The sequence below is a fragment of the Xenopus laevis genome, chromosome 9_10L, assembly GCF_017654675.1.
Source record: "Xenopus laevis strain J_2021 chromosome 9_10L, Xenopus_laevis_v10.1, whole genome shotgun sequence".
In the NCBI taxonomy this organism is placed as follows: domain Eukaryota; kingdom Metazoa; phylum Chordata; class Amphibia; order Anura; family Pipidae; genus Xenopus; species Xenopus laevis.
The window spans coordinates 3,202,675-3,346,853 of record NC_054387.1 but is presented as its reverse complement, the minus strand read 5'-3'; the positions used below and the strand labels follow the sequence as shown (position 1 = coordinate 3,346,853).

The window sequence follows — 144,179 nt, the reverse complement described above, 5'->3', positions numbered from 1 at the left end:
CTCCCCGAACTGCCTTCCTGCCGGCTACAATGTAAATCGCCGGAGGGATGGCACTCAGAGAACTTAGTTTTCCGAAGTCGCCCGAAGTTTCGTGGCAACTTTGGATAACTTCGGAAAACTAAGCTCTCCGAGTGCCATCCCTCCGGCGATTTACATTGTAGCCGGCAGGAAGGCAGTTCGGGAGATTAGTCGCCCCGAAGAAGAGGAGATTTGTCACTGGGCGACTATTCTGACCGTGTGTCTCTGCCCTTAAACTTCTTGTGTGTTTTTATTGTGTTCTCTGCTATATCTCTGTGGAAGCCTTACTTAGGATACAGACTGTGTCTCATACCTGAGGTTTTGCATATGATAAGGTTGGAAGTAAAAAGTGAGGCCTGTTCCTCCTCAATTTAAGGGGTAAGGGCAGATTTGGGGGGATTAGTCGCCCCACTGCTTTTTCTACTTCCCCCATACATCATAAACCTTCTTTGGTCTTGCTTGTTCTTGGAGATGTCAGCCATCTTTTATTAGCCCTGGTATAGGCCTTAAGGGTAAGGGCATACGGGCAGATTCGAGGAGATTAGTCGCCCTGGCGACAAATCTCTTCTTCTTTGGGGTAACAATCTCCCCGGACTGCCTTCCCGCCGGCTAGAATGAAAAATCACCAGCGGGATGGCACTTGTGTCACTTTGTTTTCCAAAGTCGCCGGAAGTTGCCTCACGAGGAGACTTCAGGTGACTTGACGCTGGCAATTTTTCAGTTTGGGGAGATTGTCACCCCCGAGGAAGAGGAGATTTGTTGCTGGGCGACTAATCTCCCCGAATGTGCCCATGCCATCACCAGGAAACTTCGGGTGACTTTGGAAAACTAAGTGCCATCCTGCTGGCGATTTTTCATTCTATCCGGCGGGAGGGTAGGGGAAGGCAGTTGGGGGAGATTGTTGGCCCGAAGAAGAGAAGATTTGTCACCGAGGCGACTAATCTCCACATGTGCCCTTACCCTTAAGGCCTATACCACAGCTAATAAAACATCTCCAAGAACAAGCAAGACCAAAGAATTTATTTGATTTATTTATGATGAATGGGGGAAGTAGAAAAAGCGGTGGGAATGATCATGTCCATGAGGTCCGTACATTGTTTAATGGACATTATGACCTTTGCAATTGCACATCCATACTTGGGCCTATCTCAGAACATTCTTCCCCCGTAACCGTTCCTTCCCCTCATTTTCTTTTCCGGCAACATATCCAGACCAGGTGTAGATCTCACCCTCCCGCTTACGCCCGGCTCAGTCCATTCGTAGCTCATGAGCGCAACAATTAACAGCTGTCTTTAATGAAATCTACTGTAGGCCTGTGATACTTTGCCTAATGATGTTTTCTTGTCGACTTGCTGCTCCCTGAATAGCGAGTCACTTCCAAATTCCTTCTATAGTTAATGAAGCAACACAGCGAGGTTTTTTTGGCTTCCAAAGCTTCATCGAGACTTGTTCTTAGAAGGAATTTATCCTAATAAACTCTTCTATTTCCTCTTACTCTATTGCTCCTTATGTCTGAAGACCAGTAGTAGTAGAGTAGTAGTTGTCTAGTAGTTCTATAGGGATTTTTCAGTTTATATTTGCTAAAGAGTTACTAACGTTCATTATTGTAAATAAGATACAGAACGCCTGTTTTATATGTATTGAAATTATTATTCATTTATCCTGAGGATGGAAGGATCTCCCGGTGAGCTCCAGCCAAGCTGATTTTATTCCCGTTGGGTCTGCATGGCACCAATTTCATTCATTATTGTCTCCGTGTAATTGTAGTGAGAGTGGATCCCAGCAGCCCCAGTCCTATACCGCTCACAAATAATTCAATAAAGAAGGATAAAGGCCATACAAACGTATACAGGGTCATAAATTCTGCAAGGAGTCTCGTCCGGCTATTGCTTTAATCCCGAGAGTTTATATAAAAAGCACAGCGGGTTTTCTTTGTTTTTGTTTATTTTGCCAGGAAGGAAATAGAGGCAAATCACAAAAGAACCCCAGGCCCGTAACATTTTAGGAATAAAGCGTACTCTGCTTTATATTATATTCAAACCAATGTATGATCGCTAGGGTAATGTGGACCCTAGCAACAGATGGCTGAAATTGCAAACTAGCAAAAGCTAAATAAGTCAAAAACCACAAATAATAAAAAATGAAAACCAATTGCAAATTGTCTCAGAATATCCCTCTCTACTAAATCCTAAAAGGTGAACAAGCAATTACATAGGCAACTACAAAGGCCCCTGCAGCGGCTGCGCTGGAGCCGACTGAACTGCGGGTCCCCAGGTGGGAGCGCGTCAGGACTCGGGTGAATCTGTATGAACGTTTCTCAGCCGATTAAATGAGCTGTGCAATGAGAGCGCCACGTTTACCCTGTTAGTTTAACAATGATAAATGCTGCCATTTTGCTCTAAACTTTAGGTGCCCTTCATGTTCTCATTCAGTTGGGGGCTGAGTTTCCTCTTTAAAACACATTTTCCCTTACGTTATAGTAAATAATTGCAGCCTGCTGAACTGACACACAACATATTGTAATATTATTTTACATATTTGGAGCCACTTATTCCGTCTTTCCTAATTCAGATGTTTTTAAATGGCTTTGAAAGCCTCCGTTGAACCCGAAAATGGCTCCTTTTATATGCAGAAAACATTGTGATGGCCATAGAAATATGTTAGGATATCCTTATATAATACACAAAAGCCATGAATATCCTGTAAATTATATCCTTATAAACGGTGAGTTCTGATGTCATCAGTTATAAACGGTGAGTTGTGATGTCATTTCTGTCACATGACTCACTGAAACTTGTGTATTATAATAAATAAAGTACCCCCAGTTGTAAAATATGAGGATATTAGAAGTTACCTCGGAGTTCCATGACCTGTATAAAAACACTCGGCCTTTGGCCTCGTACTTTTATATGGTCATGAAACTCCTCGGTGACTTATAATATCCTTATATTTTACAAGTGGGGGTACTTTATTCACTATATTATCTCATTTGTAACCCCTTTCCTTACACTGACCTCCTCTGAGACAGAAGGTCCAAGCAAAAACAAAAAGCAGTGCCATCAAATGATGTTCATCAAGTGGTGTGACTTGACTTTTAATTTAAACAGTAAGGGGCCGATTTATTAAACAGCCACTTTTCTGGGTTGGACTTATCGATGCCAAAAATCCAAAATGATTGTGGGGAAAAAAAAACAACTTTGTGGGATTTACTATGCGACAGTTCCCAATCTGAAAATCCTCAGAACCAGCTAGAACCTGTCGCAATTGTGTAGAAGTCAATGGCAGACATCCCTGTTACAACTGGAAGATCTTCCATTGATCTGCGGGCAGAGACGCTCGCTGCGATTCGGAGAGATTAGCCGTGACTGCGACCAGTCAAAAAAAGTTGATGTTTTTCGTGACATTTCCCAATTTTAATACATTTCATGACATTCGCGGTTTTAGAGAAAGTGAGTGGAGTCCTGGTTTCAAGAACCTCTAAAACGAGACTGTTGATAAATAAGCCTCCGTGCGACTTATTCGGCTGTTACTCTGATAGTGGATTGCATCTATTTGTGTGGGATTTTATGGGGGTATATATTGGCCTATGTATGGACTCTTTGGTACCCAATTGGTTCTCTTTTAATTGCTGACTGGACAGACTGAAAAATAGCCGCCAACTGCATGTGGTTCCTGGCCACTAGTTCTGCCTAATTCCTGTCTTCTAATCATTGCCTGAGGGATTCATGATGAAATCAGCCTCATTTTGCCTCCAGATGGAATCAGTGATTCAGGTGAGATATCGGTTCTTTGTACAATTCCTTCTCAATGGTGCAGTCCTCACTGCTGTATGGCAGGCCCAGGGCCAGAGGAGCCTCTGAGTAGTTGAAATGCCAGGGCCTAAAGGTGGCCATAGATGCAAAGATCTGCTCGTTTGGCAACATCGCCAAACGAGCGGATCTTTCCCCGATATGCCATTAACAAACATGGCTATATCGGGTGTAATCTGATTGTTCGGCCGCATGGCCGAACGATTCGATTACGATGTGCCCTGGGTTCCGGCGGGATCGGTCGGGTCAAAATCAAACCTGACCGCTCGACCAAACGACTGATCTCCGCCGGACGAAAGAAGTCGGGACACGCCACACACGATCCGAAAATCGTACGAATCCTCGATTCGTACGATCGGATCTGTGTCTCTATGGCCACCTTAATTCTATTTCCAGTCCAGACTTGATGGCAGACTGTCCTTCTTTGAGCCCATTAGCACTGATCTTTGCACCTAGCGCTGGATGCCCCATTGGGTGCTAACTGGATGCCCAATTGGGTGCTAACTGCAGTGTCCCACCAGACCTAGGGGACGCTCACTGTTCTAGCAAATGACCCCCTACTGAATCTAAAAACAAAATCACTCGCTATCTTTATCCAGTCTAACAAGTCAGGTGAAAAATGAGCTAAAATCAATGTATTTATTGCATAATCCAATTGGAAAATGCAAAGCTTGTTGTATCCTCTGTATCAGCTCTTCAGCCATTGTGATTGGTCCAGATGAATCTGTAGCACACGGGGTGTTTGACTTCTAAAGGTGGCCAATAAGAGCAACCGACAGACTGAGATTGCAGCTTATTGGCCTGTGTGTGGGCCCCTCCAGTGTCGGACTGGCCCGGCGGGACACCGGGAAAAAACCCGGTGGGCCCCGACCCTTGTGGGCCCCCGCCGGGCCAGACCCCCTCTAATAGTATAAAAAAATTTTAAAAAGTTTTCGGCGATGCGCATCGCATCACCGCTTGCGCATGCGCATCGGCGCTTGCGCATGCGTATCGGCGCCTGCGCGCCGAGAAGTGCGCTCGCGCATGCGCGCAGTAGGGGGGCGGGGGCCCTGGACCAGCAGTCCCGGTGGGCCCCGGTCCCCCCAGTCCGACCCTGGGCCCCTCCGACGGGCTTCCCCCAATTGATATCTGGCCGACTTTCATCAATCAGGGAGGGGTAAAAATCCCGTCAGATTGAGGACTGCACTTGTTTGTTGATGCGGTCTTGCGATCCAACCGCCCGTATTGCTTTAATCATGATCCAATCGTAGGGCCCGTGATCGGATCAGCCCAATATCTTGAAGGTGGGCATATCCGCTCTGATCCGCTCTGTGTATGGACCACCTTAAGTGTTTCATGAACATGGACCCTGGAGTTAAGTTCTTTAGGGCTGGTGCATCTCTGTTATACCCACAACTTCTGATGCAGCAACTACTGCTCAAGCCTGAAATATTCCTCTTCATTCCCATCATGTGGATGTCGGAGAATAACTCGACGTGTATTACTGTAAACAGATCCCTGTTACTTACCCTTTATAAATCTCACAGGGGAGCAAATCATCCAATCTCCAGCCGTGAGTCTTGTATTTAGTAAGCGAATTCCCAACAACATATTAACATTTGACTTACACTATATCTTCCATAGATAGTGATAGAATTGCCTATTATTTTCCCTTCTATTATAATCCCACAGTGTGAGAAACGGTCTCCTCCTTTTGTTTCTGGCACAGTTTGACTTTTACTATAACACACAATGTAGGTTATTCACAGGGGGAATAGAGAGACGCAGGCAGTATATATATATATATTAATATATATACGCTGGACGTTTAATGGGATTCCAGGGAATTCTTGAGGAAGATTGATTTGGATCATTAGTGTCATTAACATAACGGCAGCTCATTGTCAGTCTAACACTAAATAAGTAAACAAGATATCCTATAAATAAGCAGCCGAATTACATGGAGACAATATTGTTTTACATATTCTTCTGCCCCCGGACTCCCTAATAAAGGAAGGAAATATTAGTATAGTAATAAAAATATATTGTTGATAATGGCCAGTCAAATTAATATTATTTCATCAAGACAAGAGGAGCTTTTATGAGCTGAATATTAAATGTAAAACCAGGGGTTTTCGGGCAATGGGTTTCATATACCTAATAGGTAACATGATACGGGGGGATCAGTCTAAGGAAGTGACTAAAGATCTGACAGTCTATTTATTGGGAATATCTACAGCAGGGGTCGTCTATTTATTGGGAATATCTACAGCAGGGGTCGTCTATTTCTTGGGAATATCTACAGCAGGAGTCGTGTATTTATTGGGAATATCTACAGCAGGGGTCGTCTATTTCTTGGGAATATCTACAGCAGGAGTCGTCTATTTCTTGGGAATATCTACAGCAGGGGTCGTCTATTTCTTGGGAATATCTACAGCAGGAGTCGTCTATTTCTTGGGAATATCTACAGCAGGAGTCGTCTATTTATTGGGAATAGCTACAGCAGGAGTCGTCTATTTCTTGGGAATATCTACAGCAGGAGTCGTCTATTTATTGGGAATATCTACAGCAGGAGTCGTCTATTTATTGGGAATATCTACAGCAGGAGTCGTGTATTTATTGGGAATATCTACAGCAGGGGTCGTCTATTTCTTGGGAATATCTACAGCAGGAGTCGTCTATTTCTTGGGAATATCTACAGCAGGGGTCGTCTATTTCTTGGGAATATCTACAGCAGGAGTCGTCTATTTCTTGGGAATATCTACAGCAGGAGTCGTCTATTTATTGGGAATAGCTACAGCAGGAGTCGTCTATTTCTTGGGAATATCTACAGCAGGGGTCGTCTATTTCTTGGGAATATCTACAGCAGGAGTCGTCTATTTATTGGGAATATCTACAGCAGGAGTGGGGCTTTTCATGCTCAGTGCCTATAGAGTGATAGCAGAGCTAGCAATCTCTTCTGGAACTTTCCACATGAGCAGGAGTCTGGCACAACATCTACACATCTGGCTTTGGAGCTGGAGACAAGGATCTGATAAATTCACTCGTACTGGTGTCTCCTTTCTCTTCCTTGTGCTGTACTTTAACATGGAGTAGAACAGTATTAGGCCCAAGGATCCATAAGGCTTTCTGTAGGTCCTGATAGTCCTAAAATACATCACCAGTTCCAGGTACTAGAGAGGGAGCAACGCGCACCCAACAGTTTTGTGAGGTGTAGCCAGAAGCCTTAGGAGGAGCCCCCCAACCACTCTCTACCTAGGCTCCAAGCTGGGTTTAAGCCATCAGTAACTGGGAGACCCCTATACAAAGCATAACATATAAACCCCACCTATTATATGTCTAATAATCTAGTGATTTTCACTCTGGTCCCAGTTTATTCCTTTCTCTCTATTTCTAGTCTCAGCCGGCATCAGACTAAGCCCTGTTGGGCTCACTTGTGAAACTCATACTGAGGTGCTAATGCAAAGCTGCTGTGTAGGTCTGTGCTGAATGTATTGGATGGAGCAACTAGGGCCTGAGCCAGGAGATGCTGTGGTGCCTTCAGGAGGCCCTGGAAGGTATGTCTGAAACCAACATCTCTTATTCCAAATGTTTAGGGGGCTCAAGTCACTCAATGATTTGCAATTTCTTCTACTAATTCTCTTTCCCTTGTCGCTTCCCCTCGTCATCACACTTCCTCATCATCATCATATACTTCCTCATATACTTCCTCATATCCACATTATTCTTGTCCAGTCACATCTTGTCTGAGTTCTGACTCCTCCTGCTCTCGTTACTGGGAATCGTTTGGTTCCATAACATTCTTGAAGCCCCTCTCTGTATTTTCACATATCTCCCCCTCCCCATCAGTCTCACTTGCAGATGATTTTTATTGGGGGCATGTAGGGTTACCATCCTGGTTTCTCTTCTGAAAACAGCTCATTAGATCATTGACACAATTCCTATAGGCAATTTGAGATAAAGTGACCCCATAACATTTCAGTCCTGGCACAATCATTACCCTCTTTGATCTTCTACCTCCTCATGCAGCTCCATGTTTCTTCCTTCTTTCTTTTCTTCTTTTTCTTTACTTATTCAATTCCTGCAACATCTTCTATATCTATTAATATACTGCTTGGAGATTGCTTGAAGATACCACTCAAAGGTATGGAAGGCTTTGGGGCCAATGTCCCGGATCATGATATTAGGTGGTTTATCACACAACACCCCTTCTGCCTCCCATTGATTTAAAAGGGAAACGTCGGCCATTGCAATTACTCAAGTACTCGAGTGAGTGTTTTGTGGCTGAGATGCACCAGTTCTGGTCCCGTCTGTTGTTTCTTGTAGAAACACATGGAGCCAATGGTTTGCGGAATGGGACCACCCAGCACTGACTCCAGTAGTAACTGCCACTGCTCCGGTGTGATAGAGAAATGTTACAGGAGAGAAGATGAGTGTTTCTCCCTCTTTATCCCAATCCCACTATTAATTGCACGTTACAATTCAGCTCACATGGATTTTCAGTTGCCTCATTAAGACAAGTTCAGTTTTTGACTTTGAGGTTGTGGACAAAAAGGCAATTATTCATTTTGCTCCGGCTCATCACTATCTGTTTGGTCTCATGATCATCTTCTCTCTGCGTGAGGAACGCTGGTCTCTTAATCTTCTACTTGATGCTCTCGGCCTCTCAGCCTCTTCTTTCTTCTCACTCTCTACAAAGTGCTGAGGTTTGTCAGCCATGACACCACCTGTCTCTTCTCCCTTCTGGGCCTGTGGAAACTGGAGAATTAGAGCTTATAATATATATATATATATAATATATGGCTACCAGGTCACTGTCTGGCATTTGCACAAAGGGCTGATAAATGGGACTTATACATGATTCGTATTCTTTATATTAAACCAGTAAGGGGCCCTAAATTGAACTTGCTGTGGGGCCAGTGACCTCTAGTTAGTGTTTTTAGAGACCTGTGAGATTCCTTTGGGAACCACTTATTAATCTTGCTGGAGCACCTGCAAATTACAACGGAACCTCACAATAGGGAGATAAGCCAACAGTGGGATCACTTTGCACGTAGGGAGGGGAACACCCAAACGAACCCCCTTATTAGTGATGGGCGAATCTGTGGCATTTCACTTTGCTGAAAAATTAGCGAATTACCAAAAAATTTGCGAAACACATTGAAATCAACGGGCGTCAAAATAATTTTGACACGAGTGACAATTTTTATACGTGCGGCTATTTTGTCAAATGCATTGAAGTCAATGGGCGTCTGAATAATTTTGACATGGGACAATTTTTATGCGTGCGACTATTCGGACGCATTTTTTTTGTCAAGGCGGATTTTTCTCCAGCAAATTTTAGAATTCGTTCACCCATCACTAACCCTTATATAATACACAAAAGCCATGAATATATATATATATATATATATATCTTTATAAACGGTGAGTTCTGATGTCATTTCTGTCACATGACTCACTGAAACTTGTGTATTATAATAAATAAAGTACCCCCAGTTGTAAAATATGAGGATATTAGAAGTTACCTCGGAGTTCCATGACCTGTATAAAAACACTCAGCCTTCGGCCTCGTACTTTTATATGGTCATGAAACTCCTCGGTAACTTATAATATCCTTATATTTTACAAGAGGGGGTACTTGATTCACTATAGGCAGTTTTGCTGAAATTGGCTTATGGCCCAAATATAGGGCAGTTTTAAGCTCATGATCAATAGTAACTCAGCTCCCCTTACATATTCCTCCCCTCAAAGCTCATTATTCAATTCCTGGCTTGGAGGACAATCAGTAACACAATGGCTGCCAAACAGAGAGAGGCTACTGGCTGGCCATCCATACATGGGGCTAGGATTAGCCAATCAAATCCCTTCTTGTTCAACCTCCTATGAACTTTATTCCCAAGACCTTGAGTATAACAGAGTCCTCTTCTCTAGAGCATCTATACTGACCCCAGTGACTGTGGGCTTGACCTGCATCTTCTTGGACCCTCATCTGGATGGACCACCATTGCCCGTGTTGGTTTGTACTATGATTTCCATAAAGTCTTGTCTGTAGAATTTGTAAGTCCAACATGAGCTGCATATACTACTTACTACCAGGGTGAGCCCCCCTGCAGGACTTACAGTTAATAGAATTAGTATTATTACACGATGGCTAATCAACTTTTCAATTGGTCTTCACTTTCTCTTTTTTTATCGTTTTTTCAAATGATTTTCCTTCTTCGGACTCTTTGCAGCTTTCAATTGGGACCCCATCCAGAAAACAAATGCTCTGTGAGGCCATTTATTTTGGGTATTTGATATAAGTGGGAGAGATCTCATTAGCGACTCATGTTTGATGTGGATAATATGGAAATGTTCCGTTGCTCATCGGCTACGAAGGTAAATCATCACAGAACAAGAGCAGATCCATTTTATTAACAGGAAAATGTAAGAGGCATCTGAATAGGAACAATAAATAGCAGCTTTTAATTTTAATGGGGCCAAATCCTTCTCCCAAACTGTCACATAAACAGTGTGAGCCGAGGCAGAATAAGGGCCGGGTCCTGTGAGGCCGAGGGAGCGGGAAGGAACCTTTGGGTGAACCAGAGACTCGGGGAGACGTGAGACTTATCTCCTGTCATTTCTACAGCGGCTCAGGCCTGGCACATTATTGTGGGGTACACAAAGCCCCCTGCTGCTAATGGACTGGAAGTAAATGAAATTAAATAAGCCGAGGCTCATCCCCATCGTCTCCCCCCCGGGGAATTCAATTGACACTGATGGGAGCGACTCTACAATCCTGCGGGGGGGGGGGGGGGGACTTAACGTCGAAATAAAACTTTTACATCGATATTTGTTATTCTCCTGCCAGCGGGGTCTGTACTGTGTGTGGGGGGGGGGACACTAATGTAATATTCATATTTTGTCACATGTTGTGCACGACACATAACACAATACTAAATATTCCATAAATGTTACATTGCAGCTTAAGTAACGGGCCTCGCATTTTAATTTCCTTGCCGACACTTTATTATTAACTATTCCAACCCCTTATTAACTATTCCAACCCCTCAACCCCCATTTATTTGTGCCCAACCTTCCTGGTGCTCCACCATGTTCTCTCTATTCCCCAAATCTCCAGTCACTGTGCAATGATTTGTCACCCCTATTTATTGTCACCCCTATTGACTGTCACCCCTATTGACTGTTGTTGTGTATCACCAGCTCGTGTGCAACTCAGTCTCTTTATACAATCACTATATACAATCACTATATACAATCACTATATACAATCACCTGATCATCTATTTGTTCCCCACACTTGTCAATTACACAAACAGATCATTTCTAATTATCCAGAAGACTCTGAAAATGTTGAGAAGAGAGAGAAAGATATTGTGTGTGAGACACTTCTGATCTATAAATCTGACAGTTCAGATAGAGAGACTGTTCAGATTCTTTCCAGAACTGTCCCTGATCTGATATATCTTATCTCTACCATCTCTCTATATTTACAGTATCTGTCCTTCCATCCATCTCTACAGTATCTATTGGTCTGTCTGTCTATGATTTATCTATCTCTATCTCTATATCTCATCGCTCTAAAGCTACATTATCTATTCATCTCTCTATCATCTCTCTATCATCTCTCTATCATCTCTCTCTATCTACAGCATCTGTCTATCTTTATCCATCCATCCAACATCGACCTGTCTGTCTGTCTGTCCTTCACCCATCAGTCTCTCCATTCATCATCTTATCCTATATCTTTCTATCAACTCTCTATAGCTACATTATCTCTCTCTCTCATCTGTGTATAGCTACATTATATCTGTCTGTCTATCAGGCTGTCTGTCTACCATCAATCATGTCTCTCACTTTTTTTCTCTCTTTCTGTCTCTCATATATATTTATATATAACAATTGTGGGTCAGTCAGTTGGGAATGGATTCTCAGTAGATTAGGTCTCAGTACAGTAGATTCTCCAGTTATTGGGTCCTGAAATGTTGAGGATCTGCCTTTAAATCCTTGAGTCCGGACTTGCCACAAGTTCTGCTGTTTGGAGCCGGGTGATAAATGTTCATATAATTTCCCTCGACACCAATAACATCGTATATCATATAATACTTGTGAATACAACTGCTGCATTTAAAAAAATCTATATTGAGTTGATGTACTTTCTTCGGGAATAGTTGTAGAGCACTTTAATCCTTGTGCACTTTAATCCTCGTGCACTTTAATCCTCGTGCACTTTAATCCTCGTGCACTTTAATCCTCGTGCACTTTAATCCTCGTGCACTTTAATCTTCGTGCACTTTAATCCTCGTGCACTTTCATCCTTGTGCACTTTAATCCTCGTGCACTTTAATCCTCATGCACTTTCATCCTCGTGCTCTCCTGTAATTGCCACATGACTGCGCCTCTAGTCAGGGATCTGAAGAAGAATAGTATGCGAAATGGGGAAAGGGGAGAAAAGCTGGTGCTTGATAAAGATCCCAATTATGCAATTTATTAATTTCATTCTTCTTGATTTATTCCAGATCATGTCTTTTCTGGATGTGAGTGGCAGGAGAGGAGTTTGCTCACTACGAGAACCTTCCTTTTTTATTCTAGCGACAAAGGAAAAGAGAAGTGCGGTTTGTGTAAGTTTAATTAATTACTCTGATGGGGGTTAGAATGTAGCACAAGTGACGCCTCACATTCACAACGAGACTCCAGGTAAGAGACAGCAGCTCAAGTAGCGTAAGAGACAGTTGTATGTAGGAAGTAGGGTTGACACCTTTTCTGGACAAAAATACCGGCCTTCTATATTTATCTTTATTCCCTATTAATAACATTGGGACCATCATTTTTACCGGCCAGACCAATAAAATACTGGCCAGATGGCAACAACCCTGGTAGCAAGTATAGAGCAAGTATAGAGTATGGAGTATGGAGCAAAGTGCCGTATTGTACCCTTGTCCCGCTCCAATGTGTGTGTTGTGTCTGTGGATTGTGTGAGACCTGGACTGACAATCTGTGGATTCTGCCGGAATACCAGAGAGTTGCCTTAAAGGAGAAATAAAACAGCAGAGGTGGGTTCTGTCTATAGACGCAAAGATCTGATTGTACAAATCGAGGATTGTGAGGATTTTTCGGACCGTGTGTGGAGAGTCCCGACATTTTTCATCCAGCGGAGATCGGTCGTTTGGTCGATGGGACAGGTTAAAAGATTTCTGTCGGCTGCGGGTAATATCTCTGTGTGTATTACTGATTGTACAATTGTCAGTGAGAGACTGTCACCAGCTTTGGTCGGACATAACTTTCATACGATTACTGTCAGGGGCAGAACATTGGCTGATCTGATCTTTTACTACTTTATTTGATCTGACTGGTCAGTGACAGGTCGGGAGATGGGAAAGTCCAATTGTTTGAGGATTTGTACAATCGGATCTTTGTGTCTGTGGCCAACTTTACAGTTACTGCTGGTGAAAGGGTGAGACAGACCATGAGACAGACCGTGAGACAGTGAGACAGACCACTAATACGTTCCCCCCATATGGAATATGTCGCAAAGTGGGAGGAGACACCAGGCAGTGACTCAAAGCAAAACACTCATCAATTAGAACTATTCAGCCAGCAGAACAATTATAGCAACTGATGAGATATTGGCTGTTCCCACAAACTCGACAAACTCGTCAGTGTTTTTAAATGACAAACCCCCCCCCCCCCAACATTTACTTCAACACAACTTGGAAATCTGCATTTAAAGGGCAACACACTGAAAAGATTCTCATAGTGTTGTAGGATTTGGGATTTGTGCTTATATAAAGTTTATTTTCTCTTCCCTGACTTATTCTCAGGGAGGAGGAGGATGAAGCCTGTGATGATGTTGGAAGGCCCCAGTCCAGCCAAGTAATGGGAAGAGCAAATGACTTAGAAGACGACGACGAATTTATAGCAGGTGATTATTAAATCCAACACGAGCCTCTCGTTCATTCCTGGTTCCCTCTTTATTTTATTCTGTTAATGTCCCTGCAGTCTCTTCCCAGGCCTGATCTTCTGTTCCAAGCAACTCACACTCTCACTCACACTCACTCTCACTCTCACACTCACTCTCACTCTCACACTCTGTACACTCACAATCACACACTCACAATCACACAAACAATCACACACTCACAATCACACAAAAAGCAAGTCATTGTTCTTAATGAAGTTTTACAAAAACAGACAAAAAAATAAAATTTCACAGGTGATAAATTTTTCCAATTTCCCGGCAGAATTGGATCAGATGGTTAAATTAAGAGTTAAATTAAGAGGGAAGGTTCTGTTAGACGACGGCGGCGCCGCTGATGGGTAACTTTATAGAGTGGAAAATTGAATCAAATTGCCCCCCCCCAACTCCTGCGAGATTTTTCTCCGGCTCCGTCCGTGTCGTTGCTTCTCAGAGTCCGTGTGCCCCCCCCCCCCCCCGGCTCTGCTTTTCTGCTCCACCGACCCCCAACTCACTCTTGGGCCTCATGTAACTAAACATTACAGAGTGGGGGGCGCAGGACGGGGGGGTGTCATTGGCTCCTGTGCAGGGAATTCTAATGAAGTAAAGAACACAGACATTAGTGATCAGACTGATATTTAGGTACAGTGTTTATTAGTCTTAAAATTGATACGGGGTATGGAATCTGTTATCCAGAAAGCTCCAAATCATGGGAAGGCCATTTCCTACAGACTCCCCTTGTTTTGTCTGATCAGTCACTTGCACTCATCAACTAAGTAATTGGAAGCAGAAGCAGAAGCAAAACCAACCAACCTATTGGGTTTATTATATGATTCTATATGATTCTGTCTGTCTGCCCATGTAATGGACTAATATAATGAAGTGACAGATAAATGTGACACAACCGCTTACTCTTCATGTGCCCATGGCCTTGACCCTCCCCATATTTGAACAGGACGGTGTATTCAGTTTATTGTTTGATGAATTAAGGAATTTTTCATTATGTAGAACCCTGGGGATTAATGTCTCTCTTTATATCATCAGCAGCAGCACAAGACCAACCCACAGAAGAGACTGGAAGATCATTAATGGCAATAAATATGTAGAACACAGAGACTGTCTCTCTGGAGGGAAGAGTTTTGCAGACAGAGACTTCCTGTAAGGCAGCGAGAGATTGAGACGGAGAGAGACGGATCAGTATGAAGCCCAGTGGGAGCAGCACAAGCCGGGGGGATCTTTTACTGACCCTTCTCAGTGTGTCGGGGGCGTCTCAGTGGGGGGGGGGGCAGTATTAGGGACATTTTCACGTTGTTTTCTGAGCCCAGAGGAGGAGCAGGTGCCGCTTATGAAGCAGTCGATTAGGAGGGGGGGGGTCCGACCCTGAGATGGAGCAATGGCAACAACTAATTGAACTCAAGGGACAAGAGTCTCTCTGCAACGTCTCCCCCCAGATCTGTCATCAAATGGAGAACAGGGCGGGGGGGCTGATCCATAATGACAGTTTTTCTTCCATTAATGTCCCCTAAAAAGATGGCGGGGGGGGGCAGGGTATAATGTCCGGCTTGTTGGAAATAATAAACGTTGATCGTTGTTTGATCTCCAGAGATATCGGAGTTGAATTTGCTGTAATAAAATTTTCTTTTGAAAAGGTCTGTTTATTTGTGTGTCTGTATCTGTGTGACAGTCACTTATGGTCAACTCTCCTCTCTGCCAACAATGTGAATGTTAACCCAGCGGACGGGCGGATAGACGGGCCGGTGAGATGTAAAGTTGATGTTGACTCTCTAGTGCAGGGGTAGGCAACCCGTGGCTCCGGGGCCTCATGCGGCTCCTTATCCTGCTTGCTGCGGCTCAGTCCTGCAGCTTTTCCTGTCACGTTGTCTATACAACCCTCGCACCTGCTGGCGGCTTCTTGAGTGTGCGACCGCGGTAAACTAATGGTTATCTTACTACGGTCACACACTCAGGAAGCCGCCAGCAGGTGTGAGCGCCGCAGCAAGATGATTTATTCAAGACAAGAGAAGACAAGAGAAGAGAAAGAGAAGAAAGTCTCCCATTAAACAGATGAGAAGATGAGAAGCTGTGTTTTAACCTTTTTTAATTCTAGCTGTTACCTGTAATGTGGCAAAATGGCTCTTTTGATAGTAAAGGTTGCTGACCCCCCTGCTCTAGTGTCACATGAATGATTTGGGCAGTAGGACAGAATTCTGCAGGAGGGCCACTATAACATAACTAGTTATTAGCACCTAAATGTCCCTGCACTATATGCACCAAGAACTCTAGGACCTTTGCCGGAGGGTCTCACATGTCGCCAGCAGATGAGACACAACTTGTTCTGCCATTTATGTGAGGTCTGGAAAACAAGCAGCTCTTCATGTCAGTTCTAGACCCCTCACTTTTCTGTAACACCCACCTTGTAATTGTCCCTCAACTTCTAGAGCAGGGGTGCCCAAAAAGTACATCAGGATCAGTAGACTTACTTTCTCAAGACACTGTTACTTTAACACAATGCAACAACATCACTTACAACTTAGTAAAATATGGGCAGGAGTCACAGTTGTATTTTTCATCCACAACGAATGGAATTGAATGACGTGAAGACGACCAATGAACTGAAGAATAATTCAGTCCGTCCCTTCTAATGTTCCTGGTCCGGATACCACTTCCCCAAATTACCTGTGTGTCTATATTATAATCTGCGAGTCAGAATGGGGGTTATTTGAGAGCTGCTTAACCCCAAACGCAAAAAACAAAAAGCAACCAGATAATCCAAGATAATCCCTGGGATTATTTTGGATTACCCCCCCCCCCTAATCCAAAATAATCCCTGGGATTATTTTTGGGGGTAATTTTTGGGATTCATGTGAACCAAACCCATTTCGTGGTCTGAATAAGCAATGGGACTATGAAATTCACGCTACTGCTTTGTCCTATAAGCACCTCCTAACCTGAGCACCTCCCAACCTGACAACCATGCTCAGAGCCCCATGCTCAGAGCCCAATGTTAAGTGGGGAAAGTAACACAATGGACTGTGTAATGAGGAGCAGCACAGGAGGGGAGGAGGGGAGGAGGAGAGGAGCAGCACAGGAGAGATGAGAGCAGCACAGGAGAGGAGAGCAGAGAGGAGAGCAGCACAGGAGAGGAGAGCAGCACAGGAGAGGAGAGCAGAGAGGGGAGGAGCACAGGAGAGCAGAGAGGGGAGGAGCACAGGAGAGAAAGGAGCAGCACAGGAGAGAGGAGAGCAGCACAGGAGAGGAGAGCAGAGAGGAGAGCAGAGAGGAGAGCAGCACAGGAGAGAGGAGAGCAGCACAGGAGAGGAGAGCAGAGCAGCACAGGAGAGCAGCACAGGAGAGGAGAGCAGCACAGGAGAGGAGAGCAGCACAGGAGAGGAGAGCAGAGAGGGGAGGAGCACAGGAGAGCAGAGAGGGGAGGAGCACAGGAGAGAAAGGAGCAGCACAGGAGAGAGGAGAGCAGCACAGGAGAGGAGAGCAGAGAGGAGAGCAGCACAGGAGAGCAGCACAGGAGAGAGGAGAGCAGCACAGGAGAGGAGAGCAGAGAGGAGAGCAGCACAGGAGAGCAGCACAGGAGAGGAGAGCAGCACAGGAGAGGAGAGCAGAGAGGAGAGCAGCACAGGAGAGGAGAGCAGAGAGGAGAGCAGCACAGGAGAGAAAGGAGCAGCACAGGAGAGAGGAGAGCAGCACAGGAGAGGAGAGCAGAGGAGAGCAGCACAGGAGAGCAGCACAGGAGAGAGGAGAGCAGCACAGGAGAGGAGAGCAGAGAGGAGAGCAGAGAGGAGAGCAGCACAGGAGAGGAGAGCAGAGCAGCACAGGAGAGAGGAGAGCAGAGAGGGGAGGAGCACAGGAGAGAAAGGAGCAGCACAGGAGAGAGGAGAGCAGCACAGGAGAGGAGAGCAGAGAGGAGAGCAGAGAGGAGAGCAGCACAGGAGAGGAGAGCAGAGCAGCACAGGAGAGAGGAGAGCAGAGCAGCACAGGAGAGAGGAGAGGAGAGCAGCACAGGAGAGAAAGGAGCAGCACAGGAGAGAGGAGAACAGAGAGGAGAGCAGCACAGGAGAGAAAGGAGCAGCACAGGAGAGAGGAGATATTGAAAGAGGAGTGGGTTGAGAGAGGAGTGGGTTGAGAATGAGCACAGGAGAGAGAATGAGGTGCCATTTTTTTTTAGGAATTCTAAGTGGAATTTGTGCCAGTGACGCTCAAGTGCACGTGGAGCTGTTATAGGAGCAGTTGTAGGAGCCGTTGGCCAAGGATGAAGTGGTTTGGTTCTAGCATTTTTAGTTTTTGCAGGAGCAGCTCAGAATGTTGAGTTCAAATGATCAGAATGTTAATATAAGGGTGTAATGCTCTGGATCTTATTGTCTGTCGGTCGTGTTACCCTAATGTTACCCTAGCTTGATGTGCAGCTAAACTCCTTCCTTCATTAATTCACTGACACAGGTTTTTGAGCTTCAGTTTTATTAACAAAGGACAAGACAAGGTGTGAAGACACTGCGGGGGAAACAACAAAATACATATACAAACAAACCCAACCAACCCAACCATACAACCAAACCATACATACAACCAGTCAAACCAACTAAACACACAATATATAAAGGGGCAGGAACAGAAATAGCAGTGCCATGAGGTAGGTCGCTGCGCATATAAACTGTTGACCTACCAACAATGTTACCACGAGGCTGGATGGAGTAGGATTGCTATGGATGGTGATACTTACTGTGAACACTAAGAAGATGGAGCTACACTGATCATTTCCTGGTTACACAGGGTCACATGGGAAGGGTCACATGGGAAGGGTATGGTGGCCTAAGAAGAACATTTCTATAACAATGAAACGGCACGGAGATTGTTGCAAATGGATCAGGCGTTCCAGAGAGCACAAGAAAGATTAACTGAAAGATTAACTGGGATAAGAGTCTGTACTCTCAGAATTTACACTGAAGGGAAGGAGCCCCGGGCTCATGATATAACTGGGATGGGGGAAGGGCCTGGGTTTGGGGGAAGGTCCCAGCTGCCAGCGATAGAAAGGAGAGAGAGCTGGGATTTGCAAGTTCTTATGAGACAGATGGTTTATATGAAGTACAACTCAAGCTTCAATTCGGGAGGAGCCTCCACTACTCAGGTGCCGCCAGGTGTTCTCATGAGAGGAGCAGGGAGAGAGTTGTGGGCAGGTGAGGGAACCACACGTAGTACAGAAAGGACAGGGATCAAGGGACAGGCTGGGTCAATCCCAAACTCACTTACACTCATCATCATCATCATCATCATCTGGGGCCTCATTGTCATTGGTATTGAAGGGTCTCCTAAAGAGCGTACAAGGAGAACAACAGAGGATTAGCAATGGGCGAATTTTTTCGCCTCGTTTCGCCGAAAAAAATTACGCCCATAGACTTGTATGAGACGTGCGTCAAAAAAAAAAAAAAAGACGTGCGACAAATTTTTTTTGATGCCCATAGACTTTAATGGGCGTCTGCGACATTTCGTCTGCGGCAAATTTTTGGCAAAACGAAACGGGTCAAATTCGCCCATCCCTGCAGAGGATCAAGTACAGAACCCTGAGGCACCCCCACATTAAGTACAGAACCCTGAGGCACCCCCACATTAAGTACAGAACCCTGAGGCACCCCCACATTAAGTACAGAACCCTGAGGCACCCCCACATTAAGTAAAGAACCCTGAGGCACCCCCACATTAAGTACAGAACCCTGAGGCACCCCCACATTAAGTACAGAACCCTGAGGCACCCCCACATTAAGTACAGAACCCTGACGTACCCCCACATTAAGTACAGAACCCTGAGGCACCCCCACATTAAGTACAGAACCCTGAGGCACCCCCACATTAAGTACAGAACCCTGAGGCACCCCCACATTAAGTACAGAACCCTGACGTACCCCCACATTAAGATGGACAGGGACAGGGATTTATTTACAAAAGTAACAGAGAAGGAGGAGAAACAGGCTGCAGTTTGATCACAAATACCAATTGAATGCAATTTTCTCCAAACTCACTGCATTAGAACAGAATGGCTAACAGTGTGGCTACAGTGTGGCTAACAGTAAGTCCAGGAGAATGAGAAATATAATTTGGCCTCATCAGTCTGGAGATGATTTGCAACTCTACATACTGCATAGGATGGTGCAGAGAAAGTTACTATAAAGTTACTAATACGTAATATGGGAGAAGACGAGACGATGGAGAAGACGAGGCTACACTGGATCCAGTGTCTTTTTCAAAATAGGCCTGACAAGAGTTTGAATAACGAGAGTAAATAACGAGGGTAAATAACGAGGGTAAATAGAGGTTATGGTATAGGATCAAGTGAGAAAATTGTTGATGGGAGGATTGAGACTTCAGGCTCAGACATGTGATCAAAAGAGTTGAAAATGGAAATAGGAGATTGAGGGAAATAGGAGATTGGGGGGGGGAGATTGAGCCAATGGGGGGGGGGAGAAATTGCGCCAATTTTGTGGATTGAAAGCAAAACAAGTCCTGGGTTCAGGTTTTAATTTGCAGAGAGATGAAGTCGCAAGTTCAATATTATAAATAATAAATCCAACCCGTTTTATTTATTTTGAAAATATTTTATTTGATTTTCATGATAAACAAATAATAACAGTATGACAGCAAATGTTATGCAGATGAAAGACAAGTTATAATCGATACAATGACATAAAATTATTAAAAACTAAATAGCATTTAATGAGACTGAGAACAACTAACTAAAATGAACTAAGCCAGTGGATTTAAACATATTGAAAGAAATAAATGTCCATTCATTGACTGGAATGTCTGAAAGTACATCTTATAAATGGAGAAACCGTCCTATTTGATCACCTCTATTAGAATAAGAAGCTTCAAAATAGGGAGACCAAATCAGTGTAAAAGAGTCAATGGAATTATTTGCTTTGGTTTTGGTTAATAAGGCTTCTTGCCAACTAAGCTGGTTCATAAAAGAAATAACGTCTGTTAATGAAGGGGGTTCTTTTGGTCCAACCCTTGTTTACGAGTGTATTGTAGTGATGTTCTTTAGTCTGGGATACGGCCGACCATGAGAATTTATAGAGGAGAATTTATAGTGGAGAATTTATAGTGGAGAATTTATAGAGGAGAATTTATAGTGGAGAATTTATAGTGGAGGAAGTCACTTTGTACAGGATTTCCTGCAGACACATTCTGACTGACACTCACTGACAGACCAAAGAAATCTCGTCTGACTGTTTATTCCAGGGACGGGGATTGTGACTGTAGAGGGACACGGTATTGATAGCGGCAGAGGAGACGCAAGAACTGAGAGTCAGACAGTTATATCAACAGCCCCGCGGTTACCAACCAGGAGTTTTGGTTCAGGGTTAGCGGGGGGGGGGGAGTCTGCAAGATTGATCCCTTTTCTACTCTAAGGAATCAATGTAGAAAGTTTTAGGGTAAAGACCAGCTCTAGCAACTGACCATCCTTATTGGTCCAGGTATAGTAGGGAGAGATGGTGCCTATAGTAACAGTGGATAATAGTCTCTGGGAAGGGAGTGTGACTGTGGGATAGCAGGTATAGTAGGGAGAGATGGTGTCTATAGTAACAGTGGGATAATAGTCTCTGGGAAGGGAGTGTGACTGTGGGATAGCAGGTATAGTAGGGAGAGATGGTGTCTATAGTAACAGTGGGATAATAGTCTCTGGGAAGGGAGTGTGACTGTGGGATAGCAGGTATAGTAGGGAGAGATGGTGTCTATAGTAACAGTGGATAATAGTCTCTGGGAAGGGAGTGTGACTGTGGGATAGCAGGTATAGTAGGGAGAGATGGTGTCTATAGTAACAGTGGATAAATAGTCTCTGGGAAGGGAGTGTGACTGTGGATAGCAGGTATAGTAGGGAGAGATGGTGTCTATAGTAACAGTGGATAATAGTCTCTGGGAAAGGAGTGTGACTGTGGGATAGCAGGTATAGTAGGGAGAGATGGTGTCTATAGTAACAGTGGATAATAGTCTCTGGGAAGGGAGTGTGACTGTGGGGATAGCAGGTATAGTAGGGAGAGATGGTGTCTATAGTAACAGTGGATAATAGTCTCTGGGAAAGGAGTGTGACTGTGGGATAGCAGGTATAGTAGGGAGAGATGGTGTCTATAGTAACAGTGGATAATAGTCTCTGGGAAGGGAGTGTGACTGTGGGATAGCAGGTTATAGTAGGGAGAGATGGTGCCTATAGTAACAGTGGATAATAGTCTCTGGGAAGGGAGTGTGACTGTGGGATAGCAGGTATAGTAGGGAGAGATGGTGTCTATAGTAACAGTGGATAATAGTCTCTGGGAAGGGAGTGTGACTGTGGGATAGCAGGTATAGTAGGGAGAGATGGTGCCTATAGAAACAGTGGATAATAGTCTCTGGGAAGGGAGTGTGACTGTGGGATAGCAGGTATAGTAGGGAGAGATGGTGCCTATAATAACAGTGGATAATAGTCTCTGGGAAGGGAGTGTGACTGTGGGATAGCAGGTATAGTAGGGAGAGATGTGTCTATAGTAACAGTGGATAATAGTCTCTGGGAAGGGAGTGTGACTGTGGGATATCAGGTATAGTAGGGAGAGATGTGTCTATAGTAACAGTGGATAATAGTCTCTGGGAAGGGAGTGTGACTGTGGGATAGCAGGTATAGTAGGGAGAGATGGTGTCTATAGTAACAGTGGATAATAGTCTCTGGGAAGGGAGTGTAACTGTGGGATAGCAGGTATAGTAGGGAGAGATGTGTCTATAGTAACAGTGGATAATAGTCTCTGGGAAGGGAGTGTGACTGTGGGATAGCAGGTATAGTAGGGAGAGATGGTGTCTATAGTAACAGTGGATAATAGTCTCTGGGAAGGGAGTGTGACTGTGGGATAGCAGGTATAGTAGGGAGAGATGTGTCTATAGTAACAGTGGGATAATAGTCTCTGGGAAGGGAGTGTGACTGTGGGATAGCAGGTATAGTAGGGAGAGATGGTGTCTATAGTAACAGTGGGATAATAGTCTCTGGGAAGGGACTGTGACTGTGGATAGCAGGTATAGTAGGGAGAGATGGTGCCTATAGTAACAGTGGATAATAGTCTCTGGGAAGGGAGTGTGACTGTAGGATAGCAGGTATAGTAGGGAGAGATGGTGCCTATAGTAACAGTGGATAATAGTCTCTGGGAAGGGAGTGTGACTGTGGGATAGCAGGTATAGTAGGGAGAGATGGTGCCTATAGTAACAGTGGGATAAGGGAAGGGAGTGTGACTGTGGGATAGCAGGTATAGTAGGGAGAGATGGTGCCTATAGTAACAGTGGGATAAGGGAAGGGAGTGTGACTGATTAGAAACTCAAGATAACTTCTCCCATGTGTTTCCTAATGGCTTCACTAAGCAGAGGAACATCAGGCGAGGCCTCTTTCTTTCTTCCGACAACTTCCTCGACTGTAGAGCAAGGCCAGAAACTGACCAGCAGGTGGAGCTGTTGTACTCACAGCTATTCATATTAATAATGAGCACAAAGAAAATTGGAGGCAACCCCCTACCGATATCTGCTGGGCCCCTCTGGCAGCCTGAGGGTCTGCCCCCTGTATAGTTCTGCTTCTGGCACAGACGCCCCCGCACGTTTATTAGCAATGCCACCAGTGCAGTGATTAGTGCCCCCATGTATCACCCCCGTGCTCCACCAGGCCCGGACTGGCTATCTGTGGGTTGTGGCAAATGCCAGAGGGGCTGCTGTACATTGCCATAGACAGTCATTATTTAGAGGGCTGGTTGGGCCTCTAAGTACTTGAAATGTCAGGGCCTATTTTGAGTCACAGTCCAGACCTGTGCCCCGCTGGGCCAATGAGGACTAACAGGACCAGTCTACACCGGCTTCCCTCCCAGTCTGACCCTGGAAATAAGTCCCCTTGGTGCGGGGCCGCCGGTAACACACAATCCATTCATTCAAAATCCCGTGTGACCCACAATTTCATATAGAGACCAAGTCCCCCAACTTCCTCCACTGCACCATAGAGTTCCTCCCGCTGTTCCCCCCGACTTTCTGTGGTCATTTAACTCTTTGGTGACTTCTAATATCCTTATACTTTACAATAGGGGGTCGATCCCACGGAGTCTGAATCTGTAGTTCAGCAAGAGCTGGGGGGCTGTAGGTTGGACACCAACTTTGGTCGGGGGCCTCTGAACTTTCCTGAATTGCGCAGGGCCCCCCTAAATTCTCTCTCTCTCTAGTTAGTAGGTGGCCCCCCTCCCGGTGGAATCATGTGACTGTCCCCCCTGACTCATCCCTTTTTTTTTTAAAGTTTCACCTAAAGCTCAAACTTTGCCTTTGAAAAATGACCAGTTTGTCTGCTGCTGGGGGAATGTTATTAAAATGCTAATTTAAAGGCGAGTTAAATGTGTAGCAGCGGCGCGGTGTAATTGGCGCATAATGAGCTGGGGAGATGCGAGTGCCCCCGACACCCCGAACATAAACTGCCAGTAAACACATCATTAGTATCACATCCATTTATTGTGCCGACCTTCCCATGACCCCGGCGCGGGGAGAGCGAGAAGCAGGTGGATCTGACTGGGACTCCCCTCGAGGGGATGCAGGAAATGAAGCTGTTGCCGTGGTTACCCGCGTGCGGATGAGGTAACAGGCAGTAGCCTTCTAACTGTCACCTTCTCTGTGTTTACACAAATAAAAAGATCCCTGGTGTTAAAGCCTGCCCCGAGCCAGGGCAATAGAGCCCCCCAAAGGTCTAGGGGTCTGGTTTGACTCCGTACAAAGTCACCTTGCCGCCGGGGAGAGAAGCAGCCGATGCAGTTATGTCTCCCCCATAGCAACAGATCTCACAGCAAAGCTAATTAACAAAAAATACAAATTACGACACCCTTCACTTCCGCCCATCTGCTAACGAGAAGCTCAATCAGGAGCCGGGCGGCTCACCAGCAGTTCTGCGCGGGGCCAACAAGAACAGACTGGGATATTTCTCTAATAAATAGGAATTATCCGCAACGTCGTGTCCCCCCCTCCCCGTGTACTTTCCATGAACCCGGGATACGCCGGCCCTTCCATCGCCACAAGCCTGACGTGATTTAGGAGAATATTAAAGGCAAAAGTGGAGATTGGAGGCGCCGCTCGCTCGGGGAGCTGGAGAAGCCGAACACAGATGGGCCGAGATGATTAAACATTTCCTTGTTCCCAAATTGAGTGCCCGAAGGACCATTGCGCTATTAATGGACGGCCGGAGTCAGGACGAGGCTCCCCTGTTACTGGTACCGCATGTACCCCCTGTTGTAAAATAATTACAAGTTAGCGAGGAGTTCCGTGGCCTTGAAAGTGGTTCAATGGATCCTATTTGCAGGCTCTATAGTGTTGGGGAGATTCAGTGACCGGAAATCACTTGAGGTGAAAAAAGTCTAAAACCCTTTGGGGTTCAAAGACTTGTACAAAGGGAGTTACTGGTGGGACCGTATAGAGAGATATGGCTCCACAGTACAGAAAAACAAAAAACTGCTCTTACAGCCAAACAGGTGGTTCTGCCCTGAAGGCCAGTACTAGTGACCAAGACTAGCTTGAGCACAGAATCCATCCAAGTCACAGGGTTCTCTCAATACTCACCATTGCTTATCCTTCCAGTTATAAACATGGAGAGTGCCAAGCAGGCCCCTTGCTCTCTGGATAGACTGTGTAGATAGAACTGGGGTGCCCAAAAGGTAGATCGGGATCTACCAGTAGACCTTTAAGCTGGCCACAGACGCAAAGATCCGATTGTACGAATCATCGTACAATCAGACTTTCCCCATCTCCCGACCTGCCACTAACCATTCCGATCAAATAAAGTAGTAAAAGAACAGATCAGCCGATGTTCTGCCCCTGACAGTAATCGTACGAAAGTTATGTCCGACCAAAGCTAGTGACAGTCTCCCGCTGAAAATCGTATGATCGGCAATACACGCCGAGATATTATCGGCAGCCGACAGAAATTTTCTAACCTGTCCCATCGACCAAACTACCGATCTCCGCCGGACGAAAAATGCCGGGACTCTCCGCACACGGTCCGAAAATCGTACAAATCCTCTAATCGTAAGATCTGATCTTTGCGTCTATGGCCAACTTTTAGCTGGGGACCTTGGTCTTGAGATCTACCGATCCCCAGGTAATGTCAACAAACAGATCTCAAGACAATGTCAACAATCAGCTTGACTAAAGCTCCCCATAGACGCGATGATTCTTCTTGCCGAACGACCGATTTTAGGGAAGTCCGACCAATCCTTCGAAATTATGGTGCGGTTAGTGAGATTCGAATGATCGTACATCTTATGATTTTTCGGCCGACATCTGTCAGGAAATTGATCGGCCAGGTCAAATAATCTCTGTCCGTCCCAGTGTAATGTATCTATGTTTGCAGGGCCAAGCAGCTCCCCTTTGTTTTCCTGGCAAATTGGTCATTTTAGTTGATGGTAAATTCGTACGATCGTTCCGAGAAAATCGTGGTCTCACGATGAGGATCGGATCTTTTAAAAATCTAACATCTATGGCCAGCTTTTATCACCCAGCTATTCATGCTTTTCCTTCAGATATTTATTACTTTAAGAAACCTTAAGTAATATTTTCCATGGAACAGAATGAACAGAATGCTAGCAGTGATATTATGGAGATTATAATGGGACATGATCACTAAAAGTAGAGCTCACATTATGGGCCCTCCTGGTGTAGAACTAAGTGACAGAGAGTGTAGATGTATCCTGCTTCCCTAAAGCTTTGGCTAAATTACTTTTGCCACTAAAATAACCCAGTGGTGGTGAAAAAACCTTTTCAGTGATGAAAATGTCACGATTTTATCATCAGGCCTTTAACCCCGTGCCTGTTCAGTCCATACACTCTGTCCTGTTTCTAAATGACAAATCTGATTTTGAACTATTGAAAAGGTAAAATTGAAGAGATTTCCTTGAATTTTCAGGGTTAATGAGAAACGTGGGTTCCCCGGCAGCAGCGAGGGACACGTAACTCCCGCAATGTGACACGGCGGATTAAAGGGAAACCCTGCGAGAGACAAATGTCTGTCAGTGAGCGGCACCCGCTTTATATTGTGATCCTTTCATTTCCCAACAATCATGTCTGACAGAGAGCCACTAATACCGGCAATAAGCAATCAGAAACCAATAACTGTGATTGATTAGGCACCTGGATATACATCAAGCGCTCATTGATCGTGCTCCGCTGACAGATTTACAGCTGCCTCGGAAATTCTCCTGCGTGTGGATCAGGCGCCTCCGCTACCTGAAAATAGGACTCGCGGGTTGTCTTGCTATAAGCAGGAATGGAGCAGGGCTTTCATTTCTGAGGTAGGGCCTCATCATCTATATGTCAGGGCTCAGGACAGTCTCCCAGGTTGGAGACCCCCAGCACTAAGGCCTCAACAGTTGAGCCCCCAGAGAGGGAGGATGTAGGATTGAGGGGCAGATAGGAGAGAGAGCTGACAGATAGGAGAGAGAGCTGACAGATAGGAGAGAGAGCTGAATGCTTGGAGAGGCACGGCTGCCCCCGGATCCTGAGCGCAGCACATTTGAGACTGCCAGTGCCAAACACTCTTCCCTTTAATAGTTTGTTAATTATGCTCATTTTGCTCATTTTTATTAAACATCTGTATAATCCAGAGCGGTGCAATTTGGCACAGGGAACGGAGTTTGTATGTTATTGCCGGGAGTTTAATGTTCTTTTAATTCTTTTTGGCAGGCGGCAGTGAGATGCTTGTGTGGCAGCGGGTTTAATGAGTCTGTATCTCTTGCACTTGATTGCGTGGGATTCTGGGGCCCATGGTGGGTCCGGCGGGGGGGCTGCTTTTATGACACTTTACTGTACGGCCCGCAGCAGATGTAGAGCGGAGTAACCAACCGGAAGTGGGGGGTGCAGGATGTCTCACATGTATTTCTTATTGCAACTCACCTCTCGCCACCTTCATTTGTTTTCGTTTTACTAGTCAGACCCTCTTCCAGTCAGTTTCTCAACCTAGTTGCTAGGGTCAGTGGGTGCCTAGCAACCTGCAGTTAAAATTCCAAACTGGAGAGCTGCAGGACAAAATGCTCAAAACTAACTGTAACGTTAATAACCAGCCGGGACTGCGGGTTGAGCTGTGAAAATCGGCACTGTCCCGCGAAAAACGGCACCGTTGGGAGGTATGCTAAAGAAATCGGAGAGAATCCTCCTTCAGAGATTCAGCAATGAGCAGCAACAAGACAGAATGGTTTAATGTAGGAATCAGCAGTAATACTGGGGTGCAATTGGTTCATCCAGTTGGAGATTGCTAGGAGGCAGTTAGAGATTTGAACCTCCGTTTCAGCTGTTTATGAAGAGGTGTGGTGATATATTTATCCACCCCTAAAAATAAATATTTGCATACAGATGATAATTAAAGCCAAATGATCTCCCAAAGATAGAGTGAGTGTGTACTTGAGTGTACAGGGAGAACAACGGAGCAAGTACAGAGCCTTGCGGCACCTACATTAAGTGGAACTGGAGATGAGAATAAACAGTACACGGGACGATAAAAGCTGCCGACAGAGCGAGAAGGCACCTTATTGGCCCATGTGTGGGGCCTACCGACAGGCCTCCCCGATCGATATCTGTCCCAAAGTCAAAAGGGCAGGGTAAAAAATCCTGTCCTGTTGCATCTGTGCGTTGATGCGGTCCCGCAATCCGACCACCCGTACGGCCTCCATTCTGATCCAATTGTTGGGCCCTAGACCGATATCACCCACCTCAATGGGCAGAACGGGGAGAGATCCACTTGTTTGGTGACATCGCCAAAAGAAACGGATCTCCCTGTGTATGGCCACCTTAAGAAGAGAGCCAAGATGCAGTCTGGTTACAGATGCGAAGCGAATACAGAATCGACATCAGGAGAGAGTGGTGAACCGTATCAAATGCGGATGATGGGTCAGGGAGAAGTGACCTTTAGCTTTGGCACCTGAAGATCATGTGTAACTCTGCCCAACGCAGTCTCAGTAGAGAGACCAGGCTGGAAACCCGATTGCAGAGGGTCCAACAGATCATGAGTAGAAAGTTAGTCATACAAAACATTCTAGGAGTTTAGATTCAAGTGGTAGAAGTGAGACGGGACAGTAATTCAAGTCAAGTGGATTTTTTTGTCATTTCAGCCATATACAGTAAATACAGTACATAGTAGAAACTAAATGACGTTCCTCCAGAACCCCCCGGTGCTATACAACAACTCTAGTACACGGTCACGCTGGGCAAAGTGGACATTTCAGTTCCTTATGAATATATTCAGTTCAGTCCTTGGGAGTTGAGATACCTGATGGCTTGTGGAAATAGACTTTGCATTCTGGAAGTCAGCGCTCGAATACTGCGGTAAAGAGATGATGTGCAGGGTGGGTGATATCCCTGACAATGCTGGTCGCCTTCTGGAGACAGCGGGTGTGGTAAATATCCATAATGGTAGGAAGCGAGACCCCAATGATCTTTTCCGCTGTCCTCACCACCCGCTGCAGAATCTTGAGACCTGATACAGAACAGTTTCCATACCAGGTAGTGATGCAGCTGCATAAAATGCTTTCAATAGACCCTCTGTAATTCAACAAACAGGATGGGTCAAGCGTGGCCTTTTTAAAAATAGGCTTTACACAAGCCTGCTTGAAAGGAAATGGGAAGGTTCCAGAAGTGAGAGAAGAACTGAAGACGTGAGTAAGTGGTGGTGTAAGCTCAGCAGCACAATGTTTGAGCAGAGGAGAAGACATGGGATCAAGAGGGTTGTGAGTGGGGAGGACAAGCGAAGCTTGGAGACTTCACACATTGTTACCGGAGGGAAGGAATTAAGACATGCAGAAGGGGCTTAGGAAAGAGGAGCCGGTTTGCATAAGTAGAGCTAGAGAGACAGGGATCTGATTACTTTGTCTGTAAAGAAAGTCAGCAGAGTCCATCCGCAAAGTCCTGAGGAGAGTGCTTCAGGTTGACCGATACTGTTGATTGAATAAAGATAAGGGGGACTGTAGTACTCTTGCTTGGTCTTCCACAAGGCAGAATTGAGGCATGACAGTAGAAATTTATAGTAAAAAGTCTTCTTGCATATAGGATTTTTTTCCACATACGTTCATCAGATCTTGTACAGGAGTGTCAGGAGAGCCATACACAGGGATCACCAAACAAGCGGATCTCTCCCCGATATGCCCACATAGAGGTTGGTGATATTGGGCTGATCCAATCCTAGGTGGGTCCTAGGGCATCAACAAACAGGTGTGGCCACGATCCAATGGGATTTTTTACCCTGCCCGGCATTTGGCCGACTTTCGGACAGATATCTATCAGGGATGGCCCCACACATAGGCCGATAAGCTGCTGACTCGGTCTGGTGGCAGCTTTTATCAGCTGTGTTTGGGGGCCTTAAGAATCTGGTTTGTGAATTCAGCCAGGGGCGTGGGTTCTGAGCATGTGTACATTAGCCTGTAAAGGGGGCAAATGAGCCAATAGTTGATGATAGTATGTGATTATACTCACTGACCAGGATCAGACGTCTCCTTAAAGGAAGTGAGCTTGGACCTGAAAGCGAAGGCCGGTAAGGTCAATGTCACGTGTATCCCGAATTAAGACAGTGGGGGAAGAAGCAGGTGGGCACATAGTGTGAGAAATAGATAATGTAACCAAACGGTGATCGGAAAGGGGTCACTTATCTCTCTCTGGTTTTAACAAAGACTAGATCCAGAGTGGCCATCCTTATGAGAGTTTGTCCATTGCCGGAGCTCAAAGGAGGAGGTTAGGTGGAGAACCAGACGGCCAGGGTTGTGAAGCAACATCAATGTGGAAGTTAAAATCCCAAGGGTGATTGACACCTGTCTCTCTTTCTTCCTCTGCACTGACAGCCCTGCAAAGTGAGAAAAGAAGGGAGTGGAGGAGGAGGCTGAAGGGGGTCTGTAAATGAGAGAGGGTGGGAAATCGGAAGTGCATGCAGCTCAGAAGAGTTGAATAAGAAGGCTGGAGGAATAGGAATATGTCTGAACTGACAGTGAGCGGAGAATTCCAACTCCCCCACCACATCCAATGGTTGGGGGGGGTGAGAGAGAAGCCACCATGAGAATCTGTAAAAATCTTCTTGCACTAACAAAAAACTTGGCTAAGTGAGAGAAAGTAGAGAAGATTTGCACAAGTTGCCAGGAAAACAAGAATGAATATAAGTTGGTATGGAGCAGGGTCCAGACTTTGGAGAGACACCCCCTGCAGCCAACAAAAATAGGTAAAATAGGGAGAAGATGTGGGAAGAGGATTTGACATGACTGCACATCCGTGTCTTTTTAGTAACTGACAAGGGCGTTGCAAGTAGTTGTAAAGTGTAAGAGCTGGAGTATGTGGATGGGAGCAGGGAAGAAGATAAATAGAATATTGACAGATAAGGAACTACCTTAGGGAGGACTGTGCATGTCCACAATGGAGTATGTCTGCAGCGAGTGGGTAACTCACAATCAATGATCCCTTATCTGGAAAATCCCAGGTTGCAAGCATTCTGTATAAAAGGTTACATTGCGCTTGCAACCTGGGATTTTCCAAATAAGGGATCTCTCCCTAATTTGGATCTTCATACCTTAAGTCTACTAGAAAATCATATAAACATGAAATAAACCCAATAGGCTGGTTTTGCTTCCAATAAGGATTAATTATATCTTAGTTGGGATCAAGTACAAGCGACTGTTTTTCTTTTTCTGTGTAATAATCCAAATTTTTGAAAATGATTTATTATTTGATTAGAATGGAGTCTTTGGGGGCTTTCTGGATAACAGGTTTCCACATAAAGGATCCCACTTAAAAGTGCAAAAAGCATTTTTATAGCCAGTGGGGAAAAAACTAATTTCTATTGTTAAAAAAGAAGTGATCAGAAAAGGACTGGATCCTGGCTGTGCTGGGGCTGCTGAAGATTCGGGTCGATACAGGGAGTTCAGTAAATAAGTTCAGTATTTCCCGTCGCTTGTATTGTCAGTACTAAATGTGTGTTATTGTGTTGCAGGAATACAATGCTTACGGCTGGTGGGTCGCGGAGCTGGCAACATTGTTGGGATTGTGCCAAAGGACTATCTGACTCTCACCTTTCAACTGGAACCAATGAACTGGAACCAATGAACTGGAACCAATGCAAAACAAAGAAGAAAATGGAAAGTCTCAGCGCAGGAATGATTTACAATTTTACTCTCGGCGCAACAACTATTTACTGTATTACTCTCGGCGCAAGAACTATTTACCGTCGGCGCAGGAACTAATTTACTGTTTTACTCTCGGCGCAGGAACTAATTTACTGTTTTACTCTCGGCGCAGGAACTATTTACGGTTTTACTCTCAGCGTAGGAACGATTTATGGTATTACTCTCGGCGCAGGAACTATTTGCGGTTTTACTCTCAGCGTAGGAACGATTTATGGTTTTACTCTCGGCGAAGGAACTATTTACAGTTTTACTCTCGGCGCAATAAATATTTACTGTTTTACGCTCGGCACAAGAACTATTTACTATCGGCGCAGGAACGATTTACTTTGTTACTCTCGGCGCAGGAACAATTTACGGTTTTACTCTCAGCGTAGGAACGATTTATGGTTTTACTCTCGGGGCAGGAACTATTTACAGTTTTACTCTCGGCTTACTCTCGGCGCAGGAACTATTTTATGGTTTTACTCTCGGCGCAAGAACTATTTACGGTTTTACTCTCGGTGCAGGAATTTACGGTCTTACTCTCGGCGCAGGAACTATTTACTGTTGTACTCTCGATGCAGGAACTATTTACGGTTTTACTCTCGGCGCAAGAACTATTTACTGTCGGCGCAGGAACGATTTAATGTATTACTCTCGGCGCAAGAACTATTTACTCTCGGCGCAAGAACTATTTACTGTCGGCGCAGGAATGATTTACTGTTTTACTCTCAGTGCAGGAATTTACTGTCTTACTCTCGGCGCAGGAACTATTTACTGTTTTACTCTCAGCGCAGGAATTTACTGTCTTACTCTCGGCGCAGGAACAATTTACTGTTTTACTCTCGGCACAAGAACTATTTACTGTTTTACTCTCGGCGCAGGAATTATTTACTGTTTTACTCTCGGCACAAGAACTATTTACGGTTTTACTCTCGGCGCAGGAATTTACGGTCTTACTCTCGGCGCAGGAACTATTTACAGTTTTACTCTCGGCACAAGAACTATTTACTGTCTTACTCTCGCGCAGGAACTATTTACAGTTTTACTCTCGGCGCAAGAACTATTTACTGTTTTACTCTCGGCGCAGGAACTATTTACTGTTTTACTCTCGGCACAAGAACTATTTACGGTTTTACTCTCGGCGCAGGAATTTACGGTCTTACTCTCGGCGCAGGAACTATTTACAGTTTTACTCTCGGCACAAGAACTATTTACGGTTTTACTCTCGGCGCAGGAATTTACGGTCTTACTCTCGGCGCAGGAACTATTTACTGTTTTACTCTCGGCACAAGAACTATTTACGGTTTTACTCTCGGCGCAGGAATTTACGGTCTTACTCTCGGCGCAGAAACTATTTACTGTTTTACTCTCGATGCAGGAACTATTTACGGTTTTACTCTCGGCGCAAGAACTATTTACTGTCGGCGCAGGAACGATTTAATGTATTACTCTCGGCGCAAGAACTATTTACTCTCGGCGCAAGAACTATTTACTGTCGGCGCAGGAATGATTTACTGTTTTACTCTCAGTGCAGGAATTTACTGTCTTACTCTCGGCGCAGGAACTATTTACTGTTTTACTCTCGGCGCAGGAACTATTTACTGTTTTACTCTCAGCGCAGGAATTTACTGTCTTACTCTCGGCGCAGGAACAATTTACTGTTTTACTCTCGGCACAAGAACTATTTACTGTTTTACTCTCGGCGCAGGAATTTACGGTCTTACTCAAGGCGCAGAAACTATTTACTGTTTTACTCTCGATGCAGGAACGATTTACTGTATTACTCTCGGCGCAAGAACTATTTACTGTTGGCGCAGGAACTATTGTTGTTTATCTCTTTTTATTGATGATTAACAACAGATTACATTATAGTAAGTTATTTTTCAGTACCAATACAATAGAAAAATTAAGCTATGTAGTTAAGTAAACATGGTGATGTCATAATATGTGAGATGTTATACAAACCATTGTCTAAATAAAAACAATCTTAATTACAACACAGTAAATGCAAATAAAATCAAGGTATAACAAACCTGAAATAAGATTAAAGTTTAAAGTTTGAATAGAATTAGAACTTAAAATTAAAATTAATGTTTAAAGACTAAAATTAAAATATCTCTGCTCGAATTCTATTTAAATTAATAATGAATTCACAGTTACTCCATTCTCAGCATGAATGTGTTGGCTAATATGCTTATATTACAAAAGAAAGGAATTCTCCCCAGAATCAATACAATTTAAAATTAACCTTTTCTTATTGGCCTCTATTGTTCTAAGATAAACGGACCATATCGCAGGAACTATTTACTGTTGTACTCTCGATGCAGGAACGATTTACTGTATTACTCTCGGCACAGGAACTATTTACTGTTTTACTATGTTTGACTTTACCAGAGGGACATGTTTTCATTTGCACCCCTTGTTTCCTGCACATGTAGCGACTATTGTCTGGATTTATTCAGTTTCGTCTGATATGCCCATAGCCAGCATGGTAAGTGCCCTTTTTATAGTTTTTGAAATATTTGCTTTCTTCTTCGGACTCTTTCCAGCTTTCAAATGGGGGTCACTGAACCCACTTTCCAGTCTCTTATTTAAATAAATGCATGGTTGCTAGGGGAATTTGAACCTTAGCAACCAGATGGCTGAAATTGTAAACTGGAGAGCTACTGAATGAAGAGCAAAATGAGAACCAATTGCAAATGTGAGAAAGAACAACAACTAAGGTTTTGCCCCTACAACAATATTGTCTAGCTCATAACAAGGTAAACAATGGGCACATGGGGAGGGGGGGCTTGAGCTGGGAACGGTCTCCCAAGCACTGCTCCCCAGAGTATTGTATGTGTATGAACAGAGCTGTGTGTAACTAATATTCCTTCTGTATTAGAAATAGACAGTCGGCACAGGAGAAGCTTAAAGCTAAAATAGAAGAATGTATTGAGTCTGTAAAACAGAGACTAAGCTTAGTCCTCACAGGTTTAAGTAGAATCACATATTTTATGTTATTTCAGAGTCATAAGAAACTTTAACACAAATTACACTTCCTGTCACTAGAGGGCGCACTCATCCCACACACACACACACACAATACTTTCCTTTATATGGAAATGTCGTTACTTTCTTGAAGAACGTTTGCAAATACTGTTGGGGGGGGGCAGAGGTAAGTCAGTGCATTTGGGTCTTGTGTACACGGAGTTACTGTCAAGCACATGCCCCTGTATATGAGTTTATACGAGTATATACGAGAGTATGAGTGTATATGAGTGGAAACCATAGAGTTGTACATAAAGTAGTACAAGGCTGGTACCAGTGAGTCGAGTAGTACAAGGCTGGTACCAGTGAGTAGAGTAGTACAAGGCTGGTACCAGTGAGTAGAGTAGTACATGGCTGGTACCAGTGAGTAGAGTAGTACAAGGCTGGTACCAGTGAGTAGAGTAGTACAAGGCTGGTACCAGTGAGTAGAGTAGTACAAGGCTGGTACCAGTGAGTAGAGTAGTACAAGGCTGGTACCAGTGAGTAGTGTAGTACAAGGCTGGTACCAGTGAGTAGAGTAGTACAAGGCTGGTACCAGTGAGTAGAGTAGTACAAGGCTGGTACCAGTGAGTAGAGTAGTACAAGGCTGGTACCAGTGAGTAGAGTAGTACAGGACTGGTACCAGTGAGTAGAGTAGTACAAGGCTGGTACCAGTGAGTAGAGTAGTACAAGACTGGTACCAGTGAGTAGAGTAGTACAAGACTGGTACCAGTAAGTAGAGGGGCCATTGCTATAAAGAATAGAGAGTGGCTCATATACTCCTCACAGCACAAGCCCAGTTTACTGACCCATATATCTATATTCTCACAGAGTAAAGTGAAAGTTGTCTGGCAGTTGATTTGTAGCCACAGTTTAGTGGTCCCTGTCATGTGCCGGATCAGCTGCCACTACCTGCCCGAGTCTCCTCTTGGGTCCAGCCTTGATTGTAGTTAGAATAGTTGCGAATAAGCCTCAGTAGCCTTGTAATGCCTGTGACCCACACACGCGCCTCCATCTCGGGCAGCAGCGGACTTTGTAAAAACAGATGGAGTCGACTGTCTGACACCAGAACCAGGTTTGTACAATCCTGGAACAGAAACAAACATTAGCCATTTATCAGATTATACATAATAGCAGCAAAGGGGAGCAGCCTTTAAGTGTGATGTAGAGAGTGATGACAATTTGCAATTGGTTTTAATTTTTCTATTATTTCTGTTTTTTTTACTTTAGATTATTATTCAGTAGCTCTCCAGTTTGCAATTTCAGCCATCTGGTTGCTAGGGTCCAAATTCCCCTAGCAACCATGCACTGATTTGTATAAGAGACTGGAATATGAATAGGAGAAAAATGAATTAAGACGAATTGAAAAGTTCCTAAAAGTTCACTTAAAGAGGTCGTCACATTCAAAACACTTTTTTCAGTTCTTCTCAGAAAGTTCTCCAGAACAAATACTTTTCCCCAATGACTTTCTGTTTGTTTGTCTAATATGGACGTGTAATTTTTCATTTTTGCATTTGTGAAGCAGCTCTAGGTTGGGGTCAGCGACTTTCTAACTAAACTGATCCATTAGTTGATCCATTTCTCAGTAGGATCTATGTGGAATATAAGTGTAACTGTTGTATCAAGTCTAACAGCTGCCTTTAATGAAACTCAGGGATTCTGCTCAGCAGGGACAAACACGGCAACCTCGCTGGTAACGCTTCTCTCCACACAGTGAGACACAATTAGTAGCAGTGACATTACTCGTCTCCTTCTCTATAAAGTCTTCATTAAAGTTTTCCCGGCAACACTGGGACCGGCCTGAGGAAATAAGTAAAAGGAACAGAAAAGTGAAAAGTGTTTTGCACTTTTAAATAAAGTATAAATGAAACCCATGTGTATTCTTGGATCATCTTAACACCAGGGGCAGAGGGAGGTCTGTCAGTCCATCCTTCCGACTGTGAGTCTGTCTGTCCTTGAGTCTGTCTGTCCTTGAGTCTGTCTGTCCTTGAGTGAGTCTGTCCGGCCGTGAGTCAGAACTGTCTGTTCGTAAGTCTGTCTGTCTGGCAGTGAGTGTTTATGGCTGTGAGTCTGTCCGACAGTCTGTGAGTCTGGCCGTAAGTCTGACTGTCTGGCCGTGAGTCTGTCAGTCAGTCTTTCCGGCCATGAGTCTGTCCGTGAATCTGTCTGTCCATGAGTCTGTCCGTCAGTGAGTCAGAACTGTCTGTCTGGTCGTGAGTCTGTCAGTCAGTCTGTCCGTCTTGCCTTGAGTCTGTCCGTCTGGCCGTGAGTCTGTCCAGCCATCTGTGAGTTTGTCCGTCCGTCTGTGAGTCTGTCCGTCATGCTGTGAGTTTGTCCATCCAGCCATGAGTCTGTATGGCCGTCCGTCATGCTGTGAGTTTGTCCGACAGTCTGTGAGTCTGTCCGAGAGTCTGTCCGTCTGGCCGAGAGTCTGTCCGTCAGTGAGTAAGAACTGTCTGGTCATGAGTCTGTCAGTCTGTCCGTCTTGCCTTGAGTCTGTCCGTCCGTCTGTGAGTTTGTCCGTCCATCTGTGAGTCTGTCCATCCGGCTGTGAGTCTGTCCGGCCGTCGGTGAGTCTGTCCATCCGGCTGCAGTCTGTCCGTCATGCTGTGAGTTTGTCCGACAGTCTGTGAGTCTGTCCGTCTGGCCGAGAGTCTGTCCGTCAGTGAGTAAGAACTGTCGGTCTGTCTGGTCATGAGTCTGTCAGTCAGTCTGTCCGTCTTGCCTTGAGTCTGTCCGTCGGTGAGTTTGTCCGTCCATCTGTGAGTCTGTCCGTCCAGCCGTGAGTCTGTCCGGCCGTCGGTGAGTCTGTCCATCCGGCTGCAGTCTGTCCGTCATGCTGTGAGTTTGTCCATCCAGCCATGAGTCTGTATGGCCGTCCGTGAGTCTGTCCGTCCAGCCGTGAGTCTGTCCGGCCAGCCGTGAGTCTGTCCGACAGTCCGTGAGTCTGTCCGACAGTCCGTGAGTCTGTCCGACAGTCCGTGAGTCTGTCCGACAGTCCGTGAGTCTGTCCGACAGTCCGTGAGTCTGTCCGACAGTCCGTGAGTCTGTCAGACAGTCCGTGAGTCTGTCCGACAGTCCGTGAGTCTGTCCGACAGTCCGTGAGTCTGTCCGTCTGGCCGAGAGTCTGTCCAGCCGTCTACGAGTCTGTCCATCCAGCCATGAGTCTGTCCAGCCATCGGTGAGTCTGTCCATCCGGCTGTGAGTCTGTCCGTCATGCTGTGAGTCTGTCTGTCCAGCCGTGAGTCTGTCCGTCCGGCTGTGAGTCTGTCCGTCCGGCTGTGAGTCTGTCCGTCCGGCTGTGAGTCTGTCCGTCCGGCTGTGAGTCTGTCCGTCCGGCTGTGAGTCTGTCCGTTCCGGCTGTGAGTCTGTCCGTCCGGCCTGTGAGTCTGTCCGTCCGGCTGTGAGTCTGTCCGTCCGGCTGTGAGTCTGTCCGTCCGGCTGTGAGTCTGTCCGTCCGGCTGTGAGTCTGTCCGTCCGGCTGTGAGTCTGTCCGTCCGGCTGTGAGTCTGTCCGTCCGGCCGTGAGTTTGTCTGTCCAGCCATGAGTCTGTCCGTCTGGCTGTGAGTCTGTCCGTCTGGCTGTGAGTTTGTCTGTCCGGCCGTGAGTCTGTCCGTCTGGCTGCGAGTCTGTCCGTCTGGCTGCGAGTCTGTCCGTCATGCTGTGAGTCTGTCTGTCCAGCCGAGAGTCTGTCCGTCCGGCTGCGAGTCTGTCCGTCTGGCTGCGAGTCTGTCCGTCTGGCTGTGAGTCTGTCCGTCATGCTGTGAGTCTGTCTGTCCAGCCGAGAGTCTGTCCGTCCATGAGTCTGTCCCTCCCCTGGACATGAAAACCACTCTTACGTTTTGCAAGCTCAGTCTTTATTTTCTTCAAAGGACAGGAATAATGTATATTATAAATTCTAGGACCTTGGGGGTTTCATACCTTAAGTCTAGTAGAAAATCCTTAGTTGATCAATAAGGAATCTTCTTATTTATTTTCCTTATAAGTGTGGGAGAACGAGAGACGAGATGGCCTTTAAAAACAAACATTTGGGTAAATAACTTCCTTTTTTCTCTCTTCTACTAGATTCAACTAGATCCAAACTAAGATCTAATTAATCCTTATTGGAAGCCTGTTTGCTCTGGTTTTCTAGTAGTCTTAAGGTATGAAGATCCAAGGTCGAAGAAGATCCAAGCCCTGAGCATTCTGGATAACAGATCCCATACCTGTATTTCACTGGCATGATGTACAGAACAGATATGATTTAGCGACACATTGGTCTCACACTAGGCCGGATTCCTCTGCAGTCGTAGCCACTTCCATAGCCAATGAAACTCCCGGTAACGTCTCCTCAAACACAACGTCTTCACTGTGAAAGTCTGAAACACAACATATGAAACATATACGGTGTGTATATATATATATATATATATATATATATATCAAGGTCCTTATATATCTCCTGTATGTGAGCATAGTACAATAGGGACAACTAGGCACAAGTATAATAAGACAAATAATAATGAGATATCTCTAATAAGGGAGCACAAGAGAACCAGCAGGGAACTTGGTGTAAGTTTATCTGTCAGTTCCGACTGCCCAGATTCAAAGCAAAGTTTTGAAACCTGAAACTGCAGCAGATAATGTGATCAATCCCATTGGATTCTCCAGTATAATATGTGGCTGATCACGGACAATTGATTGAAGCTTGGGCAGCAGAGCACTCGCTTGTGGGGAGAAATCACAGAAAAAGACGCAGACAAATAACCCCCCCTGTATTCTGCCTCTCACTCCCATCATGCATCTTGTCCCTTCTCTCCCACAATGGTCCAAAATCTGCTGTGCCCCCCCCCAAATCACACAGAGGCGGCGATTCTCCCCCAATAACATCTCAACTCTTTGTCCTGATGATGATGGGGTGACAGTGCACAGTTTATGGTCACAGCAACCAATCAGGAAGCAGTATTTGCTTTTGCACAGGTGACACCTCGTTGCTATGGTTACCAGCCCCGGCGCAAGCCACATTAGAAAAGTCCCAAAGTTTGCCCAGGTGCAGTAACTCATAGCAACCAATCAGCAGGAAGGAGTATTTACGGGTCACCTGTTTGCTTCTAAATATCTCATTGGTTGCCATGGGTTACTGCTCCTGCACAAACTTAGCACCTTTCATTCCATATGGGAGAGGGTAGTTTAAAGGAGAACCCTTTTCTATTCTCCCTTGTTGCCCCCTGCACAGTATATAGAGTAGTAACGAGCACCTCACACATTACAGTAGCCCGTATCTCGCTGCCACCAGCACAGTATATAGAGTAGTAACGAGCACCACACACACATTACAGTAGCCCGTGTCTCATTGCCCCCCAGCACAGTATATAGAGTAGTAACGAGCACCTCACACATTACAGTAGCCCGTATCTCCCTGCCACCAGCACAGTATATAGAGTAGTAACGAGCACCTCACACATTACAGTAGCCCGTGTCTCATTGCCCCCCAGCACAGTATATAGAGTAGTAACGAGCACCTCACACATTACAGTAGCCCGTGTCTCATTGCCCCCCAGCACAGTATATAGAGTAGTAACGAGCACCTCACACATTACAGTAGCCCGTGTCTCGCTGCCCCAGCACAGTATATAGAGTAGTAACTAGCACCTCACACATTACAGTAGCCCGTGTCTCGCTGCCCCCAGCACAGTATATAGAGTAGTAACGAGCACCTCATACACACACATTACAGTAGCCCGTGTCTCGTTGCCCCCCAGCACAGTATATAGAGTAGTAACGAGCACCACACACACACATATTATAGTAGCCCGTGTCTGGCTGTCCCCAGCACAGTATATAGAGTAGTAACGAGCACCTCATACACACACATTACAGTAGCCCGTATCTCGCTGCCACCAGCACAGTATATAGAGTAGTAACGAGCAACACACACACACACACATTACAGTAGCCCGTGTCTCGCTGACCCCAAGCACAGTATATAGAGTAGTAACGAGCACCACACACACACACATTATAGTAGCCCGTGTCTCGTTGCCCCCAGCACAGTATATAGAGTAGTTACGAGCACCACACACATTACAGTAGCCCGTGTCTCGTTGCCCCAGCACAGTATATAGAGTAGTAACGAGCACCTCACACACACACACACATTACAGTAGCCCGTGTCTCGCTGCCCCAGCACAGTATATAGAGTAGTAACGAGCAACACACACATTACAGTAGCCCGTGTCTCGCTGTCCCCAGCACAGTATATAGAGTAGTAACGAGCACCACACACACATTACAGTAGCCCGTGTCTCGCTGCCCCCAAGCACAGTATATAGAGTAGTAACGAGCACCACACACACACATATTATAGTAGCCCGTGTCTCGCTGTCCCCAGCACAGTATATAGAGTAGTAACGAGCACCACACACACGTATTATAGTAGCCCGTGTCTCGCTGTCCCCAGCACAGTATATAGGGTAGTAACGAGCACCACACAAATTACAGTAGCCCGTGTCTCACTGGAAAATCCTTTTGTCGTAGGCCCTACTGTCAGTGCAGACGTTAGGGTTTGTCTTCATTCTCCTCTGGAGGCAGGACATAGAATTGAATCTTGGTGACTCCTGAACCCTCCCACTGTATATATAGTTCCGTCTCCATCCACTCTCATCAGTTCTGTTGGAAAGCTCAGTCGGTGGAGACAGTACAGGTAGAAGCGAGACCAAGAGATAGAGGTAGAAAGAATAGCAACAGAAGAGGTCCCATGGCCCCTACTAAATCAGCCTTGGTGGGACTTACTTTTCTGACTTACTTTACTGACAGGAGGGCCTACGAGAAAAGGCTTTTCCGGTGAGTCCAAAATCCCCTTTTCTCTTGCGGCCCTCCTGTCAGTGCAGAGCAAACAAAGCTGTACCTCTAATGGGTAGGTAACATTCAGTAGTTAAAATTCAGTAGGCGTGGCCTAGTATTCATGGTCACTATGCCACCGCAGCCTTTAGAACTTTTCAGCCAAACGAAGCCGGCTGCAAAGCATAAACGTTTAACTTAATACAACGTAATAAAGGTGTTTGGTGAGACCCAAGTAGCAGCCTGGCAGATCTGTTCTGCAGAGCCCACGATGTGCTTTGTGCCCTTGTAGAATGGGCTTTAACTGCAAATGGTCTGTAAATACTTCTGTTGTCATAGCCCGTGTTAATAGTATCAACTAGCCAATGTGTTATAGTCCTTTTCGACACGTCTTTCCCCTTGTGTGTTGTGGAGTAGGAGACAAGGAGAGTGTCTGAGCATCTGTAATCAGCTGATCCCTTGAGAGATGTGCATGGACCACGTCCAGTTTATGTAGCCTCTTCTTCTCGTTAGACCAGCTCGGGCAGAAGAAGGGTAAAAGTATATCCTGGTTCATGTGACTTCTGTCACCACCTTTGGGAGAAAACCTGGTGTGGTTCTGAGTATCGCTTAGTCCTCATGGAGGGTAAGACATGGTTCCTTGCAGGAAAGTGCTGCAATCTTGGATTCTCGTTTTGCTGATGTAATCGTTATCAGGAAGGTAACAGTTCACATGTAGACAAGGGTTCAGAGGGCGGCTGTTGTAACCCTGTCAGAACCAGTGGTAAGCTCCATGTTGCCAGGGGTTCCCTAAGAGGGGGTCTAGCCCTGGTTACACCTCTGAGGAACTGTTGCATGCTGGGGTTATCTGCCCATTTGGTATGTGTCAGTGCCAACACCTGTGTCTTTAAGGTGCAGAGTCCAAGTCCCTTCAGGAACCCTTCAGTCAGGAACTCCCCCCACGGCCGTTGTGGTTGCATCCTTCTCCAACGGATGCTCCTTTGCCTGCAACAATTTAGGAATGTTTTCCAAATCCTACGGTATGCTCTAGTCTTTGACAGTTTACAGGCTTGTAAGAAGAAGTCTGTGAGAACCCACGCTGTGTCCACCAGTCTCAAGAGCCACACAGTCAATCGGAGCATAGCTACGGTAAATTGGGGTGCTTGATCGGACTTTGTGTTAGCAAATTGGGTATGAGCAGTCATTGCCAATGTCTGGCAATTAATAACTTGATGAGATCTGTGTACCATACCGTTTGGCCAGTCTGGGGCTATGAGGATTATGGTCCTCAAGGCCTGCTTCAGTTTCCCGATTATTCTGGGCAGAATGGCTAATGGTAGAAAGGGATACACCATCCTGAAGTTCCATGGTACAACTAGTGCGTCCACTAAGTGCTGCCTTTGGGCCTCTTGTTCTGGCACAATAGAGTGGAAGCTTTGCGTTGTGCTTGGAGGCTAACATGTCTACTTTCGGTGTTCCCCACCAGCGAGACAGCTGGTGGAAGATCTCGGTGTTAAGTGACCATTCTTTCCTGGCTTCCCAGTTCTGTACCCCCGGAATAAATACTGCGGAAAAGTTTTGTGACCGTACATTCTGCCCAGGCTAGTATTTTTGCATGGCTAATCTGCTGCATGTGCCCCCCATCTGTTTACATTGCATTGTCGGATTGTACAGGGATGGCCAGAGATTGCAAGGTCGTCGACCATTTCTCTAGTGCCAGTGCTATTGCTCGCATTTCCAGCACATTGATGGGTAAAAGGTTCTCTTCACAGGATCAAGTCCCTTGGAGCACAAGTTCTCTGTATACTGCCCCCCATCCCCTGGCGTCCGTGGTTACTACTTCACAGGTATACCTACCTCAGGACAAGGTCAACACATTGATAGGGACAACCCAGTCCTTCTGTGCCAAGAAAAAGACCTCGGCAGAAGACTGCCATACCCCTTGCCAGATTCCATCTCAGGCCCTTACACTCACAATACTACAATTCCTACAATATTGGAACAGGAACCACCAGAACTTGCAACAGATAATCCCCCATCTCACAAATGCCCAAGGACAGTCTTCTCTAATGGATGAGAGAGAACAACCTCCTACAGGTAGGGTTGCCACCCGGCCTGTATTTTATCAGCCTGGCCGGTAAAAATGATGGTTGATCCCAATGTTATTAATAGGGGGGAAAAATAAATATATAGGAAGGCCGGTATTTTTTTTCCAGAAAAGGTTGCAACCCTACCTGTAGGAGGTTGTTCTCTCTCATCCATTAGAGAAGACTGTCCTTGGGCATTTGTGAGATGGGGGATTATGATGGTTCCTGTTCCAATATTGTAGGAAGTTGTAAATATAAGGGCCTGAGATGGAATCTGGCAAGGGGTATGGCAGTCTTCTGCCGAGGTCTTTTTCTTGGCACAGAAGGACTGGGTTGTCCCTATCAATGTGTTGACCTTGTCCTGAGGTAGGTATACCTTTTGCCTACTGGAGTCAAATAAAAGACCCAGGAATCAAATTATTTTGGTGTGAGATTTGGTGTGTGATGGTTGATTAACCAGCCATGTTGCCAAAGCTCCCGGGGATCCCAATTTTATATCTCTGGTTGCCGGTGATGCCGTGGGGGCCTTTATCAGAAAGTTGTCCAGGTATGGCATTACGTGCACTCCCAGAGATCTCAGGTAAGCCACTATCAGAGTCAGAACCTTGATACGTGGTGCTGTACCGAGACCAAAGGGTAGCGCTGTGAACTGATAGTTAGCGTCCTGGACTGAAATCTCCTCGAGTGAGGGTAAATGGGTATGTGCAGGTAGGCATCCGGCAGGTCTATTGAAGTCATGAAAACTCCTGGTTCCATGGCTGCGATCACTGATCTGACGGATTCCATCCTGAACTTTTGCTTTCAAGGAACAGTTCAGTGTACAAATAAAAACTGGGTAAATAGATAGTACGTGCAAAATAACATGTTTCTAAGTTATACAGCGAAAAATTTGATCTATAATGGCGTGAGCAGATGTCTAACATAACAGAACACTACTTCCTGCTTTTCAGCTCTCTAACTCTGAGTTAGTCAGTGACTATAAGGGGGGCCACATGGGACATAACTGTTCAGTGAGTTTGCAATTGATCCTCAGCATTCAGCTCAGATTCAAAAGCAACAGTTATGTACCTCCCCTCTCAAATCACTAATTGGTTACTGCCTGGTAACCAATCAGTGGAAAACAAGAGAGCTGAAAAGCAGGAAGAAGTGTTCTGGTACATTTTTGGCTATCTATATTAGTAAAATTTCTTATTTTGCACATCCTATCTATTGATCCAGGTTTTATTTTTACCCTGAACAATTCCTTTAAGAGCATTAGGTTTAGAGGTTTTAAGTTGAGGACTTGTCGGAATAATCTTCTTGGGTACTAGGAATAAGTTGAAATAGAAGCCTTTGTATTTCTGGGTTTCTGGTATCTGCTCAGTTACTCCTGTTAGTAGCAGTGTGGTTGCTGCCTGTAGGAGCCAGTGATCTCTGGGAGGGGCAGGGGATGATGTAAGAAACATCCCTGGCAGGAGACTTGGGGACAAGGATATCTTGTAGCCCTGTTGCATGATGGTCAGTACCCCATTGTCTTGTCACATGTGTTTCCCATATCCCGATTCATTTTTGAAGTCTGCCCCCTTCAGTGTGCCCTGCTTTGTTGGGCTGGATCAGGCAGAGTTGGGTTTGTTGGCATTAGGTTTCTTGGAGTTGCGGGATTGCTGTTGCCAGGTAGGTCTGCTGGGGAGTTTCTGGATTATGGGCGAAAGGAATGAAATGTTCTCGGTTGTGAGGACCATCCTCTCCCCCGAGAATCTGTTCATTGTGTCAAATGTGAGTTTTTAGCCCGTGGGTAGGAAGATATTCTTGCCACCCGACACCTCCGATATGATCTGTCCAAATAGGGACTCGTCTGTGAACTTTAGAGATAACAGTCTCAGTTTGGATGCAGTATCTCCTAGCCAATGCCTTAGCAAAAGGGCTCTATGTGCCACCACTGTTGTTTTGGCTGCCAGCTTGGTGACCTCCATTGCTGCCTCTGCAGTGGACATCCTTTCCACATCGGTTTGTAGTTGCCATCTCAATGCTGGTGGATGTTGGGCTAACTCCTGTGCCCAATGTCTGCTGGAGCAGGCTAGACTCGCTGAGGCTGCCGCGGGCCTGAGTATTGCAGCTGCTTGTGTGTAAGACCATTTGAGGATCTACTCCATACGGGGGTCTAGTGGCTCCTTGAATGCATCCTCCTCTGCTGGTAAGGCTGCTTGCCGGGATAGTCGGGCAACCGTCCAGTCCACCTTAGGGGCTCTGTCCCACTTCTTCTGGTGCTCTTCTGGTATGGGGTAGGTCTTAAAGAATTTCTGTGTAAGAAAGTTCCAACATTCCGGTTCTGCCCACAAAGTCTCAATTGCTTTTGTGATGGAGTTAAAAATCGGAAAAACTAATTTTGATTTCTTTTGAACTCCTAAAAGTCTATCTGCCCTAGAGAGGGTGTGGTCTCATCCTTGATCTCTAGTGTTTGCATCATCTCTCTCAGTAGTTTTTTAGATCTTTCTGGGGTCGCTGCCAATGGCCCTTCCTCCTCAGAGTCTGAGGCCGATTGAGGTTGTGAGTGGACTGAGCTATCTGAGTCTTGACCCAATGTCTCTTCCCCCTCAGTGTCTGAGGCTAGTTCCTCTTCAGATTCAGAGGACGGTATTAGCATGGCAGTAGCTCTGTGTTTTCTGCTATCTGGAGCACTCGAGCCTGCCTTGAGGGGGGATGGTATGGTTTTCATAATCCATTTTAGGAATTCCCTTAACTGAGTGGGCATCTGGGCTGAAGCGTGTTCGGGTGGGTCAGATTTCCAGGGCATGGGTAGGGCCTTCTGCTGTAGGCATTTGAGTAGTAGTCTTCCCTGGTGTTGGTGATGGAGTGCTTGGTGATGAGGCCGGGCCATACGAGGGCTGGGTTTGAGTTACTTGTGGGGACAGTACTGGTGGCTCAGGTTTGGGTGATATCTCAGAGCAGTAGTTTCTCTCTGACTTCCTTAGGGAGTGTTTGCACATCTTACATTTAGGAAGTTTAACGGGTTTCCTCTGTTTCTTTATTAATTGTGCCACCTCTCCCACAGATCCAACTCTGTGGTCCTGCTACAAGTGTGTCGCTCTACTCACTGCTGATTAATTCATCTTTATGTTGTGATCGTGTTGCAATCAGAGTGCCTGCGGTTCATCTGTGACGTTGGCGCTCTCACCCCCCTCCATCAGTCATTTGGCGTGAATAATTATTTTGGTGCGTGAAGAGGCATTACCGCGTGTTGTCTAGCAACCAAGGAGTTTCGCAGTTGTGTACTCTTTATGTGCGCACCCCGTGAGACCTGTGTCCTCCACTCAGTTTGTACTTCTCCTGCTTGTAACGCTTTTGGGGTGAGGTGCTGCGTGTTGCCGGTTCTGTGGCTCTTGGAGTCTGCTGACCCTACCGGTTTCTTAGATGGACAAAACGGCAGCTCTGCGTGTCCTTAACAGTGTTGGAGAAATCTCGGTCCCCTTCCCATCACGACTGCATTGAAGGGGTAGGTCTCAGTCAGACATCTCTGCGTGTCCTTGTGCCTAGTCTAGAGCGTGCTGGTTGCAACCAATCTACTCAGCTCTACGTACCCCATAACCTGGGACTGGATAAACACCTGGATGGAAAAACGGAAAAGAAAAAAAAAAAACGTTTTATTGCTCTGAGGCCGAACAAAGAACTGATGAGAGAGGGTGGAGATGAACTATATATACAGAGGGAGGGACCAGGTGTCACCAAGATTCAATTACCTGTCCTGCCTCCAGACGTGAATGACAGGAGGGTCGCTAAAGAAAACGGGTTATGTGTAGCGAGTAGCGGAGTCAGTGCAGCGGTGTATAATATTGGGATCAGTATAGACAGTGTGGCACTCACGTTCTGTGGAGCGGGTCTGTCTACTTGCCTCCGAGAGGTGTCTCTTTCCATTGGCTGGCTGCAGGCGCTGGGCGGGAAGGACTATGTCTGTGATTTGCCTGAGGTGATGTCCTGCCAGTCTGTCCCCATTCCTCTCATGTCGGTGTCTGAGAAGAGAAAAGGCGGGAAAACCCTGGTGATTTCATTCGACATGCGTTCCTCTGTAGATAACTCCTGGGGTAGAACCATTAGACAGCTCCTGGGGTAGAACCATTAGACAGCTCCTGGGGTAGAACCATTAGACAGCTCCTGGGGTACAACCATTAGACAGCTCCTGGGGTAGAACCATTAGACAGCTCCTGGGGTAGAACCATTAGACAGCTCCTGGGGTAGAACCATTAGACAGCTCCTGGGGTAGAACCATTAGACAAGCTCCTGGGGTAGAACCATTAGACAGCTCCTGGGGTAGAACCATTAGACAGCTCCTGGGGTAGAACCATTAGACAGCTCCTGGGGTACAACCATTAGACAGCTCCTGGGGTACAACCATTAGACAGCTCCTGGGGTAGAACCATTAAACAGCTCTGCATGTTGAGTCTGAATATAAGTCCTGGTCTCTTCCACTAAGTCAGGATCACACTGGAAGGACAACACTGTGGCTAATTATAGGAAAATGAAAATTAATAATGAAAAATAATTGCCTACAAGGAAGGACAAACAATTGAAGATCTGGGGTGGAGCCAAGACAAATGCGGTAGGAGGGGCAAAGAGTCTCATTTTTCTGTCCCGCCTCCAGAGGTGAATGAAGACAAAACCCAAGGTCTGTACTGACACGAGAAATAGAGTAGTAACGAGCACCTCACACATTACAGTAGCCCGTGTCTCGTTGCCCCCAGCACAGTATATAGAGTAGTAACGAGCACCTCACACATTACAGTAGCCCGTGTCTCGTTGCCCCACAGCACAGTATATAGAGCACCACACATTACAGTAGCAAAGTATATAGAGTAATAACGAGCACCACACATTACAGTAGCCCGTGTCTCGTTGCCCCCCAGCACAGTATATAGAGTAGTAACGAGCACCTCACACACTACAGTAGCCCGTGTCTCGTTGCCCCCCAGCACAGTATATAGAGTAGTAACGAGCACCACACATTACAGTAGCCCGTGTCTCGTTGCCCCCAGCACAGTATATAGAGTAGTAACGAGCACCCAACCAACACACATTACAGTAGCCCGTGTCTGTTGCCCCCAGCACAGTATATGAGTAGTAACGAGCAACCACACATTACAGTAGCCCGTGTCTCGTTGCCCCCCAGCACAGTAAAATAGAGTAGTAACGAGCACCACACACACAATTACAGTAGCCTGTCTCGTTGCCCCACAGCACAGTATATAGAGCACCACACATTACAGTAGCAAAGTATATAGAGTAATAACGAGCACCACACATTACAGTAGCCCGTGTCTCGTTGCCCCACAGCACAGTATATAGAGCACCACACATTACAGTAGCACAGTATATAGAGTAATAACGAGCACCACACATTACAGTAGCCCGTGTCTCGTTGCCCCAGCAAAGTATATAGAGTAGTAACGAGCACCACACACACACATTACAGTAGCCCGTGTCTCGTTGCCCCAGCAAAGTATATAGAGTAGTAACGAGCACCACACACACACACATTACAGTAGCCCGTGTCTCGTTGCCCCCCAGCACAGTATATAGAGTAGTAACGAGCACCTCACACATTACAGTAGCCCGTGTCTCGTTGCCCCACAGCACAGTATATAGAGCACCACACATTACAGTAGCAAAGTATATAGAGTAATAACGAGCACCACACATTACAGTAGCAAAGTATATAGAGTAATAACGAGCACCACACATTACAGTAGCCCGTGTCTCGTTGCCCCAGCAAAGTATATAGAGTAGTAACGAGCACCACACACACACATTACAGTAGCCCGTGTCTCGTTGCCCCAGCAAAGTATATAGAGTAGTAACGAGCCACCACACAACACACACATTACAGTAGCCCGTGTCTCGTTGCCCCCCAGCAAGTAATATAGAGTAGTAACGAGCACCACACATTACAGTAGCCCGTGTCTCGTTGCCCCCAGCACAGTATATAGAGTAGTAACGAGCACCTCACACATTACAGTAGCCCGTGTCTCATTGCCCCCCAGCACAGTATATAGAGTAGTAACGAGCACCACACACACATTACAGTAGCCCGTGTCTCCTTGCCCCCCAGCACAGTATATAGAGTAGTAATGAGCACCTCACACATTACAGTAGCCCGTGTCTCATTGCCCCCCAGCACAGTATATAGAGTAGTAACGAGCACCACACACACATTACAGTAGCCAGTGTCTCCTTGCCCCCCAAAGTATATAGAGTAGTAACGAGCACCACACACATTACAGTAGCACGTGTCTCGTTGCCCCCCAGCACAGTATATAGAGTAGTAACGAGCACCACACACACATTACAGTAGCCAGTGTCTCCTTGCCCCCCAGCAAAGTATATAGAGTAGTAACGAGCACCACACACATTACAGTTGCCCGTGTCTCGTTGCCCCCCAGCGCAGTATATAGAGTAGTAACGAGCACCACACACACACATATTACAGTAGCCCGTGTCTCGTTGCCCCAGCAAAGTATATAGAGTAGTAACGGGCACCTCACACATTACAGTAGCCCGTGTCTCGTTGCCCCCCAGCACAGTATATAGAGTAGTAACGAGCACCACACACATTACAGTTGCCCGTGTCTCGTTGCCCCCCAGCGCAGTATATAGAGTAGTAACGAGCACCACACACACACATATTACAGTAGCCCGTGTCTCGTTGCCCCAGCAAATTATATAGAGTTGTAACGAGCACCACACACACATTACAGTAGCCCGTGTCTCGTTGCCCCAGCACAGTATATAGAGTAGTAACGAGCACCTCACATTTTACAGTAGCCCGTGTCTCGTTGCCCCAGCACAGTATATAGAGTAGTAACGAGCACCTCACACATTACAGTTGCCCGTGTCTCGTTGCCCCCCAGCACAGTATATAGAGTAGTAACGAGCTCCTCACACATTACAGTAGCCCGTGTCTCGTTGCCCCAGCACAGTATATAGAGTAGTAACGAGCCACACACACACACACATTACAGTAGCCCGTGTCTCGTTGCCCCAGCACAGTATATGAGTAGTAACGAGCCACACTCACACATTACAGTAGCCCGTGTCTCGTTGCCCCCAGCACAGTATATAGAGTAGTAACGAGCACCAACACACATTACAGTAGCCCGTGTCTCGCTGCCCCCAGCAACAGTATATAGAGTAGTAACGAGCTCCTCACACATTACAGTAGCCCGTGTCTCGTTGCCCCAGCACAGTATATAGAGTAGTAACGAGCACCACACACACACACACTACAGTAGCCCGTGTCTCGTTGCCCCAGCACAGTATATAGAGTAGTAACGAGCACCTCACACATTACAGTAGCCCGTGTCTCGTTGCCCCCCAGCACAGTATATAGAGTAGTAACGAGCACCACACACACATTACAGTAGCCCGTGTCTCGTTGCCCCCCAGCACAGTATATAGAGTAGTAACGAGCACCTCACACATTACAGTAGCCCGTGTCTCATTACCCCCCAGCACAGTATATAGAGTAGTAACGAGCACCACACACATTACAGTTGCCCGTGTCTCGTTGCCCCCCAGCACAGTATATAGAGTAGTAACGAGCACCACACACATTACAGTAGCCCGTGTCTCGTTGCCCCCCAGCACAGTATATAGAGTAGTAACGAGCACCACACACACACACACACATTACAGTAGCCCGTGTCTCCTTGCCCCAGCACAGTATATAGAGTAGTAACGAGCTCCTCACACATTACAGTAGCCCGTGTCTCGTTGCCCCAGCACAGTATATAGAGTAGTAACGAGCACCACACACACACACACATTACAGTAGCCCGTGTCTCGTTGCCCCCCAGCACAGTATATAGAGTAGTTACGAGCACCACACACATTACAGTAGCCCGTGTCTCGTTGCCCCCCAGCACAGTATATAGAGTAGTAACGAGCACCTCACACATTACAGTAGCCCGTGTCTCGTTGCCCCCCAGCACAGTATATAGAGTAGTAACGAGCACCACACACACATTACAGTAGCCCGTGTCTCGTTGCCCCCCAGCACAGTATATAGAGTAGTAACGAGCACCTCACACATTACAGTAGCCCGTGTCTCGTTGCCCCCCAGCACAGTATATAGAGTAGTAACGAGCACCTCACACATTACAGTAGCCCGTGTCTCATTGCCCCCCAGCACAGTATATAGAGTAGTAACGAGCACCACACACACACATTACAGTAGCCCGTGTCTCCTTGCCCCCCAGCACAGTATATAGAGTAGTAACGAGCACCTCACACATTACAGTAGCCCGTGTCTCATTGCCCCCAGCACAGTATATAGAGTAGTAACGAGCACCACACACACACACACATTACAGTAGCCCGTGTCTCCTTGCCCCCCAGCAAAGTATATAGAGTAGTAACGAGCACCTCACACATTACAGTAGCCCGTGTCTCATTGCCCCCCAGCACAGTATATAGAGTAGTAACGAGCACCACACACACACATTACAGTAGCCCGTGTCTCCTTGCCCCCCAGCACAGTATATAGAGTAGTAACGAGCACCTCACACATTACAGTAGCCCGTGTCTCATTGCCCCCAGCACAGTATATAGAGTAGTAACGAGCACCACACACACACACACATTACAGTAGCCCGTGTCTCCTTGCCCCCCAGCAAAGTATATAGAGTAGTAACGAGCACCACACACATTACAGTAGCCCGTGTCTCGCTGCCCCCAAGCACAGTATATAGAGTAGTAACGAGCACCACACACACATATTATAGTAGCCCGTGTCTCGTTGCCCCCCAGCACAGTATATAGAGTAGTAACGAGCACCTCACACATTACAGTAGCCCGTGTCTCATTGCCCCCAGCACAGTATATAGAGTAGTAACGAGCACCACACACACACATTACAGTAGCCCGTGTCTCCTTGCCCCCCAGCACAGTATATAGAGTAGTAACGAGCACCTCACACATTACAGTAGCCCGTGTCTCATTGCCCCCAGCACAGTATATAGAGTAGTAACGAGCACCACACACACACACACATTACAGTAGCCCGTGTCTCCTTGCCCCCCAGCAAAGTATATAGAGTAGTAACGAGCACCACACACATTACAGTAGCCCGTGTCTCGCTGCCCCCAAGCACAGTATATAGAGTAGTAACGAGCACCACACACACATATTATAGTAGCCCGTGTCTCGTTGCCCCCCAGCACAGTATATAGAGTAGTAACGAGCACCTCACACATTACAGTTGCCCGTGTCTCGTTGCCCCCCAGCACAGTATATAGAGTAGTAACGAGCTCCTCACACATTACAGTAGCCCGTGTCTCGTTGCCCCAGCACAGTATATAGAGTAGTAACGAGCACCACACACACACACACATTACAGTAGCCCGTGTCTCGTTGCCCCAGCACAGTATATAGAGTAGTAACGAGCTCCTCACACATTACAGTAGCCCGTGTCTCGTTGCCCCAGCACAGTATATAGAGTAGTAACGAGCTCCTCACACATTACAGTAGCCCGTGTCTCGTTGCCCCAGCACAGTATATAGAGTAGTAACGAGCACCACACACACACACACATTACAGTAGCCCGTGTCTCGTTGCCCCCCAGCACAGTATATAGAGTAGTAACGAGCACCTCACACATTACAGTAGCCCGTGTCTCGTTGCCCCCCAGCACAGTATATAGAGTAGTAACGAGCACCACACACACATTACAGTAGCCCGTGTCTCGTTGCCCCCCAGCACAGTATATAGAGTAGTAACGAGCACCTCACACACAGTATATAGACATATATATATATATATAGATATACATGGTTCTAAACTCAATTTGCAAGTGATTCATGAAGAATTCTATTAGTTCACTATACATTTTACACATGAATGACGTTACCTGTAACTTACCTGCTGCTTTGAAGGTAAAAAGTCTCACACATAGGTTTGCCCTTTTATTGGCCACCACTGGGATCACATGACTAGAGCTGGGAAGGGAGGGAGCCACTGCTCGTGTATAAACTATAACAAACAAGGGAAAGTTGTTCTCACCACTAGTTTCCAAACCATTAAGTGGGCGTGATTACAACATTGATACAGAACAAGTACAAGGGATGGGAGGAGCTTAATGTTAGGGCACAGCTAATCGCTACTATTGACTTCTACCTGATCCGCCTTCCATCCTCCCTCCCTCGCATCCCACAGTCACGCCCCCAGCCAGCGATTGGCTCACCTAGAAATACAGCTCCGCCTCCTCAGCTCTGCTCAATGTAACTGGGGAAAGGGCGTGGTTTGGTGTCAGAGGGGGTTGGACATGTGGGATACGGCCGGACAGGAAAATGTGTAGCCGGTGCCATTTATGACAGGGGCTGCGGCTGGAATAACTTGTGTAGGAGTTGGGCACCGGCTGTTGGGCAGATATTGAGTCTCAGTCCAGTCCGAAGCTGCAGCTTCATGTAATGAATCGTCTGTCAGTCAGTGGCATTGATGTGGGAGCCGCAGCCAATCACTGCGCAGGGATCTCATTTCCCGCCTCCATTCTTTTCCCTGTCAGTGTGTGACTGAGAGACTGAGCGGTACATATACAGTGATAGACTGGGAGGAGCTTGTGCTACACACACACAGTCTGTCACGGTTTAGACTGTCGGTCTCATGTCTCAGGTCTTGTGAGGCGACAATAATGAGCAATTTCAATAAATATGAGGTAAAAAAGGGGCCCAGTAAGTTGTAGTTACACCGCTGTCCCCCCCGCACGTACCGAATAAAACGAGTAGCGGAGTCAGTGAGAGGAGTGAGCGGCAGGTCGGGCGGTACAGTCACTCGCGGCGTCTCCTGTGGAAGAAACTACACGTCCCACAATGCACTGCGGCGGCGGCGGACTCTGGGCGCATGCGCACTGGCCCCATTCCTTGGCGGCAGAGCAGTTTCTTTTGTTTGGAGGCGCCACATTGTTTAGAAAGGGATCGGGGCGCAGATTGAACCCCATTTCTGTTATTCTCAGAAGCCGCTCTGATATCTGACAAGTTCCAGGCCGAGGCACCGCGGGGAGACGAGTCACAAGCAGCGGCGGGTAAGAGCGGCCTCACCCCGGGGCCTCTGACAGGAACAACTCACTGTGCATTCTGGGAATTGTAGTGCGTCATCTCCCGGCCAAACGCCACTCTCCCCTTATTCCTGCTGCTGCAACTTCTTCCCTTTCCCATCACCTGTAGCAGTGTCCGACTACAACTCCCAGCACTCGCCTCAATCAGTTGCCTCTGCACAGGGACTTGTAGTTCAACACTCACATTAGTCTCTCAGTCCCCTCCCCCCACACATTGCACAACAGCTGAATTCTCACCCCTGACTCCCCCATATGAGAGCAATGGGGGCCCTGGGGCAGGAGGAATATCATTCTGCTCATTGATCCCCACTTGTACTTGGCAGAAGAGCTTTCATTCTTTGGCCATGGCCAGTTTGTAGCCAACACTACAATTAGCCTCGTACTTTGTGTGGGGAGTCGCTTCCTCAGGAGCAAAGTGCAGCCAGTTTTCTATTGGTCTCCTTTATTTTCTGTTTGTTTATTTTTTTTTTCTCTCTCCCTCCTGCAGCTGCAATGAAGTTTGGTTGTCAGGGGGTTCCTCATTCACACCAGACCTAGCCCAAGAGCTTACAATCACACAAGTCAGTTTTTATCAGCAGCCAATGAACTCGCCTGTAGGTTTTTGTTGGGTGGGAAGAAGCCTCCGGCCGTTACACAAACTGCAAACGTACATTACTGTAGGGAATAACCCCCGCTTGTAAGACATATAGTGAATAAAGTAGCCCCTCTTGTAAAATATATAGTGAATAAAGTACCCCCTCTTGTAAAATATAAGGATATTATAAGTTACCGAGGAGTTTCATGACCATATAAAAACACGAGGCCGAAGGCCGAGTGTTTTTATACAGGTCATGGAACTCCGAGGTAACTTCTAATATCCTCATATTTTACAACTGGGGGTACTTTATTTATTATAATACACAAATTTTAGTGAGTCACGTGACAGAAATGACATCACTACTCACCGTTTATAACTGATGACATCACTACTCACCGTTTATAAGGATATAATTTACAGGATATTCATGGCTTTTGTGTATTATAAGGATATTATATGTTACCGAGGAGTTTCATGACCATATAAAAGTGTCAGAAATGACATCAGAACTCACCGTTTATAAGGATATAATTTACAGGATATTCATGGCTTTTGTGTATTATAATACACAAAAGCCATCCATGAATATCCTGTAAATTATATCCTTATAAACGGTGAGTTCTGATGTCATCAGTTATAAACGGTGAGTTCTGATGTCATTTCTGTCACATGACTCACTGAAACTTGTGTATTATAATAAATAAAGTACCCCCAGTTGTAAAATATGAGGATATTAGAAGTTACCGAGGAGTTCCATGACCTGTATAAAAACACTCGGCCTTCGGCCTCGTACTTTTATATGGTCATGAAACTCCTCGGTAACATATAATATCCTTATATTTTACAAGAGGGGGTACTTTATTCACTATATAAACGGCGCATTGTGACGTCAGAACAGGGCATTTATAACAGGGGCCCCCAGACCGCCGAATTTGACACATTCGCATCCAGAATGGAAGCTGGCGCGTCAAAAACGGACTCCGACCCCTCCCAAAATGTAGATTATAATGCATAATGCAACCCCTACTAGAAATTTATAAAGATATCAGAAGTCACCTCGGAGTTATGTGCGGCCTCGTACTTTTATATGGTCACATAACTCCTCGGTGACTTAGCATATCTTTATAAATTACAGTAGGGGGTACATTATCCACTATATAATACATAACCATGAATATCTTGTAAATTATATCCTTATAAACTGTGACTAGTGATGTCATTTCTGTCACACGACTCACCACAACTTGTGTATTATAATAAAGTAGCCCCTCTTGTAAAATATAAGGATATTATAAGTTACAGAGGAGCTTCATGACCATATAAAAGTACGAGGCCAAATATACAGGTCATGAAACTCCTTAGTGACTTCTAATATCCTTATAATTTACAAGAGGGGCTACTTTATTATAATACACAAGGTTCAGTGAGTCATATGACAAATGACGTCACTAGTCACCGTTTATAACTGATGACATCACTAGTCTCCGTTTATATAGTGAATAAAGTACCCCCTCTTGTAAAATATAAGGATATTATAAGTTACCGAGGAGTTTCATGACCATATAAAAACACGAGGCCAAAGGCCGAGTGTTTTTATACAGGTCATGGAACTCCGAGGTAACTTCTAATATCCTCATATTTTGCAACTGGGGGTACTTTATTAATTATAATACACAAATTTCAGTGAGTCATGTGACAGAAATTACATCACAACTCACCGTTTATAACTGATGACATCAGAACTCACCGTTTATAAGGATATAATTTACAGGATATTCATGGCTTTTGTGTATTATAAGGATATAATTGATAAGATATTCATGGCTGTTGTGTATTATAAGGATATTATAAGTCACTCCCCTCTCCTGCTTCTTCCCAGGCAGCTCCGTGAAGCAGATAAACTGGCGACCTCCATGGGAAAGAAGCAGAACAAGAAAAAGATGGAAGAGGTTGTGGATGAGGAGGAGGAGGAGTATGTGGTGGAGAAGGTGCTGGACCGACGGGTGGTGAAAGGGAAAGTGGAGTATCTGCTCAAATGGAAAGGCTTTTCTAAGTAAGTCTCTTGTAACTAACACACACTGCACTGGAAGGGAGAGTGAGCATAAATAGGGACTCACTTCAACTATTACAGATATGGGACCTTTTATCCAGAAACACTATATCAATAAAGCTCCCAACCAATCAGGAAAAGAAAAAACTTAAAGGGGAAGTTCACCTTCCAAACACTTTTTTCAATTCAGTGGTTTTCAGATTGTTCCCCAGAAATAAAAACTTTTTCCAATTACTTTCCATGATTTATTTTTTTACTGTTTTTCCAAAATCTAAGTGTAAAGTTGAATGTTCCTGTGTCTGGCGTCTGAGTCTGACAGCTCAGTAATTCAGGTTCTAAACTGTTACAATTTTACAACATTTAGTTGTTACAATAATTGCTAATGCTGCTGAGAAATGTATCAAGTCTAACAGCTGCCTGTAATGAAACCCAGAGATTCTGCTCAGCAGGGATCAACTAAATGTATCAATTTAGATCAGTTTACAGGGTCGGCGACCCCACCCCTCCCAGAGCTGCTTTAGAAGGTGAAAAATGACACTTTACACTTCAATATTACAAAAACACTGACACATAGAAAGTAATATGGAAAATGTCGTTATTTCTGGCGATCTATCGGAAAACAACTAGTTGTTTGAAGGTGCTCATTATCACAACTTACATCAAAAGCCTAAATTGAGATGTGATTGGCCAATTGAGTTAAAAGGGATTGTTCACCTTTAAATGAACTGTTAGTAGGATGTAGAGAGGGATATTCTGAGACAATGTGCAGTTGGTTTTCATTTTTTATTATTTGTGGCTTTTGACTTATTTAGCTTTTTATTCAGCAGCTCTCCAGTTTGCATTGATTAGCTGATTGCTGGAGTCCAAATTCCCTTAGCAACCATGCATTAATCTGAATAAGAGACTGGAATATGAATAGAAGAGGCCTGAATAGACAGATAAGTAATACAAAGCAGCAGTAACAATCAATGAGTAGCCTTACAGAGCATTTGTTTGTAGATGGGGTCAGTGACCCCCCTTTTGAAAGCTGAAAAGAGGCAGAAGAAAAAGGTAAAATAAACAATGAAGACCAATTTAAAAGTTGCTGAGAATTGTCCATTCTATAACTAACATACTAAATGTTGAATTAAAGGTGTACCACCCCTTTAAAGGACATTACACACCCCCTTTTCCACTTGAGCTGAATGACCAGGGCTTGTGCTGAACCTACTTTTTGACAGTTTCTGTGACTTCTGGCTCGAAACCAGAATATGAAGGAGCCAGTTTCACCTTAGCACTTCCTGAACCCAAAGAATTTCAAGGGAGCAGGTAGACCTAATTACCAGTCCCCTGGGAAGCCCCTGGTAATGAGCTGCTCAAAGGCAGCCGCTCAAGATTTTGGGGAGAGGTTGGTGTCAATGAATAAAATGAGAAATTGCGGGGGGGGGGGGGAAGAGAAGAGTGTGAATTCCTGTGCTGTTTACAGCGAGGATAACACCTGGGAGCCGGAGGAGAACCTGGACTGTCCCGATCTCATCGCCGAGTTCCTGCAGTCGCAAAAATCCGCGTACGAGTCGGACAAATCAGAGGGCAGCAAACGCAAGGCGGATTCAGACACGGAGGTCGGGGGGGAGGAGAGCAAGCCCAAGAAAAAGAAAGATGAAGTGAGTAAAAGTTACCTTTGCATTTAAAGGGAAACCTACCCCAACAACATATAGTGAATAAAGAACCCCCTGTTGTAAAATATAAGGATATTATAAGTCACAGAGGAGTTTCATGACCATATAAAAGTACAAGGCAGAGTGTTTCTATACAGGTCATGGAACTCCGAGGTGACTTGTAATATCCCCATTTTCCAACAAGGGAAAGTACTTTATTTATTATAATACAAAAGTTTCAGTGAGTCATGTGACAGAAATGACATCAGAACTCACCATTTATAAGGATATCATTTACAAGATATTCATGGCTTTTATGCATTATAAGGATATCATTTACAAGATAATCATGGTTGTTTGTGTAAAATATATATATATATATATATATCTATATATATATATATATCTATATATATATATATCTATATATATATATATATATATATATATATATATATATATATATATATATATATATATATATATATATATATATATATATATATATATATATATATATATATATATATATATATATATATATATATATATATATATATATATAGGATTAGTTATCCAGAAAGCTCAGAATTACGACATGGCTATCTCCCATAGACTTCATTATAATGAAATAATCTTAATGTTTAAAACCGATTTCCTTTTCCTGTGTAATAATAAAACAGTCGCTTGTACTTGATCCCAACTAAGATATAATTAATCCTTATTGGAGGCAAAACCAGCCTATTGGCTTTATTTCATGTTTATATGATTTTATAGTAGATTTAAAGGGTTTGTTTACCTTCAAACAACTAGTTTCAGACAGTTCACCAGAAATAACTTTTTTTTTTTATTTAATTTTCTTTATTTTTTTTTTTACTTTCAATTTATTTTTTTTACTTTCAATTTTCTGTGTCATGGTTTTTCTAATATTGAAGTGTAAAGTGTCATTTTTCACCTTATAAAGCAGCTCTGGGAGGGGGGGTCGCCGACCCTGTAAACTGATTTAAATTGATACATTATCAGAGCAGAATCTCTGGGTTTCATTACAGGCAGCTGTTGATACAATAGTTACTGATACTCCAGAGATACTGCTGAGAAATGGATCAACTCAATGTTGTAAAATTGTAACAGTTCAGAATCTGCACCTGAATTACTGAGCTGCCAGACTCAAACACCAGAGACAGGGACATTCTTTAAACTTCAATTTTGGAAAAACCGTAAAAAAATAAATAATGGAAAGTAATTGGAAAAAAAAGTGTTTGGAAGGTGAACCACCCCTTTAAGGAATGAAGATCAAAATTACATAAAGATCTGTTATCCGGAAAACCCCAGCATTGTGGATAACAGGTCCCATACCTGTATATATAAAGTTATAGCAGCATAAACACTTTACGCTTAACAAAATAGTTGATTTTATTAAATGAACATTCATGATTCCACACGTTGAGAGGGAACCTTGGTAATCTCCGACTCATCTGAGCCATTTGCCCCGCCCCTTTAGGCTGGCAGAGTCATATTAACCCTCCCCAGTATGAATCACTGCCATCATTTTCCCAGCACTCCAAAAAAAAATTCAAAGAGCTCCCACCTGTCAGCTAGGCTGTAAATCCATCAACTCTCTGTTCTTTTGGGCCCCAGCAAGTTCCTCCTACATATCGGCTTTCTTGTTTCAGGCGGAGAAGCCCCGCGGCTTTGCCCGAGGACTGGAACCGGAGAGGATCATTGGTGCCACGGACTCCAGCGGGGAGCTGATGTTCCTCATGAAATGGTGAGATTTGGTGAGGGGGGGGGCTCTCTTGAACCTCTCCTGGTTTTTGTGTAATGCATGTGTGGGTTTACTTACTCTTTAAAGGATACCATTTAAATAAGTGTAAAATTAATGAGGGGGCTGTTCTAATCACTTTTGTAATGTACATTCATTATTTATTTTCTTTTAATTCCAAGATATTAAGGGATACATGTGCTGTTAATATGAATGAATTTTGTTACAACAGCGCCACCTGCTGGTCAGTTTCCCACCAGTCTGACCAGCAAGTAGTCAAGGAAGTAGTCAGGAGAAAGAAAGAGGCTGATGTTCTTCTGCTTAGGAAAGATGTGAGAAAGGTTTCTAATTTTATTCCTAAGCAGAAGAACATCAGCCTCTTTCTTTCTCCTGACAACTTCCTTGACTACTTGCTGGTCAGACTGGTGGGAAAATGACCAGCAGGTGACGCTGTTATAACTAGGGATGCACCGAATCCAGGATTGGGTTCGGAATTTGGCCTTTTTCAGCAGGATTCAGATTCGGCTGAATCCTTCTGCCAGGCTGAACCGGATTCTAATTTGCATATGCAAATTGGAGGCGGGAGTACTTAGTGGTCAGACAAGTGGGAAACTGACCAGCAGGTGGTGCTGTTGTATCAAAATCCGTTCATATTAACAGCACATATATCACTTAATATCTTAGAATTAAAAAAAAAAAAAAAAAAAAAGTACATTTCAAAAGAGCAATTTTTCATTCACTTATTTTAAAAGGTTTACTTATCCTTTAAATCCGTACAAAGAGTTCCGTTGTGTATCTGCCCAAAGATGTGCATGCTCAGAGGGTAGTAGGGGGGTACATTGGGAGTGAGCCGTAGAAAGCAGCAATGGGTATATCCCCCCACAGGAAAAGCTCAGATGAAGCCGACCTGGTCCCGGCCAAGGAGGCCAACGTGAAGTGCCCGCAGGTGGTGATCTCGTTTTATGAGGAGAGGCTGACGTGGCACTCGTACCCCTCCGAGGAGGACGACAAGAAAGACGAGAAGAACTAAACTGCCCCCCTCACTGACCAACCACTGCCAGCGGGTGAGACATATCCGCCAGTCAGTTACGGTGAGGAAGGGGGAGGAGCCATGCGGGATTCAGTCTGTCCTGGTGTAAGTATTATCCATGGGGACGGACAGGAGGAACGCTGCAACCTACAAGCTCCTCCTCTTCCTCCTTCTGTCCAATAGTGTTACAGACTCTGCATTTTTACTGAGTAGCATGTCCATGTAGTGATGTCTGTTGATGGGACGGGAGGGGGGGACTAAACGCTTTCACATCACTCGGGACCCCCGAATGAACAAGTCTAACAGTAGCTGCTGGGAACTCGCCAGAAGGGGGGCTGCAGCCCCTGTGTACAAGAACGGTTATTTGGGCAGGAATCTGAAGCAGTTGCTGATCCCATTTTTTTTTTTTTTTTTAACACTTTACCCCCAAATGAGAATTTCTTCAAGCTGAGGCCCCCGGGGACTCCGCCATCACGCTGTGACTACAGAATCATTGTATAAACTGTCAGATTTGTAGTTTTTCCTTTTTTTTAAGAGAAAAAAGCATGTGTTTTAGGTTTGTGCAAACTTTGTCTCAATGTAAAGTAATTATTAGCGTTTTGTCAGTCTGTCGTCCTAATAAAACTTTTAGATTTATAATTCATCGTCGCCGTTTCCTACGCCCACAACTATCCACTATCTGGTTACTAGGCACCTATTTACCCTAGCAACCAGCCGGCGACTACAATGATAGCCTGGCATATGAACAGTAGAGGATACAAATATAATTGATACAATGTAACAAGCACCAAGTAATAATAAACAGGGAACTCTTGAGTATCACTCATGTATTATAAGGGATAATGTACCCCCTACTGTAAATGATAAGGATATTAGAAGTCACTGAGGGGTTGTTCTGTGACCATATAAAGGCACAAGGCTGCAGGCTGAGTTATACAGGGAACTCTGAGTATCACTCATGTATTATAAGGGATAATATACCCCCTACTGTAAATGATAAGGATATTAGAAGTCACTGAGGGGTTGTTCTGTGACCATATAAAGACACAAGGCTGCAGGCTGAGTTATACAGGGAACTCTGAGTATCACTCATGTATTATAAGGGATAATGTACCCCCTACTGTAAATGATAAGGATATTAGAAGTCACTGAGGGGTTGTTCTGTGACCATATAAAGACACAAGGCTGCAGGCTGAGTTATACAGGGAACTCTGAGTATCACTCATGTATTATAAGGGATAATGTACCCCCTACTGTAAATGATAAGGATATTAGAAGTCACTGAGGGGTTGTTCTGTGACCATATAAAGGCACAAGGCTGCAGGCTGAGTTATACAAGGAACTCTGAGTATCACTCATGTATTATAATTGATAATGTACCCCCTACTGTAAATGGTAAGGATATTCGAACATACATTAACCGTTTAATGAATGGGGGTGCTGGCAGTCAATTGCATTTATCAGAGAAGGGAGAGAAGCAGGTTCTGCAACCCCCCCCCCCCCATTAGATGGCACATAAGTACACTAGAGAGAAGTCAAGTGTTGGGGGGGGGGTATATTGTGAATCCTGATGCCCAGAAAGCACTCCCAGTATTTAAAGCTTTATAATTCCCCAACAAGGGCCTTTCCCTGCATTTCTAATGAAGCTGTTCAGCTGAGCACTGGCTATTTATCTCTTATGTCTAACCCCACCCCAGACTTTCCCCTGTTATTAAGCCTTTCCAACAAATGGGAGTGGGTTTTTGTTTTGTATGCCTGTGTCTTTTCCACTATCCACTCTCATAGCCTATAGGAACTTTATCTCATCCAACAGATCTCTCTCTCTCTCGGGTTAAACATGTAAGTGGAACGGAGTAAATGTGTAGAGATGTTTCAGTTTCACAGGAAAAGCTCCATGAACAACTACTTTAGTACAGGTATAGGATCCATTATCCAGAAAGTTTAGAATTACGGCATGCCCGTCTCTCAGACTCCATTTTATCCAATCACCCAAATTTGTAAAACCGATTTCCTTTTTCTGTGTAATAATAAAACAGTCGCTTGTACTTGATCCCAACTAAGATATAATTAATCCTTATTAGAAGCAAAACCAGCCTATTGGGTTCATTTAATTTTTATATGAAGATACTAATTATGGGAATATCTGGAAAACCCCAGGTCTTGGGCATTCTGGATAACAGATCCCATACCTGTATATTTAGCGAGCTGCACAATACACAAGGCATTAGGGGGCTTGTGGTTTTGGGAATATTTTTGCAATTTAAAACATATAAGGGGGTCCCTATCTCTCTAACTTAATTAACCGATTGCTATTTAGGAAGTTGCAAGGAAACCAGCAGAGGCACCAATGAGATTTCTCTAAAGTGAAGAATTAAAATGTAACTGTGAGCAATTGTGCAGTGTAATTTGTGTGTGTGTTTATGGGTGAAGAAGATAGGGAGAGTTTTATACAGTTAAATGGTACTTACAGATCAGAAGATCTTTCTTGCAGCTGCCGGGGGTGTCTCCAGTGAATCCGCTGGTGCTCCTTTCCTTCCTCTGGGATTGTAAAGCCGATTCCTACGTTCTGTCTCACAGGAGGGTGCAGTGGCCACCCCTCAACTTAATTAATGTCTTCCCTGTATCTACTGAGAGCTCCCTATATCCCCATAATATAAACACACTCTAGTACATGGGACACTTAGAAAACACACCATGTACCACTCACCTTAAAGGAGTTGTTCACATTCAAGTTAACCGTTACTATGATGTAGAGAGGGATATTCTGAGACAATTTGCAATTGGTTTTCATTTTTTATTATTTGTGGTTTTTGACTTATTTAGCTTTTTATTTAGCAGCTCTCCAGTTTGCAGTTTCAGCCATCTGGTTGCTAGGGTCCAAATTCCCCTAACAACCATGCATTGATTTGAATAAGAGACTGGAATATAAATAGGAGAGGCCTGAATTGAAAGATGATAATTCAAAAACTATATAAATAAATATTTGTTTTTAGATGGGGTCAGTGCCCCCATTTGAAAGCTGGAAAGGGTCAGAAGAAAAAAAAAAAAAGGGCAAATAATTAAAAAAACTACATCAAATAAATATTTGTTTTTAGATGGGGTCAGTGACTCCCATTTGAAAGCTGCAAAGGGTCAGAAGAAAAGGGAAAATAATTCAAAAACTATATAAAATAAATATTTGTTTTTAGATGGGGTCAGTGACTCCCATTTGAAAGCTGGAAAGGGTCAGAAGAAAAGGGAAAATAATTCAAAAACTATATAAAATAAATATTTGCTTTTAGATGGGGTCAGTGACCCCCCTTTTGAAAGCTGGAAAGGTCAGAAGAAAAGAGAAAATAATTCAAAAACTATATAAAACAAATAATGAAGACCAATTAAAAAGTTGCTTAGAATTCTATAACATACTAAAAGTGAAACTGAACCACCCCTGTTAAATATAACATTCAATGGATCAAATTCCAGCAGTTTTCATTTTCTGAAAAAGCCTGAAGGCTGTCCAATGGCCAAGGCTCTTTTTATGACATCATTTTAATTTTATCTGGCAGTCTGACCAATAGCAGGCACACTAACTGAATCAGAACCCTCAGTCATGTGACTCAAGACAGAGGCATCACCCCCCTTGTTGCTAACAGAATAAAGACAATGTTGAGTAGTTAGAGAATATTTTAAAATCTGTTTATTCCTCAAAAAAAAAAAAAAAAAAAAGTTTTTTGGGTTTTTTTTTTTGAGCAAAGATCAAATCTTATACAATGCTGAACAATTTCCGGGATGACAGTTATGGAACGTGCATATGTCTTATCACTCAAAGAATAAAAATAAAACAGCAAAAACCCGTCATTCTCCATGTCAGTACTTGGGCCTCGTAGGAACAATGGGTGCTCAGGTAAATGTGAAACTGCAGACTGATCCAGTAACACTTTCACTGTATCTTTGGGAATATTTCTATCTAGTAAATTTATATATATATGGGTTGCTATAACAACAGACGGCATTTGCTCCCTGTAATGTTTAAATGGAGATAACTCGGTTTAAAGGAACTCCTTCCTTCCCCAGGCAGAGGCCTTTGCCAACTTTTGAGATAAGGGGAAGCAAGGGGATTACCTATGGACAGGTAATTTGTTTTATGGCTGGCACCGCCTTAACCAGGAAGTTGGAAAGTAAAAGTAGTTTCAATCTCTCGCTCTCTGTACAAGAGATAAAAATAAAACCCTAACACAGTAGAGAAAGAGGGGTATACTTCCCCTTTAAACGTTAAGTTCAGCACACAAGCCAGGTAATCCATAGGGACTTTAGCCTCAATATAAGTCACTTAAATGATAATTCAACTGAAGGGGGGGGGCAGAGACAAATTCCAACACAAATTACCAAACAACCTCCTTAATCTTAAAGCTTCTTTAGCCAGAAAGCAGTTCTGGTTTTGCGGCAGCTGTAGATCCTAAGTGAATTCTTCTAACACCGAGGCAAAGCGTAGCCTTTAAATCTCGGCCGATACTGGAATATCCCAAGGACTGACACGGAGATGCGCGGCTCCAAACTCTTAACAGATTTTCTTCTATAAAATGTGAAAACGGATTTCATTCCGCGCCTGTTCAGTAAATACACTTCCTGCTACTGGTGAATAGGATTTATAGTACAACAGCATCTTTTCTACTACACGGGATCTCGTGAAGACGCCGCCCAGGGAACAAGGCCTTGAGCAACACGTGGTGAAGGCGTTGTCGGTGGGCTACGACAGTCGAAGGACAATGAAACACTGGAGAGAGTGTTGGAAACTTTTACGAGGATGTAGATTACCCTTTTAACTTGCTTTGGACAAATATGGAGGATCCGTGCACTCCAAACTCATAAAAAAAAACATCCCATCTGGATTGCATTCAACTTCCACTGGCGTTCTGCTGGTAGATCTCTCAGCACTAGTAGCGGGAGAACACGATTACTTGCAGGACCACCAATTACACCTGATCTTCCACTGGCAGCATACAAAACCCTACTGCCCACCTGCTCCTCTGGATCTCTATTCAGTAACACTGACCCATCTGGGCCACTGTACCCCAGCTCTCTGCTCAGTGACTCTATGGGGGTCCCGCCTGCTCCTTCTCATGCAAGATGACACTTCAGTCCCTGACACACAGCTGACTAAATTTCAGACAAGTTATAGGATCAAGAATAAAAAAAACTACTTTTTTTTTTTCACCCTCCCTTTGTCGGTTTCTTAAGCTTAGCAATTCCTGGGCTAGCCTAAGTCCTCCTTCTCATTTCTGGACAGCAGGGCCAGGACACAGCCCTTGATATACTGACTGAGGAGACCTCTTCTTGGTCACTCACTGGGGTCAATCTTGTGTGAAAGGTTTGATAGAGGCCTGAATGAAAGCACAGCCCACACCCCCTGTCCTGTAATTTTCCTGAAGTCAAAAACAGACCCCCCTTCACTTCCTCCGATCCTTCCTCTCAGGCCTGCGGCCCTGTTGACCGCCAGCGTTGCGAGGAGTGAGTATTACGCTGCCGTTGCTTGTGTAGTGCAAGGCATATTGCTGGGGAGAATATGGACGGCCATTCTGGTCTCTCAATTGGCTAAACACTTCCTGATACAGATGCTCTACTTCCTGTTTCATTCTCTGCAGGGATCTCAGGTTTTCTCCTTTCTCCCGAAGCTGTGAGCTCCGTTCCCGATTGAGGTGTTTCACTTCTTGCTCCAGGTTCAGAATCGTATCCAACTTTCTCTTGCGACAGTTTTGGGCTGCCATTTTGTTCTTGCCTCTCCTGCGGATGTCCCTTATCAAACAGAGCTGCGCTTCACTTAACTGGTACTTGGCAAGCAAGTCGTTAAACTCCTCCACAGGCAGGTTAATGATCTTGTCATTACTGAATGGAATCTTCATAGCCCTGGCCCTTTGTTCATCACGACCCGCCTGTCTGTCTAGAAAACCTGCCTGTCTCCGGCTATTCCTCTCCATGATTGGCTGCATTTCCTCTGGCTCCTCGGGAGCCATGTTGTATGTGTGATTGTGCCCAACATGCTCCAGGAAAGGCAGGTGTCGGAATCGACTGGGATCCTGGGAACTCATCCTGCAGAACTTACTGTATTGCGGTTGATAATCATTGGCTTCTTCAGACTCCTCTAGCTCAATCATTTCAGAATCAGAGCTGTACCCCACTGCTCCCTCTTCAGAGAATGAAGATGATGAAGAAGATGATGAGCAAGAGGAAGAAGAGGACGATTCAGATCCACTGGGAGACAAAGGGCTGTGATGCGAATCCAAGGACAGACCAGAATCTGAATCCAGTTCTTCCTGGAGCTGTGAAGTCTGAACCTGACTGAAGCCTTCTTCAAGGGCTAGTTCCATCAAGCTGATTTCATCCAGCAGAGCTTCATCCAGAAGTCCACAAAGAGGGTCCGGCATGGTGGTAGGGGATGTGATGTTTCCTGTATTGTTCAGCTGTGACTGGAATAGGAGTCCAGTCAGATTAGTAAAGCCAAATGTTGAGTTTAGGTCAGTGGAATTGTGGGAAGAGAGTTGTGGCACAGGGGACTCAGAAGCTGAGAAAGGCTCTAGGGTGGGAGTGAAAAGGGAAGACGTATTGTGAGAGCAGCCTGGGAGGGAAGCCTGATCCAGATTCACATCCAGTTGAAGTGGTGGATCCAAACTCAGATACAAGGGATCCTCAGCGGAGCTATTCACTTCCATTGCCTGAGAATACAGAAATAGCACAAGAGATCAATAACTGCACTGCGGAAAAGAAACTCCAAAGCAGAGCGTTTGCTGAACTCCTCAGACAAATGCAAAATAACCTGAAATCATATTCACTTTGCCATGCGAAGTTTTACCAAGTGACCAAAATCATAGGGATGCACTGAATCCTTCTGCTTGGCCAATCCGAATCCACATATGCAAATTACGGGCGGGGAGAAAATTGTGTGACTTTTTGTCACAAAACAAGGAAGTAAAAAATGTTTTTCACCTTGCCAGCCCTAATTTGCATATGCAAATTCGGTTCAGTATTCGGCCGAATCTTACGCGAATAATTCGGAGGTTCGGCACAATCCAAAATAGTGGATTCGAGTGCATCCCTACAAAATGACAAAAAATTCAAAGAATGGCTGGTGGTGATACCTGCATATCCATGAGAGACATTAGGTCCTGCCACTGCTCTTCCAGATCCAAAGAGGCCCTCATATCTGGTATTAAAGGGGACAATAGGAGGTCTGTTCTATCAGACACCTCAGGGCGTGGCTCAGCATCAGGGAGACCAGAGGTGTTAGACGCAGGAAACTAGAGGACCAGAGAGAAGGTAATTAGGCACAGGAGGCTGAGGGCACAAAAACAGCAGAGGCTCAGAGAGTGCAGAGCAACTCACCTCAGGAGAGTCACCAAAAGGAAAAGTAACATCCAGGAGACTCAGACATTCCTCCAAGGAGAGAGCAGTCTGATCCTGTGAGGACAAGGACACTCAGCTCTGCACTCAGACACAGCGAGGTCACTACTACTGCACACAATCACTTACCCGACGGATACTCTCCCCGGTCTCTCCATCCACCTGCAGAGCAGGCTCCAGGGGCTCTGCGCCATCTCTTAGGGGTTCCCACACGTCCTCGTTTTCATTCTGCTGCTGTCGATTCTCAAAATCTTCACGCCCAACACCCAAGTCAATATCCTGGCGCCACAAAATATCAATCAGGTCAATATCCTAGCGCAAACATGGAGAGAAAAAAAACAAAAAAAAGAACACAGAAATGTCAAGTTATTGACCTATAGAAAGAACGACAGTTGTCACATCATTTACAGCCTGTGGGAAAGTACTCGGATATTGAATTACGGTATAAATTCCAATGTTGCTTTATGTTTCGCGTTTTGCATTTTCTAAGGACGCGTCACGCTTCAGCTCACTGGGTGTCAGTGAAACCCGAGGCTAACGCTGTGTGTGCTTACTGGAATATTCTATTACTGTCTGGACCTTTCACTTTCTAAATTAATGAATCCCATCTAACTCACATTAGAGGGAGCTCACCCAAATGGGAAACAAACAGGATGCAGTTTTATCCTGATCCACCCACCCAAAAATACAAGATCGATCTTCAGCTCTACTATATAATCATAATAATTTTTATATTCATTTTTTTTTTTAATTCTGGTGGATAGTAGATCCCAACAAGCTTCCTCATTTCCAACGGATTTCAATACAATGAGTTTAATGCTAAATTATTAAATATATATATTGGATTCATGCTATGGGAATGCCCAGGTTTCCTCAAAAAGAGAGGCCAAGTTGCACCTGCTTTTCAGTGGGATTATTAACAGCATCATTGCCAGCCTTCCATACAGAACCCCAGAGTGATCCCTTCCTCCCAGGAATGATGCAGGGCATGCTCAGCTCCCAAGGTCACGCTATGTCAGGCCCATTGTGACATCTCATTTCGTACAACAGCTGCACAGTGTTTGGGAAGAGTGGGCAGAAATCTAATAGGACTGGTTTGCACCTACAGCAGGACCAGAGCTCCCCACATCTGCCCAGTAAGGCATCTTGCAGTGTTCCACACACACAACATAGTGTTGAGACGGAGTCAGATTCTCCAATCAGTCACAGTGCCGCAGTCACAGCCTATAAGTGTTTGTGCCAAATTGCAAGTCTAAGGAGAAGTATTTACAGACTTATTTTAAGATCACACTGTTCCCCTGCCCTGTATCCGTGCTGCAAGTGCATCCATATAAACAAAGTCATATGACTGCCCCTGTCTGTGTATGGCCCCCACCGTGAGGCTCAGTGTCTGGCTTTTACTCACCAGCTGATACACAGGTTACATTACTGATCCTGCCTGAGAGCTCCAGTATTGTGTGGGCCCAGACCTGATCCAACACACCTGTCTCCTCTTATCATGCAGCCAAGTGACAGCAATAGCAGCTCTATTCCTCTTCAGAGTGAACAACAAAATTTGGAGCTGGGCTCAATGACCGCACTCAGTCCGATTAAAGAGGTTGTTCACCTTCCAACACTGAACTCAGTTCAGCTGGTTTCACACAGTTCACCAGAAATAAAGACTTTTTCCAACTACTTTCTATTTGTGACCATTTTTCTAATATTGAAGTGTAAAGTGTCATTTTTTACCTTCTAGAGCAGCTCCGACCCTGTAAACTGTTCTAAACTGATACATTTAGTTGATACATTTATTATCAGAGCAGAATCCCTGAGTTTCATTAAAGGCAACTGTTAGAATTGATAAAATAGTTGCTAATACTCCAGAGATGCTGCTGAAATGAAACTAAATGTTAATGACATTCAACTTTAAACTAAGGTTTTGGAAAAAAAGTTAATTGAAAAAAAAGTCTATTTCTGGGGAACAATCTGAAAACAAGTGAACTGAAAAAAAGTGTTGGAAGGTGAACAACCCCTTTAACAGACTGCAGGGACCACAAGCGCTTTGTATTGTGTGTGTATAATTCTAGATAAAACTACTGCTAATAGGCAAAAACATGCATACAACTATCTTTGTTTCTATAAATATATATCATAAGATCTGAGAGGGGCTCTATTAAACTTCATAGAAAAACAGGCAAGGACTCCTTTTGTAACAAAGCTCCCCAGCAGGGCTCAGCTGCTAGAGATGAGGAGAGTTGTAGTTCTACTACAGCAAAAGCAGCAACGGTTACCTTCCCTGCTCAGTGCATTGTTTTTCCAACGTCCACCAACTGCAAATACATAACGACTGCACACAAACACTTACCTCCTTGCTCAAATCTGAACTTCCAGGCTGAGCAGTTGCCCCCAGTTCTTCCAGCCCTTGCCCGTCACGATTTGGTTCTGATCCAGAGCTGTTTAGATCCGGTGGGCTGTCTGAGGGACGGCTAGAGCCAGTCTGTGCACTTGATACGGATCCCTCAGTTTCCCTGTGCACTAGCCACGCGTCTACCTCTGTGCTGGGCACGGTCAGGCGGTCGAGGGCTCGCACACAGCCCAGCAGTCTCCTGGATGTGAAGAACTGGTCCAGATCGACACTTTTGGGATGTACCCCATAGCCGTCTGAAGTGCCTCTCAGGCTGTGGAACTGGGTCTGGGTGTAGGCGGAGGTAGGTCCTAGGATAATCTCGTGCAAAGGGGGCAGATGAGAAGGTAGGTAAGAATCCAGGTCCAAACGTACACCCATCAGGCTTAGCAGAATGGTGAACTGAATCAGACCCTCAGTGAGATACTTCTTCAGAGACAGCATGTCTGGGAGCCCCGAAGAAGCAGGGACCCCCAAAACACACACAGTCTTTACCTAAAACAAAATGAAGCAGGACAGTTAGGCAACACATAAATACGTCAACCTCCTGCAAACCCCGCCCTCTGTCCTATAGCATAAATAACCCTCCTCTCGACACTCGCAAATCACTCCCACACGGGGCAAGTAAACAAGTGTATAGGATGCAATACGTTTCTCATGTAGCCCACTATCTGGACTAGTCACCTCAAATGCCGCATCATCTATACAAGCACTCAACCATGTACTTTGTGTAAAATGCATTTGTGCCATCCAAGATCTCTCTTCTGGAGAAACATTTGCTATTAATAATATATTATAAAGTATCTGTATCAGTACCCACCTAGGAGTTTCAGAATCTGGGGGACTGCCTAGGGGGCCCTGAGCATTCATTGAAACTCCCAGCATCGGCCGTGGTTAAAAGTGGGTGCGGGGAGTGGTAGCTATTAACAGGTTATAGTTCCAAGGATAGACATAATCTGTTGGCATTTCTATATTCCAGATGACACGTGATACACACACAGATATCTCATGGACAGTCCAATGTCCTTGTACCGTATCCCATGAATATATCATCACACAGCAATTCTTTCCTTCCCATACACTCACACTAGAACAATCCCAATCAATATCCGCTGTGTTACACCATATAGTGCTCCCAGGTTAACCCTCTCATGGTCAGCTTCTCTGAAAGCCAAGCAAAATGATGCAGAATGAATGGCACGTGTATAGCTCTGTCTATATACACAGCCAACCCAAAAACCTCTTCCTTTCATGATCTCCCCACACATAGAGATAAGCCCCATCCATATCTGTATCAATAATACAGAGGCATGTGCTATTCACAAACAGAGGATGCAGGAGAAATGCCACAGAAGATTAACACTCACATTCCAGTGCCCTGAGGCCCCGACAACACTTCTAAATTGGTCTCTTGTTGTCCCAAGCAACAAACACACACACAGCTGACTGGGGGACATATATACGTCTTTATCTACAGGGCTCAGGGGATACACACACACACACACACACATATCAACTTAATGGGGTTGTTCCCCTTTAAATTAACCGTTAGTATGATGTAGAAAGGGATATTCTGAGACACTTTGCAATTGGTTTTCATTTTTTATTATTTGTGGTTTTTGAGTTATTTAACTTTTTATTCAGCAGCTCTACAGTTTGTAGTTTCAGTCGTCCGGTTGCTAGAGTCCAAATTCCCATAGCAACCATGCATTGATTTGAATAAGAGACTGGAATATGAATAGGAGAGGCCTGCATTGAATGCTGATAATTCAAAAACTATATAAATAAATATTTGTTTTTAGATGGGGTCAGTGCCCCCATTTGAAAGCTGGAAAGGGTCAGGAAAAAAAAAAAAAAGGGAACATAATTCAAAAACTACATCAAATAAATATTTGTTTTTAGATGGGGTCAGTGACCCTCCATTTGAAAGCTGGAAAGGGTCAGAAGAAAAGGGAAAATAATTCAAAAACTACATCAAATAAATATTTGATTTTAGATGGGGTCAGTGACCCTCCATTTGAAAGCTGGAAAGGGTCAGAAGAAAAGGGAAAATAATTCTAAAACGATATAAAATAAATAATGAAGACCAATTAAAAAGTTGCTTAGAATTAGCCATTCTATAACATACTAAAAGTGAAACTGAACCACCCGTTAAAAGTAACACTAACAATACATTTGTAGCCTTACAGAGCATTTGTTTTTTTACATGGGGTCAATGAAAGCAACAATCAGAAGAAAAAGGCAAATAATTAAAAAACTAGGGATGCACCGAATCCTCTATTTGGGATTTGGCCGAATACACGAATCCTTCGTAAAAGATTTGTACGAATACTGAATCCGAATCCTAATTTGCATATGCAAATTAGAGGCGGGCAAAGAAAGTGGAAAAAGAATATTTTATTTCCTTGTTTTGAGAAAAGTCACATGATTTCCCTTCCCACGCCTAATTTACATATGCAAATTCAGATTCGGCTCAGCCACACAAAAAGGACTCGGCCGAATCTGAATCCAGCTGGAAAAGGCCGAATCCTGGATTCGGTGCATCCCTATAACAAAAGAAAAATGCAAACATTTCATAGATTTGGCCATTTAAGTTAATTTCAAGGTGAACCAGCCCTTTAATCTACACATTATAACAGGTGAGCAGTTCCTAAACTGAAAGAATCCCCTCGTCCATGTTGAAGTCCTACCACTTGCCTAAAACTGAGAACCAATCAATCCACAGCAGTCACTTGTATTGCTGGGCAGACGGAGCAATGGTTGAACTACAAGTCCCAGCATCCCCTGCCGGAAGCCAAGTGACCGCAGCTTGTAACATCCATTTATATTTACAAACACAGAATTAAAGAGATAAAGCTTAGAAGACAATAAACGGACCCTAGAGAACGAGATTATGACCTTTATACGGCTCTTATTCTCATTGAAACAACCGACACCAGCTCAGTTGCCGTTAGTTACCTGTACAGATTGAAAATTAACCCAGGCCTGGCTTTTGTTTTTCTTTCGACAATAGCCAAAGTTTTTCACCAAAAAGGTAACGACCAAAATAGGATTTAAAAGTTCAAATCATTTATTAGGACAGAGGTGAAGGCCGGACGCGTTTCGCCACTTACTCATAGGCTCGAGCGAGTGGCCCATTAGGCACAAAACGCGTCCGGCTTTCACCTGTTTGTCCTAATAAATGATTTGAACTTTACTTTTTGGATTAAAAACTCCCCATTTGTGGCGGTTGTCACATGTAATGATGGACTGGGGTTTAGTGGGAGTAGATTTCTCTCCCCTCACTCCTATTGTTGCTGATATTTGCTATAGATATAAAGTGACTTTTTTGCATCAATGTTGCCATTTTGACCTTTTCTCCCTGGGATTCAGTAGTCACAGTGAGGCAATAGAAATGATGGGAAGGAATGTTTACATAACGATTACATAACACGCCCATGTGTTATATACACCATCCAGTTGCTGATCTCTGGGAGCCTGGATGTTGGTGAACTACAACTCCCAGTGTATAAAGAAGGCAGTCAGGGAGTTGTAATGTTACACAATCTGTTTATAAATAGGATATTCCAGTCAGTAAATAACCTCCCGCGCAATTATTACCACAGAATCAGCCTAATTCTCCACCTCGTGCCCGGGGAGACCCCATTGTTTGCATGAGGGAGTCTGTCAGTCACAGTCCCGCCATAACCTCAATAACTTCAGAAGAGATAAGAAGGTAACAGGCTACGCACCCCCCTCACACACACCCGCTTGTCTTACGCTCTCCTCGTGTCAGTACCGCCCGTGGGTCTCCCAGCTCCAGACTCTCACTTCCGCATCACCCGGCAACACTGAAAAGTCAGCACCAGCAGCCAATAGAAAGGAAGGACGTCCTGAGCCCATCAATGGCAGCCAATCGCGAACGGACAATAACTCGGGCAGCCAATAGGACGAGTAGCGAAATCTACGTCACCATGGTGTCTCTGTCAAGCCGTCAGCCAATCGCACGGCAGCATGTTGAGTTACCAGCAGTTACATCACCCGCTGCCGCCAGGAAGCAAAGACTAGAGTCCGACTTGAGTCGTCAGTCTACTTCCTGCGGTATCTCTTGTGCATCCCGCATATAAACCTCACTGGGTGGACAGAGAAGTAGTAAAATCCCCCGGTTTGGGCCTCGCAGTGACTTGCAAAAAATATTGCGCCGTTGCGTCACGCGTTCTAGAAGGTTCCGTGCGTGACGTGACGTGACCGCGGCTCCACAACAAAAGACGTTGCGCAATGGAGGCGACATGTGTCTGTGATGTCACGGAAGCGATTGCTATTCAAGTCTGTCATTTCACAACGTGTGTTTGTGCGGCAACAACTTGTGTCACCAGTAAACTCACCCCGCGCTCACACTTTACTTTTGTACTGGGGGGGAGGGAGTGGGAGGAGGGAATGGGAATGGGAGGAGGGAATGGGAGGGGGCGTGGCTTGGAGTCAGGAAGCGCCTGGGAGCTAAACATGAGCCGCACGGACAGTCTGCCGGTAGGGAAACGTCACTTATTCCCACAGTCCCGCCCCACAATTATTACACTCGTGGAGTCCAGACAAACTGGCTACTGATGTAAAGCCCGGGGCTATTGAGAGTACAAAGTAGACAAGGGACAGATTTGGGACACTTTTTGGGCCTTTGGCTGCTTTGTACTTTATGAACCAAAGTTATTTCTCCCCCTAATGTGCTGAACCTGCTTCTCCCAATGCTTCTGGGTAATTGTACCTCCCAACTCCGCCCTTGTTATCTTCTGAAATGTCCCGACTTTCACTTTCATCTCCTGCACTGAACAGACACAGACAACGTCTTTCAAAACTTCATTGGCTTTTGGCAGAGAGCCCAGAATATGTGCCAGGTGCACTTACATACAATTGTAACACTATTTCACATAAGCAAAGAAACAACTGTAACACTATTTCACATAAGCAGAGAAACAATTGTAACTAAGATAAGCAAAGAAACAATTGTAACAATGTAAGATAAGCAAAGAAACAATTGTAACTAAGATAAGCAAAGAAACAATTGTAACTAAGATAAGCAAAGAAACAATTGTAACTAAAATAAGCAAAGAAACAATTGTAACTAAGATAAGCAAAGAAACAATTGTAACTAAGATAAGCAAAGAAACAATTGTAACTAAGATAAGCAAAGAAACAATTGTAACTAAGATAAGCAAAGAAACAATTGTAACTAAAATAAGCAAAGAAACAATTGTAACACTATTTAAGATAAGCAAAGAAACAATTGTAACTAAGATAAGCAAAGAAACAATTGTAACAATATAAGATAAGCAAAGAAACAATTGTAACTAAAATAAGCAAAGAAACAATTGTAACACTATTTAAGATAAGCAAAGAAACAATTGTAACAATGTAAGATAAGCAAAGAAACAATTGTAACGCTATTTAAGATAAGCAAAGAAATAATTGTAACTAAGATAAGCAAAAAAACGACTGTAACTAAGATAAGCAAAGAAACAATTGTAACACTATTTAAGATAAGCAAAGAAACAATTGTAACTAACATAAGCAAAGAAACAATTGTAACACTATAAGATAAGCAAAGAAACAATTGTAACTATTTAGGATAAGCAAAGAAACTTTTATTCAAATCAGTGCATGGTTGTTAGGGGAATTTGGACCCTAGCAACCAGATGGCTGAAATTACAAACTGGAGAGCTGCTGAATAAAAAGCTAAATAAGTAAAAAAAAACACAAATAATAAAAAATGAAAACCAATTGCAAATTGTCTCAGAATATCCCTCTCTACGTCATACTAACAGTTCATTTAAAGGGGAAGAAACCCATGAGCTGCTGGACAGGCTAGAGTTTGTATAAAGCAAATCCATAACAATATCAGTCTTGTCTCCTGCAGGATCCGTCACTTTACACAGTGAAAGCCGTTATCATTCTGGACCAGGATGGACACAGACTACTGGCCAAAGTAATACACAGCCAAGTGCCAATAATAATCTCTAATGGTCAATGTGTCAATGAATTGTCTGTATATCAATCTGCTGTCTTGTGTTGGGACTGAACTTATATACAGAGTGTGGAGCCTTCTCCTGTGTGTAACTCATCATTCCACACCTGCTTTTATAATACTAGAATTATATATATATACAGGAAATAATGCCCCTATTGTAACACATAAGGATATAAGGGCATGAAGCTGAGGGATATTATACACATCATGGGACTCCAAGGCAACCTCTAGTATCTTCTAACTTGTATAGGTACAGGATCTGTTATCCAGAAAGCTCTTTATTACTCAAAAGCTGTCACCCCTGGACTCCATTTTATCCAAATAATCCAATTTTTTATAGTGATTCCCTTTTTCTGTGTAATAATAAAACAGTCGCTTGTACTTGATCCCAACTAAGATATAATTAATCCTTATTGGAGGCAAAACCAGCCTATTGGGTTTATTTCATGTTTATATGATTTTCTAGTAGACTTAAGGTATGAAGATCCAAATTACGGAAAGATCCCTTATCCAGAAAACCCCAGGTCCCGAGCATTCTGGATAACAGGTCCCATACCTGTATCTGTAAATGTTCCATGTCACATAAACCTTGTCATTCTCTGTCCATTAAAGGGATGCTTCACCTTCACGTTTACTTTTAGTATGTTATAGACTGGCTAATTCTAAGCAAACTTGCAGTTGGCCTTCATTTTTTCCTCTTTATAGTTTTTTTTTTTGCCTTTTTTCTGACTCTTTCCAGCTTTCAAACGGGAGTCACTGACCCCATCTAAAAAAAACAAATGCTCTGTAAGGCTACAAAATGTCTTATTATTGCTACTTTTTATTACTCCTCATTCTAATCAGGCTTCTCCTGTTTGTCCTTCAAATCAGTGCATGGTTGCTAGGGTAATTCGAACCCTAGTGACCAGATTTCTGAAATAGCAAACTGGAGAGCTGCTGAATAAAAAGCTAAATAAGTCAAAAACCACAAATAATAAAAAATGAAAACCAACTGCAAATTGTCTCAGAATATCCCTCTCTATATCATACCAACAGTTCATTTAAAGGGGAACAACCCCCTGTCATGGTATTAGTTAAAATCAGTTACGACCCTTTCCAGTCACATGACAGGGTGTAGAGCCCACATATTGAAAGGACATGATCTGCACTAACCACACAAGTCTTTTGCTATCCTATAAATAAATGTCCTATAAATAAATGTCCTATAATTACCCACAATACACTGCAGCCGATGTGCTCATGTCTCTATAGTCACAAGACTGGAGAGAAATAAACAGGAGTTATAGGAGCAGACTGTACTATATATATATATATATATATATATATATATATATACACACACAGGAGCCATACATATCCTGTACATACACATTATACACAGTGTTTAGTGATGTCATCATTATAATCAGTACTTAGTGATGTCATTTGTGTCTCACTGACACTTGCGTATTATAATATTTGGATCTTTCCGTAATTTGGATCTTCATACCTTAAGTCTACTAGAAAATCAAATAAACATGAAATAAAGCCAATAGGCTGGTTTTTCTTCCAATAAGGATTAATTAAATCTTCGTTTGTTTTAAGTATAGATATGGGACCTGTTATCCAGAATGCTGGGGACCTGGGGTTTTCCAAATAATGGATCTTTACGTAATTTGGATCTTCATACTAGAAAATCATATAAACATGAAATAAACCCAATAGGCTGGTTTTGCTTCCAATAAGGATTAATTATATCTTAGTTGGGATCAAGTACAAGCGACTGTTTTATTATTACACAGAAAAGGGAAATCAGTTTTAAAAATTGGGATTATTTGATTATAATGGGGTATATGAGAGATGGCCTTTACCCGGCGTTTTTTATAGTGCAGGTATGGGACCTGTTATCCAGAATATTTGGGACCTGGGGTTTTCCAGATGACAGATATTACCATAATTTGGATCTTCATACCTTAAGTCTACTAGAAAATCAAATAAACATGAAATAAAGCCAATAGGCTGGTTTTGCCTCCAATAAGGATTAACTATATCTTAGTTGGGATCAAGTACAAGCGACTGTTTTATTATTATATAGAAAAAGGAAATCCCGTTTACAAATTTGGATCATTGATTATAATGGAGTCTACGACCTTTCCGTAATTTGGAACTTTCTGGCTAACGGGTTGTATATAAATGACCTAGTGAGTTTTGAATTGAAAGAACTTAGTGACTTGCCATGAACGCAGTCACCCCAATATCCCGTGCTCCCCACTCTTTTCCCTTTTCTTTCCTCAGTATTACGAGAACGACTTCCCGTCCCTGGCGGAGCAACAAGACTTTGAGAAGCAGATTTTCAGAAGGAGTCACAAAGCAGAAAGTAAGGCGAGTGTGTGAATAGACATATATTATTGCTACAAGCACACCTATACCTGACACTATATATTTATATTATAGTAGATTTATTTATAGCAAATATTCCCAAAGGGAACTGCCCTCAGTTTATAACAAGGTTACAAATAAATAGAAATGTTATACATTAAAGGATACCCCCCCATCATATACTATTATTCAGCCCAGGTAGATAATACAGGTATGGGATCCGTTATCCGGAAACCCATTATCCAGAAAGCTGCGAATTATGCAAGGGCCGTCTTCCATAGACTCTATTTTAGCCAAATAATCTAATTTTTTAAAAACGATTTCCTTTTTCTATGTAATAATAAAACAGTCGCTTGTACTTGATCCCAACTAAGATATAATTAATCCCTATTGGCTTTATTTAATGTTTGTATGATTTTCTAGTACAATTATGGTATGAAGATCCAAATTAGGGAAAGATCCATTATCCGGAAAGCTCAGAATTACGGAAAGGTTGTCTCCCATAGACTCCATTTTAATCAAATAATCCAAATTTTTAAAATGATTTCCTTTTTCTGTGTAATAACAAAACAGTCGCTTGTACTTGATCCCAACTAAGACATAATTAATCCTTATTGAGGCAAAATTTTCTAGTAGACTTAGGGCAGGGCCACACTAGGCAATAGCGCGGCGATTTGACTCGCGGCGACTTTTCGCCGCGACTTTTAATCCGCAATCGCTGGCGAAACTTTTGCGCTGCCGTCTATGGGGAATCGCGACAAATCGCCAGCGTAAAAACGCGGCGATCTTTTTTCTATTGTCGCTCGAAATCGCGTAGCGAGGCGATTTCGAGCGACAATAGAAAAAAGATCGCCGCGTGTGTTTTTACGCTGGCGATTTGTCGCGATTCCCCATAGACGGCAGCGCAAAAGTTTCGCCAGCGATTGCGGATTAAAAGTCGCGGCGAAAAGTCGCGGCGAGTCAAATCGCCGCGCTATCGCCTAGTGTGGCCTTAGCCTTAAGGCATGAAGATCAAAATTAGTGAAAGATCTGGAATATCCCCAGTTCCCCAGCATTCTGGATAACAGGTCCCATACCTGTACTGGGACTTCACTGCACAAATACTGGGCTTTTCCGTTTCACAAAGCAGGAGCGTTTCACCTTTAAGTGAAAAGTTTAGTACGTTATAGAATAGCCAATTGTAAGCAAATTTTCAATTGGTCTTCATTATTTATTTATTTTTATAGTTTTTTTTTTTTAATTATTTCCTTTTTTCTTCTGGCTCTTTCCAGCTTTCAAATGGGGGTCACTGACCCCATCTATAAAAAAACAAATGCTCTGTAAGGCTACACATTTATTGTTATTGCTCTTTTTTATTACTGAATGTTCCTCCTATTCATATTCCAGTCTCTTAATGAAATCTATGCATAGTTGCTAGGATAATTTGGACCCTAGCAACCAGATGGCTGACATTACAAACTTGAGAGCTGCTAAATAAAAAGCTAAATAAGTCAAAAAAACACAAATAATAAAAAATGAAAATGAGAATATCCCTCTCTACATCATACTAACAGTTGATTTAAAGGGGAACAACCCCAATTCCTGCTCCAACATTGTTCTTTGTTTCCCAGGTGAAGTGCTGCTTGTGGATGGTGTGACTGCATTGTGCCAGAAGTTATCTGACATCACGTGTTACATCATCGGTGGACTCCATGAGAATGAGGTAAATAACAAGAGAGAGAGCACTATGTGATCCCACTGAGGGTGACCCTAATCAGTGGCAGTTTTTTAATTATAGTTTCCACTCCCAGCTTCTCCTTCTAGCCGCCCTGACTTGTATTTGTGAGAGTCTGTGCCACATGCTGCGGTGAGTGCCCGCCCTTCCTGTTTGTGTGTGTGTGTGTTAGTGTGTGTGTGTTAGTGTGTGTGCATGGGAACAATCACGAGTGTGCACTGTATTCTTTCTGCTAGCTGCATGGAACAGAAGCTTGCACTCTAACACCAGATTTGTCTCTTGATAAAAGCAACTTTCTAGCTTGTGCAGTCACACGTATACTTCAATAATGCCATGCCATTATCTGCAGGGTTCCATAGGCTGGGCCTCTTCTTCTTCTTCACAGGCTGGGCCTCTTCTTCTTCACAGGCTGGGCCTCTTCTTCTTCACAGGCTGGGCCTCTTCTTCTTCACAGGCTGGGCCTCTTCTTCTTCACAGGCTGGGCCTCTTCTTCTTCACAGGCTGGGCCTCTTCTTCTTCACAGGCTGGGCCTCTTCTTCTTCACAGGCTGGGCCTCTTCTTCTTCACAGGCTGGGCCTCTTCTTCTTCACAGGCTGGGCCTCTTCTTCTTCACAGGCTGGGCCTCTTCTTCTTCACAGGCTGGGCCTCTTCTTCTTCACAGGCTGGGCCTCTTCTTCTTCACAGGCTGGGCCTCTTCTTCTTCACAGGCTGGGCCTCTTCTTATTCACAGGCTGGGCCTCTTCTTCTTCACAGGCTGGGCCTCTTCTTCTTCACAGGCTGGGCCTCTTCTTCTTCACAGGCTGGGCCTCTTCTTCTTCACAGGCTGGGCCTCTTCTTATTCACAGGCTGGGCCTCTTCTTATTCACAAGCTGGGCTTTTTATTACCAGGTATGGCGTTGTTGGGCCATATGATAGATATTTCCTTGTTTCCTTTCCTTGTCCTTTAAATTAAAGGGTGCAAATACACCTTCATGTACAATTTGACCTGTGTCCATATGAGCAACATGATCCTGTACCTGCAAACCGAACAAACTTCCCTCCGACTATGTCACGTTTGAGTACAGGTATGGGATCCGTTATCCGGAAACCAGAACGCTCAGAATTACAGAATGGCCGTCTCCCATAGACTCCATTATAATCAAATAATCCAGATTTTTAAAAATGATTTCCTTTTTCTTTCTAATAATAAAACAGTAGCTTGACCCCAACTAAGATATAATTAATCCTTATTGGAGGCAAAACCAGCCTATTGGCTTTATTTCATGTTTATATGATTTTCTAGTAGACTTAAGGTATGAAGATCCAAATTACAGAAAGATCCATTATCCGGAAAGCCCCAGGTCCCGATCATTTTGGCTAACATGTCCCATACCTGTAGCAATAAGGTTGGTGTTGCTGCCAGTACTCCCGGAGGTGCTAGCATTCTGTTTAGTGAATTCCAGTGCCTTCCCATTGGTTTGTTGTGAGCCCGTGACTAGTGCACTTTTTGCATGAGGGACCAGCATGTGCCCCCCCATTGGCCATGTTTATGTTTCCTGCACCAATGGAAATGTTCTCTCCAGGAAACACGTGGACCGGAGCTCCCTGCTGGAGAACATGGATACGGCCTTCCTCGTCCTGGATGAGATTATAGACCAGGGGTGAGAGCACAATGAAATACTCATTTATAATAGCACGGTCAAACGTTACAGGGGTAATTATACAACATTCACTGTAGTTGTGAGATGGATTATATATATATATACAGTATATAGATTATATATAGTTATATATAGCTTTCTTAAAGTGGACAGCCTTGATTTAGAGAAGGTGCAGCCCTCCAGCTGTTATGGAACTATAATCTCCTTCATCTTCGGGAGGGTGCTGGGAGTTGCAGTGGGCTGCGGGTTAGATGCCTTGATAAAGGGCTGGAATAGCCCGAAACGTCGCTCTGCTAATGGCATAAATAAATAACCTTTGATTCACACATCGGAGTGCTGCTGGAATTATTGTTTTTCGTCGGGTTAGATGCCTGTGATTTATGGATATTTTCAGGGGTTACTCAGTGCAGGTTCTCTTGTCTGGCAGGGTAATTCTGGAGAGCGATTATCAGCAGGTTGTGCAGCGACTCAGCTTCAAGGTAAGTGATCTCTTGAGCCTCCTATTGTGCCTATTACCCCTTCATTGAGTCGACACATTAAAGGCATTCGGCCATGATTTTTATGTTTTTATTTCAAAATGACACTGTTTATACAGCAAACAATTCACTGTACAATATAAAATGTCATTCCTGAAGCAGCAAGTGTATTTAGTTGTAATATTGGTGTGTAGGTGCATCTCAGCTCATTTTGCCTGGTCATGTGCTTTCAGAAAAAGCCAGCACTTTAGGATGGAACTGCTTTCTGGCAGGCTGTTGTTTCTCCTACTCAATGTAACTGAATGTGTCTCAGTGGGACCTGGATTTTACTATTGAGTGTTGTTCTTAGATCTACCAGGCAGCTGTTATCTTGTGTTAGGGAGCTGCTATCTGGTTACCTTCCCATTGTTCTTTTGTTTGGCTGCTGGGGGGGGGTGATGCAGTACAGCAGTAAAGTGTGAGCACAAGTCACATGACTGGGGCAGCTGGGAAATTGACAATATGTCTAGCCCCTTGTCAGATTTCAAAATCGAATATAAAAAAATCTGTTTGCTCTTTTGAGAAATGGATTTCAGCGCAGAATTCTGCTGGAGCAGCTCTATTAACTTCCCTTTAAAGGGAACATTTTCCCTGTTAGGGGTAAGAACTTTTCTCATGCTTGGCATGGAAATTTACCTCCAATCCAAACTCTGACTATTACTGCATTCTTATTTGCCAGCTACAGCCCTGAGCCTGTTCTTATTGGCTGCACCCGTTCATTTTCTCTCTGTGTTGTCATCTCCTACATTGTGCCCCTTGTACACTAGAAACATCTGTCACTTTGCTGCTTTGTCTCTCACTGATAATGTTTTTGTTACAGAGCATCTCGGAGCCAGCCTTTGGCTTTGTGCTGTTTGACTATCTGACTGGCAGCGGAGAGCAGGGCACAAGCCAAAAAGATCAGGCATAGAGTCGGGAATGAGTGCCGTATGTCCTGCCGTTCCAGCAATAACAACTGAGAAACCTCTGCCTTTTTGTGTGTGGCCTCATGTCAGCTGACTGGCGAAGCATGCTGGGAGTTGTAGTTCACAATGCCTTTGACATCCCTTGATGCCGCCCCCGCTGTACAGAACCAGATTAGTGTCATTATTTCTATTGTTGTAAAACACGGCCAGATGTCTCTGCAAATGAGTTGTATAATTAGAGGCTGGCACTGCACCCCAATAAAGGGAATAAAAAGCAGCTTTCAACCCAATGTTCCTTAGAGTTGTTCCAATGACGTGCGGCTGGGGGGTTCAGTTTGTGAGTCTCAGGCCACTGACTCAGGGTATCAGAGGCAAAACTCATGGGTCACGTGGCTACCGTTCCAACTACATGTTCTCAACATAATTGGCCCCCCTGCTTTGAGCCCCCTTTGGGGCTATGGGCACATTGGGAACTTAATATATTTATTTCTACTGGTGCTGCTCCCATTTCCACCGGCACCAAATATTCTCCAGTCACCTAATAAACCTGTAATAAACCTGTAATAAACCTGTAATAAACCTGTAATAAACCTGTAATAAACCTGTACACATCACACATACTGATGCCACACAACTACCCACTGAAATAGCTGAAGCTCCTGCACATCTCTCCTAACTGCCACCTTGTATTCTGTTGTGCTACTGAGACTGACAGTGGATTCCCCAGGCATGTTGCCTATGGGTGGCTTAATTTCTAGCCCCACAACCTACTTCATGGGGAAAAACTAGGAGAGATTGAGGATTCCCTGCGAGGTGCCCAGTAATAAAGCAAAGTATTTACTCCACCGCAGTGTTCCTACTTTAAAGTAGGGATGCACTGAATCCACTATTTTGGATTCAGCTGAACCCCCTAATCCTTTTATGCAAATTTGGGGTTCGAAGGGGAATACATTTTTTACTTCCTTGTTTTGTGACAAAAAGTCACGTGATTTCCCTCCCTGCCCCTAATTTGCATATGCAAATTCGGATTCTGTTCGGCCAGAAGGATTCGGCCAAATCCAAATCCTGCTGAAAAAAGCCGAATTCTGAACCGAATCCTGGATACAGTGCATCCCTACTTTAAAGGGGTGGTTCACCTTTAAAGCAACTTTTATTGTGTTATAGAATGACCAATTCTAAGCAACTTTTCAACTGGTCTTCATTATTTATTTTTTATAGTTTTATAATTATTTGCCTTTTTCTTCTGATTCTTTCCAGCTTTCAAATGGGCGTTCTAAAAAAAAACAAATACTCTAAGGCAGGGATCCCCAACCTTGTGAACCCGTGAGCAACATTCAGAAGAAAAAGGAGTTGGGGAGCAACACTAGCATGAAAAATGTTCTTGGGGTGCCAAATAAGTGCTGTGATTGGCCATTTAGTAGCCCTATGTGGATTGTCAACCTACTTTGAGGATCTGTTTAGTAGTACACATGGTTTCTATGCAACTAAAACTTGCCTCCAAGCCTGGAATTCAAAAATAAGCTCCTACTTTGAGGCCACTGGGAGCAACATTCTAGCGGTTGGAGAGCAACATGTTACTCACGAGCTACTGGTTGGGGATCACTGCTCTAAGGCTACACATTTATTGTTATTGCTACTTTTTATCATTGATCCTTCTTTTCAGGCCTCTCCTATTCATATTCCAGTCTCTTCAAATCAAGGCGTGGTTGCTAGGGTACGTTGAACCCTAGTTACCAGTTTGCTTAAAATGCAAATTGAAGAGCTGCTGAATAAAAAGCTAAATAAGTCAAAAACCACAAATAATAAAAAATGAAAACCAATTACAAATTGTCTCAGAATATCACTCTCTACATCATACTAAAAGTTATCTCAAAGGTGAACAACCCCTTTAAAGGGACGGTTCAACTTTTAGTACGTTATAGAGTGGCCAATTATAAGCAACTTTTCAATTGGTCATCACTATCATTTTTAATAGTTTTTAAATGATTTGCCTTTTTCTTCTGACTCTTTCCAGCTTTCAAATGGGGGTCATTGGCCCCATCTAAACAAAGAACGCTCTGTAAGGCTACAAATGTATTGTTATTGCTACTTTTTATTACTCATCTTTCTGTCCAGGCCTCTCCTATTCATATTCCAGTCTCTTATTCAAATCAATGCATGGTTGCTAGGGGAATTTGGACCCTAGCAACCAGATGGCTGACATTGCAAACTGGAGAGCTGCTGAATAAAAATCTAAATAAGTCAAAAACCACAAATAATAAAAAATGAAAACCAATTGCAAATTGTCTCAGAATATCCCTCTCTACATTATACTAAAGGGGAACAACTGCTTTAAGTAAACTCGAGAAGTAGCAGTGAAAAAGAACTTATATAAAGCACCAGTTCTGTTCTGCTAGGGTTGACACACATCAAAGCCACATGCTGCATGTACAATTACTGTAGCACATTCCTCGATGGAAACTTTGGCAGATTTAGACGAGAAACCTCAGCACCTTTTAGATTGTAAGTTCTATTGATCAGGGCCCTCTTTACCTCTTGTAATGGTATGCAGTGTGTATGTGTGACGTGTACAGCTGCAGTATATGTGGGTGCCTTGTTGGCAATAATAATCTGTTCACCTTCACTGTTCAGGTATGGGATCTGTTATCCAGAAAGCTCAGAATATAAGAAGGCCGTCTCCAGTAGACTCTATTTTAAAGTAATAATTGCAGTTTTTAAAACTGATTTATTTTTTTTCCATCAAAATAAAACAGTCGCTTGTACTTGATCCCAACTAAGATATAATTAATCCTTATTGGAGACAAAACCAGCCTATTGGCTTTATTTCATGTTTATATGATTTTTTAGTAGACTTCAGATATGAAGATCCAAATTATGGAAAGATCCATTATCCAGAAAACCCCAGGTCCCAAACATTCTAGATAACAGGTCCCATACCTGTACCTTGTACTTGATCCCAACTAAGATATAATTAATCCTTATTGGAGGCAAAACCAGCCTATTGGCTTTATTTCATGTTTATATGATTTTCTAGTAGATTTAAAGTATGAAGATCCAAATTATGGAAAAATCCTTTATCCGGAAAAACCCAGGTCCCGAGCATTTTGGATAACAGGTCCAATATAGTGTGTCGGCTGGGCAAATAACCGATTGGCAAATGTAATCCTTTGGCGCCATCTGCTGTTCATCAAACGTTCAACCGGCATATTATGAGAATGTTATAGAATAGATTATAAACATAATAGACAAATAGGGATATATATATATATATATTACATATATGTATTGCCTCTGTTTAACCCTCTATTGCCCAGTTTATTTATCTAATACATTTCTAATTTAAATAGCAATAGTCTGCTCCTCACCTCCGGGTCCCGCACAGCAACCCGACTGTTCCGCTGAGTGACGGGAAGTTTCCTACACTGACTTTATCTTGATTCATCCACACAGGTACGTCCATGCGTTGGTCAAAATCCACAACTGGAACAGTTTTTACCTGTACGTGTAAAATGATATTCTTTATTGATATTATCAATACAGCGGGTACAGGATAGACAGGGGTGGGTACCGATTGGCACATCAATTTGCGCATTTTTATCTCTATCAAGTGTGTGCTTAGTTTATATATATATTAGGGATGCATCAAATCCACTATTTTGGATTCGGCCAAACCCCTGAATATTTTGCGAAAGATTCAGCCGAATCCGAATTTGCATATGCAAATTAGGGGTGGAAAGGGGAAAACATTTTTTACCTCCTTGTTTTGTGGCAAAAAGTCACGCAATTTCCCTCTCCACCCCTAATTTGCATATTATGGATTCAGCCGGGCAGAAGGATTCGACCGAATCCAAATCCTGCTGAAAAAGGCAGAATCCTGAACCGAATCATGGATTTTCCTCTGCCAGGAAAGTGCTGGTACCTAGTTACAGTTCCATTAGCTGCATTATTTACTCAGTGATGTGTAGAAACGCACAGGGAGATATCTGATCGGCATGTTGGAAAGGCTCCAGTGTAAACTCATTAGCCGCCCCACACACGCACAGGACTCAGCATTTCTCTTTGGTCTGATTGTTGTGTGGGTCCATTAAACACTGCAGAACAATAGCCGCTTGTATCCAGGAGTTAAGGCATGTTCCTCTTGGAATCCTAGGGACTGGCGTGTCCATGATGTTGGAAAGCAGAGTGGAGGGGATGCTGGGTAATTGGCAGATAGTACAATACTGACAGTTGCAGCTGTGTGTGGCTAACTGGACTGTACTCCCCTGCCTCATCACTAGGGGGCAGATATATCAAAGACTGAAATGTGAGTTTCCCAGTGTAATCCTTATATAGTGAAACTAGAATTCAGAGATGCATCTTGTCTCTGGTTTTGGGTTACAGTATTGGTTCCACGTTTCCTCACTCCACTCCATCCAAGCAATGAGACCAGCCCATAACTGCACAAGTCAAGAACTTTGGAACACGGCCCAACACACAGGCACAAGCCATTCTGGGCACTAAATGAGCAATTTGTGGCTATGAGGCCCTGCCGCTATCATCCTGCACCAGGTACAGAGCTAAGAGGTCAGATCTAGAGATCATTGCTCGTTAGCTCCTCTATTACTGGCAAGAGTGTAGGGGTTTCAGGCTGACAGCTCCACCTGTGCTGGGATACCCCAAGCCCTGCAGTGTTGGGGGTCTTGTAGGAATGGTGTGGGGTATGGGAGACTGGATAGAGAGGAGAGAGTGAATATAGTGGATTGTAAAGGTGCTCCCTGAGGTGGGAGACAGGGGGCAGCAGTGAGCCAGCACAGGGCTTATACTAAGAAGGTCAGGAGAACCCACTATAATTTGAATATACCTGTATATTCCCAGTGCCTCCAGAACAAACACTTCCCTAATTTATAAATATGAGGGGCCACATTAGCTGTATCTCACTAGCCTTCCATTGGCTCATAGCCCAAACTTGCTGTCCACTCAATAGAGTTTAGGCCACTCCAGGAGCCCCTAAATCCTTTATAAAGCCTCATTGGGGTGCAGCCAATGCCTTATCATAGTCTGGAGTAGATCGGGGAGCACAATGGCGAGTGTGTAGGCCTTTTGCTCTCAGGTGCCCAGGAAACAATGGGTTAACAATAGGGGAGAGTACAGGGTCCTGTAGAGAAATGTATACGGCATTTTAACAGCGTTATCTCTATCCAGTGTCAAAGCAGAACGAGTGAAATGGACCAGTACCAGCACGGCCACGGCGTAAATACAGTCGGTGTATGATATCATGGACTCATGGCACACACTGTATATAAAGATTGGGAGTCCACCTCTGATTTAAACTTGGTTAAGCCCAATGAACTCGCCCCAGTTCACAGGCGATATATATATCAAAATTCCTTGTATCCAAAGATAGCTGTCCCAAAGGCTTACTTTTCCATAAAAAGTTTCTTTATTTAAATTATCATTAAAAATTCAGTTACATACAGTCCCCCCCAGGCCCACCTTACGCGTTTCGCACCCTCCGGCGCTTAGTCATATACACCTATGACTAAGCGCCGGAGGGTGCGAAACGCGTAAGGTGGGCCTGGGGGGACTGTATGTAACTGAATTTTTAATGATAATTTAAATAAAGAAACTTTTTATGGAAAAGTAAGCCTTTGGGACAGCTATCTTTGGATACAAGGAATTTTTCTCATGGCACACACACACACATATATATATATGGTGACGGCTCGAGTCTAGGAGCCGAAACGTTGAATAAACCTATATTTTATATCACAAATGACCAGAGAGAGAGAGAGAGAGAGAGACTGACACCCAAACAATCCCCCAATAGGAGAGGTGCCAGCTGTGAGACTGGTGCTGCAGGAGACACTCTGCTTTTATACAGACCATAAATGATCAATGTGGGAACTGCCAGGAAAATAAATAGGAACGGGAAGCGGGGGGGGGGATATGCAAGGACTCTCCCCACTAACCAGATCCCTCCCATAGGTTTAGGAGAACAGTGTTAATAAAAGTGGAAACAGGAGCAGTATAACTTCCCCCAGCATCCTCCTGTCTCCTCTATGGATAGAATTAAGTGTTATTAGAGAGCAGAGAGGTATGGATAGAATACAGAGTTATTAGAGAGCAGAGGGGTATGGATAGAATACAGTGTTATTAGAGAGAAGAGAGGTATGGATAGAATACAGTGTTATTAGAGAGCAGAGAGGTATGGATAGAATACAGTGTTATTAGAGAGCAGAGAGGTATGGATAGAATACAGTGTTATTAGAGAGCAGAGAGGTATGGATAGAATACAGTGTTATTAGAGAGCAGAGAGGTATGGATAGAATACAGTGTTATTAGAGAGCAGAGAGGTTTGGATAGAATACAGTGTTATTAGAGAGCAGAGAGGTATGGATAGAATACAGTGTTATTAGAGAGCAGAGAGGTATGGATAGAATACAGTGTTATTAGAGAGCAGAGAGGTATGGATAGAATACAGTGTTATTAGAGAGCAGAGAGGTATGGATAGAATACAGTGTTATTAGAGAGCAGAGAGGTATGGATAGAATACAGTGTTATCAGAGAGCAGAGAGGTATGGATAGAATACAGTGTTATTAGAGAGCAGAGAGGTATGGATAGAATACAGTGTTATTAGAGAGCAGAGAGGTATGGATAGAATACAGTGTTATTAGAGAGCAGAGGGGTATGGATAGAATACAGTGTTATTAGAGAGCAGAGAGGTATGGATAGAATACAGTGTTATCAGAGAGCAGAGAGGTATGGATAGAATACAGTAATATTAGAGAGCAGAGAGGTATGGATAGAATACAGTGTTATTAGAGAGCAGAGAGGTATGGATAGAATACAGTGTTATTAGAGAGCAGAGAGGTATGGATAGAATACAGTGTTATTAGAGAGCAGAGAGGTATGGATAGAATACAGTAATATTAGAGAGCAGAGAGGTATGGATAGAATACAGTGTTATTAGAGAGCAGAGCAAGTGCGCAGAGAGGGGAGGAAGGTTAGTTGTGCATTGAGAGCATACAGTGCACTATGGTAGAGGTAAAACATAGGGAGAGAATCATAGAGCTGAGCGGCACACACACACGTGGAGAGAGCACACTCCATACTCCATATTCAGATAAGACCCATCTCCGCACTATGTGCTCTGGGCAGCAGTTAATTGAGGAAAGATAACAGCAGAGGTTTAATTGAGAGAAAGGCCTGCGAGTCACCCAGGAGCAGATGGACTGAGCCCTAATTGGTAATTACAATGCAAGTGCCAGCTGAGAGACTGTCCTGGGACAAACTGTCACACTGACATGTCACTCACTGCTCTCCTCCAAACACAGCAGCATGCTGGGTAATATGCAAATAACACACACAAGGGGCCTGGCCCTAAGGTGTAGTTAGTACAAGCCCGTTATGGCACTAAGGGAAGGGATCCCATGATAAATCAGGGCTGGCAAGTGTGGGGGCAATGCAGAGGAATGTTCCACATCTCATGGTAGAATCCACATGCCTGCATTTTCCCTGCGTGAGAAACAGGGAGGAATATAAAGTCATTAATTAGAACAACAGATCTGTCCCTCTCTGACCTGTGCAGCAGCAGCAGATAACTGCAGAAGCGCAGAGATGGATTTCACTTCTTGCATCTATTACTCTGGGGGTTGAGCCCCTCACTTGCCTTCATTATACCACGAGCTGGAAATATAAAACACACAAATACCTTTAACACACTATCGATCCCTTACCCAATGGATATATCCTGCAACCCCTATCAAAATCTTAACTAGTGAACCTTCTCCTGCTTCTGAACTGCAACTCCCACAATGATTTGTGACTTACAAGGTGAGGAATAAATAGATTGGCTGTTCCACAGCATCTTGACCAGATCAGATACACTACCCCTTACAAGTCCTGTAAGAACTGAAAGATCTCCTGTACCCCATCTGTATTATAAACATCCACCACTCAGAGGTTAATTCCTTTTAACCCAAGGATCTAAGGTGTAGGGATGGTGGAGGCTGCAGTTCAACAACAGAGGAACGGCTTCACTCAGAATATTCCTATTGGGAATGGGATTCTATACTCCAAGTCTCTGCCATCTTATTGGAAGCACTAAAGGGTTCAGCACTGAAGCAGGTGCATATAACAGGGATATATAGATTTATGGGACAGCACCTTGAGGGTCCCCCAACATATCATTAGCCACAGCCCTGCACAGTGGCCGCCCACATCTCCGCTGGTGTGGCACAAAGTGTGCAGAGCCCTGTGCTCCGGTAATGCTCGGCGAGGATGCTGATTAATAGATGCCATCACTCATTGTCCGGCTGTAGGGGGCAGTTCCCCCCGAGTGTGGAGATAACAAGCAGCCAGAATAATGAGCAATGACAGGTCACTTGTCATTCTGATGGGATGTAATTAGGGAGCGAGAGAGAGGGGAAAAGCATGTATCACCCAATGTGCTATGATACGAGAGGATGAGAGAACAGGGGAACGGCAGAGACATGTATGATAAGAGATGGGGGGACTGGAGGGAAAAGACAATGAAAGAGAGGGGAGAGTGGGGGAAACAGTAATGACTTCAGTGGTTGTGGTGCGGTGAGGCCTTTCGGGATAAAAGACTTTCAGACTTTACCAAAATAATGCTTTTTTTTTTTATTTGCAGTTGAAAGCATAAAGATCAGAGGCCTGTACCAATCAGATTGACAGGACGGTTGTTGTACCTCTTGGACAGGTCTGCTTCAATCTGCAACACAGAACGAACAGAGAGAGAGAGGGAGAGAGAGACAAGTGGGCCTTTAGTTTTAAGTGTTTTTTCCCATGTTGCTGCACTTTCTGTAGCTCTGGTTACGCCAGTGTCACAGCTTCATCAACCCAGTAACATGTACCTGCTAATTATTCTCTAACCCAATCTACAGTTCATGTGACCAGACTCACCTGCTTCTTCAGCTCCCGACTTCTTTCCTGTAGAAGGGACAGCCTGGGCTCCAGACTCTGTCTCTCTTCCTGAGCTGCTCTGCCTCTCTCTACCCAAGAAACGCTCTTTTTCTCCAGCAGTTGTGCTTGACGCAGGCGCTGGCCCAGATGATCCGTCACACGGTCCACATATCTAAACACAGAATCATGTTAGTACTGCCCATACGCTCCCCACATTCATACATACCCACCCAAATGAAGTGCCTACCTATTCCATGACTGCACAGGAACTCACCTGGGAGATGCCAATATTAGGAACAGCTGGCGCATCCGTGTGTCTGTCAGTCGGCTGATGAGGCCCTGCACAACAGATATCATGGCGAGCACTTTCCCCTGTGTCTGTCCTTGCAGAATAGATGGGGCTGTCTGGAACTGTGTTACAGTGACAATGTCTGTGTCGCACTCCATACTCTGCTGCCACTGACACAGGAACAACTCTAACTGCAAAGACATGATAATATTACACTGAGTAGGGAAAATGGGAAATCGAGGCAGCAAGAGAAGTAAAAGAATGAAAATTCACCTCCATTAATTCATCCACAAACTGATTTCGCGTGTCTGTGTTTTCTAGGACCGAAAGAGCATCTGAACCGCGAGCAACACCTGGCAGAACTGAGAAAATGGGAAAGATTCCGTTACTTGGGGCAAATGAGACCAAGGGTGGTACAATATCTTCTGGGATAACTGAGACCAATGGAGAGAATGTCTCTTTGGGGGCATCTGAGAGCAAAACATGAGATGGTGTCACATTGGTCTCAGGTGCCCCAATGGGGAGATTCATCCGAGATCAAGATATCTGGTAGGGTCCAATAGCGTCACCCTGAGAACTTTTAGATGTCGCTAATGGGCCTGCATTAAGTGAGACAAAACATGGCCCAATTCTCCTTATCCTCAGAAGACTCATTTCCAATGACAGAACTGTAAGGCGATTTAATTAAGAATAAAGTAACAGTATGACGAGATACTTTGCTCGTTGGGAGTTTAGCGAGGGTACTCTGCAGTGACACCTGCTGGGAGTAAGACGGCACTTACCATTGCTTCCAGTTTCCAGTACAGTGATCACTGCTGTAGGTTCCTCCCCCGCGTCCCAGTTTATGCCGTCCACTTCTGCAGCCTGAGAACACATTTGGAGCAATATGTGATGTGGTGCCAAAGAGAAAGAGTAATTGTAGCCATTTCATGCAGTTCCCTTTACATTTTATACATCAGACTTTCTCCCTGTACCTCTGGCTCCACTGAGATGCCCCAGTCTATCTCTCCTGTAGCCAAACTGTCAAGCCCTTCTTCTGTTTCAGCTGCCGTTGATGGTTGCACCTCGAAATCTCCCCAGTTGATCTATATGGAAAGAATAGGTCAATAACAAGTAGTAAATGCCCTGTAAAATATGGGATGCCCCTTGCCTAAGCTCCATGCGCTTACTTCTCCTTCCTCTGGGCATTGTGGGGTCTCTTGTTTCTCTTTGTCAGGGCGCTCTACCCTCCTTGGTGCCTCCCCCACTCGCCACTCATAGATGGTAGTGTCTCCACATTTCTGCACGTGCCGAAGGATAGGAAGGGCCTCTTCGGGTGAGCTGCATGGGGAAACAGAATTCACAATCATTTTAATTTCCCCCAATGTCTTTATTAATCCATTCTTTAACCCTTGTCTACCTCCATTGCCTTCACATTGCAACAAAACCTCTCTCAGCTGCATCTCTTTTCCTTTTAATCCAGTGTATTTAATCTTACAATATAAATTATTTTCACTGGCCGACTATAGTGCCGGGTTTAGGGAGAAGGAAATATCAACCAGAGGGCTCAAGAACAAATTTGCTCTGATATCAATCGGATAAACTGGAATTAAATCAAGCAGAACTGCATTAAGGACGGCCTCCTGAGCACCCTGCTCCTCCCAGAATTCCCTAACTTGCCAATCTGAATGGCGTGCAAGTGAAGGGGCAGAGTCGGGGGATGTTTATGTGCCTCCCACCAGCCCACTCCTCATGAATACCTCTGCCAGCATTTGGGGGGAGCGAAAGTCTTTGTGCTCCACTATTTGTTTTTTAACCAGTGACGCACACAAAGTGGTGACAGGTGGAGCTCAGTGCCAAAGTGCCTGCTTGACCTCAGCACTCCATTTAATAAATTCAGGAGCAGTGACATGCGGACAGCGGCTTTGTATCCCTGCTGATCTCCGCTGGACGGCAGTTGCAAACCAAACGTGGGTCCTATAAAACTAGGGGAACATTATTCAGGCTGTGAATCTGAGAGACAGCTGTGAAAATTGCTATGCTAAAGAAAGATAGAAACACAAAGGCATATATATTAGGAAAAGGGTACAAAACAATAGCCATGCATTTGGACATCCCAATGGGAACTGCAGTTCAGTTATTGTCCCATTGCCGTATTCTTCCTGCTGCTTTATTCTCACCTGTCACATACAAAGGTCACACAGGCCTGGTACAGCTGGATAGCAGACAACAGCCCTGCAGCATCAGCCCCGATCTGCCTCAGGACAGAAGGAACATCGCAAACCAATGCCACAAGTTCTTTTCGTATATCCTCACCCTGCACAGAGAAGGTACATGGGATGATGCAGCTGCAGTGCAACTTATTGCAGCAAGTTAAAGGAGATAGGGAGGTGGCAAGAAAGATCATCACCGATTTACAGGCAGAGAAATTGCTGTCCTCAAAGAAGTATCACATGGCAGCCAATCAGAAACTAGTTTTGATCTGTGCACCACTACTATAATGTCAATATAATGTCAGCAAAGTCTCCATAAGACAGAAAGGACAGATGAGACATGTTGGGAGGGTGGAATAAATAAAAGATGGAAATCGCAAACAGTAAAGGAAAACAGGATTCCTTATAAAGAACAATGTTTTGCACATACGGAGGGGGTGGAGATTTTATACCAGTGCCTACTCTCCCTATATTAAAGGAACGATGTGCAAGAAAACATAAGGCAATGATTGGGCTTGGCAGTGGCAGAGGGAAACACATGTCCTTACACTGATCCCATAGTTTTTGCAGCTGTTATAATATTGTTCTCGCTGTTGTGCTGCTCCGTGCAAGCACTCCTCTGCCCGACGCTCACTCTCCAGAGACAGCTGCTCACAGCGAGTCATTTGCTTCTTCAGAGCTGGGATCTCATAGCTCACGCTGCGCATGAAGAGACTGGCTGACTCCCCTGCACAAGAGACACACAAACAGAGAGCTCTCACATCACTGCACTGTCACACACAAACCTGCTACTCCATAACATACTCACCCAGATACGTGTTATCAGCCTGGTACAAAGACACCACCTCTTGCCAGTCCTACAGAGTAAAATAATACAATTATGCCATGAGAGAAAGCAAACAATCAAGTCTCACAAATTCCTACAATAGTTCTGCAAGGAAGTTGTGATGCATGGATATAAGGCAAGATGTGCAGAAAGCTGCTACATGGCCCAATCTGCAGGAAACTGAGTTACAGGGCTATCTTTGCATGAAGTAGGGTTAGATTAGATTAGATTAAATGATGGCGGCCATACACTAACATATAGGGCCCTGCCTGACCAATATCTGGCAGAAGATTGAGCAGGTTTGTTTGTCCTATTTGATCGAGGACAACACCTCTGCATTGATGCAGTCCTTGTCCTAATGGCCTACATGGAAAATATAACCCAGTCACTGGCCAGAGGCACCAAACGATTGGGTCAGCCCAATATTGCCCAACTCATGGTGGCCACATCAGTGTAAACTCTGTTTGGTGACCTCACCAGTTTAAAGGTGGCCATAAATGGGCAGATTAAAGATGGTCCTTTAGACCGATTCGGCAGTTTATGTGCCCATGTGTGGAGGCTTCTGGTGGGTCTCCCCGATCAATATCCGGACAAAAATCGGCCTGATATCGATCGGACAGGTTTGATTTTTCCTGCAATCGAGGACCGCATCGGCTAGTTGATGTGGTCCTACAACCGGTCTGCACCCATTCACTTCGTTGTAATCTGATTGTTCGACTCTAGGGCCAAATGTTCAGATTAACCCGATATCGACCCTGCCGTTAGTGTGAATATTGGGGAAAGATCCGCTCATTTGGCGACCTTATCGTGTATGTTCAACAGTAGCAGGAGGAATCTGCATTACACGGGCAGATTTGACATGTCAATATGGGCTCTTTAGATCAAGTTGGCAGCTTATCTGACTGTGTATGGGCCCTCCCCGACTGCCTTCCAACAGATCTATTGGGCAGGTGTAATGATGCCATCTGGCAGGCACCACATCGGTGTGGTCCTCACTGCACAGGAAGATTATCGGCATGGGCGACGATGGTCTGTGTTAAATTAGGATGAGCCCAAAGCTAAATTTCAAATGGTTAGTAAATTTAGTAAGCTGGGAACGAGCCAATCACCTTCATTCTCTGAGAAGAGTATCTACCAAACAGATTCCTGGTTGCGGCTTCCGTTCCTTTCAGGATCTCCACAATCTTCAGACAGTGGAAGTAGTTAATATCTGGCCAGTATGAATACACGATTAAATTAATAACAATGAACGAATCATTATAAGCGTGCAACCTACAGCATTCAAGTTTGTTATCACCGTCGAAAGGCAGGAATTACCTTATTTCTATTTGCACTGAAAGAAGAGTCAGACTAAATAACAATTACTATAATAACTTTTGCTCTTTCAAGGTTAAATAAAAAAAACAAAAAACATTTGAAACAAACTAGTAAATAGAAAATATTTTAAATATAAACCTACAGAAGTATGTGTTTACTACCCCCATTACAACGCATGTAAACCCTATGCCTGTCACTTACACGTCCCAGAGAGCAGACTGCGGATTTCGTCGTGCTCGGGCATGTCCTGCAAGGCTTGGTTGATCTTCTCTCTTATCTGCAGGACTTTGCTTTGCCATTTTAGGGTGCAGTGACGCCGGTCCACCAGCCAATCTGGAAAAACAGCAGAGGAAACGGGTTAAGAAAGGGGGGCAAAGAATGTGACAGCTCCTATTGATGCAGATATACAGAGAATGATGAGTAGGGATAAGGCACACAGTGGTCCCACATACAGCTCCAATGCAGGACAGTTGTGCAGGGAGACTTTATCCTGCTGTCAGTTATGTGTTCCTGCTCCTGTGTGACCTCAACCCCTCAAGGCCTATTCTCAGAAGCAGCCACTACATTACCCTGTTTTATTACATTTACAGACACATTAAAATCCTATTAAAAGGGACTCTTTGGGGTCAGTGAATATCTCATCTCTTTTATTTTAATTTTAACTGCTTTAGATTGTACCACATGGCTATTTTAGAAAAAGGAGGAAACACTTGTACCTGTGCAGGTACCTTTTCTGCCTACCCCTAGTTTGTAGTCGCTTTCCTCTACTGATCTGTGGCCTCCCCTCCACGTCAGGGTGGACAAGATTGCCAGCCAGGTTGTTTAGGGTGCCCGGCGGCTTGGTCCGGCCCTGTGGCTAGCAGTGAGAACGGGGGGGGGGGGGGATCAAGGTATTTTGCCTTGAGCAAAACGCCTCTCTGATCACCACAACTCCCTGCAGCTCATCACTTCGCTCACTGCAAATATTATTCAATTCTTCTTGTGACACAGCAAAATAAACCACTTGTTTTTCTTTAAAGTAGCCTTGAATGGGCTCAGCGGACACTTTATTCCCCCCTTACCAAGCAGCCGGCCGGTCTGTATATCAATCGGCAAGTTCTGCACGTCCTGTAAGGAAATAAGAATATATTTCATTAGTTGTTTCTCCCACGGCGGCCGCCCTGTCCATACGAACAACAAAGTGACATTGTGATACGAAGCGACAGAGATATTGTTTATCAACTTCACCTGGATCCTCCTGCCTCATTCTTTCAACCCCAATAAGTTCCACTGATTATTCTGCCAGTTGAAGTCTCTCTGCTCTCCAGACAATGTTGCAGATTCACTAAAGGGCCAAGTGGCTAAAGTTATCGGCTTTTCGCCAGCGTTACCACCCGCAGGGACATCGCCGATTTACTAACAGACACTCGCAACCATTCACTAGAGAAACAGACCAGCGATATCGCTCATTCGCACTCTATCGCCAGGCGACAACTCACTCTGGCGAATGGACGTTACGCTGCAAATTCACTAAGATGTGGATTTTACTGAACGTTAGCTCTTTCGCCAGACTTGCCTTCTCCAGCTCAGACCAGCGAAGTGCATTGGAGCGCATAGAACTCCTCAATCTCCTGTCACTTACATCATATTCTGAGTGGAAAATGCATCGAAGCTCAAAAAACGCTGGCAACTTTTCCTTTTTTCAGGGTGATAGGCTGCAAAAGTCCTTACAATTTCTTTTGGGGTAACTGGTTTCCCCCTTACAATTTTTAACATATATATTAACTAGTGGGCTTGTGTGTAGTGCAATATATTAACTCTATTGTATTTATTAAAAGGATACTGTCATGGGAAAAAGAGCAAACAGATTTTTTTTATATTCAATTTTGAAATCTGACATGGGGCTAGACATTTTGTCAATTTCCCAGCTGCCCCTGGTCATGTGACTTGTGCTCTGATAAACTTCAATCACTCTTTACTGCTGTACTGCAAGTTGGACTGATATCACCCCCATCCGTGACCTCCAGCAGCCTAACAACTAGGGTTGCCACCTTTTATAAAAAAATTTACAGGCTGTTGGGGGGGGGCCTCAAATGGGCGGGACGTGACGTCAAAAGGGGAGGGTGTGATGTCAAAAGGGGTGGGGCCACGCAACGGAGACCGGCGGACGCTAGAAGAGGCAAAAGAAAAGGTAAGGGCAGGGGATTTGGGGCTAGGCCGAGGGCTCGTTTTGATCGTATTACAAATTTACCGGCATTTACATTGCCGGTAAATTTGTAATACCGACCCCGGCCTTGGCAGGTATTTTACTGGCAACCCTACTAACAACAGAACAATGGGAAGGTAACCAGATAGCAGCTCCCTAACACAAGATAACAGCTGCCTGATAGATCTAAGAACAACACTCAATAGTAAAATCCAGGTCCCACTGAGACACATTCAGTTACATTGAGAAGGAAAAACAGCAGCCTGCCAGAAAGCATTTCTCTCCTAAAGTGCAGGCACAAGTCACATGACTGGGGGCAGCTGGGAAATTGACAATATGTCTAGCCTCATGTCAGATTTCAAAATTAAATAAAAAAAAATCTGTTTGCTCTTTTGAGAAATGGATTTCAGTGCAGAATTCCTTTAAGGTTCCCTGGATTTGTATAAATACAAATTGACCTGAGCGCAAGATCTCTGGGGACTTTTCGCTAAGCACAAATGAACGCTCTCGTATCTTTGCTTTGAAATACTCGCATTGCAGAAGTGAAAAGTCGCCAGCGTTCGACGTCCAGGACAAAACTCCGCATTTTAGTGAATTAGCGTTGTCTGAGTGAATTTTCGCCTGGCAAAGTGTATCGACGGGTGCGAAGCGGTCGCTGGCGACTTTACGCCGGTTAGTAAATGTGCCCCAATGTACGCGAGGGACTTGACGCGACACAATCCATTACTGGCCAATGGGAGCGGCTGAGGGAATGAGCTGAGGGACACTGTGAGCCTAAGGAAGTGGGGGAGGGAGTATTTCACGTGACAGGAGATAAAACAGCCCTCAGCCTATGACAAAACTCAGTCAGACATTTCTACACATAAATAGAAACCATTCCAGTCAGGTAAAGCGTTAGTTCAGCGGTACAGCTGCTTGTTTATAACAATACGCGGCTTTAATGCACAAACCGTCACATTGTCGGTGCCTTATTGACCGGACAGCAAACAATGACGTCAGCTAAAGCGCAGACCTACCTGCATCCCGGCTCCCGTGATTCCTAGCCCACGTGTACCGGACACAGAGCGGCCCGACCAATCCCGACGCGACGTGTCCCGCCCACCACATACAATGTAGCCAATCCAAGAGCACAAGGCGTGGCTCCGTGAGTGAACACGTATCAGAGGAAGGAGACGCCTGTACTTCCGTAAACACAGCGGCAGAGGGCTCTGAGCTCCGTGAGGAGATGAGTTGCGCCTGTCAGACAGCGGCTGCTCATGTGTCACTATAAAGTCACCTCACCTTGTCACTTATTTATTACTGTGTTTACAGCAGAACAAGGATATTTACCACAGATCCAGTGTATCCAAATAAACCAAATGTTTAAAAACAATTTCCTTTTTCTGTGTAATAATAAAACAGTCGCTTGTACTTGATCCCAACTAAGATATAATAATTACGGAAAGATCCCTTATCAGGAAAAAACAGGTCCCGAGTATTCTGGATAACAGGTCCCATACCTGTACTTGATCCCAACTAAGATATAATTAATCCTTATTGGAGGCAAAACCAGCCTATTGGGTTAATTTCATGAATTCCTAGTAGACTTTAAGGTATAAAGATCCAAATTACAGAAAGACCCATTATCCACAAACCCCCCAGGTCCTGAGTATTGTGGATAACAGGTAGGGTTGCCACCGGGCTGGTATTTTACATAAAAATGATGGCTGATTCCAATGTTATTAATAAGGGGAAAAGATTAAATATATAGGAAGGCCGGTATTTTTTTTGGCGACTCTAATAACAGGTTCTATACGGTGACAGGCTACAGGGACCCTCCTTTCATCATATAAAATCAGTTGAGGTCACTGGTCCTGGTCAGTCTGACTGGTAAATATATAAAGTTTGATGCCAATAAGGAAGAGAGAGAAATATACAGGAAGACAGTGTTGTTGTACCAGTGTCTTATCTTCCCTATACAGTATATAAATATAGATTTAAAAAGAGGGTTTTGTTGGGTTCCAATCCCTGTGTGTGTGTTTGACACGGGGGTAGGATTGGCAGCAGCACGACTGGAACTCACACTCCCCATACTGGAGACTCATAGGGGCAAATTCACTAAGCGCCGAAGCTCCAAACGCTAGCGTTAATTCGCTAGCGTTTGTCATTTTCATTACTGCGCAAATTCACTAACGAACGCTGGCGTAGTTTTGCTAGTATTACTTCGCACCCTTACGCCAGGCGAATTTTCGCTAGCGACGTAACTACGCAAATTCACTAACTTGCGCAGTGTACTGAACGCTACCTTTTACGCTAGACTTCCTTCGCCACCTCAGACCTGGCGAAGCGCAATAGAGTAGATAGGGATTGTTTCAAAAAAAGTCAATTTTTTTTCTAAGTCCCAAAAAACGCTGGTGTGTTTTCTACATGATGGGTGATAGGCTGAAAAAGATTGAAAAATTTTTTGGGGCTCCCCTCCTTCCCCCCTACATTTCCTGACTCATGGCAACTTACCTAGACAGTGGGCACATGTGTAGGGCAAAATAAAATTTGTATTTGCTGATTTGAAGGTTTTCTAGGCATTTGTAGTGCTGATACGTATTCCTCCATTGAAATTTGGATTTCGTGCCGTATGCAAATTAGCCTTCGCTAGCGTAACTTCGCTTTACATAGCGAATCAACGCTAGCGCAACTTCGCAACCTTACGCTACCCCTGAGCGCAACTTCGGATTTTAGTGAATTTGCGGAGCGCTGGCGAAACTACGCCTGTCGAAGTGCGGCGAAGCGCGGCGAAGTTGCGCCTGGCGCAACTTCGCATCTTAGTGAATTTGCCCCATAGAGAATTACTTGCTGTTCAGCCATGTTTTCCCTGCAAGAAGTGCTGGATTTACACAGTGGCCGCCCCTAGGCCCTGGCCTTCATCACCCCGTCCCCTCTCCTTCATTCACGCACACATTTTCATGGTCAGGAGCACTGGGGATTGGCACACGGGAAACTTAAAAAACAATTGTATCTCCTGAGGAGCCCCAGAACTTCCAGAACAATGTGGATGTGGTTGAGCAGGATGCTGCCCCCTAAAATCCTGCTGCCCTAGGCCTGGGCCTTGGTGTCCTTTGCACAAATCCAGGCTTGTGTGCAGCTCTACACATGGTTTGGAGATAACAGGAGATGTGAATAAGGCACCTCTCTCTCTCTCTCTCTCTCATTCTAGTAACCTGAACCTACAATGGGTAACTCTGGTCTATATACCCCTCAAGGGGCAACTCGGGTGTATATATACAGTAACTCAGGGGCACTTCAGCTCTATAATATAAACTCCTTCTTTGGTCTCAGGTCTGGACTGGGAGTCAAAATAGGCCCCGACATTCCAACTAAACAGAGGCCAAATAGTCCCCCACCAGCCAAACTAAATACGGACTTTCTATGGGACCTTACAGCAGCCCCTCTGGCATTTGCCACAACCCACAGATTGCCAGTCCAGATACCTCTTTAGGGGCACCTCAAGTATATATAAATCCATACTATGGTCCAACTAGCCCACTGGGGTACAGAGAGAAAATCTTGATCAGCCCTGGTACTGGTACGGTTGCCACCTGTCCCGTATATTACCGGCCTAGCCGGTAAAAATGATGGTTGATCCCAATGTTATTAATAGGGAAAAAAGATAAATATGTAGGAAGGCCGGTATTTTTTTCCAGAAAAGGTGGCAACCCTAGGTACTGGTCAGGGAAGGAGGGCCCCAGTTGCCAGGCCCAGTAATTTACTGGGCCTGGCCAGTAAAAATGATGGTTGATCCCAGTGTAATTAATAGGAAAAAAAGTATAAATAAATATAAATATACAGGAAGGCCGGTATATTTTGCAGAAAAGGTGGCAAGTCTACTCTAGTGTGACGCTGTTGTTGTCTTATAGTTGGTCGAGCCCATGGCCAAAGTCTGAGAAACACAACTATGGTGGGTACCAGGGTATGTCCAACCTGCAGTACAGCAATGGTTCAGGCCTGGCTTCAGGGTAGGGGAGAAGGGTCCTTTGCACTACACCCCCAGACGCAGAGGGGCCCTTTAGGGAAATGTAGCTAAATGCATGAAGGACTGATCAATAATTTATACTTTTTAGCTAAAGCCGCTCTGAAGTTGCTGAAATTTTTAAAGCAACAACAGAGAATATCCCTGGCTAACGTGCAATATTTGTAAGTATATAATTGTTTTTCTGAAAAGAGATTTTAAATGATCTGTGGCCGAGTGAGTAGAATCCATTGTGTTGCGCAGCCCCCTCCCTCCTGCTGTGTGAGCTGGGAGTCAGGCTTTCTGCTCTGTACACAATGGCTGTACAATAACACTTCCCACATTGTGCAACGTAAAGCCCAGTGAATGGTACAAGCAGCTCTTTCATTTCATTTGTATTTTCTCTATTGATTCCTAATGGTTTCCTACACAATGAGCATGCATGTTCACTATATCAAGCACTGCCCTCAATATAAAAAAAAAAATCTGTTCCATTGTTTACGATTTCCCAATTAATAGAGGGTTTGTTCCTGTTGGATAATTTATCCGGTTGTCATAAAACTTGAGTGGAGTTGTTTCTGTCCTCTGCCTTGCTAAGCTTTCTCATCTCAGTCACTCTGCCAAGTGATTCTGACTTCTAGGAACTATGTTCTAACCCATTTAAGGTGGCCATGCACATACAGATAACTTGGTATGAAATTAATTATCTGTGGCCCACAATCATGTACGGGATCCGTTATCCGGAAACCTGTTATTCACAAAGCTCTGAATTACGGGAAGGTCGTCTCCCATAGACTCCATTCTATCCAAATAATCCAAATTTAAAAAACGTATTTCCTTTTTCTGTGTATTAATAAAACAGTCGCTTGTACTTGATCCCAACTAAGATATAGTTAATCCTTATTGGAAGCAAAACCAGCCTATTGGGTTTATTTCATGTTTATATGATTTTTCAAGGTAAGAAGATCCAAATTATGAAAAGGCCCCTTATCCTGAAAACTCCAGGTCCCAAACATTCTGGATAAAAGGTCCCATTCTTGTAACATAGTAACATAGTCAGTGCCGATTCTGACTAAGGAGCCGCAATGCCGCCCCCCCTCACCAACTTACGTGTCAGGAGAGGAGGCAGAAACACTATTGCGGAGAGCGCAATTGCGCTCTCACGCAATAGTACAGCCGAATTTCCGGTTCAAAAACCGGAAATTCGGCTCTTAAAGGTGCAGGAGCGGCTTTTTGCCGCCCCTAGAATCCTTTCAGGCGCTGCCGCCTGAGGCGAGCGGCTCAGCTCGCCTCATTGGCGGCGCGCCTCTGAACATAGTAACATGTCCATCAAGTTCAACCTTTTTTTTTTTCTTTTTTATATCTGCCTGCCAGTTGATCCAGAGGAAGGCAAAAAACCAGGGGCATAACTACAGAGGAAGCAGACCCTGCGGCTGCAGGGGGGTCCAGGAGGTATAGGGGCCCCATGGGGTCCAAATAATGCTCAATTTCAAAATCTATTCATAAACCAGGACAACCTCTGGATATGTTGGGGGCCCTAAAATGAATTTGCTGTGGGGGCCAGTAACATCTAGTTATGACACTGCAAAAAACCCATCTGAAGTCTCTCCAATTTGCCTCAGAGGGGGAAAAAATTCCTTCCTGACTCCAAAATGGCAATGAGACCAGTCCCTGGAGCAACTTGTACTATGAGCTATCTCCCATATCCCTGTATTCCCTCACTTGCTAAACACCATCCAACCCCTTCTTGTACCTATCTAATGTATCAGCCTGTACCTCTGATTCACTTCCCAGCTCTCCCTGTAACACCCCTTTCCCTCCTCTAATCTCATTGGCTCCCTCCTGTCTGCTGGGAGGAGCTACTGGTGAATAAAGCATCCAACCCTTCCTTGTACCTATCTAATGTATCAGCCTGTACCCCTGATTCAGGGAGACAATTCCACATCATTGTACAATGGATATCGGTCAGGGGTCAGGTAGGTTTGCTATCTTATGCCCATATTAGACAGTAGGTGACAAGGCAAAAAGAGCCTGAGCTCGGGGACGGATCAGAGATCTGCAGAATCAAGTGTGTCTGTGTAGTAAGAATACATTTATACTTCCTTTTGGCAGGTTGAATAGTATTTATGCAACTTGATTTTTAATATAAACCCAGCTTAATGACCTCAAAGAGCTAATAAATCTAAATCAAAGCCAATCTTTACCATCTCTATGGTTCTACTTTCTTTATAGTAAAGTGCATGGAGTTTGCACACAGAGCAGGTCAAGGCAACTGCAGTAGACACCCATGATCCTCTGTCTAGGACAGCACCTCATAGTCTGACTGCCCAAGGTAGGGGGCATCTCTGCAGGGTCGGACTGGGCTGGTGGGATACCGGGAAAAAACCCGGTGGGCCCAGACCCCCTCCCCTGATCTTCCGGCCCCCAAAAAAACAAATGGTGCTGTCTTTCACGTATGCACACATCTGCCCGCAGTTCGCGCAAGCACGTGGGGGCCCCCACAGAGGTTTGGAACCTGATGGGCCCCCAATGTCTAGTCTGACCCTGCGCCTCTGGGTCCGGTGCTTTTGGCACATAAAGGCCCATAAAGGATATGGCTGGAAAACTCATTTACATCTGGGGAGGGAAGAAGGTTTAACGTGCCCTGTTTCCTGCACTTTAAACTTTTGCATCTCAGGACCCCCCAAGGCCACTTAAAGTGCAAGGAGTGCTCAAGATGGGCTCCCCTATATCTGGTTTTTATTCCAATGCAAGGTGCAAAGTGAAGCAGCCCCTACTATAAACACAGACTTAAACACTAAGGGGGTTATTTATAAAAATCCGAATTGATCCCATTATTTTCTGAAATAGACTGACCAAATACACACGGGTTATCTATCGATACATTTTCCCGGAAAAATCCCAGTTCAAGAAAAAGTGAAAAATGTAAGAAAAAATTTGAATCAAAATTTTTTGGATTTTCTGCCCAAAAACCCAGATTTTTGCCCCAGAGCAGATCAGGATATCTTCGGGACTTCTCCCACTGACTTATATACAAACTTGGCAGATCTGAGATGCCGGATTTTCGGATTCAGACTTTTTCTATCCTCAGGGTATAATAAATTGTTGGGGTTTTTTTTCCATTAAAAATTTGGATTTTAATAAATAATCCCCTAAGTGCAATGGGGTGTAACCCTCCAGCACTGCTTGTAGCAAATGAGCTTGATAATAGACCCCATACCAATAGTAGTGTGTCACATTCAGAGTCACAGCAGTGCAGAAAAAGTAGGGAGCATTATTCCCAGTGGCACAATACACATTTGTGAGTGCAATGGTACAACGCAAGCGACATGCAAAAGACGGTTCTCTGTGAGAGAGTAGAAACCCAAGTAACGGAGAAACAGCAATTATTAAATATAGTTGCACAACATGGATTCCTGACTCTGCAGCTATAATCCCACGGCTGCATTCTTTCACCTGACTGGGCAACAATGGTCTCTCCCTCGTTCCCTGATCTAACCCCAATAGTACAGATTGAAAGATTTTCTACATTCCTCCACTATTCATATTTTGGGCGTGTGGTGATACTTAGCCCTTGTTTAGACTGCAGTACATTCCTGTGCCTCTCAGTCACCTGCAGGACTTGGTTACAAAGTGACAGGTGTGTCCTTTCTATAAATATTCATGTCACAGTTCCTGCTCTCTCCTGTTTGTTGAGCTGGGAGGGTCAGGTTTAACCTTCAGAAAGAGGCAGAGACACCTGTACCAGGCTGAGACTGCAGTGAAAGCGACTCATAAACTGCCAGAGACAGACATCCCTACCTGGGGGAACGAGAGGGTTCTCTGCATGCTGGAGACAGACGCACACCTGTGGAGCGAGCAAGAAGAAGGCAAAGGTAACACTGCGACTGTCTCTTCTAGCAGACAGATCTGAAGACAACTTTGTTCTCAGGACTTGAGATACCAAACTGGATGAGAGAGAGGGGGCTATAGAGACCACTGTACAAGAAGAGATTTGCTTCGGTGCAAAACTTGAGACACCGGAAAATAAGGTGAAAAGTCTCTGCCTGGGGAGGGACCAGAAAGACACCTGTGCACCTCCAAAGGTCTCACTACCATTCTGAGAGATTAAAATACCTGTGTAGAGGGCAGATTTGGGAATAACCATCTGCCAGTGGACAAGGCCTCACTACAGCTCTGTGACTGGGGTCATTGTGCACCCAAGGGTGAAGCCATCACTGAGGGACTAACAGATAGAAGAAAGGGCAGCAATAGAAACCCCCAACAGAATAACCCAACTCTTACATACAGGTTCGTTTCATCGACTATGTTTTTATGACCAGCTTCATTTTTTATTCCCCCCACCCCTCCTCACCCCTCCTCAGCTATACACTAGTACTTGGTCTCCTCTTTCTCACTTGCCCTCCCCCAGTCATTCTGATCCCTCTGTGCTCCCTCCCTCTCTTCTCAGTCTCCTTATCCTCTATAAGGGTTCTTCTCCTCATCTCTTGTCTTCTCTGCTCCACTACTAACCAATTCCAAGCAGGAATATAGAAAAATACTTCCTTTCTTGTCTACTTTCCTGCCTGTTTCTCCTGAATTGCCTTTTTAAAAGTTTTATCCACATCCCCTTGTTCTTAGTGACAAGATCTGTTTAATACCTTGGCCCCACATGTATTCTTGGAAACCATCCATCCATGGAGCAATCTGAATTTGATAAATCGTTTCTTATGTTTGAATTGCTTCCATGTAATGGTTCCATGATCTGATATAACCCCAGATCAATGGTTGCTGGAGTATTTTTTAGTTCAAGTATCACCTTTGAGGTCCAATCTTTGTTCAAGTAACCCCTGAGCTCATCATTAGGTTAGAGATCTAGAGAAACATCAGTATATCAGCCACAGTTCCAACTCTTTAAATTCTCACCCCAAACCTCACTGTAATTGAATTCAAGCTGGGCTTTCTAGGAGAACCAATAGGCTTCTCCCCTAAACCCTATTCCAGACTGTCCGTCATGCTGAAACCCCCTGCCATTGCTTTAATCTCATGGGTTGGTGGAGCCACAGATTCTTTTAAAATGTTGATGTCAAGGAAATCTGTGGAACCAGTGTGGCATCATTGCTGTAAATGGCATCTTCTTTCTTTCCTTGGAAAGTCACATTTAGCCTCCACTTGGTCCAGATTACTATGACCCAAAGCAAAGCTCTCTTTATGGGGATGAGTTCTCTTGGTTCCACACATCAGCAGATGTTGGCATGAGGAATGGGGAAGTGCAGGTCAATATGGAGGCAGCAGGACAATATGGCGTACGTAGTTGATGGCAACTGTAATACTTTATATCACTGGGAGCCCTTGGTCATGCATACACCACCAGCTTAAAAAGGCTGTAGGTTGGCCAATTTCACTTCTACAAGCGGTTCTTTTCCCCGAGCAAATCTAAAGGACCCATTGAAATGATTATCAGGTAGAGCATCATGGCAAAAACATCCCTGTTTCTTCATGCATTTAATCCACTGTTTACATTTTCATCTGGCACCAAAAGAGGCGAGTTCTGAAGTAGCTTAGATAAGGGGGTAGGTAAACAGAGTTTTCTAATTAGGGATAAAAAAAAAGAGAATGGCTGTATATGGCATTTGTCGGCAATAAATCTAGTTATTATTCACTGATCCAATAGCTCTACATGCAGTGGGCTGGGTTGTGTTTCTAACCTTGACATGGCAGTAGGGGGTATTCTTAAAAAAGAATATGGATGCAGGTTGGGCCAATGGGAATGCAACCTGTGGTACTTTCTTTTCCATGCCCAATGGGCAGATACAATTTTCCGACCTGGGGCATGAGATATTTTTATCATACTTAGCATATGCTCTCTTCCTTTTCCAGCCACCTCCTGTCTCCATGGCGGAGGCCTCACACAGTTGGTGGAAGCTCACCTTCCTGCGCAAGAAGAAGTCCACCCCCAAGGTTGTGTATGAGTCTGTGACAGAGCACATAGGTGATGAGAAGGCAGCGGAGGAAACCCAAGGAGAGAACTACACTGCTCGACTAGAGAGAATTGTGGACAAGAACACCAAGGGCAAACACGTGAAAGTGTCCAACTCGGGACGTTTCAAAGAAAGAAAGAAAGTCCGCCCTGCACTTAATGAGACCCCAGGACTTTGTCCCGAACAACCACCGGGGCAATGAGGTCACAATGGACATACCAAGACTAAAAAGCTTTGCAAGGCAATAATGGCAGTAGGAGCCCTATACTGTGTATCGAGTTCCCTGCCCGGCAAAATTCCAACAGGATCCCCTTCCTCATAATATATGGGGGGGCTCATAGTTACTTGATTCCTTTTAACTCACTGCTCCTTTTGTAAAATAAATCAGCCAATGGAAACGAGGAATACTTTGCCCTTGTGACATCTTCCTGCACAATGACTCGCCTGGCTGGAATAAATAGGCAACACCTAGCCCATGACTCTTCATGCATGACCTCTAGCCATCCATGCTTGCGAATGCTCGGCTTTCAGTTCTCCAATCACGTTCAGAGACGCACGCATTGTGTTTATGGGTGCGTGCACATCTTGGGCCCTTAGCAGTAGAAGCGTTCATTCTTCAGATTGTAGGTCTGCATAGGCTGCTTTTGTCTTCTCCATGTTTAGTCTGTCCTGATCTTTCATGCGACTGCAAAGCCACTTACACCCAATGCCAGGGGCGTAACTATAAAGGGAGGTGACTGCAGGGGGGCCCAGGAGTGTAGAGAGGCCCAATCAATGAGCAAGTGGTCAATGGCCATACGTTTTAGGACCTCTAAGATACATTTGCTATGGGGCTTAGTATCATCTAATTATAGCACTGCCAAACATGCCACAGTTCAGCTATAATCCAGTTAATACATGTATAACAGAAGAATAATTATTGTTATTATCATCATCATCATCATCAGGGTATTTATTTCGCCTCTAATCTATTCTGCAGACAGGTGAACCTGCCTGTATATTTATATCAGCACTGCCTGTATATTTATATCAGCCCTGCCTGTATATTTATATAAGCACTGCCTGTATATTTATATAAGCACTGCCTGTATATTTATATAAGCCCTGCCTGTATATTTATATCAGCCCTGCCTGTATATTTATATAAGCACTGCCTGTATATTTATATAAGCACTGCCTGTATATTTATATAAGCACTGCCTGTATATTTATATAAGCACTGCCTGTATATTTATATAAGCCCTGCCTGTATATTTATATAAGCCCTGCCTGTATATTTATATAAGCACTGCCTACAGTATATATTTATATAAGCACTGCCTGTATATTTATATAAGCACTGCCTGTATATTTATATAAGCACTGCCTGTATATTTATATCAGCACTGCCTGTATATTTATATAAGCACTGCCTACAGTATATATTTATATAAGCCCTGCCTGTATATTTATATAAGCACTGCCTGTATATTTATATCAGCACTGCCTGTTCAGCCCTTGTGCTTGTAAAGTCTATGGGGAACTGGCTGATCTCCTTGGGAAAGAAAGTGGACTCACTCCTAGGGGTGAGTGATGAAAAGTATACAGGTATTTTTCCAGCTGTAAGATTTGCATGTGTGGGTGCCAGGCTAATATATCTATCCCCCAACACTGCAGGCAATTTATACACGGCCTCTCCTCTAGATGAATGTATGTATCACCTAATGTGCAGCTTATGCACTACTACTCCTTCCCATGACTGCATTTATCAGCCAATATCCCAATCTGATGATACTCGTGTATGCCCCTGTCATCCTATGAGTATTCCACATGTCTCTCTACATGAATATATGCATCAAATGCACTCCTGTTTTACATATCAGCTAAATTTACATACATGTATCCTGTCATCATATATACATGACATTTCCTGTCCGTTAATATCCTATTATATGCATCCAGCTCCCCCAAACACCTCTCCAAGCAAATCTAAGCGCCTCCGACCCCCTATTTATGCAACGTCTGAGCTTTTATTTCACTACCCGCAGCTCCCAAACTCCCAGGCTCAGGAATTATGGACATTTATGTTTACAATCTCCCTGTCACAACTGACATAAAACCATTCTTTCTGATGTGTCTATTTTGCTGTGCTTTTGTTATTTATATTTATTCAGACGCTGGGAATCCATATTCAGTGTGTAGTTTAATCACATGATTTGTGTACACAATACAGTACATCTCCTGCACACGCTACAAACATTGTGTCCTGTCCATATCATCTACCTTTCCATAGGCACTTAGTAAATGTTGTATGTTTAGCAGCCGTTGTGTTGTCATGTCTGTCGGCACAGTGAGTGCAAGCTTTGAGTCCAGTCTTGATTCACACACAATGTAAGGATGTACACATCAAATGTTTTGTATTTGCAGGGCTGGCAGGCCCAATGTTTTTGACATTTCCTTTTTGCTAATAAATTCTTCATTGACCTTTGCAGATATCTTTCTGATGGTGCTCTATTTGTTTCTAACACTGGTCAATTTGATGGACAATCCTTCTCTTCTCAATGTCCAGGGCCGGATTTACATAGTGGCCGCCCCTAGGCCCACTACCGGTCGTCACCCCTGTACCCTCTAGGGGAACAGGAGCAATGGGGATTGGCGCGCAGGAAATTTATTAAATGATTGAATCTCCAGCACATCGCCAGTGTTTTTGAAAAAATGTGGGTGTGGTTGGGCGGCACTCCGCCCCCCTAAAATCCTGCCGCCCTAGGCCCGGGCCTAGGTGGCCTTTCCACAAATCCGAGCCTGTCGATGTCCTCTCTTGTGTTTTGTGTGCCAGACTGCACATGGGAATAAACACTTGCCTCAGATCAGAGGACCCATGGTTGTACCACTCTTCTACTTCCTCAGGCTAAAGAATTTTGAAATTAAATTAGCGTAGAATTGTCTTCTTTCTAAAAATGCCCATTGTGATACTGCCCTGTGGTCTAAAGGTGGCCATACACGGAGAGATCCGCTCGTTTGGCGACATCGCCAAATGAGCGGATCTCTCTCCGATATGCCCACCTTGAGGTGGGCAATATCAGGCTGATCCGATCGCGGGCCCTAGGGCCCAACGATCGGATCCTAACGAATGGGAACGGGGGTCGGATCGCGGGACCGCATCAACGAACAGATGCGGCCGTGATCCGACAGGATTTTTTTGTCACATCCGATCGAGATCTGGCCGACTTTTGGCCAGATCTCGATCGGGGAAGCCAGTCGGGGGGGCCCCATACATGGGCCAATAAGCTGCCGACTCATGTATGGCCACCTTAACACATTCTGTGCCATCTTCTAGGATGTTCTGGGCACCCATCTTGCAGGATCCTTGTGTACTCCACACTGTATCCCAATTTGGTTCTGTTAGGAGACAGGGAATAGTCTAATAACATCTCTTTTTCTGTACAGCTTTTCTAAAACACACCAACCTTATATTAACTGTACAAGAACAGAACCTGCACCTCAATGTTTCATCTGTGTATCCAATGAAATCTGCATTTCCTGCTGTTTATTCAATATATATCTGGTGCCTTGTGTGTGTCCTTGGCCAAGTTTCTCCTACATGTGTGATCCATGGTTGTGCTCCAAGTTCCCGCTTCACTTCTTCCTAAAGAGCAGTAAAGGGGATGGCGGTAAAATGGCTATGGAAGGGACATAAAAAATAAAAAGACTGGGTTATTATATTCATGCATAATTCCCAAAAAAGGTGGTTCCTGGCTTATGGTGTGTGTTTGGGCAGGGAACAAGGACGCATTGTCTCCTCTTCTTTGTGTGTAAATAAATCCTGATTGTTTTAGCCGAGGCTCCTTTGATCTGTAAAATACCAGCTCACCACATGGCCTTTCTGGCTTTGTTATATTGGCATGCTCTGGGTATTTGGATTGGTCGTGACTCACTGTTCCAGTCATTGCAAGTATTTGTGTTGCCACATTATGTTGGCATGTGAGCGGCCAGGGGATGGAGGGGTTGGGATCCATGTGCTCTAATTATTTAATGACGCCTGTCTGGGACTATTTCATTGACCTATTACTCATAATGTGGTTGCACTTATGCATCGGCCTGTCACTGAAATTATTAGTGTCGGTGTCAGATTTGTAAGTTGAAACACCGCGGCCCCTTTCCACTGAGACAAACCTTCCACATTCTCCAGAAAGTAACAGGTGCAACGTCTCCCCTGCTGCACATCTTTATTGCTGCCGTATTCTGCTTCCCGTGTTTGCACAAGGTGTAACGTTATGACTCACCTGAGACTGATATGTTTAGTCCCTTCTCCACCGTCACGTTTCCCTGGTTACTCAAAGAGCAAGGTTCATGGCACCTGCCGATTTTGTAGCCGCTGTCCCCTAGCAGGCAGGTAAAATTGTAATCAGAAGAAAATGAAATGGATTTCAGGGAGAGGCAAGCTCTGGGCAAGCTCAGTATACAAAACTGCAAGTACGTCTGGAACACAGAAGGTTGCCTCTGTAGACGGTGTCGCCAAACAAGCAGATGTCTCCCCTATATACCCATATTGAAGTGGGCGATATCGGGCTGATCCGATCGTGGGCACTAGGGCCCAACGATCGGATCATAATGCATCTGATACGGTTGGTCGGATCGCGGGATCCCGCTATCCAACGGGAGCCATTCAAACCTGGAAAAGGGAGAAAAGGCACAGGATACACAACTGATAACAGATAAGCTCTGTAGTATACAATGGGATCCTACAGACCTTATCTGTTATCTACTGTGTATCCTGTGCTTGAATGGCTGCCCCCATGGCTACACAGCAGCTTGTTTATATAAACTATAGTAGTACTTATCTGTTATCTACTGTGTATCCTGTGCTTGAATGGCTGCCCCCATGGCTACACAGCAGATTGTTTATATAAACTATAGTAGTACTTATCTGTTATCTACTGTGTATCCTGTGCTTGAATGGCTGCCCCCATGGCTACACAGCAGCTTGTTTATATAAACTATACTTATCGGTTATCTACTGTGTATCCTGTGCTTGAACTCGCTACAAAGCAGTTTGTTTATATAAACTATAGTAGTACTTATCTGTTATCTACTGTGTATCCTGTACTTGAATGGCTGCCCCCATGGCTACACAGCAGCTTGTTTATATAAACTATAGTAGTACTTATCTGTTATCTACTGTGTATCCTGTGCTTGAATGGCTGCCCCCATGGCTACACAGCAGCTTGTTTCTATAAACTATAGTAGTACTTATCTGTTATCTACTGTGTATCCTGTGCTTGAATGGCTGCCCCCATGGCTACACAGCAGCTTGTTTATATAAACTATAGTAGTACTTATCTGTTATCTACTGTGTATCCTGTGCTTGAATGGCTGCCCCCATGGCTACACAGCAGCTTGTTTCTATAAACTATAGTAGTACTTATCTGTTATCTACTGTGTATCCTGTGCTTGAATGGCTGCCCCCATGGCTACACAGCAGCTTGTTTCTATAAACTATAGTAGTACTTATCTGTTATCTACTGTGTATCCTGTGCTTGAATGGCTGCCCCCATGGCTACACAGCAGCTTGTTTCTATAAACTATAGTAGTACTTATCTGTTATCTACTGTGTATCCTGTGCTTGAATGGCTGCCCCCATGGCTACACAGCAGCTTGTTTATATAAACTATAGTAGTACTTATCTGTTATCTACTGTGTATCCTGTGCTTGAATGGCTGCCCCCATGGCTACACAGCAGCTTGTTTCTATAAACTATAGTAGTACTTATCTGTTATCTACTGTGTATCCTGTGCTTGAATGGCTGCCCCCATGGCTACACAGCAGCTTGTTTCTATAAACTATAGTAGTACTTATCTGTTATCTACTGTGTATCCTGTGCTTGAATGGCTGCCCCCATGGCTACACAGCAGCTTGTTTATATAAACTATAGTAGTACTTATCTGTTATCTACTGTGTATCCTGTGCTTGAATGGCTGCCCCCATGGCTACACAGCAGATTGTTTATATAAACTATAGTAGTACTTATCTGTTATCTACTGTGTATCCTGTGCTTGAATGGCTGCCCCCATGGCTACACAGCAGATTGTTTATATAAACTATAGTAGTACTTATCTGTTATCTACTGTGTATCCTGTGCTTGAATGGCTGCCCCCATGGCTACACAGCAGCTTGTTTATATAAACTATAGTAGTACTTATCTGTTATCTACTGTGTATCCTGTGCTTGAATGGCTGCCCCCATGGCTACACAGCAGCTTGTTTATACTGTATAAACTATAGTAGCGTTATGGAAGCATCACACCAGTTTTATCAATGCAGCACAAAAGTACATTATATTTTCATTACTTTAGAAAGACTTTTTGGTTTGATGGTGTTCTTTTATCATGCAAGTACAGTCAACGTAGAAAGTTGGGCTTGAGCTCTCCATGAAGACATAGGACAATACCTTGTTTCACAACACAATATTTTCCTCCTGTTGAGGCATTCTGGGTCCCTGATGGAATTGCGCAATCACATATCTACGTATTGTAAACAATACTTACGAGGAAATCATGTTGATGGCTTCTATAACAACTGGTGCGGACAAATACTGGAAGTGATTTATTCATAATTAAACGTTACAGTGGCAACATGTTTTATTTATTGATATACCATGGGGTTACTAAATGATCAGCATTGCACAGTGTATTATCTCTGTGATGGCTCCATTACAAGGTACAGACTCCTTGAGAAACAGACACCCACTGAGCACCAATAATAATAATGACACGTACCCCATGTAACAAAATGGGATCTACAAACTGATGATTGGCAACATTACTGGGACTCCTTCAAAATATAAAAACCTTTATATATCAAGCCCCCCATTCTCTGAGATTATGGAGCAAGCCTCTTGTACACCCAACCTCCATCTCCATGGTGAGTCCACAGGCCCAGCTCTTTCTCCTGCTTGTGAAACACAATAGGGTCATGGAGGTGATTGGTCTGTCCCTGCCTGAATTCTATGACAGATGGACAAACAATGTAACCACCCCTACACAGTCAAAGAGGAGAGAGCAAATAAGACAAACTGTAACTTACTCAACCCTCCCATCGCCACTCATCTCATTCACTCACCACTCATCTCATTCACTCACCACTCATCTCACTCACTCACCTCTCATCTCGTTCACTCACCACTCATCTCATTGACTCACCACTCATCTCGTTCACTCACCACTCATCTCGTTCACTCACCACTTATCTCATTCACTCACCACTCATCTCGTTCACTCACCACTCATCTCGTTCACTCACCTCTCATCTCGTTCACTCACCACTCATCTCGTTCACTCACCACTCATCTCGTTCACTCACCACTCATCTCGTTCACTCACCACTTATCTCATTCACTCACCACTCATCTCGTTCACTCACCACTTATCTCATTCACTCAACACTCATCTCATTCACTCATCACTCATCTCTTCACTCAACACTCATCTATTCACTCAACACTCATCTTATTCACTCACCAATCATCTCATTCACTCACCACTCATCTCATTCACTCAACACTCATCTCATTCACTCATCACTCACCACATATCTCATTCACTCACCATCCAGCTCATTCACTCACCACTCAGCTCATTCACTCAGTGATGAATAAGGACTTTTGGGGGATTTCATTCTCCGTAGTCACAAATAAGGTGCCATTAAAGTACCATTAACTTGGCTACAATCAATTTGTTTCAACCAGGGGGTTCCCTAACTAACATTCCCTTAAATATAAGTTCATCTTTACCTAGCATTGAGATCAGTCTGGAGCTCACAACAGGAGTTTGCAGCAGGAAAATAGTCAATGTTGTAACCATTTCAAGTTCATTAGAAAACAAAATCCTACTATCTCTGACACAGATGTATCTAACATGTACTAGAACATGACTGGCGGCTTTATTATTTTTTATTTATTATTTCAGTTCTAGGTGAGTTCTCATACTGCTGATTTTCTTTCAACACAGCTATAATCTTACCTGTCCAAAGCCTAAAGTGCTCATAAACCTGCTCATAAACCTGCTCATAAACCTGCTCATAAAGCACCTTGATTTGGAAAGGTAAACAGGCCGACTCACTGAGGAGGCCTCACACTATAGAAATCAATTGACTGCTGTATTAAACCAGGGACGGGAAAGCCTTCATCCTTTGTGAACTACATTTCCCAGCATCCTCGATACTAGGCAATGATATTCAGAATAATGAACATGTGATCAGGCTGTCTATGTAGTGCTAAGAATGTAGGAATCTGAGTTCACCCCATCCCCACTGTGTGATTGGGTGTCACCTATTTCAAAGCATGTTTGTCTGCACCTTAAAGAACCTGTATTTATCAAGCACTAGAAACATTTAGCAGGTGCAAATACACTGTACTAAGGCACAGCAAGGTTATTAACCATAGAAACATGGAGGATTTTTACCCATAGTTCATAACCTGACCATCAGTTATTAGTGGCAATTGCTGTCTCAGTGGGGTTCCCTTAAGTATTTAGGCATACGAGTGCATCGGGGACCCTCCTGCTTTTCCTATTGAATGAAATGGAAATTAGATTGGAAGTGTTCTTACCAGTTCTAGCCCTTTTCTGTTGTCCCGGTTGGTGTAGAAGCGGAATCCATCAGGGCCAAAGCCTTTGAGGAGAAGCATGCGGCCCGACGGCCTCCCGTCTCTATGAAGAATGAAGCAGAGGCCATTGTGATGATGGAGACGTGTAGAAGAGACATGGAGTCAGGAAAGGTAGAAATGTTGAATAAGAGATGGGAAACCTGGTAGCGGTGGCCAAACAAATGGCATTTGGCTCTTCGATGGCCGGACACTGGGCAAACTCTTAGAACCAGGAGTTAAACTGAACGATGGGATCAAGGGACACCAAGTGTTTTTCTTCAAAAGCCTGTGGGGCAAGGAGACGAGACAGTCGGCACATATATAGGGTGTCTAATAACTCAAGTTATTTACTCACATCCATAGTCAATGCTGTGGCCAATGGCCAATCTAAGCAACTTTTCAATTTTTTTTTTTTTTTTTTTTTTTTTTTAGAGTTTTTGAATGATTTGCTGCCTTCTTCTGACTTTCAAATGAGGGTCACTGACCCCATGTAAAAAACAAATGCTCTTTAAGGCTACAAATGTATTGTTATTGCTACTTTGTATTCCTCATCTTTCTATTCAGGCCTCTCCTATACATATTCCAGTCTCTTAATCATGTCAATGCATGGTTGCTAGGGGAATTTGGATCCTAGCAACCAAATAGCTGAAGTTGCAAACTGGATAGGTGTTGAATAAAAAGTTAAATAAGTCAAAAACCACAAATAATAAAAAATTTAAACCAATTACAAATTGTCTCAGAATGTCCCTCTCTACATCCTACTAACAGTTAATTTAAAGTTGAACGACCCCTTTAAGGGATTGACGGGAAAGCTTGAACCACACTCCTACACAAGGCACCTCCAGGACTATAACATCTCAAATAAATCAATCTGCAGTGCCAGTCAGTATCAGAAACTGCAGTACAAAGGCAGGGCCAATGGAACAGGGCCATAAAGTGAGCTCTCTATAGCAGGGCAAGGTCTTGGCCATAAAATGATACAGCAGCGCGGGCGTCCAAGTGACAGGCTCCTTGTTAGGGGCATTGCTCAGCAGTATATGTATTTTATAGGCAGTATAATACCTTCAAACCAACACCTATACAATATACTAATTATACCTTTCTTAGGCTTTACTTCTCCTTTAATTTGTGCACATAACATGTATTGAACGATTACTCATGATATATTTACCACTAACTAGTCCTGTCTGCTTTAATATACAGACTATGTATCATTATGGGCAATTAATGATGTGGCTTTAATCTTCCCATTAACCAATTTAATGATATATTTCATGTACTGCTCATAAGGGAAGATGATAGTCCTGTGAGTTAATAATTAGATCCTTTAAATAATGAAACATAATGGGCTGATTCTGCACTGGATACACTGGTCAGACCCACAATAACCCGACATGACCCATATATATATATATATATAGACACACACACGCACGCACGCACTTACAGGTATGGGATCCGTTATCTGGAAAGCCATTATCCAGAAAGCTCTGAGTTACAGAGACAGATGTACTTGATCCCAGCTAAGGTATAATTAATCCTTATTGGAGGCAGAAGAATCCTATTTGGTGGAATTAATGTTTAAATGATTTTTTAATCAGACAAGGTATGGGGATCCAGATTATGGGAAGATCTCTTATTCGGAAAACCCAGGTCCTATACCTGTATCTAATGTATGACATAAGCAGTGTCAGGATTACATTTAGTGATGTCATCAATACAATACAATACAACTGTGTGTTTGCTTCAGAAACACGACTATAGTTTTATATAATAAGCTGCTGTGAAGCCATGGTGGCAGCCCTTTAGGCTGGAATAAAAAGGCACAGATTACACAGCAGATAACAGATAAAACACCATTGTATTGGATAGAGCTTATCTGGTATGTGCTGTGTATCCTGTGCCTTTTTTCCTACCTGATTGGCTGCCCCATGGCTACACAGTAGCTTATTATATATATTATAGAAACTATAGGAGTGTCCCTGAAGCAAACACACAGCTTTTACAGTGCAGGGCAACAGTATATTATATATTAATGACTATATATAATAGTATCACTGTATATAAGAATATTACATGAAAGTGATCAGTGAGTATCAGACATTCTGGGGTGCAAACGTGTCCCTGCTTCTACTCGTTGCCCATTTCTTCTTCTGGAAGAATTCGGTATAAGACAAGCCGAGGAGGATGGGCTTAACGGCTGTTTGTTGTGGCTAAAAGAAGGGACAGAATCGTTTATCCCATAGGAAACAATGGAAACGAATCAGCAGCCCTCACGGCAACTAGTGATCCTCAGTGTGACACAGGCCTACAGGATCCAGTAATATAATAAAGGTGATTTCCATAAGAAATATACAGGGGCTGATTGTGTGTGACAAATGAGCTCAAATGAACCTATTGGCTGGAAGGTGTCACATGACATCTGGATCCTTCATCAGGATATACTGGGCCTCCTGCATTACACACAACTACTCATTTCAGCTCTACTTATAATACATATATAATACACAAAAGCCATGAATATCTTGTAAAATATATCCTTATAAACGGTGAGTAGTGATGTCATCAGTTATAAACGGTGAGTAGTGATGTAATTTCTGTCACATGACTCACTAAAATTTGTGTATTATAATTAATAAAGTACCCCCAGTTGTAAAATATGAGGATATTATAAGTTACCTCGGAGTTCCATGACCTGTATAAAAACACTCGGCCTTCGGCCTCGTGTTTTTATATGGTCATGAAACTCCTCGGTAACTTATAATATCCTTATATTTTACAAGAGGGGGTACTTTATTCACTATATATTAGCTCTTACTCATAGAGGGCTGATACCGTTTTGCAGCACCATATGTCAAATGTTCATCATTCACGTCAGTTCATGTCCCAGTGAGCTTACAATCTAAGGTCCCCATCCCATCAGTCCCTGTCCCAGTGAGCTTACAATCTAAGGTCCCTATCCCATCAGTCCCTGTCCCAGTGAGCTTACAGTCTAAGGTCCCTTTCCCATTCCCATCAGTCCCTGCCTCAGTGAGTTTACAATCTAAGATCCTTATCCCATTCCCATCAGTCCCAGCCCCATGGAGATTACAATCCTTGATCCCTATCCAATTTTCATCAGTTCCTGTCCTAGTGAGTTTACAATCTAAGGTCCCTATACCATTCCCATCAGTCCCTGTCCCAGTGAGCTTACAGCCTAAGGTCCCTATCCCATTCCCATCAGTCCCTGCTCCAGCGAATTTACAATCTAAGGTCCCTAACACATTCCTATCAGTCCCTGCCCCAGTGAGCTTACAATCTAAGGTCCCTATCCCATTCCTATCAGTCCCTGCCCCAGCATCTGTCTTGGGGCTACGATGTAAATCTGCACAATTCCAGCCATAGTCATTCCAATCTCTCTGTCTCTCTCTGAATGATAACTGACATAGGGATGAAATATTGGAGGTAATCACAGGGGCAGGGGCTGTAGTAAGTAGTTAATGGTCGTGGCTACTGCACCCGTGTTTCTTTTGAATATGAAACACAATGTAAATAACACTGGCTGCAGAAATAATGTACATACAATAACATGAATGCTTTAAGCTACACGGCTCAGCAGCTCAGGGCCCACGTTATGAAACTGAAAACTGTCTGTGTTTTCCACTTGTACCAGAACTGTCTCTTTTATCAGAGTTGTTTTTATGTGTCTCTTTGCTCAAAGGCCAGTTCTTCCTCCTCCTCCTCCTCCTCCTCCTCCATTATTCAGCAGGGAGTCGTTTGTATGAGCAGTGTAACCGGGTATGACAGTCAGTGTCCCGCGACTCAGTAACTGCCGCTGCAACTGTCGGTATTGCTAAAGTGATTGGGGAAGGAACAGGTCGCCAGATGAAAGCGTCAGGCGCAATATCTTTCCCCGGGAGTCTTCTGTTTAAAGGGGATGTGTCCCCAAACAATGAAAACAACTTTCCATATATGTTAATTACACATTTGAAAGCTGCATCTGTCTCTTACAGTTCCTTCCTCTGATCTCCCTGACTGCTCATATCATTGCAACACTATCATTTACTAACACTGTGCAAATTTGCATCTGGGCAGTAACCCATGGCAACCAATCAGATCTATTTTCTTTTTTCTAATTGCAGCTGGCAGCAAAAAAAACCTCATAGCTGGTTGCTATTGGTTACTGCCCAGGTGCAAATTTGCCCTGTGTTTATAAATGAGCCCCCCTGACCCTCTATCACCAGCTCAAACCACCAAATCCCCTTCATGATCCGCCCCTTTTCCATCACAGCCCCGCCCCTAAAACTGCCACCTTTCCCAGTTAAAATCCACTGGAATGTTACAGACTGGGCCCGGGGTGGAAAATCTGTCTGGTTGAGAATCTCAGTCAGCCCATAAATGCAGTTATACAATACTATAATATACTATACAATACTATAATATACTATACAATACAATACAATACAATACTATAATATACTATACAATACAATACAATACAATACTATACAATTCTATACTATACAATACAATACAATACTATACTATACAATTCTATACTATACAATACAATACAATACTATACTATACTATACTATACTATACAATACTAAACAATACTATACTATACAATATTATACTATAAAATACTATACAATCCAATACTAAACAATACAATACTATACAATTCTATACTATACAATACAATACAATACTATACTATACAATTCTATACTATACAATACAATACAATACTATACTATACTATACTATACTATACAATACTAAACAATACTATACTATACAATATTATACTATAAAATACTATACAATCCAATACTAAACAATACTATACAATACAATACTATACAATACTATACTATAATATACAATACTATACTATACAATACTATACAATACAATATTATACTATAAAATACTATACAATACAATACTAAACAATACAATACTATACTATACTATACAATATTATACTATAAAATACTATACAATACAATACTAAACAATACTATACAATACAATACTATACTATACTATACAATACTTTACTATACAATACTATACTATACAATACAATACTTTGGAATACTATACAATACAATACAATACTATATAATACTATACTATACAATATTATACTATACAATACTTTACTATACTATACAATACTTTACTATACAATACTATACTATACTATACAATACTATACAATACTTTGGAATACTATACTATACAATACTATACAATACAATACTATACAATACAATACTTTACTATACAATACTATACTATACAATACTATACAATACTTTGGAATACTATACTATACTAAACAATACTATCTGAGCTGAAACACAGGGGCTGAGGAAAGAGAAGGTGATAAATGACATTATTTCACAATACGGAGCGAGGGCGGGTCCCACTGATATCAGCAGCGACCATAATGGATTGAGGGTGATTTTATACTGTGACTAATGTTGCTGAACAATACTGAGTGATACAACGTTTGGACAGGCAGAGGGTTACGGGGGGCTCATGTAGGGACACATCGAGCAGATTTAGACCTCTTTCATCTGCCATAGGCTCCTCCATCTCTCACACAGAAAAGGCAATGGCACAGGGGCATTTTGAATGTTACATTTTGAAGCAACCATCAACTATGGATACCCGATCAGTGACACACAGCAGTACCATGATGCATCTGACTACATTTAATTGCAGCAGCAGCACTGCAGTTGGTCTTGTTGCTGGGACTTAAAGGGGTTGTTTCCCTTTTAAATAACTTTAAGTACAACGTAGAGAGTGACAATTTTCAACTGGTCTTCGTTTTTTTTTAGTATTTGTAGTTTTGAAATGATATCGCTTTTTTGTTCAGGAGCTATTTGGTTGATAGGGTTCACCAACCTTGTGCCACATCTCTATCTGATGCCCAATGTGACCAATGAGAGTGTACTATGGCTACAGTCAGCTGATCCCACTGCTGGCCAATAAAAGGGCAACCACGTTTGGGAGGTTTAACCTTGAAAGCAGCAGGTAAAATGTAGTCCCTGTGTATATTATATAATGAAGCAATTGAATTCTTAAAGGGGTTGTTCACCTTTCAACACTTTTTCAGTTCGGTTGGTTTCAAACAGTTCACCAGAAATAATGACTTTTTCCCAATTACTTTCTATGCCCCTTTTTCTAATATTGAAGTGTAAAGTCTAAAGCAGCTCTGGGAGGGGGGGTCGCCGACTCTGTAACCTTTTCTAAATTGTTGTCAAGGCAGGATATCTTCTGGTTTGTTCCCTTTGCTCCTTTTACTACTTGATTTGATCCGAATGGTTAGTGGCAGGTCGGAAGATGTTCGTTCTTCCCATACGAAGGCTATATCTGCACGTCTATGGCCAGCTTAAGTCTCAACTCCAGCAAGTAAATTCTGAATCCTTCATGAAACATTCGGCTGAATCCTGAGTATCACTTGCAAATTACGGTTAGAGCGAACCGCGTGTCTTGTGACACTTCCTTGTTTGCGTGATGAAAAGTCACGTGATTTTAAGGCTTCGGTTTGGCCGAATCAGAATAATGATGAAAAATCCAATCGAAAAGTTGAAACCTAAACCAACAGGACTGGACAAATATGAATGAAGATCCATGACAAGGTCAGTCAGGGGGCAGTTGGTCATTGTGAGTGGCACCTTCTGCCATTTTGGTTATAAATGAAGTACATCATGTGAGGAGCATTACTTATAATTCCCATCTATATTACACACTCAATACCTCCCAACTGTCCCGTTCTCAGAGGGACAGTCCCTCTTTTGACAGCTCAACCCGCAGTCCCTCGTTTGTGCTGGAAAGTCCCGATTTTCTCTGCACTGAACAGGCAGAAAAAGAAACAAAGTTTCTAACGTAATTGGCTTTTGGCAGAGAGCCCAGAACAGCCACAGCTGCAGATAAGATACTTTTGTAACTATTTCTAGATCATCAAATAAGTAATTGTAACAATATAAGATAACAGGTCCCTTGGGAGAAGTCAGACTCACAGCTTAAAGGGCAATTCATCTTCATTAGCAAAACTGGAATAAGTGAAAAAAACACAGAAATGTGTTCAAACTTTTATAACCTGTAAAATGTTGTAAAATGGTAATTAGGGGGTGTGGCCACACATGGGCGACAACTTTTCTGTCCCTCTTTTTATTTCCAAAATGTTGGGAGGTGTGCACACTCATTTACACTGTACTTCACGTCATTCTCGCTCACAAACGTATTTCCCTTCCACGAATTCAGTCAATGAACTGACCTCTTACCTCAGTATCACCACGGTAACGCTTCCGCATGGGTCTGACGTCACTTCCGGTCGCGCTGCAGGCCTGACTGACTACTTGGCGCACTGACGTCACCGAGATTCGCCACAATACAGCTTTACGTCACCTCGGGGAGGGTTCCACAGGCCGTTACCGTGGATACAAGGATGGGTGGGCGGGGCGCTGGGTCGGTTCCTGGTTTCCGGAGAGAAAGATGGATAACCAAAGCAGACAGGGGAAGGGGGTGGGGTCAATTATCTTCCACCAATCTGAGCACAGGATGAAAAACACGGCGGCCAATCAGGTAATAAGCTACTGAAAGTGAGGGCAGGAACTCAAGACCCGGAAATGGCTCCTAATGTAAACAGACACATGTAGGTGAGAGATTTTTGGGGCAGGAGGGAAACGGAATCGCGGAACAGCCAGTCGTGGTGAGAGGAGAGGCCACGGGGCCCTTGGGATGGAGGTGAGTACAAGTGAGTCACATCTCAAGCCCTTTCCCGGTTATATCGACTTGTGTGAGGGACCTGCAACATGGGATTCCTCTCATCAAATGTCTCTGCTGTTGCTGAACTTCAATTTGCACAATCCTCTGTCAGGTGACACGTGGGAGATCATTTAGCAACACACACACAATGGCCATTATTCTTCCTGGTTCCTAGTCTTTCTACACTGCACATTTGCCTCATTAGATTTCCTTCTACATCTTCATCCCCTCCCCCCACAATCAACACATAATCAGGGTCTCATATCAGACACCTCTAAAGGTCCCAAGTTTCACATATGCACAAAACACTATCTATAAAGTGGCTTCTCACTGGGCACAGCCAAGGAAACTCTGTATTCTCACCCGCCTCTCTCAAGTCAGATCCCTGATAGTTGCACATCAGACACAATACTATTGCATTTATTACATGAAATATATAGATTTATATACACTCTCTAGGAGTATTTACATTGTGCTTCAGCAACTATATTCCTATACTTGCAACCGGCTTGATCATTTAATAGTGAGGAGTAATATATTGGTGAATATTGGTTTTAAGCATAAATTCTATATCTTAAAGGGACACTGTCATGGGAACATGTTTTATTTTTTGTTTTGTTTTTTTAGTTAATAGTGCTGCTCCAGCAGAATTCTGTTTTTCAAAAGAGCAACTTCATTTTTTTTATATTTAATTTTGAAATCTGACATGGGGCCAGACATATTGTCCGTTTCCCAGCTGCCCCCAGTCTTGTGACTTGTGCTGTGATAAACTTAAATCACTCTTTACTGCAAGTTGGACTGATACCACCCCCCAGCAGCCTAACAACAGAACAGTGGGAAGGTAACCAGATAACAGCTCCCTAACACAAGATAACAGCTGCCTGGTAGATCTAAGAACAGCACTCAATAGTAAAATCCAGGTCCCACTGATACACATTCAGTTACATTGAGTAGGAGAAACAACAGCCTGCCAGAAAGCAGTTCCATCCTAAAGTGCTGGCTCTTTCTGAAAGCACAGGACCAGGCAAAATGACCGGAGATGCACCTACACACCAATATTACAACTAAAAAATGGTTTAGGAATGAAATTATATACAGTAGAGTGAATTATTTGCAGTGTAATTTAGAAATTAAAACGACACCATAAAAATCATGACAGAATCCATTGAAGCTCCTGTTTTTAAAGACTATATACTGATAAGGGGAATATAACATACCTGGAATATCAAGTAAAGATTTCCAACAGGTCTGGGAATGCCGATTGTAACTGGCAAGCCTATATATACACAATTCTATAATAGGAGCCATCGTTCTCTTACTCTCTATATCTTTGTCGTTACCTTTGTTTTGCTGCAGGTCAGGCACTTCTCCCACTGGTAAAGACTTGCCTATCCCAAGCAGCACCAATGGATCTCGTTGCTGGAGATACGGCCAGGACAGACAGAGAGCTGAGGTTTGACCAATCAGATGCTGCCTTGAGTAGTGACAGCTTCCACGTTCCCAAAAATGGCCGCACGCAGGGCCTAATAACACCCAGGTTTGTGATACTGCTGTTTGTGTATTTTGCTCATATGGCTGTGCTGATTGAAATGACTGGACTGATTGACCCCAGTGGAACTGTATCGCATTTCTATTTCAGTGTTCTTCCAGCGTCCGTCCATCGCAGCGCTGATGAAGACTCTCTCTACAGAAAGCGTCAGAGGACGTCAAACACATCCATGTGCTGCCCGGTACTTGCTCGGCCTCAATCGTCGTCTCAGCAAGAGGCTGTAAGATCTGGTGAATGTACTGCCGGAGTCACATTTAGAGGGAAAGACCAAGGAGCACTTTCAAGTCACGCTGCGCAGGGGGAACACTGTTGGGCTACACGCTCGGGGAGCAGGGTCACTGCACTGTACTCAGAACTAGTCAGAGAGCTGGAGACACAAGTAGCAGAGCTGCATGAAATATTGGCGTCTCGAGATGAGGCCGCTGCTGTGAGAGAGTGGAGGATCCAGGAGCTGGAAGTGGAGAACCAAGAACTGAAAAGACAAATCCGGTGTTTAGAAGAACAGAATGATGAACTGTCCCACCGGAGTCCGGATGCTCCAAGTGATGGGAATCGACTTGTTGGGCCTGAAAGTCATAGTGTTGGTGAGAATTCTGCTCTCACAAAGCTTCAACTACATAACTGTGCTCTTCATTCACCACTTGCAGCTGAGGGTGTGGGAGTTCTTCAGATTTAACAAGGGTCTTAGAGTAAATTAGAATTTGAGTTTTAAAAATTCACACGTTCGAATTTTAATCCCCATAATCCAATGTAAATTCAAATGTGAGATTTATCGCACCTCGACCATGGAAACAGCAATAATTCTAATGTTCGCCACCTAAAACCTGCCGAGTTCATGTACAAGTTAACGGCCGTTGAGCCATTTGGAGATGTTAATAGCCTTCCTGACATACCAGTTTTCTTTTTCGGAGGAAAACTCGATTTGTAAGAACCAAATCAAATATAATTAGAATTTCCAGGTCAGAACCATTCAATCAAATAGTCTTAAATAACCTTCCAGTCAAATTGTGAGTATATTCAAATTAAAAAAAAAATCACATGAATTTGAAATTCGCCCTTTTTTTGACCTCTTAGTCATGCGTAAAGTTAAGAGGTCGTTGTGCACAGGACCCCGAATTACATGACACAATATCACAATCGAAATGCTTTGTTTATTTTCTCCTAAATACTTGCCGTGGTCTTGTCTCTTTCTTTTCAGCTGTCAATGAAAGCAATAGATCTTTCCTGAAAAACTTGACTGGTTTTCTGGAGACAAACTCGACCCCACCAGTAAGTAGAGATCGCAGGGGCCGGCTACGATCAGTAGAGTCAAATAGCCATGTTTGTGATCTCAGATATTCATGTGACCCCTATAACGGGACACAAGGCAGATTATCATTTTTATAAGCAGTATCCACCATTGTTTTGTTTTTTGCTCTTGATAGATGTCTGCACCGCTGACGTCCTCCTCTCCCATTTCATTAACTGATCCGAAATTCACCAGACCGGAGGTTCCCACCTCTCCTGTTATACCACATGCAATAGAGCCAGGACCACCAACGACTACACCAGAGGAGGTTTCCAACTCCCCCAGTGAAGGAATGCTGAGAGTCAGTGGGGTTACCAGCGGCTTTCAGTATTGGATGAAAATGGATGAGAGTGGTGAAAACACTCTCCCAGAATCCTGTGTGCTGTGGGATGAACCTCTACAAGAGACTCTGCCAGATGGTAGTCCTGCCTGGGCTTCCCCTGTAGAGGTTAGTATCACCTGGTAAATAAGTTATACCCACAACAATGCTGATTGGCTAATGGACAGAACCTTTTAGCAGACAGAACTCCAAGGTGGTGAGTATCCAGCACATTCTAGAGATCAGATACATAATTACGAATACGGTTCTACTCTGCATATGACTTAAAGGGGTTGTTCACGTTTAAGTTAACTTTTAGAATGTTATAGAACAGGGGTGCCCAGGACGTCGATCAGGTTCTACCAATAGAACCCGGCAATGTTCCTGGTAGACCGCGATCTGGGGCCTGGCGTCAAGAGTGAGTGAGGCACAGCGGGAGGGCTAGGCTGAAGAGAAGGGATGGCACGAGGGCAGGGAGAAGAGCAGCACAAAGGGGTCGGGGGAGGAGACAAGCAGCACGGAGGGAGAAGAGTAAGGCACGGCCCTGCGTCATTAGTGAGTGAGGCACGGCGGGAGGGCTGGGCTGAAGAGGAGGGAGGACACGAGGGCGGGGAGAAGAGCAGCACAAAGGGATCCTGGGCAGGGGAGGGAGACGAGCAGGAGGGATAGGAGACTAGCAGGAGGAACGGAGGGAGGGAGAGTAGACGAGGAGGGAGGGAGAAGAGACGAACAGTAGGGAGGGAGGTAGGTAGAAGAGACATGCAGGAGGGAGGGAGAAGAGACAAACAGCAGGGAGGGAGGTAGAAGAGACGAGCAGGATGGAGGGAGAAGAGACGAGCAGCAGGGAGGGAGGGCGAAAAGCAGTAGGGAGGGCAGGGAGAGGAGAACAGCAGCTAAATAAGTAAAAAACATAATAAATTAAACCCAATTGCAAATTGTCTCAGAAAATCACTCTATACATCATACTAATACATCATACTAAAAAATAATTTAAAGGTTAACCCCTTTAAGAATTGTTCCTGCAGGCTCATACAGTAGCCAGGGAAGCTGGGGATCCCCCCATTACTTACCAGAAGGTACTTAATGGGCTTGAATGGCAGCAGATCCTCTTGAATTCAGTGATTATAAAAGCATCCAGAGTTCCCAAATATCTGCATGGAGTTCTATACTGTCTATTAACAGTGCTGAAAAATAATACATCAAGTGTAAATAGTCAGTCTGGGTTTTAAGTGGAGAGGGATTCTGTTTCCTGGAAAGTTTATTGGAAGGAAGGAGGAGCAATGCTAATTCAGGATTAGAAATATTTGGGATATCAATTGAAAAGTTTGAGTGCATAACCCACACACTATAGGGCATAATAAAAAGCTCCACAGTTCTGACAGCTTCAAAAACAATTAGGTGGGAAAGTTGTAGAAATATATATATTTCTTTACATCCAGATAGATTTTTTTTCCTTTATACTTTTCCACAGTGAAATTTTCAGTAGATTTCTTTCCTATCCCTTTTTTTTTGCCAACAGAGGGGATTGTAAATCAGTTTCCCAGGCTTGCATAGATTTACAGGGAGTGTCAGGGGCCACTGCAATCCGCTGCGAATATATCTGAGAAATGGTTCCCGATTTATACACACGGGCGACTTGCAATGGGACACAAATAAAGACCCTTCTGATATTGGGCCTTGTGAGGAGTAAAATCTGACTGTAATGATAAGGCGATACGATCATTTTCCTGGAGAGCTGCAAAGGACTTCACCTGTAATGATGGAAATCCAGATTACATATTATAGGAAAACTAGGTTTTTTTTTTTTTTTTGTATAATGAAATAAAAACTACAACAAATAATGAAAACGAAATCAAAAGTTGCTTAGAATTGGCCATTCTATAACATAGTAATGGTGAAACACCTCTTTATGGAGATTGTAAAAGGGGAAGAAAAGCCCCTTTATCGTGAGCTCAATGAATGGGGCTGGTGTTGAACATGCTTTTTCTCTGTTGTTTTAATTAGGAAACATCTATGGTGTCTGTAATTGTACTGAAAAATAACTTGAAACCATTTTCACTTTTAAACCTCCTTGGTCTGGTGAGCAACTGTTTGAGGAGGAGTAGGCAGTAAAGGGAATTGCCAGATCGCAGTTTAATGAGCTGATCCTTATCACAAAGCCTGATATGGTTTGCAGCTTAGGGAAGGGAGGGGTTTATTTAAACAGTGCTGATTATAATAAACACATTTTTTAAAGAGCCGTATAATAGAGATGTGTGTTTTGAATGTACAGATGACATACAAAATGCAATCACTGTTCAGTAGTTTACCATCATCTCCAAATAAATTACTCTAATTACGGGGCAGAATGGGCAAAATGCATTTCCAACACATACTATTTATTGTGCTCATGTTGAGCAATGGTATATTTAAATATATACTGTCCCTATACAGAATGAATGTTTCTCCTGTATTTCAAGCTGCGGTCTAATGCAATTTTCCCTGTTTCAGGGTAATGGTCGGCCTAAACTGGAGTTGGTTCCATCATCTGGGGTATATATTACCTACCAGCAGCTAGAGGACCTCTCGCATATTCCCCCAGACAAGCCTAAACTGATGACACGGAGACTTCTAGATTACTTTTTCTCCCGGGAGACGCTCGCTCGATCATCAGCGACAGGGCAGCGCATCGCTCACAATAACACCACAATGGAAAAACCACTCCGACTGCCAGATAAAGTGGTCACTGCCATCAAAGGTCAGGAGCCGGAACTAACGTGTTCTCAGTACTTCATGTTACGGCTTTGTTTCTGTTTCCCTTTAATAACCACTTGTAAAATTCACCTCCTCCTGGAAGGGCCGGTGTGAGTTCACAGTTTATGGGGTTCAAAGAGCGTGTTAAAGCGCCATCTACTGTGCGTTTGGGGGGAGAGCGCGTCAGCTGAAGAATAAAGATGACAGCTTCGTATCTAGTACAAAGTTTATACTAATATATATAGATATTTGCCTATGGGTGTGTGTAGTTACAGTCTGAGAATATTGTTTGAGAGCCTTGTGCCAGTAACCTATTAAACACTTATTTGATATGGAATGCAGTATTCTTCATGCCTAACTGCCATCTGCTCACACATAGTGTAGTGCACTTTTATATTACCTGTGCTTTATTCCCACTTCCTTTTAACTCTGCGTTAGTTAAGTATAGTTACTAATTTGGATTCGGCTGAACCCCTGAATCCTTTGTGAAAGATTCGGCAGAATACCAAACCAAATCCGAATTTGCAATTAGGGGTGGGAAGGGGAAATCATTTTTTACTTCTTTGTTTTGTGACAAAAAGTCATGCGATTCCCCTTCCCTTAATTTGCATATTCAAATTAGAATTTGGTTCGGCCAGGCAGAAGGGTTCTGCCGAATCTGAAACCTGCTGAAAAAGGCAGAATCCTGGATTCGGCGCATCCCTAGTTACTAAGTCTTTACTTTCATATTACCTGAGCCTTATTCCCACTTCCCGTTAACTCTGAGATAGTTACTAAATCTTTACTTTTATATCACCTGAGCCTTATTCTGAGTAACTCGGAGGTTACTAAATCTTTACTTTTATATTACCTGTGCCTTATTCTGAGTAACTCTGTGTTAGTAAATCTTTACTTCACTGCATAGTAGTTAACAAGGCAGTGTTGTATGCAGCAGTGTGAATGTGAGTTAAGTCTAGTACAGCTTCCAAAATTGAGAACATAAAATATTAGACTGATCGTGGTGATTTTCTCTCCTTGTCCGGCATGGACTGCATTCACCTGTCTGTTAAGAAGTCACAAAATCAACATATATACATATATAATACAGATGTTATAGCTATTTTTTTATCTTGCTCTCTAGCGTACGTTACAAGGGCCTGCGGACGTGGTTGTAACTTTAACGCCGTGATAAACAGCAAGTGTGGGACGTCCCGCCGGGCAGTGAAAAAGATGTCTATTCGGATCGACTGGACGGAAGGAGGAGCTAAACTCTGCCCCCGAGGAGCACCCGGATTACTTGCTCAAAAAGGCCACAACCAAATGGAAAAGACACAAGTACCGGCGATAAGAGGAACTGATCCACTTCTTCCACAATCTGTGCCACAAAATAGCTGAGCATTGGCAGAACTTTGACTGTTGCTGCTTTAAGCCCAGCCACACAGACTTGCCAATGATTGTAGGTCAGGCAGAGTTGGAGGAGGGGGGGATATATTTCACACTGTGGTACAAATCGAATATCTCCCCTTCTCTGCAGCTGCAATAAAAGGTGCTGGGTCCTCGGCTACCCCTGAGTGTATAGACAAGCATGAATCGTAATGCCTCCTGTAAATATCAAATAAAAAACTATTTTAAACGCCTTTCTGAAATTCAAATAAATGGAACGATCCAAGGTAATGTACAACTTGGCCATGGAACTGGCAACCATTGTTGTACTCCATTTCCCAGCACCCACATGTTCCGGGAGGAGGAGTTTGACACCAGTTACAAGGTCATATGTTACAGAGATGGCATGAGTACGAGCATAGCTCTGAAGTAAAACCTGATCTACTTCTTAAATGTAAAAAGGTTAAAGCCTTGTGCCTCCAGCCGCAGAGACTCAGAAGAACAGATGACAAGAGAACAAACAACGACCCAAAGAAGCGTAGTCCCCCTGTAATTTAATAGGTCAGAAAAAGCCAGCCTTGTGGAGCGCTTGGGTAAATCTGTGTTAAGGGAGGGAGTTCAAGCTATAGCTGCCTCAAAAGGAAATCACAGAAGGAGGGGCTTATCCTGTTACACCTGCCTGACCCTTTTTTTTTTTGGCTCCTCCTGAGCAGGATTTTGTGGGGAAAGCATTGCACAAATATTCTTGAACATAAAATGACTGGTAGATGGGAAATAATAAGGCACCTTCCTGCAGGGGGTAAGCAGTACAAAACGGGGAATGTTCTAGCCTGGCTGGTGTCACATGATGCTATTGTGCCTCTCCTTGGTCTTCTGACTCCCAGAAGTCCTTCATAGTCTGTGCAAAATGTTTTTCTCCACGGTCCCTTACAACGGAACCGAAAATGTTGTCTAGAGCAGTGATCCCCAACCAGTAGCTCGTGAGCAACATGTTGCTCTTCGACCCCTTGGATGTTGCTCCCAGTGGCCTCCAAGCAGGTGCTTCTTTTTAAATTCCTGACTTAAAAGCAAGCTTTAGTTGCATAAAAAACATGTATACTGCCAAACAGAGCCTCATGTTGGATGCAAGTCCACATAAGGGCTACCTATACCCAATCACAGCCCTTATTTGGAAGCCCCAAGATCTTTTTGCATGCTTGTGTTGCTCTCCAACGTTATTTTAAACTTGAGTGTGGCTCATGGGTAAAAAAAAAGTTTGGGGACCCCTGGTCTAGAGAGGGGGGTGAGTGCAGGAAGGATGGTTTTACTCTCCTGCTTCCCTCACTACCAATCATTCTACCTGCGCCCCTCCCCCTGACCAATGCAAGAGTATCGGTGCCTTTATCTACTGGGAATCCCAATGGCCAAGCATTGTGTTCCAACAAATTTCAGGCTAAATGACCCACGTGTGTGGTTATGGGGATTCCCAAGTGGAGTTCAATGGTGTGAGTCCGAGGATTGCCATCACAGCTTCTTTGTGGCAAGGTGTGTCTTGAAGTGCTTGGAGACATGGTCGCTCCTTGTGAACCTCTTCTGGCACTGAGGGCATTCAAAGCGTTTGTCACCTGGAGAGAAACAGCAACGGGAGATTTATCTTGTGCCACTAATATGTGTAAGATGGATACAATCTATTCATGAAGAGCTACGGTTACATATGAAGTCACGCCTGTGTCACACACCTGTGTGCGTGCGTGCATGTCGTTGCAGCTCGTCGCTGCGGGTGAACCTCTTAGTACAGAATCCCCAATTGCACACGAACGGCCGCTCCCCAGTATGCAGACGGACATGGGCTCTCAAGAGGGATGTCTTGCGGAACGTTCTCCCACACTCAGGAATGTGACACACGTGTCTTTTTCTTCCAGGGGGGCCCCACCTGCTAAGAGGGAGAGAGGGTCTCTCCTCTGCCCACAACTCGCTTGCGTCCTACCCTCCCCGTCATCCATTGTAGAAAATGAAACCCTTAGGTCACTCACCCCTTTTCACCGTCTTTGCAGTTTGGGCAGGTGCAGGCGACTCGTCTCCGTTTCTCCCCAGGCTGGAGCTCTCCGGACAAGGCCTGTTCCATCTGCAGCTGAATCTGTGAGGGACTAAGCCCACTGATGGCCACGTTACTGCTGGAGACATTCTGCACGCTCAGCTGTGGCTGCCCTGTGTACAGATACACAAACACATATTTACATACAGTGAAACCTTGATTTAATTTTTCCTGCATTTTCCATTTTTTATTTGTGGTTCCACCAATTTAGAATGCATTTCAATGGCTGCATTTCCCTGATTTTAAACGGTGTGTTCACCTTCCAACACCTTTTTCAGTTCAGTTGGATTCAGACAGTTAACCAGAAATAAAGACTTTGTGTGCTCTCTGTGTTAGGGATGCAACAAATCCAGGATTCGGTTTGGGATTCTGCCTTTTTCAGCAGGATTTGGATTCGGTCAGAACCTTGTGCATGGCCGAACCGAATCCGAAACCTAATAAGTGTGGGAAGGGAAATCACCTGACTTTTTGTCACAAAAACAAATTAGTAAAACATTTTTCCCACCTTATATTTTCCCACCACTAATTTGCATATGCCAATTAGGATTCGGTTCGGTATTCGGCTGAATCTTTCACGAAGGATTCTGGGATTCGGCTGAATTCCAAAAGATGGAGTTGGTGCATCCCTACTATGTGTGACTGTTTTTCTAATATTAAAGGGTAAAGTGTAAGTTTTCACCTTCTAAAGCAGCTCTGAGAGGGGGTTCGCTGACTCTTTAACTGTTCTAATTTGATACATTTAGTTGATACAGTTCTTATCTTTGTCCCTGCTGAGCAGAATCTCTGGGTTTCATTACAGGCAGCTGTTAGACTTGATACAATAGTTACTGATACTCCAGAGATGAGAAATGGATCAACTAATTGTAGCAACTAATTGTAACAGTTTAGAGTCTGCACCTGAATTACTGTCAGACTCAAACACCAGAGACACCAACATTAAACTTTCAACTTAGATTTTGGAAAAAAAAAAGGTAAAAAAATAAATAATGGAAAGCAATTGAAAAAGGTCTTTATTTCTGGAGAACAAAAGTGTTGGAAGGTGAACAACCCCTTTAAGTAATGTTTTCCCGGATTTTACATCACAATTTTGCCCTGATGTTCCCATGTTTTTTTACCTCTATCAATGTTATTATTTGTGAAATAAAGAGGTTTAAAATACTAACCAGATGTATATTGTGCAACGGCTCTGCCTGTAAATGGTGAATTGCAATTAGTCTGCCCCTTATACAGTCCTGCACCAATCACTTATTGCTTTAGGTTGTGTATGTGACCGACACGTGCCCCCCACAGTGTTACATTAACCCTGCAATGTCTAACTCTTTATTAACACAGCAAATATTGTATCTCAAAGAAAAACAGACGCCTGTGCTTATATCCTTTCAGTACTTGAAGAAAAAGTTAATTGAACACATTTCCCTGTTTTTACACCTTCCTGGATTTTACATAATTGTTTCCTGGTCACCTGAAAAATGTGAAATGGGGGTGCTATTGTTTAGAAAAGCAATAAAATTGTTGCTGGTTAAAAAAGGCTGCTGTGCGGTTTTCCATGTACAATATTTAGTAAAGCTACAGCTCTACCTACATAACATGAGCACTTGTGTGGCCTGTCCTTAACCATAAAACACTTGTGAAGTTGCCACATTTGTGTACAGATACTTATCTGACAGCTGTTACTGCTGTAGGTCTAGACTGGGTGCTGACAGTTAGTAAATGTGTGCTCCGTCAGCATTCCCTTTAGCAGCAGCTACTGTATGTAAATATAAGGGACTGGAGTAGAAGTGACATGTGTAGACGTATCAGGTAGCCGAGGAAAATGTGGGGAGATTGTACACCTGTCCAGCAGTGATTTTACAGTCTTTAGACTTGTTCAAAGCAGTAAAAGTTTGGGGTAAAAACAAGGTCTACTTTAGAGTCCTGCACGGAACCAACTTCTAAGACCCTGAACCCGCAGCCCGTGACCCGAACCCGCAGCCCGTGACCCTAACCCGCATACCGGGATCCTCAACCCGACCCGCAACCTGCCGACCACCATCAAAGAAGTGATGGTGCTGCAAAGTGACATCATCAAAAGTGGGTGGGGACCGAAACAAGTTTTGTAAAACTTTAAAAGGAGTAAAAAATATAGACAATATTACATAAGATACATGAAACCCGCAACCTGACCTGCAGCTATACCCACACCTGAAAATCCTTCCCTCATTTCGCAGGGTGCCTGCTTTTTTTTTGTGGGTAACCCACGGGTAAAGGACTCTAGTCTACTTATAACTTCCCTAACTTCCCTAACTACCTACTACTATATTTCAAAAGGAGTGATGAAAGTCTGAAGTATAAATGCACAGAGACATATAGACCCTATGCAGAGTGGCTTTCACATGGGTCACTGACACAGCAGAATAAATGAATTGCTGCAGTATCTGTCACATGATTATTGCAGGAAATAAAAGTGCTCTATTGGAGTAATTAGACAGCAATTTGAGCCTATTTACTTCAACTTAATCTGACTGTTTTATCTCCACTTTAATTGCAGAGAACTAAGCTCCCCCCGCAGTTTAAGCAGAGGTAGGGTGGGTGTAGCCAGAGTTCATTCCTTTTGCTAATAAAGAACAGTTACAGTGGATACACAGAGGAAGCACCTCTCTCACATTAACCTTTAGGGTTTTTTTAAAAAATTTCCAAGCAAAGTCTCACATGATGGAGACGGTCTCTCTGCTTTCCAGAGTTGCTGTTACATTACACTGTGAGAGGGGTCATTCGTTTGGAGGGGGGGGGTAGGTGTGTTTGTATTTATATACAGGTTCTGATAGTATTAAGCTCATTTACATTTTTTAACCATATTTAAAGGGGTTGTTCAAGGTTAACTTTTAGTATGCTATACAATGTCCAATTCTAAGCAACTTTTTTAATTGTTTGCCTTTTTCTTCTGACTCTTTGCAGCTTTCAAATGGGGAGGGGTCACTGGCCCCATCTAAAAACAAATGCTCTGTAAGTAAATGTATTGTTATTGTTACTTTTTATTCCTCATCTGTCTATTCAGGCCTCCCCTATTCATATTCCAGTCTCTTATTTAAATCAATGCATGGTTGCTAGGGGAATTTGGACCCCAGGAATCGGATGGACAAAATTACAAACTGTAGAGCTGCTGAATAAAAAGCTAAATAAGTCAAAAACCACAAATAATAAAAAATTAAAACCTAATTGTCTCAGAATATCCCTCTCTATGTCATACGAACAGTTAATACAAAGGTGAACAACCTCAGATTTCAGAAAAAGGCATAGGCCTCCCTTTAAGATTCTTTAAAAGGCTCATTGAGGAGTAACATAGGGGCACAGAATCTACAAACTGCAAGCGAGGCTCTCAGGTTTTCTTGGCCTCACAGTATAGCCTGGTGCAGCGAGTACGTGACACTATAAAACCAAGAGGTTAATACAACGTAGTGATTATACACTACTCATAAATATAGCACTATGCTCCTTTTATTCAGATTCTATTTTTGACAGTACTTTAAAGGGGTTGTTCACCTTTGAGATAACTTTCAGTATGATGTAGAGAGAAAATTTGCAATTAGTTTTAATTTTTTATTATTGAAGAGTTATTTAGCTTTTTATTCAGCAGCTCTTCAATTTGCATCTCAAGCAATCTTGTAACTAGGGTCCAAATTCCCCTAGCAACCATGCATTGATTTGAATAAGAAACTATAATATGAATAGGAGAGGCCTGAATAGAAGGATCAGTAATAAAAAGTAGCAATAAAAATACATTTGTAGCCTTACAGAGCATTTGGGACAGTGACACCCATTTGAAAGCAGCAAAGAATCAGAAGAAAGACAAATAACTATAAAAGTAATGAAAACCATTTGAAAAGTTGCTTAGAATTAAAGTTACTTTAAAGGTGAACCACCCTTTTAAGGCATAATAATAAAGATGCTGCCTTGTGCCTAATATAGAACACACTGCAGTAAATATTATTATGATTATTGTATGTCAATAAAAGGATATATAAAAATACATGTAGAAAGGTAACAGTTTACACAGAGATTTATACAAGAAGATAATAGCAACAGTATCCCAGGCAGGAAGGAATAGGCTTAACTCCTGCTTTGCCAACATGCTACAACAGGGAAACTATTATAATGAATTTTCTGTGCAACTCTAGCTTCAGTTTGTTCTGCTTCATCCATTCACTAATGTAAGAACAGGTATAGATCTGAGGTCTGCTTTGTCAAGCATAAGTGCAAAGGAAATACTGAACAAGCGGTAGTATGTCTCTTAACACACCCTAGGTTTCAAACACACAGTATTAATATTAATTAATCTACTAGTGGTTCATATTTGTTGGCCTAAGGCAACAATAATACACACCTGGAGTGCTGGTAATTGTGACAGGCATCTGCATTGAAACCCCATTGATATTGATGGTCTGTATACTCTGGGCTGCAGCCGTGAGTTGTGTTGTATTCAGGTTAATAAGACCCCCTGCTGGAGCAATTTTCGCCAGGGACCGCTCTTTGCGCATAGGGTTCTTCTTTGTGGGAGTCCCAGTCTGTGTTACTACATGTCCTGCACCAGAGGAACAAGGCTGGGGGGCAGCTTCCTGCATCATTACAGCCTGGACATCCCCTGATGACGTTCGGATGTATAACTGAGAAAGGACAGGAGAAAAGTTATTCTGCTTCAGATTTATTACCCAGAATAACACACTGAATAAGGTAAGAGGAAGTTACAAGAATTAAAGGGGACCTGTCACTTTAAGAAATAATTCCAAATTCTTTTCTATAATGTTAGTGGAGCAAAATAAACCTTACTTACGCTATATTTATTGTTTAAATTTAGTTTCCTTCAGTCTTGGAATTACACAATCACAGCAAGCAGTGGTGGCCACTATTTAGACAAACTGTGTATAACCCCATAATCTTGTATAAACACCAGAATGGGGGACCGAATGCCCATTGCACGGTGCCCTACACTATTATAGAGTGTGAGGAGGGAAGGGGGAATGTGAGGAGTGACATCTAGGGGTAAGTGAAAGTAACTGACTGCTCCACCTCTATGCCTTAGGCATAGATAATATTTGATTGACAGACGCTTGTAGCACCAAGACTTTGGAATAGTTAAAAAAAATTTCCCTTCAATCTAGATTAAAATTATCATAGTAGGGGAATTACTTACGCCAAAGTTTTTCAAACTTTTAACTCCCCCTCCAGAATCTTTATTAGTAAACTGGTGTGCAGCATATTTTACCAGCACAATGGATTTTAATCAGGCTCTTAGATGAACTTTTCTATTTATATAAGTAACCGATCATGAATTTATATACGACTATTAGAATTTATTAATCTATTGCACATGAATTGTTAAATTAATGGTTATAATAATTTGCATTGAATGTAGTATACATATATGAATATGATCGTTGATAATTAGTTAATAAAGAGTCGTAGTTAAATAAAATTTGATGAATTAATTTCAATCTATAGAGAGATTCTTTTTGCTTTAAAATAATTATTATATATTTTTTTCTCACGCACCGCCAGCTATTGCTGACTAAATAGATCATTATTTAAGCAACAGTGTGCACAGCCATTTCTAAATAAATATATTTGATTGACAGCTCAGATATTTAAACACCTTTATAACAGGTATGGATGTTTTGATGAAGAAAAGAATCTAGGTTAGATGTTTAAATTGCAAAGGAGTTTCGTTTTACAGATTTTTATGTGTAGGTGACAGGTACGCTTTAAAGAAATAATTAGATAAAGACTCTAAATTCATAGAGAAGGCAGAAAAAGAGGCGTCAGAGAGTAAAGAGAGGAAATATAAGTACCTGGGTGGGTGTACAATCTTGACTCTGCACTTGTTTCTGTGGAACAGTGGGTAATGTTGCTGAAGCAGCCTGTACTACTCTTAGAGCTTGCTGGGGGATCTGCACTAGTTGTGTATCCGTCTTGGGCTGCATCATTTGAAGAACAGCGTGCTGGCCAGTGCCGGGGCTCTGTACAATTAACAGGTTGTTACCTGCTTGCAAAATGTTCTCTGCTGTAGTCTCGATCACAACGGTCTCCACCTGATCTTGAGAGGGGGAACCAGGAACTGCTACTGAGGGCAGTGGCTTCTTCCGGACTTTTTTGTTCTGCTTCCCTGAGACAAGCGGAGTGCCAGTATCTGTGGTGGAGTCTGACAGATTACTGATGGGCAGTGTAAGGGTGAGGCCAGTGGCAGGATTATTTGGCACTTTAACCAGGGTATTGCTTGGTTGAGGAGGTGCAGGCTTGATGGGCACATGTTTTGATGTGTTAGTGCTGGGGGCAAGAAGAGCTGTCCCACTATCACTTATGAGCTGGATTTGATTACCAAAGCTGTTCTGCAGACCCTGGTTGGTACTCTGTAACGTCTGGTATCGTCCAATCTTGCCCCCTGGGTTCTGGATGGTGAAGATGAGCTGCCCATTCCCTGTGCCCACTGTGTTTAATTGGGGAGCTTGAAGTTGAATAATATTTCCTTTGGAAGGAGAAAACAGCCCAATGCTAGCCTTGCCAGGACTTAGGGGTAAAGGGGCGGGCTTAATAGGTACCAATCTCTTGCGAGCGGGTTGAGGTGGTGTTGCAGACGTCACAGTAGATTCAACAGCCGGGGGCCCAATCTTACTGCATGTGGCTGCGAGGAGAGCCAGGGGTGAGGGCTGTGCATCCTGTTGTCACAAATGAAATAAAAGTAGAATTACACTTCCCATAATAATTTAAAACTAGAAAAAGCAAAAAGTGGAGTACCGTATTCATGGCTAACTCAATATATAATCAGTTCATTACAGCCTGCTCCCCAATAACCCACATACCCCTGTTACCGCCTAGTTTCCTAGCAAATATTATTCAATGACACAAACTATAGAGTAGCTTTGTGTACTCCGTTTCCAGTTGGGTGTTAGGAAAGGTTTAGATAACAGAGGAGCAAATTCAGCACTTGTTATCTAAACTGGTTTAGATGTTAGTGAGATTAGTACAGCATACCTGTGGGTTCTGGGCTGTCTTTAAAGAAGTGAAGAGTCCTGCGTGGGTTCAATCAGGCAGACCCATGCCCCACCCGAACCCCCTGAACTGCAAGCCCGCGCCCCCCAACCCACTATGCTTAGCTACCCAGAGCCACTACCAAACCCAATCTGCTAATAACTTACGTCCCCCCGACCCCGGAAGTGACGTCACATCAGAGTATATTCCGCTAGTTAGGGCAAGCATTTTTACCCAAAAGAGGGTCCAATCCTGCAATGTAGCCGGGTACCCACACAATCAGGCAATCACAAATTTCTGCTTAAAACCCGCCACATTGCAGGTAATCTACAGGTACCTGACCCGATGGAGGACTATAATACACATCACTCGAATAGTTATTTCCCCATCACTAAACTGCCTTCAGAACATGGTCCCCCAACAGCAGCTAAATAATGCCCATGTGCTCCACTATATGCACCTGCTATATACTCCACCTTCTTTATACTACATATACTACATACTACCTGCTATATACACCTGCTTACCTGCCCAGAACTGGCAGCTGGCTGGAGGTACTCGCTTGGACTCACGGCCGCTGTGGCAGTCATACTGGACTGGAAGAAGAAAAGGTTGTTACTTAAAAGTCAAAAATGGTCGTACTACTCACGAGACATGACTGACTTCATTATAACTTACAGGAGAATGAAAGATCTTAAACAATATACACATAGCAGAGAGTCATCTAGCACTGTTAATACAGGACCTGTTATCCAGAAAGCTTGGGACCTGGGGTTTTCCGTATTCAGATCATTATACCTTAAACCAACTATAGCATCATATAAACATTAAATAAACCCAACAGGATTGTGTTGCCTCCAGTAAGGGTTAATTATATCGTAGTTGGGAACGGGATCAAGTAGAAGCTACGGTTTTCCCTGATTATTTTCCAAAATCAGGGAAAATCTACAGTGTTCTTCTCAGACCAT

At 43.8% G+C, this 144,179-nt stretch overlaps 7 protein-coding genes across 20 annotated transcripts in view; 4 read left to right on the top strand and 3 right to left on the bottom strand.

Moving 5' to 3' along the window:
* The first annotated feature begins 54,704 nt into the window (after positions 1-54,704).
* cbx1.L (chromobox 1 L homeolog) lies at positions 54,705-62,594 on the top strand. Of its 3 annotated transcripts, none has more exons than XM_041576170.1 (5): positions 54,705-54,862; positions 57,356-57,529; positions 58,992-59,169; positions 60,837-60,931; positions 61,811-62,594. In XM_041576170.1, exons 2-5 carry the CDS (start codon positions 57,390-57,392, stop codon positions 61,953-61,955), a joined length of 558 nt encoding a protein of 185 aa, XP_041432104.1. In that variant the 5' UTR covers positions 54,705-54,862; positions 57,356-57,389; the 3' UTR covers positions 61,956-62,594. The 3 variants fall into 3 exon arrangements, with proteins under 3 accessions (XP_041432104.1, XP_018090251.1, XP_018090250.1); XM_018234762.2 differs by having other exon boundaries at positions 54,705-54,866; positions 57,360-57,529; XM_018234761.2 differs by having other exon boundaries at positions 54,707-54,866.
* A 3,020-nt stretch (positions 62,595-65,614) lies between these two features.
* nfe2l1.L (nuclear factor, erythroid 2 like 1 L homeolog) lies at positions 65,615-88,337 on the bottom strand. Of its 5 annotated transcripts, none has more exons than XM_018234758.2 (6): positions 88,208-88,337; positions 71,674-72,207; positions 69,459-69,641; positions 69,312-69,386; positions 69,068-69,226; positions 65,615-68,644 (listed from the first exon to the last, which is right to left on the bottom strand). In XM_018234758.2, exons 2-6 carry the CDS (start codon positions 72,154-72,156, stop codon positions 67,382-67,384), a joined length of 2,163 nt encoding a protein of 720 aa, XP_018090247.1. In that variant the 5' UTR covers positions 72,157-72,207; positions 88,208-88,337; the 3' UTR covers positions 65,615-67,381. The 5 variants fall into 5 exon arrangements, with proteins under 5 accessions (XP_018090247.1, XP_018090245.1, XP_018090244.1 ...); XM_018234756.2 differs by lacking the exon at positions 88,208-88,337 and adding an exon at positions 75,444-76,067; XM_018234755.2 differs by lacking the exon at positions 88,208-88,337 and adding an exon at positions 75,459-76,067.
* copz2.L (COPI coat complex subunit zeta 2 L homeolog) lies at positions 76,124-85,132 on the top strand. The gene is made up of 8 exons (XM_018234760.2): positions 76,124-76,218; positions 77,600-77,668; positions 79,985-80,066; positions 81,679-81,770; positions 81,859-81,914; positions 83,345-83,422; positions 83,850-83,901; positions 84,758-85,132. The coding sequence occupies exons 1-8, from the start codon at positions 76,129-76,131 to the stop codon at positions 84,845-84,847; spliced, it is 609 nt and encodes a 202-aa protein (XP_018090249.2). The 5' UTR covers positions 76,124-76,128; the 3' UTR covers positions 84,848-85,132.
* Positions 88,338-93,468: 5,131 nt separating the features above from the next.
* Positions 93,469-101,607, bottom strand: cdk5rap3.L (CDK5 regulatory subunit associated protein 3 L homeolog; the record flags this gene model as incomplete). The annotated part of the gene is given in 14 exon segments (NM_001096507.1): positions 93,469-93,556; positions 93,748-93,919; positions 94,022-94,227; positions 94,310-94,398; positions 94,819-94,900; positions 95,011-95,121; positions 95,206-95,356; positions 96,196-96,332; positions 96,777-96,955; positions 97,037-97,085; positions 98,164-98,264; positions 98,573-98,704; positions 99,433-99,478; positions 101,573-101,607. Coding segments are annotated over 14 exon segments (1,527 nt in total). The 3' UTR covers positions 93,469-93,490.
* A 6,601-nt stretch (positions 101,608-108,208) lies between these two features.
* On the top strand, positions 108,209-111,552 carry prr15l.L (proline rich 15-like L homeolog). 3 transcript variants are annotated; one of them, XM_041577107.1, is made up of 2 exons: positions 108,209-108,569; positions 110,398-111,552. In XM_041577107.1, the coding sequence occupies exon 2, from the start codon at positions 110,413-110,415 to the stop codon at positions 110,698-110,700; it is 288 nt and encodes a 95-aa protein (XP_041433041.1). In that variant the 5' UTR covers positions 108,209-108,569; positions 110,398-110,412; the 3' UTR covers positions 110,701-111,552. The 3 variants fall into 3 exon arrangements, with proteins under 3 accessions (XP_041433041.1, XP_041433042.1, XP_041433040.1); XM_041577108.1 differs by having other exon boundaries at positions 108,210-108,413; XM_041577106.1 differs by having other exon boundaries at positions 108,212-108,828.
* Positions 111,553-126,565: 15,013 nt separating this feature from the next.
* XB5788060.L (uncharacterized XB5788060 L homeolog) lies at positions 126,566-134,392 on the top strand. 3 transcript variants are annotated; one of them, XM_041575708.1, is made up of 7 exons: positions 126,566-126,704; positions 128,244-128,424; positions 128,527-129,020; positions 129,635-129,705; positions 129,861-130,172; positions 132,534-132,780; positions 133,897-134,392. In XM_041575708.1, the coding sequence occupies exons 2-7, from the start codon at positions 128,294-128,296 to the stop codon at positions 134,148-134,150; spliced, it is 1,509 nt and encodes a 502-aa protein (XP_041431642.1). In that variant the 5' UTR covers positions 126,566-126,704; positions 128,244-128,293; the 3' UTR covers positions 134,151-134,392.
* A 281-nt stretch (positions 134,393-134,673) lies between these two features.
* Positions 134,674-144,179, bottom strand: part of sp2.L (Sp2 transcription factor L homeolog) — an 11,944-nt gene continuing 2,438 nt past the window's right edge. Inside the window, exons 2-7 of one of the 4 annotated variants that reach the window (XM_018233920.2) lie at positions 143,739-143,807; positions 142,035-142,898; positions 140,573-140,852; positions 136,151-136,325; positions 135,857-136,053; positions 134,676-135,742 (exon numbers count right to left, since the gene is read on the bottom strand). In XM_018233920.2, coding sequence (XP_018089409.1) covers positions 135,642-135,742; positions 135,857-136,053; positions 136,151-136,325; positions 140,573-140,852; positions 142,035-142,898; positions 143,739-143,801 — 1,680 coding nt within the window. In that variant the 5' untranslated portion in view covers positions 143,802-143,807 and the 3' untranslated portion in view covers positions 134,676-135,641. 4 annotated transcript variants of the gene reach the window in all.

Excerpts from the sequence above, each read along its gene's own strand:
- cbx1.L (XM_041576170.1), top strand. The coding sequence starts at position 57,390 with ATGGGAAAGAAGCAGAACAAGAAAAAGATGGAAGAGGTTGTGGATGAG. Across the intron at positions 59,170-60,836 it reads CCAAGAAAAAGAAAGATGAA|GCGGAGAAGCCCCGCGGCTT; the intron begins GTGAGTAAAAGT and ends TTCTTGTTTCAG. Across the intron at positions 60,932-61,810 it reads CTGATGTTCCTCATGAAATG|GAAAAGCTCAGATGAAGCCG; the intron begins GTGAGATTTGGT and ends ATCCCCCCACAG.
- nfe2l1.L (XM_018234758.2), bottom strand. The coding sequence starts at position 72,156 with ATGCTGTCTCTGAAGAAGTATCTCACTGAGGGTCTGATTCAGTTCACC. Across the intron at positions 69,387-69,458 it reads CCGGGGAGAGTATCCGTCGG|GATCAGACTGCTCTCTCCTT; the intron begins GTAAGTGATTGT and ends TTGTCCTCACAG. Across the intron at positions 68,645-69,067 it reads TGTCTCTCATGGATATGCAG|GCAATGGAAGTGAATAGCTC; the intron begins GTATCACCACCA and ends CTGTATTCTCAG.
- copz2.L (XM_018234760.2), top strand. The coding sequence starts at position 76,129 with ATGGGAATGGGAGGAGGGAATGGGAGGGGGCGTGGCTTGGAGTCAGGA. Across the intron at positions 80,067-81,678 it reads AAGGAGTCACAAAGCAGAAA|GTGAAGTGCTGCTTGTGGAT; the intron begins GTAAGGCGAGTG and ends TTTGTTTCCCAG. Across the intron at positions 83,902-84,757 it reads TGCAGCGACTCAGCTTCAAG|AGCATCTCGGAGCCAGCCTT; the intron begins GTAAGTGATCTC and ends TTTTTGTTACAG.
- prr15l.L (XM_041577107.1), top strand. The coding sequence starts at position 110,413 with ATGGCGGAGGCCTCACACAGTTGGTGGAAGCTCACCTTCCTGCGCAAG.
- XB5788060.L (XM_018234528.2), top strand. Across the intron at positions 128,425-128,526 it reads CAGGGCCTAATAACACCCAG|TGTTCTTCCAGCGTCCGTCC; the intron begins GTTTGTGATACT and ends TTTCTATTTCAG. Across the intron at positions 130,173-132,533 it reads CCTGGGCTTCCCCTGTAGAG|GGTAATGGTCGGCCTAAACT; the intron begins GTTAGTATCACC and ends TCCCTGTTTCAG.